The sequence below is a fragment of the Solanum stenotomum genome, chromosome 6 (assembly GCF_019186545.1).
Source record: "Solanum stenotomum isolate F172 chromosome 6, ASM1918654v1, whole genome shotgun sequence".
In the NCBI taxonomy this organism is placed as follows: Eukaryota; Viridiplantae; Streptophyta; class Magnoliopsida; order Solanales; family Solanaceae; genus Solanum; species Solanum stenotomum.
This window is the reverse complement of record NC_064287.1, coordinates 55,405,820-55,536,219: the sequence shown is the minus strand read 5'-3', so window position 1 is coordinate 55,536,219 and position 130,400 is coordinate 55,405,820. Positions and strand designations below refer to the sequence as shown.

General features: G+C 37.3%; 9 protein-coding genes and 2 pseudogenes across 10 annotated transcripts in view; 5 read left to right on the top strand and 6 right to left on the bottom strand.

Annotated features, from left to right (window-relative positions):
* Positions 1 to 970, bottom strand: part of LOC125867683 (NADH dehydrogenase [ubiquinone] 1 alpha subcomplex subunit 6-like) — a 2,442-nt gene extending 1,472 nt beyond the window's left edge. Inside the window, exon 1 of the mRNA XM_049548246.1 lies at positions 645 to 970. Within this exon, the coding sequence (XP_049404203.1) occupies positions 645 to 857 (213 nt within the window). The 5' untranslated portion in view covers positions 858 to 970. The remainder of the gene's footprint in view (positions 1 to 644) is intronic.
* A 3,699-nt stretch (positions 971 to 4,669) lies between these two features.
* Positions 4,670 to 5,999, bottom strand: LOC125868939 (feruloyl CoA ortho-hydroxylase F6H1-3-like). Its single transcript, XM_049549499.1, has 2 exons — positions 5,506 to 5,999; positions 4,670 to 5,248 (listed from the first exon to the last, which is right to left on the bottom strand). The coding sequence occupies exons 1-2, from the start codon at positions 5,997 to 5,999 to the stop codon at positions 4,681 to 4,683; spliced, it is 1,062 nt and encodes a 353-aa protein (XP_049405456.1). The 3' UTR covers positions 4,670 to 4,680.
* A 5,602-nt stretch (positions 6,000 to 11,601) lies between these two features.
* Positions 11,602 to 13,459, top strand: LOC125867643 (spermidine coumaroyl-CoA acyltransferase-like). The gene is made up of 2 exons (XM_049548201.1): positions 11,602 to 12,477; positions 12,798 to 13,459. Exons 1-2 carry the CDS (start codon positions 11,669 to 11,671, stop codon positions 13,321 to 13,323), a joined length of 1,335 nt encoding a protein of 444 aa, XP_049404158.1. The 5' UTR covers positions 11,602 to 11,668; the 3' UTR covers positions 13,324 to 13,459.
* Positions 13,460 to 15,837: 2,378 nt separating this feature from the next.
* Positions 15,838 to 21,767, bottom strand: LOC125869214 (probable CoA ligase CCL12). The gene is made up of 14 exons (XM_049549779.1): positions 21,475 to 21,767; positions 20,809 to 20,938; positions 20,450 to 20,709; positions 19,900 to 20,101; positions 19,187 to 19,227; positions 18,643 to 18,771; positions 18,250 to 18,323; positions 17,938 to 18,158; positions 17,589 to 17,683; positions 17,294 to 17,510; positions 17,052 to 17,177; positions 16,524 to 16,622; positions 16,215 to 16,421; positions 15,838 to 16,078 (listed from the first exon to the last, which is right to left on the bottom strand). Exons 1-14 carry the CDS (start codon positions 21,729 to 21,731, stop codon positions 15,965 to 15,967), a joined length of 2,172 nt encoding a protein of 723 aa, XP_049405736.1. The 5' UTR covers positions 21,732 to 21,767; the 3' UTR covers positions 15,838 to 15,964.
* A 440-nt stretch (positions 21,768 to 22,207) lies between these two features.
* LOC125869028 (serine/arginine-rich SC35-like splicing factor SCL30A) lies at positions 22,208 to 27,965 on the bottom strand. The gene is made up of 6 exons (XM_049549584.1): positions 27,853 to 27,965; positions 26,676 to 26,842; positions 26,192 to 26,269; positions 24,067 to 24,231; positions 23,497 to 23,628; positions 22,208 to 22,787 (listed from the first exon to the last, which is right to left on the bottom strand). The coding sequence occupies exons 2-6, from the start codon at positions 26,819 to 26,821 to the stop codon at positions 22,466 to 22,468; spliced, it is 843 nt and encodes a 280-aa protein (XP_049405541.1). The 5' UTR covers positions 26,822 to 26,842; positions 27,853 to 27,965; the 3' UTR covers positions 22,208 to 22,465.
* Positions 27,966 to 28,663: 698 nt separating this feature from the next.
* On the top strand, positions 28,664 to 39,174 carry LOC125867161 (uncharacterized). Its single transcript, XM_049547589.1, has 20 exons — positions 28,664 to 30,052; positions 30,797 to 31,000; positions 31,931 to 32,035; positions 32,130 to 32,195; positions 32,277 to 32,441; positions 32,657 to 32,731; positions 32,835 to 32,989; positions 33,481 to 33,616; positions 33,711 to 33,780; positions 33,877 to 34,004; positions 34,163 to 34,219; positions 35,657 to 35,842; positions 35,946 to 36,038; positions 36,138 to 36,223; positions 36,312 to 36,378; positions 36,467 to 36,533; positions 36,648 to 36,784; positions 37,220 to 37,311; positions 38,216 to 38,282; positions 38,644 to 39,174. The coding sequence occupies exons 1-20, from the start codon at positions 28,832 to 28,834 to the stop codon at positions 38,806 to 38,808; spliced, it is 3,342 nt and encodes a 1,113-aa protein (XP_049403546.1). The 5' UTR covers positions 28,664 to 28,831; the 3' UTR covers positions 38,809 to 39,174.
* Positions 39,175 to 39,418: 244 nt separating this feature from the next.
* On the bottom strand, positions 39,419 to 41,898 carry LOC125867162 (tubulin alpha-5 chain). The gene is made up of 5 exons (XM_049547591.1): positions 41,669 to 41,898; positions 41,131 to 41,345; positions 40,838 to 41,037; positions 40,060 to 40,568; positions 39,419 to 39,939 (listed from the first exon to the last, which is right to left on the bottom strand). Exons 1-5 carry the CDS (start codon positions 41,779 to 41,781, stop codon positions 39,627 to 39,629), a joined length of 1,350 nt encoding a protein of 449 aa, XP_049403548.1. The 5' UTR covers positions 41,782 to 41,898; the 3' UTR covers positions 39,419 to 39,626.
* A 3,085-nt stretch (positions 41,899 to 44,983) lies between these two features.
* Positions 44,984 to 46,684, bottom strand: LOC125867701 (L-ascorbate oxidase homolog). Its single transcript, XM_049548268.1, has one exon. It carries the CDS (start codon positions 46,682 to 46,684, stop codon positions 44,984 to 44,986), a length of 1,701 nt encoding a protein of 566 aa, XP_049404225.1.
* Positions 46,685 to 51,960: 5,276 nt separating this feature from the next.
* On the top strand, positions 51,961 to 86,779 carry LOC125869217 (calpain-type cysteine protease DEK1). 2 transcript variants are annotated; one of them, XM_049549786.1, is made up of 32 exons: positions 51,961 to 52,182; positions 52,260 to 52,415; positions 60,611 to 60,861; positions 64,016 to 64,198; positions 64,434 to 64,569; positions 67,583 to 67,713; positions 67,818 to 67,932; positions 68,067 to 69,045; positions 69,173 to 69,283; positions 70,030 to 70,088; positions 70,971 to 71,133; positions 74,220 to 74,493; positions 74,646 to 74,796; positions 74,896 to 75,007; positions 75,098 to 75,263; positions 75,364 to 75,434; positions 75,919 to 76,010; positions 76,215 to 76,377; positions 76,583 to 76,654; positions 77,463 to 77,837; positions 77,946 to 78,061; positions 78,150 to 78,447; positions 79,072 to 79,388; positions 79,660 to 80,011; positions 80,295 to 80,615; positions 80,710 to 80,814; positions 80,966 to 81,094; positions 82,592 to 82,972; positions 83,063 to 83,200; positions 85,406 to 85,642; positions 85,734 to 86,179; positions 86,325 to 86,779. In XM_049549786.1, exons 2-31 carry the CDS (start codon positions 52,291 to 52,293, stop codon positions 86,037 to 86,039), a joined length of 6,429 nt encoding a protein of 2,142 aa, XP_049405743.1. In that variant the 5' UTR covers positions 51,961 to 52,182; positions 52,260 to 52,290; the 3' UTR covers positions 86,040 to 86,179; positions 86,325 to 86,779. The 2 variants fall into 2 exon arrangements, with proteins under 2 accessions (XP_049405743.1, XP_049405744.1); XM_049549787.1 differs by having other exon boundaries at positions 86,292 to 86,779.
* On the top strand, positions 86,050 to 88,086 carry LOC125868938 (peptidyl-prolyl cis-trans isomerase CYP59-like; annotated as a pseudogene).
* A 384-nt stretch (positions 88,087 to 88,470) lies between these two features.
* On the top strand, positions 88,471 to 89,869 carry LOC125868937 (peptidyl-prolyl cis-trans isomerase CYP59-like; annotated as a pseudogene).
* Positions 89,870 to 130,400: the final 40,531 nt, after the last annotated feature.

Sequence of the window (130,400 nt, the reverse complement as noted above, 5' to 3'; positions counted from 1 at the left end):
GAAGTTGAAAATATTTTTTAAAAACAAACTAAATTATTTTTTTTGGGGGGTGGTCGAGGATCGGGATGAAAAAATAAAAATTTGAAATTGAAAATATTTTTTAAAAACAAACTTAAATTATTATTTTTTTGAAGGGGGTGAGGGGTGATAGGGGGCTGATGGGGGGCGAGGGTAAGGGGTAAAAAAATAAAAAAATTGAAATTAGAAATATCTTTTAAAAGTAACTTTTAATATTTTTTTGGGAGGGGTGGTGGTAGGGGTGAGGGTGGGGTAAAAAAATTGAATTTAGAAACAAGCTTTAAAATTATTATTTTTTTGGGGGTGGTTTGGGGGGTGATTTGAGGGTAGGGACAAAATAAATTAATTTTTTTTACAAAAATAATAATTGTGTTTTGAAGTTGAAAGAGAGTTTTGGAAAATGTTTATTCCTCAAATTTGAAGGAAAGTCATTTTCCTTAAATTTAAGAAAAATGAGTTAATTTGGAAAACATTTAACCCAATCAAACATGAGAAAATTGAAAATATTTTCCTTCATACCAAACACACCCTAAGTCAGAGTGGCATCTTGATGATACACCTTCAAATTCTCTAAGTTGGGGATTAGGGAACCTTAGTCTAACAGCATTGCAACCAGAAAAGAGTACCTTAGGATTAGTAACGTTTGAATTTTTGCGAACTTCGGCGGCGACAGCAGAACGGAGTTGAGAGGGGGAAACGACGTCGTATAAGTTGTAAATTTCCATAATCTCAGGGATGGATCTGCAACACATCCTGAAGAATTCTAAGGTCCTCTTCTTAGCTTCAGCCAAACTCGCTGAGTTTGGTGGAACCCTCATGTTCCTCGCCATATGCACCATTTTCCTTACTCTGCAATACGGAAATTGCTGACAGGGGAAAGAGGAAGAAGAAGCTTCCACAGAAATTTATAGTATGTCAACTTTTTGTTAGTTTGTACTCCTGTATTGGGTCTCTGCAAATTTCCAATTAAACTTTAAACTTTTTTCTAAAAAATTTTAAAGTGTTACATAAATTGATATTGAAAGTACATATTATTTACCTCTTCTACATAATTTGCGAGCTAGTGCACAAGAGCGAGAGTTTTATCCTGTGTGCATCTAAAGAATAACAACAACAGATTTTTCTTGTCATTAAAAAAATAAAATAATACATATTATCCAAGTTTATTTAATTTAATAATTTTTCATGATGCAAATCTAAAAGATAACCAAAAAGTATTTTACATCACAAGTATTATTTGCTAACAATATTTCTATATATTAGAATAGAGAGTTTCAACATGGCAGCTTGGTGACATTAGATGAAAGTTTAAGGGTATAATAGTATTTTCCTAGATCAATTTGCTTAAAAGGAATTGTATTTTCTGTTTTATTCTTTAGACCACATCAACCGGTCCATAAAAGATCCATCATTTTCTGTTAAATTACAATTGATGCCATCCATAAATATCATTAAATGTGATTGGGACCCATTGAACTACACTTGTGGAGTTGTGGTCAGTAGTGTTCCCTCAACTTTTGCCTTATTTATTTTTCTAATAAAACACTTTAGCCATTTTATTTATGAAATGTCCATTGATGAGTTTGCAATTGGTTCTAAATAATTTTTTTTTAAATGAAGTATTATTAATTTAGATTGAAAATGTATATATTAAATAATATTTTTCTGAAGTGTTATATTACATTAAAAAAGTTGCGAATATTAAAAATTCAATAAATGGTCTTATATGATTTATGATATGTTAATTGCAAATATTATATAATAATAATAATAATAAAATAATTAAAAAGTAAAATAGAGAGTACGAATAGTAATTCTTCAATCATCTCTACAAATAATGAATAGAGAATGATTGAAGAAAACATTCTTTATTTTACTCTCCAAATATAAAGAATATAGAGTAAAATAAAAGTGGATCGGAGATAGTTTTATAGGTTTTTTTTGTTTCCAAGATATTCATAATTGATAAATATGATCTTTAAAATCAATTATGATTAAATATAAATAATAAATTTTAGAAAATTTTAAAAAATATCATATAAAATAAAATGAAAAAGTTGATAGACTCCTTAGTTTCGAAATAATTTATTGTGATTGAAAAACATCCTCCTCTACTATATTATAATTTTAGATAATTGAAATTTATTAATTAGAATATCAATAGTATATAGAATTTATAAAAATAAATTATGCATAATTTTATCCTAATATTTTGTGAAAAAAATAGTTATGTTAATCATTATTTTCTTAATAGATGAATATGACAAATAAAATTGAACAAGAATATATACTTCAAAGTTATATCGAAAAAGTAATTTGTGGAAATAAATAAATAATGAGGAGAACCAATAATACGATGAAAATGTTATTCTCCAATTTGTTGGGATTTTTTGTGAAATCAATTCATATCAATAATTATAATTAATAACATATATAATTATTTTTAAATTTAAATCTTATATTAAAATATTTGCTCTTACACTTGTTAATTTTAGCAAATTAAGTAAAAAAATATTTTCGTATAATATATCTTTTTTATTAAATAATTTTATGAAATACTAATGGTCAATTTTATTAATATTTTATAATTTATTTTTATAAAATAAAAATCTATCTAACCCATAGTTTTAATTAAAGAAACCTAATAATTGATGTGGTTCAATTTAATGTGGTCATTATTTTAGTTTCTGAAATTTGACTATTTGAAAAACATCTTTCGCAAATGCATACTATACTTCTAAATAATTAGGAATTTAGATTTATTTAAAACATTAGTAATAAATATAAATGTTGGGCCCGTACTGACACGGGCCATTTTTTCTAGTATATCTAATATAAGATTCAACAAAAGATTAAGAGTAGATTTTATTCTTATTTTGTTAGTGTATGGGCTGTTTTTCAATTAACCTATATAAAAAAGAAATATTAACAATAACAAAATAATAAGATAAATAGAATGGGAGTAGATTTTATTCTTATTTTGTTAGTGTATGGGGTTGTTTTCGATAAATCTGTATGAAAAAGAAATATTAATAATAACAAAATAATAAGATAAATAGAATGGAAGAAACAATCAAGTAGTACTAGAGATTTTATTTATAAGAAATAAAAAATTAATTGATCAATAAAAACAGAATTAACTCATTCATAAAAGTTTGAATCTTGTACCAACATGAGTTGCGGTGCACTAGTGAGAGTATTTCACCCTTACCCAGAGGTCTCGGGTTCGAGCCATGGGTATGGAGAAAATTTTGTTGAAAACGTTATCCCCGAATGTGTTCGTATTAATTTTGTAAATAAAGTTATGAAATATTTTTATCTGAATAAATTAATATAGTTATCATTTCTTAAATTTAGTGAAGTTGAAATTAGATGCCAAACTAATTAATAAGTACTACTAGTATTTTTTTGTGCTTGCATTGAATTCATTTTTTTCTCGTGAATTTATTTAATTTGTATTTGAAAAAATGAGATAAAAAGACAAAAAAAAAAATGACAAAAAGGATAAATATTAATGCATGTGGCCTTACCTCTTCTATTTCTAGCTATTTTATACACTATTATTATATAAAGATTTTCTAGAAACCAAGTCTTAGGTGATGAAATTTTAGAGGAAATTATAAAATAATTAAAGGGTTAAAAAAATGAGTGAATGGTTAAAATTAAATATATTCTTAATTTTAACATAGAAATTATATTATAAATCTAATGAGATCTCTCAAAATCGTGCGAAGCGCTGCCTTTTTCACTAGAAATGTATAAACTTAAAATAATAAAATCGTTTTTGTTTAATATAATAATATATATTCTTAATTTTGGTTGCAGCTTTTCTTGAACGCTTTTTTTTCTTCTGTTAGGTAGGATGTCATTGTTACCATCAACGTCATGACTTGATGATAGAATTGGAATGCCAGTGAAATGTTAATAGATGAATTGTCTTGGCAAAATTTTCCTTTTTTCAATAACTAGGTTTACATTATCCATCATCTTTTTAAATTTTTTTCTATGCATGCTTTGGAAATAAAATACTTTGATTTTAAGGGCGGAGCTAGTTGAAGCTTTAACATCCGTTCTACACATTCCTCGATTGATGTCTTTATAACGAATAAATTAGGCACTACTTTTACTAGAAACATTATTACTTGTAATTAATAGTAACAATAGGCTTGACTCTAGTACTACCAAAACTCATGTGATCAAGCATGACATACTCATAAAGGGAGGACCTAGGAGATTTGTCCCAATTTCCTTCGATAAAAAAATACATTAACTTTTATATATATAGTAAATGTTAAAATCTTTTCTAACTTTTTTTTTGTTCTGCCACTGATAATGGTGCATAATATTTAATGCAACTAAAGTCTAGCTAGTATTACCAACAACAAGAAAAAAAATGGCATATACACACATGCCATACTACAAACAAACTCGGTGCAATTTATAAAACTAATGAATTCGGAAATATTTGAACACAAAATAAAGAAACTTTGGAATAGAAAATGCTCAAACAAAAACTTCATAGACAACTTTTATATATATATAAACATTTAAATTTGAAAGAAAGAAACAAAATAGAAAGATAGATGTAAAGGAAAAAACACATATTTTGCTTAATATAGGAACATATTATTCTTCCATGCATGCAAGCAAACCCATGAAGTTCTAATTGATTTTAGCAAAATCAACAGTGTCTTTCCCATCATGAGCTTTCCTAAAGAAATGCTTCACATAATCGGAGTAAAGGACTTGTTTGTAAATTGGCTCCTCCCCACTCTCCAACACTTCTTTCAATGGTCCGATTATGTCACTAGGTTTTGGGTTCACAAAAATAGGCACAGAAATCCTATTATTATTACCATTAGCCATAACGCGATGCTCAATGCTCTTGTATCGTCCATTGCTCATTATTTGAAGTGCATCGCCGATGTTAATCACTAGAGCCCCGTGGATCGGTGGGACGTGAACCCACATGTCACTGTCCAATTTTTTCACATAAAGTCCTCCGATATTATCTTGAAGAAGAATCGTTAACGTTGAGACATCAGAGTGACGACCTACCCCGACAGTTAATTCGGGATTAGGGCATTTTGGATAGTAATTAACGTTAATCCTCTTTGATCCCATTAGAACTGATTCGTTTATTTCTTTTACGTTTAATCCTTTCATTAGTGCCTCTAATAACTTCTTCATGACAATTTCTGAATTTCTCATGAACTCCAACGCTTCATCCCTGAAAATAAAATAGTAAATTGTTTAGCTTATATAAATTAAAGAGAAAAAAACATCAAGTATATATATGTTTTTTTTAAAAGTATTTTTACGACATGATTAGAAGGAAAGACGTGAAGATTTTGAATTTTTCTGCTTATTTACTGTTTTTTTCTTAGCACATATACGAGTACGATTATTAGACAAAAGCTATTGATCAAACTCATATGTTATATACTTATATTGTCAGTATATATAACTTAAATCGATGTTGCAAACCTGAGAGCACAAGGCCAAAGAGCAGCAGCTTCTTCATCAGAAACATAAAAAAGGCTTAAATAATCTTTCCACTCCAAAGCCTTTTCAGCTTTAGGAGTAAAACTAGTACCATATCTCACGTTATTAGTCGATGAATTTTCCTTGGAATGCTTATTCTTCTCCACCGCGGGTTGTTTAAAAAACCTATAAGTCGCATTCTTAACAGATTCAAGAACTTCAAGAGAAATATCGTGATTTATAATTTGAAAGAAACCCCACTTCTCAGCGGCGTTACATATTTTTTCAGATACAAATTTGTTGTGAATGACCCAATTGGACATGTCAATTATTGGGATTTGATCATCAAGAATTACGGTGTTAGTTGTAATTCTCTCTTCAATTGGCTGAATATATTGTTTAGGTAATTTTTGAAGGCCTATTTCTGAAAGACCCTTTACTCCATGCCCTTCATTTACTACAAAATCAGTAATATTTGACAGATCAATAGTAGGCATTTTTGAGTAGTAATTAAAATAAAGTAAGAGAAAATTAATTGTATGGTTTATAATGAGAATATATGAGGAAGTAAATTGTTTGATGATATATTAATGTTTGTGAGATAGTGCAGTATTTATAGTGGAATAAAAGCCTTAATTATTTGTGGAAAAAAATAAAGTGATTGGTGTACATATTTTTTTGTTAAAATGGTTTTTTTTTTTCCAAATTGAAGAACACGTTTTTTCCTAGTTCCTTTGAAGTTTCAACCTTTGGTCCAGAGACTAAAAATCTAAGTAGGCGTTTCGCCATGCGATACCATATCACGATATGGTGTCGTGAGATGGAATCAGCATTTGGACATGCGATTTTACGCTGATTCCATCTGATGATTCCATATCATGAGAGGTGATACCATATTCTCCAAAAACCATGATATGGAATCACCATGTGATTCCATATCATGATTTGAGATATTTTAATACAATAATTGATCCATGAGTTTATATTTTGTTAAAACAACCCCACATTTATATCTACTAACCATTTGTTTCATATATAAATAAAATTTATAATCACACCATTACTTTTTAAAATTTATTCACTTTAAATTTGGTGAATATAAATGATAAAGTAGAAATTCATTTGGTGAATATAAATGAGAACGAAGGGAGTAATACTTTTTTGATTGTTCATAATAAAAAAAAAGGTCTTAATCTTATGACTAAGCATACTATTGATAAAAGACAATTTTCATTGGCGGTGCCGCACTTTCTTAATCTTAGTATTTGCAAAATGTTTGTTCACATGACTGAATGATATCAAATCCAATTGATTGAGGACTTGGGAAAATTTGATCAATTAGTTATTAATATTTAGTCAAGTGGACTAGTTATAATTTTTTTGATTAAATTTTATTAGAAGTGTTTTTGACTCAAACTTGTGGTAACTTTTTAAAATTTCGTTATTCAATAATATTTAACTATTGATTTTTCTTGTAAATAGTTAGAAGTTAGTGATGTTTGTTAATTTTTATCTTAGTTCATTTAACTTCTAAGTTAATATTTACTCACTAATTTATATTTTTTTTCTACTTTATAGGTTATTTGTAAGAGTAGTTGAGAGATATGAGCATATCAAGTACAATTTATGTTCAATTTTTTTAATTAAATTAAAGTTAGATGAAACAATTATTTAACTGAAGAACAAATAACTTTGTAATAATTTATTATGCGATTTTATAATTTTTGTTTATTTGATAAGATTGAATAAACAATTAGGGCTATTTTAATAGTTTTACAACTTATGGGATTTTTATGTTTATGAGAAAATATACAACACAAAAATTCTATATCGCATGTCCAAACAAACCTTCAATTTCATCTCATGATTCCATATCATGATACCATATCGCATGGCCAAACGGGCCCTTAAGTCAATGTAATACTTTATAAGTTTAATTTTAAGCTTAAGATTATCAGAATTATTTATCTTAAAATTGTGTCTATATTATCTTTTACGCCTAATTTAGTATATTACTCTATTCAGGCTCCAGTCCATATATGTCCTTCAATACATTCCTAATTCAATGTACAAAATTAATGATATTTATTGTTAAACCTAAAATGCAAAGAAAAAAATTAATTAAAAAATATGCAAAGAAAATCAAAATTAATGAGGGCATTTTAGTCAATTCTAAAATATCAATTATTTTACCACATATTGGAAGGAGTAATTAACATAATTTTTCAACGTGTGCATTGACATAATGCACAACTCCCATCAAGAGCAAGACTTTAACTTGCACAAAGGACATAAAACATAAAATCGGCATGCTACTTTTTATTTTCAAAAAAAATTACTACAATTTAAAATATCATAAGCTCTAAAATATTCTACTTTAAAAATTACAAAAATCACCTCTCAGATATATTTCTATTCCTTCTTAGATACATATCTCTCCCCTTTCGTATACATTCCTCCCATTAATTAAGTAATGTATCATTCACAATCCGAGAGTTATGTATCCGCAGGTTGCCTAATGTATCCGAGATCCTATAATTTAAATGAATTTATGTAATTTAAAAAAGAATAGGGATATATATATATATATATATATATATATATATAAGAAGAGGGAATAAGTATTCACCACAAGTCAACATGTGTTACAATAAGAAGAGGGAATAACCAATATATTTATAAAAATAAATGACATATAAAATAAAATGGAGAGAGTATTGGTTTTTCAAAATGGAAAAGGACAAAACACATATAAAATTAAAAGACATATAAAAAAAAGTTGGTTTAATTCTCAAACATAAAAAGTAACATATGTTATTAAAAACTTTAATAAAAAGTACTATAATTTACAATAAATAATAACTTAAAATATCTACAAGACAACAAAAAAAAGACTAATTTTTGTACTGCTTCTGTCACATAAATTAGGATTGCGATGATTTTAAAATTTTAATTTTGGTTATACATTATAAACTAGCCGAAAAATTGAATGATATAATTTTTTTAAAAATAACCGAATGAATTGTCCTATCGATAACCCTAATGTTACTTCTACTCTGTTTATTTTTACTTAAATTTAGAAAGATATGCTTCATTTCTACCCTCAATCTTATCTCTACATTTATTTGCTATTTAAAATTGAAATTAAAAAGACAAATGGCAAATAAGTTAACATATTAGCTCACTTATGAGCAAAATATATTATAACAATCTTTACTAATTTTATAACAATACATAAACTATACTCCCTCCGTCCCATATTAGATGGGCACTTCCAACTTTACACGGTGATTAAGAAATCATTAATACATTGGAAGACTTCACCATTTTGCCCTTTGTTTATATCAATGCACATTGAAATGAGTTACAAAAAATACACATACAATATAGGAATGGTCATATTAATTGTAGGGGTAAAATGGAAAAGAATTAATAATTCTATCCTAATTTAATAAGTGCTCAAATAATATGAAAAAAATATTTTTAGTAAGATTCTCATCTAATATGGGACGGAGAGAGTAACAATATAACTTTATTAATGTTGGGCCCGGACAACGCCCGAGCTTTCTTTACTAGTATATATATATATATTATGAAGCGTTTTATTTTTCAATAAAAAAATATTTTTTGATACAAATTTAAATTTGATCCAATTTTAATATTAATAATGATTAAAGTACATACATAGGAGGCATCAAAATTGAAAGCACGTTGAATTATTGTCCTTGTGTTTTTCATATGATTTCCAATCAAAACCTAACCTTGTTTTGTTTTTCCTTGGCTGCCAACTATGATATTCTTTCTCATTAATTTCCAAGAGGAAATTTTCATACTATTACTGTAAAAGAGAATTAATTACACTAATCGCGATTTAAATTTGGAATTTATAGCAAATCTATTGAATAAAACCGACGATACTTTGTTATCATGCTGTCTAAGTTTATACTGAGGACAAATTAAGTCAAAGAATTTTTAAGTAATCCTTATCGCAATTAAGGTTGAAAGTTTTCCACAAATGAGTTCTTATACGATTTTGGAAAATTCTCACTTTTCCAACTAAAAGGTTGAATTAGGCATTCGGTCTATTTTCTTAACAAGACTTTATTAATTGATAGCATAAATAGAAAAGATAAATTAAAAATAGGTAGCTACTAGCTAGTTTGTCTCATTTCTATTTTTTGCTTTTGGGAATCGATAATATTGATGATAAAATTTAGGAAAAATTATCTAAATACATATCTTATTTTAATATAATTTCAATTTTTTTTCAAAAATCTCTTTCGGATACATCACTCTTCTCTCGCTAATACATCCCTATCCCCCTCTCGGATACATCCCTCCCCTACCTATCCCGTTTCTGATACATCCCTATCCCTCTTTGATACATCACCTCCCTCTCGGATACATCCCTCTCTTGTGTATCCAAATGTCAGTTGATGTATTCGGAAGTCCAGTGATCAGTGGCAAATTTACAGCCAAAAAATAGGGCACCCGCACCCGTGGTCTTTTCATAAAATTAGATATTTTATATGTATATTTTTTAAGATTTTGTATAATATTATATTCTTGCACCCGTACCACAAAAAGTCTAAATGGTCCACATGGTTAGATGTTGAGCTTTTGACCTTGAGGATTAAGGATCAATTCTCACTTCAATACATTTTACTTGGTGCACCCATGTTCGAAAAATCTTAGATTCGCCTCTGCCAGTGATGTATCTGAAATCCATAAATTTTAATAGATTTTTATAATTAATTTGAAAAGAGTAAGAAAATAATGTGACTAGCTCTTAACATTATGTAAATTATACAAAAAAAATTATCAACAGTTGATCAATTTTTATTTTTTTTTACCCTCCCTAGGAGCTCCCACCACTTTTGCTCCCTTGGTAACTCCTTCGGATTAAGAGTGAGGGATGCTTACCATCCGAACAAACATACAAGTTCAACTACTCTCATCATGATTTGCAATACAAGCATACAATAATATTATCGACCATGAAAAAGATTAGATGGAGTAACTCAGGTAGATCAATCTGATTCTATAATCTATATATATATATATATATGTATATACTATATTAAGAAAGATAATGAGATAGGAGAAGGACCCTAAATTAGGCACTCCTTAAACCATTGCTTGATGATATTAAAAAGAAAATTGTGAAACTCCACGCTTAATTCTCCATAACATTAAACAAACGATAGAAATAAAACACTTTTCTTCCTTGGCTTTCTCGAATTCTTGTAAAAGGATTTTATTAAAGATTTTTACTCAAAAGTAAAAATAACTATAGGTAATAGATACGCTATCATAGACTATGATTATTTTAGTGTAGTTTGTGTTTCTAGACATATAACTACACTAATTAGTGAAATAAATTCAATAATTCTATAAATCGTGTTTGATTTAATTAAATTCGTGATATGAAGGATCATGCGGAGAGGAGAGATTTGATTTGGAGTTAGCTATGGACAAAGACCAAAGACTTGAACCTCATGAATCATCAACAACATGCATGCTTTCTCTTTCGCCACCTACTATCCACAAAAGACCAAACACGCATGCATGCACCTTATAAATATTTATTTGTTGTAAATCATCCTATTAAATCAATAGATATTTTAATGACTTTTATAAAAATAAACATGTATAACTTGGATAATGATTTACACCTTGTTTGGATGGTTGTTACCCATTGTATTGTATTGTTAGTTTAAATACAAGTTTTGATTGTTACCTTAATATTTTCTTCTCATTTTGTCTTTATTTATTATTTAATAATAATATTTCATCTTTTATCTTATATTTTCATAGTAGCTCTATTTCGTACCCTACTTTTCTTGTAGGCCTATCATTCAAATTATTATTTCAATGATATTATGTAATGATGAAGAACGATACAATCTATCAAAACCTACCTTCATTAAAACAATACAATCTATCAACATGCTATATTTATTAAAACAATACAACATATTAAAAAACAATACGTAACAACCATCAAAGCTAAGTGTGAAGTCATGTAGTTACAAAAAATAAAAACAAAAAACAGGAAACAATATCAACGACTTGGTTGTTGACTTGTTTCCATTATTAACCACCTACCGTCTTATAAACAAGAAAATAACAGCAATTATTATCCGATCAGTATTCTACCGGAAAAATGGAAGTAACTATCGGCGAAACTAACACAATCTATCCTTCTAAGTCGCCTTTCACTGAAAACCATGTCCTTCCTCTCTCCCATATTGACACCGATCGGAACCTCAATTTCACTTTCCGATACCTCCGTGTCTACGTCAACGACGACACGACACAACAAAAACCAGACCCATATGAAGTTCTCACCTCCTCCCTCTCCGCCGCTCTCGTCCACTACTACCAATTCGCCGGCTCTCTCCGCCGTCGTCCGTCGGACAACCGTCTAGAGCTTCACTGTCAAGTGGGGAATGGCGTTCCCGTAATTCTGTCCACGGTGGATTGTACCTTGGCTTCTATTAACTACCTGGATGATCCAGATTATAACTTCGCTGAGAAGCTGGTACCGGACCCGAGAGATGAGGAGGCGTTGACCCGACCCTTGATTTTGCAACTGAACCGTTTTAAGTGTGGTGGGTGGGTTTTCGGAACGGCGGTTCATCACGCGATGTGTGATGGAATGGGATCGACGCTGTTTTTTCATGCTATGGCGGAGATTGCTCGTGGGGAGAAGGGGATGAAGATTGAACCGGTGTGGGACCGGTCGAATTTGCTTGGACCGAGGAATCCACCGCGAGTTGAATTTCCGGTTCATGAGTTTCTCAGTTTGGATAGGGATTCGTCTCCATACTTGGAATCAGATAAACCGGCGGTTCGAGAGTGCTTTGAGGTGAAGGATGAGTGGTTGGATAGGCTTAAGGGGTTTCTTCATGAGCAATCCGGTTCAAATTATACAACTTTTGAAGCTTTGGGAGCTTTCATATGGCGAGCAAAGTATGTTCTTTTCACTTGTTTAGTACTAAAACGTTTGGAATTGAAGCGTAGTTGTTGTTATACTAAAAAGGATGATAATGATAATTATCGAGTGTCACCTTTGTAGGTTTACACTCATCAGTCACCTCAAATGCTTAAAGATCATTGTCATTTTGTACTTACCAGAAATTAAGTATATTTGCAGGCCTTTGACATTATGGAAAGTTAGCTTATCTTCGCTATATATATATGTTTGTTTCATGTTAGCTTATCTTGGTTATATATATATGTTTGTTTCATTTGTTAATATCTAAGGACTGATCTATTAATTTTTGAAACAGGGCAAAGGCTTCTAAAATTTCAGATGATGAGACAGTGAAGTATGCCTATCTAACCAATATCAGAAGAAGATTGAAGCCACCATTGCCAGCAGGTTACTGGGGCAATGGGTGTGTTCCAATATACGTTCAGCTCCTCGCAAAGGACCTCATCAATGAACCTATCTGGAAAGCAGCAGATGCGATCAAGAAGAGCAAGGACATCATCACAGATGAGTATGTTCGTTCGTTCATTGATTTCCAGGAGCTGCATTATGATGAAGGGATCACATCAGGGAATAGAGTGAGTGCATTTACAGATTGGCGGCATGTAGGCCACGAGACGGTTGATTTTGGATGGGGTGGCCCTGTGACTGTCTTTCCTCTGTCTAGACACTTGGTTGGGAGTGTTGAACCTTGCTTTTTCTTGCCTTATTCTTCTGCCACTCAAGGTATGAAAGATGGTTTCAAAGTTTTGGTCTGTCTGCAACAAGAAGCCATGCCTGTTTTCATGGAAGAGATGGAAAAGTTGGAGCATGGACTTGCTTGATTTTACTAAATATGCAGCTCCTCTTATGTACTAATAATATCACTCGAGAATCAAACAAGAAAATCTCTTTTAACTGTGATTTATTTATATGTGTTTTAACTATTAAATTATTAATTGTTTTGACTTACAGTAAAAATTTTTTTATGTAGTTTCTAAATAATTAAAGATTGTATATCCAAATTAATGTTCAAAATAAAAAAAAAGTTCAACTCTGAAAACTCGAGAGACAGATGGATGGATATATTATTAGTGATTAGAAGAATATAAATGAATACTGGCGCAACGCGGGAGGTTTGAAAGATAGTTATTTTAATTGTAGAATTCAAAGCCTTGTCGTTAAGGTGAGAGGAGTAACTATACTATTTTCTGATGTTGGAAACGTTTACCGTTAAGGATTGATATTTGCTAATTTATTTAATTAATACTCTAGGTAAACGAGATAGATTTGTATTTAGAATTATTACTAGGTCTTCTAATAAGTGTGAAAGTAGGTTTTCTTTTTACCACTCTATTAGCAAAATAGGTGTGGTTTGAAGTTGAAGTTTGTTGGAATAATAATTTAAAGTTGGAGTAGAATTTGTTATTTTGGAATTTATTTAATTATTTCTAGTTAGGATTTGTTTGTCCTAATAGTTCAAATAAGAATTGATTTTCTAGTTTTGGTTTAATTAGGTGTCTTACTATTATAAATAGGGATATTGTTAGTTATTTGGGATGTTGCTAGTTATTTTTTCACTTTACAGAATATATCGAGAAAAGTAAGTTTGAAGTAGGATTCAAGAACTTTTGATTTTATAAATAAAATAGTTTGGATAATGGATTTGGATGATAGTGGAGTAATGAAGGCAAGAGTGCAGTTTGTGAATTCTCGTATTGAGCCAGTTATCGAAGACACTAACAAGGAAATCAAGCATCTTGAACTATCAATTGCAATCCTGAATGGCAAGATGAAACTCAAATCCCGTATTCAACCTGTTACTGAAGACGCTGACAACGAAATCAAGCATCTGGAACTATTAATTGCAATCATGAATGGCAAGATGAAAGTCCTTACCGCACATCGAAAAGTTTTTCAGAATTTGGAACATATTGTCATGACTCGTGGAAATTTCACACCTCAAGGTACATATATAATATTTATTTATATTTGAGATTTTCCAAAATCCAAATACATATGATTAATTAATCCAGCTTTTTGTTTCAAATCTCACCAGACATGCTAACTGAGAAAATTAAGATTGATGATAATGATGATGATATCGATGATAATGATAATGGTGATGGTGAGGATGATGACGATGATGAAGATAAGAAACGGAGCAGACGTCTTCATCGCATGGTCTCTGTTTTGAATAAAACACGCAAGTTGCTGCGTCTAACCACTAGTACACCAGAGGTGATGGTTGAACATCTCAAAGGAGAAAAAGAATATAATACTAGCTAGTTAGGATTCTATATCTTCAATTTTTCTCTACTAATTATAATCTAGTAAACTATTACACTTTTTCAATAATATTTACATTCTCGATGTTATTTACATATTTCCATATTTCAATTAGATAAGGAGTAGGAAAATTCTTCATCATATTTGATTTTTGTTTTACTTATGCCGATTTCAAACCTACTCCCACTCCTCAAATCTGCAAAGTCAAAACCCTCCTTCTCTTCTCTTGTGGTTTATGAGAGTAACTAAATTATTTTCTTATATTGGAAACCTAAACCGTTAGGATTTGATATTTGCTAATTTTTTAATTAATACTCTCTCTGTGTAAATAAGATTTGTAATTAAAATTATTACTAGGTCTTCTAGTTAGTGCGAAAGTAGGTTTTCTTTCTACTATTTTATTTTATAAAATAAATAGAACCTTTATTCTAGGAGCTAGGATTTGTTATTTTGGTATTAATTTAATTATGTCTAGTTAGGAAATTGGAATTAGTTTTCTAATCCTGATTTTATTTGATTTGGTGTCTTACTATTATTTATAAATAGGGATGTTGCTTTTTATTCTTCATTATATAAAAATATACCGTATAGAGAAAAGTTGAAGAACTTTGAGTTTATAAATAAATTAGAGTTGGATAATGGGTTCGGATGATAGTGAAGTAATGGAGGTAGGAGTGCAGTTTGTGAAATCCAGTATTCAGCCCGTCCGTTATTGAAAGGGATGGCAAGGAAATCAAGCATCTGCAACTATTTACTATTTATTGCTATCATGCATGGCAAGATGAAACACCGAAAAGAATTTCAGAATTTGAAAAATATTGTCATGACTCATGGAGATATATTATAATAATAATAATAATAATGACGACGAGGAGGAGGAGGAGGAACCAAGCAGCCGTCTTGATTGCATGATTTATGTTTTGAATATAATCCGCAAGTTTCTGTGTCCAACCAACCACTAGTACACAAGAGGGGAAGGAGGAAGGAAAAGAGAGATAATACTAGTTAGGATTCTCTTCATATTTTATGTCTTTACGTACATCTTCATATTTTATGTCTTTACGTACACGGAGTTTTTTCTAATCTAGTCAAGTATTGAACTTTTCTCCCTTCAAGTATAAACAATTATTATTATTACATAATATAATGACAACATACATCATATCTTCTTGCTTGACCTGTTTTTGCAAATTTGAGCTAAAGTTTACTCTGTATCTGAATATGTTGCTTCCACTGTTCTCTTAAAACTCTCCTCAACAACTTATTTGAAGCTGTTCGAGGCAACATTCCAACTATCTTTACCCATCTCACCTATTAATGATACATAAACAAAATCAAGTGATTGTTTGTATATCTTTCTATTCTAATTTAACAAATTCTCAATCCAATTCAATTCAATCCAATCCAAATAGAGGATACTTCGATAGCCGAATGGAAAGGTACAAACCTTGAATAAAGGATTAAGATTGCTTTGAATGGCTCTTGAGAATCTTTTCTTTAGTGTGTCTGGTGAAATATTCATCCCCTCTTTGACAACCACAAATATAGCTAACTGTTCTGGACCTCCATTGGGTGGGGCAGCACTGACTGCAGCAGTTTCAAGGACACTCTCATCAGCACCATCACATACACGCTCAATTTCTATTGAACTTGTCTGCACGTAAACAAAAGAAGATTTCATTTGAGTGTTGATATAAATTTGTCTTGTGTTCTCATCTTCTAGTGCTGTCTACTAGCAAACTTTAATTGATAGTACCTTTATGCCTCCAAGATTCATGGTGTCATCAGCTCTGCCGTTAACAACAAGATAACCTCCAATAGTTCGCTTTAGGATATCACCATGTCTCCTTAGTTGCTGGGGGTGGGGGGTGGGGGGTGGGGGGGACTTCAGTATAAGTTATAACAGCAATGAAAGTGATCAAGTTAGTTAATTAAAAGCTACTCAACAGAACACAACTCATCCCATTAAAATATGGAAAAAGAATTTGAGTTTTGAGTCTATCATCTGCAATCTGTAGTCAACCATCTTACTCTTGTTTGGCAAAAGAATTTGAGAGTCAACTGTCAGAATTATCATGAAAATTCATGCCTAGTTGATCGAACCATTTCATTCTCTAGAAATGAACCTTATTAGCATAAAAGGCCATATCCGAAGCTAGGAAGTAAAGAATGAGCCAATCAACAATTAATCCAAAATTCAATTTCACACGGTTCAATAGTACAATGCTAAGTGTTGTAGGGAAAATCCGACAAAGAAAACTGCTTTTCTACGACATGTGCTTACCATATCTTTGTATATTGGCATTCCCTCGAAGTACACTTTTTCATGATCAGCATTCAGCAATCTATCAGTAGCTCCCATATAGGTAGGAAACAGGCCAATTTCACCAACACAAGCGTCATCATCTGGCTGGAAACAGGTATAAAAAAATATTTTCTCATTATGAATAGAACATCCAGGAATTCAAAAAACATGCGGGTTCTCAATAAACTGAAGATATTTAAAATGCCGTAAAGCTTTCTAACATAAGGGAGCCCATCTTCATCTAAGATGACAAATCCTGTGGACATTGTTGCAGAGCTAAATGCTCCAAAAGCTTGTGGTTGAAGAAGGTTTCCCATAATGTAAGATGATGATAGCTCTGTGCCTCCACAACATTCAATAATGGGTTTATAGTACACCCTTGAAGAAAGCCAAAGGTCATCATCAACATTAGAGGCTTCTCCAGTACTAGCAAACATCCTGCAGATGCTTTCATGTTAGATTGTCCCACTGACAAATCGGTCTTATATGTCTATAGCTTTTTAACTCAAGGAGTACCTTATCCTTGTCCAATCGAGGCCTTTCATACACCCAGTACTCTTCCAAGTCTTCACTAAGCTAGGAACAGTCCCCAAGACAGTAACTCCTGCATCCTACTAACACATGGAGGGTAGAGAGAATAAATAAAATTTAGACACACAAGCTCAGCTGAATTAGGTTTTTACAAAATGTGATCAAAGTAAAAATTGCTACTATAGGAAGTTGTGTTGCCGAGAGATACTTAGCTAACACATTTAATTGCCTCGAACATTCACCAAAAGATAAAGATTTCAGTATAGGTCTGGCAGACCCTTAAATGACTATGAAGATAAAAGTTTCTTTCTGCATAGGAGATTCAGTTGATCACCTGCACAAATTTCCCAAAACCATGGTCTAGAGGAGATCCATGATAGAGAGCTAGAGTTGCACCAGTTAGAAAGCAGGAGTACAGTAGAACTGGTCCCATCACCCATCCCAAGTTTGTGGGATAGCAGAAAACATCACCAGCTTGAATATCAAGATGAGCCCATGAATCAGCAGTACATCGAATGGGAGACAGGTGAGTCCAAGAAATTGCTTTCGGATCTCCTGACAAAGGCAAAACGATCAACCGAATCAACAAGCTACACAAAATGCACAGCCAAAAATAAATTATGTAGTCTCAGCAAGGGCAATTTACCTGTCGTTCCTGATGAGAATAGTATGTTGGTAACAGATTCTATGGATTGATAAACCGGAAAATAATAATTTGGCCTGCCAGAGAAGAAAATATAATCAAAGCTTAAATTTTTACATCAAGGGTAAATAAAGATATTATTTGATAGTCGCAGGCTCGCAGCAATTCTTTATACAATTTTGCAAAATTTAGACATCCTTGGAGAACTGAGGAGGTTGGGAATAAAAGACCAAATCCAGCATAACCCTGGATTGCCACTAAAAGTGCTATATATTGTCATGATAGATTCACGAATTTTGAACCATCATCAGGGTCATAAACACTAGTACAATAATTTATCAATTAGAGAAAATATTCACCATAAATGTTGTTGAAGAAAAGAAGTCATTATATTACCTGGGAAGGTGACTGACACTGGCAAGAAAATCCTTCCATGAAAGATCTTGGTTCCTTAATTGAACTTGTACATCCTCCCCAGTTGCAGGTATTACAATAGCTTTAAGTGGAGCAGCTTCTATAACTCGACTGCAAGAGTTTGAGAGAATGAACCATGTATTCACTATGTTCATGAAAGAACGATGTCTCCGCCATAGTTCAAGAGCAAATATATTTGTTTCTTTAAGGGTGAAATGATACAAAAATCAATGGCTGGAGTAATGGCATTTGAATTTCTTTCCCTTCTTTTTATTTAATTCCTTATTAGTGGAACTTCGACTGACAGTATTTTGGCGTTGTCTTTTTTTTTTTCCGTTAACTTCTTGTTCTTTCTTCTCTTGCATGCTGAAGAATGTGTAATTTTTGGTTGGGAGGAAGATGAATTTTCCCATCACTTCCTTGAAGGGATTTCACAACTTTCTATACCCAACCAAAGACAGACATATGCAGGTAACTTGTGTGCATTTTCACAGTTTTACCATCCAGCATAACATTAGTCACTTACCTATACAAGGGGAATCTTCGGCCTCCTCGCACTATGGAATCCTAAATTTTCATAAAGCTTAGATGTTAGAAATAATCATACACAAGTTAAATAGCTCTACTGATATTAAGATTAATGTCACCAACTAGACAATATTTACTTTTGTTTATTGGTTATTAGATTACAATATTAACTCACACTAGAACAGACTCATAGACAATAATAAAGCTGAATATTCATCCAAAACTTCATAATTCATGATCAAAATATGGTCCTGTAAGTTGAATATCTTTTTTAAACATAAACTGGAAGCCAGAGATTTCTTATTCGTATGTCTGCGGAACTTCAAATCCTGTAACATTGTCTGATTGATCATAACTCAAAAGGGAACAAGGGAAGATTTACACCAGGGGTGTAAGACATTAACAAACGATTAGGGGATTACAGACCTGACATGATATAGAGAGAGATAAATATCATGTCCTTGAAAACTAGTTAAGGAAGAATTTTAGAGAATGCCGCCTAAAGGAAAAAAAAACATATATATGGAAAAGGCCAATCTAGTGAAGAACACCTAGGACTAATTGTTAAATAGGCAGAGAAAAACCATCTCTTGATGGATTCATATTGTTAACATTTCAATGCAGAAAATATTCTGGAAAGTGTCCCCATCTATCTCCTCCATAGGGAACCCCTTTGGTTAACATTTTATGTTCACTAGAAAATAGAAGTACCTGTGTAAATATAGCCTTAGCATTAGATACTCTTAAACGGACTGCAATCTCCTGTGCAGCAAAGCTATCAGCAATTGATACTACCACAAATCCAGCAAGAACAATGGCCAAGTAAATAACAACTGCTGTGACAGTCATTGGCATGTCAATGGCAATTGCATCTCCCTTTGAGAACATGTTATCCAGTGCATTTGCAACCATCCTGTGGAAGAGAGAATGAGTTTAAAATGTCTTCCCAATTAAGAAAAGAGTTATTATGAGAAGAAAGGAGCATGTAGAGGGACGTAAGCCAATGTATTTTTACAGAACGGCAACTGATCAAATCATGTTGCCTGAAGATAGTATTAGAAAACCAAAACCAAAGGCAGGAAAATATATTGTATCCATAATACCAAATGCAAGACAAGAGTATAGTGCATGAGATGAACCACAAGAACAATTTAATTAGTTGATGGTTTTAATTTCACCAGAACCAATTAGAGAACATACACTTCATTCATCCAAATATGAACAGAATGAAGAGATATTACAATGCAGAGTCGGAACCTACATTACTTGTTCTCTCAGCTGTTTCAATGTCATGCAATTAACTTCTTTATCATCGTTCCCTTCTTCCCTCCATTCAATGGCCACACAATCATCCTGCTTGTTGCTGTAATTGCTCGAACGTACACAACTCTCGGCTATATTTAGAACTGAACCAGGAAGCCAATTTCCTCCACGTTTTGATTTGTCAGAGGTATCCAAGATGCATTTAGGGGCTTCCAGAAAGTGAATTGGAAGTTGCTTTAAAACAATTGACCAGTAAATCTGTAAAACTTCTCAAATTATAAGCTCCAAGTATGAACAGAATGTGGAATAAATCTCAGCAGCCAGAAGTTCCAAGTCAAAATTGAAACAACAACTTGCCTCAGGATGCTGAACAGAAAACCTCTGAAATTCTTTAAAACTCGAGATTGGGTCTTCGTATGATGCTCCGAAAAGCTTTGGACAATGAGTTTCCATTATGCGGCCCAAATTTGTGTATCTAGATTCATTCCTGCATAGAGATAGCAATTTATCAGCTGAGATTTAACGAATATGCAACTCTAAAAACTAAGTTTTTATAACTAAAACACTTTCAAGCAACACTGTATAAGTTCTCAGAAAAAACTAATAACTGCTAAAATTGTGTGTGAAATGTAACAAAAAGTGCAATTTCAACTGTTTGATAGTAACTTTTTTGTCTTCAAGTTTTCTCCATTAATGGAGTCAGGTTACTCTTCCTTGATCCAAAGTGTCTAGCCAGGGAAAAGACCAACGAAACATATCACTTAAATGGACAGTAGTAAACACAATAACTTGGAAATCCATAGGAAGCAAGTCAAATACAATTTTCAGAATATGATGGATAACAACTGCTATATGGATCCTCAACATACATTCAGTTTCGTTTTCAACTAAATACCTGACATACAGGCATCACTTGTCAAAATGACAACAACAGAAAGAGAACAATTTACAGCTGTTATTAGTCCAAGTAATTAGCCATCACAACCCAATAATCATAGCCATAAAGGGAAAGAGAGAGATTACAGAGAAGGGAACCAATAGAGAGGTGGGCCATTGTGATAGTTATGGTAAACAGAGTAGTAAAGAAGCTGGTGCAGCGGATGTGGGTGTGATGGTTTGAGCAATTTCCGAGCAGTGACCTCACGCCATAACTCCTTTTGAGAGAAACCCACTTTAGCAATTGCAGCTTTCAGCTCTGCCATCAACCATTTAGCCTCCTCCTCTCCTACTCCTGCTCTTACTAAATCTTCCATCCCAACTTCACTTATGTTCTTTCCCATCTTTCACCAATACACTAAATTTCCCTTCAAATGTTCTTTCTCCTATCCTCTTATGCTTGTTTATGTAACTTCAGGTCAACCGTGATAATAGAGTTAAGAGGGGTTGGCACCTACTTTTGAAAGGTTAGCAGTAAGAAAAGGTTAGTTGGAACATGTGATTAACGTATTCAGAATAGTAGCCTTTTTTTTCCTCACAAACTTGTTTGTGAAATCAGTTTCAAATGAATTTTACTTCCGATGAAATGAGTCATTGTCGTGTCTTTAAGTGCTTAATTAAAACAAGTCATACTTCGAATATCTAAATCCATAGAGTAGTTGTATTTCAACTTTTTTTCCCTTCAAAATATATCATCCACATAGCTCAAAGAATACAAGTACATGTAAATCGGAAATCATTAAATTAAACTCAAAAAAATGAGAAAACAGTACGGGCAAAATAATTGGTCAAACCAAACAGATTGTAAGCGCATGATCCAAGTGAAGAGAAGCAACAATTGCAATATACGCAGTCTAAAGAACATCAGTCAAATGACTCACACATGAAGAGAAAGCAATGTTGTCATCCCTATCCATCAGTACTAATAAAGTACAAACAAGCAAAAGAAGCAAGTCGGTAAAATAATCCATATGGATTGTCACTACATGCAACTGCTGAATTCCATGACAAAACTAATTAAACAGAAAATCACATCATGTTGTTCAAACTACAGCATTCGTCACCAAGAGGAGAGTCTTCAGTGTCTCGGGGACACGTCATGGTCAGGATTCCTGGAATAATGGACAGCATCAGGGCTCCTACTATGGCCTTGACTAGGGCTCAGCCTCCTGCTGTGACCCCTAACTGGAGAACGTGCCCTAACTGGACTCCGGCTGCGACTCCTTGAACCATTATAAGGTGGAGAATGCTCCCTGACTGGACTTTGACTGCGGCTTCTTGACCCATTGAATGGTGGAGACTGCTCCCTAGGAGGGGATTGTGAGTATGCCCTTCCCTGACCACCACGAGGAGAATATGATCTCTCACGACTGTATCTTTTCTCTTCAGGCGAAACAGACCTGCAAGAGAAGGAGATAAATATTCATATCACAAATCAGAGCAACTACATCCAGACCAAATAATTAACCAAGGAACTCCAGTACTTATATGAAATGTTACATGTTTAGAAGTTGCAAATATGGCTTAGTTTTAGCAAGTTTCTATTCTATGGATAAGAGAAGCAAAGAATTCGCCCAAACGCTCAAATAAAATTCGAAAGATAAGAAAAAAAGGTGAGTTGAGTTCTGAAAACTTTTTGGACAGTAATTGATCCTACCTAAGAAATCAATAAAGCAGGTTTCACTTACTATAGACAATGTTCCCAACATTCTCATTCTCAATACTCAAAGGCTATTCCCCTTCACACTGCTGACAAATTGAGAACGGGAAGGGGTTTTAATGCTTGAGTTCAAGCTAGCTGTAGCAGACTAGGGAAATGTTGAAGCTTTTAAATTTACCCTCACTTTGATCCATCTTGCTATCAGATCAACTTCCTAGAGTCAAACATGAATAAGGTTTGAGTAAAAGGTAAAACCAAAAGAAATCACAGTGTAGGAAGAAACCGGAGGCAACATATCTTCACAAACCAGAATATTGATTCCTAGGAGAGATGCTCTAAGTGATTAAGAGCTAGTCTGTCATTCACAATGATCTAATGCAAGCAAGGTTCATTTTCCATCAATCACCACAAAATTTCAATTATATCACATTTGTGTCTAATAAGCATACCTTGAGTATTGCCTTCTCTTAGGTGGAGAGTAGTAATCACGGCCGCGGGGAGGTGGAGATCGTGAATACCGAGGAGAGTTATGGTACCTAGGGGGAGTACCTCTCCGATCATAGTTGCGGCCACCCCTACCACTGCAAGATGGTACATCATAGTGTTAATATCTCAGGAAAGAAGAAATATGACAATCCTTATAGGCACTAAAATAGAATAAACATATAAATTTGTGACTAAGAAACTAGACATTTGGAAAACTTAAACATCGATTTTCATTAAAATCCATGATTTGAAAAAACAAGGACTTAATAATGAGAAAAATACAGAATGTAACAGAGGCTTTACAACTCTATTGTCCAAGAATTTGATAGAGCAACAGAAATGACTGGCTAAAAGAGAACATCCAAAACACAAACAAATTAATCCTTTTGTTTTTAGACAAAAACAAATTCCTCCTTTGAGATAGTAATTCCCACAACCAATTTTCGGAACTAAACCACATGAAACTACTGTTCAAGTAAGACACAAGTGAACTAAAGAATTCAAAAATGAGCAAACATAGTAGAAAGAACTACCTTCCGCGCTCCCTAGCTCTCATTTCTTGAGGCTTTTTCCTGTTCTCCTCAGCAAAAACTACTGTCAGTTGCCGACCTTGGAAAGCCTGACCATCCATCTGATACTTAGCTTCTGCTGCATCAGCAGGATCCAGATATTGGATAAATCCAAAACCACGTGGTTCACTGTGAAGTAAAAGAGGAAGGACAAGCAAGAGAAGAGGGAACACAAGAAAATGTATTAAAGACATAATCAAATTACAGTACAATTCAGCGAGTGGATGTTAATCCAAGCTACAGAACTCGAGGGCTATTTGAATATCTTAGTTAGAAACTTAGAATAATGACAGGAGCAAGTTTGAGTTTCAGAATTGTAAGGAACCTCTGACGGGCAAACTCACCCCAACAATTAGAATAAAAACCAATATATTTGGAGTCAAAATCAAATTAGTTTCTAAGAAAAAAAAGTGTGCAGTAAGAAGAGACTTGCCTAAATACTTCCAATATTTTCAAACAGCCCGAAAACAACAAACCTAAAATAATCCCCATAAAATTGGAACGCCTTGATAAGCACAGAAGCAAGCACATGGCTGCTGACCTTTCGTGTATCAGTTAAAAGATGATTTGAAATTCTTCAAGACGTGAAAACTTGAAATCTTCACATTCTATTGATATATCCATATTCCTTCCAATCTTCACTACCATTAACATCACCTTGAACTCTTACTACTTCATTGATTGTCAAGAGCTCTCTTACTACTTGAAAGTGTCAACAGAACTCTTATTACTTGATTGAAGTCTCCAAAACTCTTTAGTATCACTGCTACATCTCTTACTACTGGAAAGTGTCAACAGAACTCTTACTACTTGAAGTCTCCAAAACTCTTTAGTATCACTGCTACATCTCAACAACTTTAATTAAGTGTTACCCAACATGACATAACAATGAGTAAACAACAGAACCCAATACAAAATAAAAAATAAACAAAAGCCAACAGAAATTTCTATGTCAAGCGTAGGGATGGCAACTAGGCAGGGCAGGTTTAAAGCTATGGGTTAAGCCTTGGCAGGTTCAAATAGTTTCAACAATGATGTGGGTTGCGGGTTTAAGAAAAAGAAAAATACTAAAAAATTAAATTTTAATACTGAACTTTCTTAGGCGTACAAAGACCAACACACACTCAACTCCACAAGAAACTGACATCAATTATCGTCACGGCATTACGTGAGCTTAAACTAATAAACAATTATACAATGTGCAATCACGGCATAACCAAGCTTTTCCCTTGGCTACTTCCAGCAAAAAGAACACATCTGCTACCCCTTCAATTGCCCAAGCTATGAAGAATTATGACATATTTTTATATTTTTTTTATAACTGAGAAATCCGTCTATGACCCGGCCATTTGGACCAATCACAGCCTTCTAAACTCGGTGGATAACGGGCCCGCCCCTCTACCATTCTCCACTTAAATACCGGGATTCACTTTGCATGATGTGGGGTTTGAACCTGCGAACTAAGCCACAAATCCTCCACCTTTTGCCACTTGAGCTAGGCCTTGGGGGCTATGACATATTTATGGGATACAGTAGCTTCGAAAACGACGGTAACAAATAAAATAAAAGCTGAAGCACTTGGTTTACTTTGGACATCAATAATGTGATTAATGGGTGTTTTAGGAGAGGAGATTTAACTCGAGGACTATATTCCATTCTTCAAAACATCTTCTGTGAATTATTTTTTTATAAAAAAATAGCAAATTATGCGGGGGTGGGGGGATGGGTTTTACGTGGGGCAGAGCACAAGGAGAGTTGAAAACAATGAATCATTCTATGCGGAGCAGGCCGGATTAAAGTCTCCGTGGGTTATGAGGGTTTGTCCCGCAACCGCCCGCCCTATTTGCCATCCCTAGTCAAACTAAATTTAATGAATTGACTCTCAAAAACTACAATATAAAATATCTAGTTCCAAAAGATGAAAGGCAATATGTTGGACTGTATAGGACAAAGTATCTAAAGATATGAATGTAATTGAATAACTCCATCACTTCTCTATGAGATCTCTCTTCCTCTCTTTCTTTCTTCTTCTTCTTCTTTCAAGGAGGGAAAGAATTGTGTAGATAAAGACAATGCAAGACAAGCTCACCGAGTATAATAGTCCCTTGGCAAGTAAATGTCCTTGACAGGACCAATTTGCCCGAATGGTTTTTTGAGGTCCTCTGGCCTGCACACAAACAGCAAAGTAAGTGGAACGACATGCTACATGCAAGAATTCATGGAACACCTAAACCTAACATAATGTAACTGAATTAATCATAGGAATTGTAACAGTTTATTAGGACCAATTTTAGCTCTTACTCAGAAAGGCAAGAAGAAGGTAAGTAGTCCCTACAGATGGCTACAAAGAGAGAATAGATTTCATACGGCCAACATTCTTCAATCTTATTTCGGACCCATGCTGTGTCCCCAAGACAAAAATCCTATGCATGTTTTCTAATTTAGTGCACACAGCATCCATTACAAGCATGTAATCAATCACTTCTCCACAAAGAAAAAACAGCTTTACAGATTGAGCTAAAAGAAAATGAATCTGGTATGCTCCAAGAATAAAATGTTGACAAAATGCATACCGACAGTCATGGCGAAGATTGCGCACTAATAGAGTAGTCGGATCATCTCTGCTACGACCACCATAGCGACCCCCTCTGGGGCTTGGGCTCCTTCCTCTCCTTCCATAACCTCTAGGGGGTGAGGGGCTGTAACTTCTTCCCCTCATTTTCACCAGATTAGTCGAGATCTATCATCAGTTCATCGGATTAGAAGACTAATATATGTCACACCAAAAAATAGCAATCAAAACATATTCAGTTTGATTAAACATCCAAAAACCAGTATAATCAGGGTAAAGAAGCTTTGTTCCTGGGGAAAAAAATGCATGTATACCCGACCTTCGCCAAACTTATATTTAGCATGTACCCATAAGCATATAATAGCAGTATTAATATAATTTATGATGAGGTATAAAATGATTATCACAATCCTAGTAATCATAAGAATGTTTTGCTTCATTTTTCTCCATCGGCTCCACCTATTAAACAAGAGACATGATGTAATAAAGGTCCAAGCTCCTCTCAAACTAGAACAAGACGGAGTCAAAGCATTTTCTTTCTATTTATGGGGTCCAAACACAATTAAGTTGGAAAACACAAACTAAAAGGCTATCAAAATACCACATTGAGGGGGTAATTAGAACCAACAACATTTTAGTGAATACAGAATAAAAGGTGCCAAATTCAGGGGGGTCCCGGACTATTTAAGTCCCTTTTCATAAAGATAGGTTTTTGGTTGTCCAAACATTCTTTCATTCTCTTTATTTATTTACTAAAACAACTCTCAACACAACACAAATTCTTTCACAACAACTAAAGGATCAGATCCAAACGCTAAAAAAAGAGCACACGTAAAACAAATCATTCTCAAATTGCTTATTAGTTCCAACATCAAAAGACATCCATAACTGCAATAAGAACACTTTTTTGGTCTTATACAAGGAATTGAAAAGGCATAGCATGTAAAGGTAATCCACAACAAAAAAATGTAATCCTCCCAACTACCGGAACTTTTCGAAAAAAAAAATCATTTTTCAGCAAAGCAAACAATCAAAAACAAAGATGAAATAGAATTACCCCAAAAGATACGACCTGGATTCGTAGGAAAATAAAGGATAAGTTTCAGAAACCCTAACTAGAACATCTGCGAGTAAATATTACATGCTAGAGGAATACACATAGAGGATAAGAGATATACCTGCGGCTAACAAGAATTTTGCAGCGGCGGTGACAGTAGAGATTGAGCTGATTGGAGCTTTATTAGGGCAAACGTTGAACGGGGCACCTATATATCTATTTTGACCCTCTTGAATAATAAAACAAAATTATTATTATTTTTATTAATAAACCTATAAAAAAGCAGGATACAAATGTTAATATAAAATTATTAAACTATAAGTAAAATCAAAACAAGAAATGAAAAAAATAACTACACCATCACATCAAATCAATTGTTGATATAAAATGAAACTTTTTATGCGATATAATATAAGATTCAAGAATATTTTTTCGGACCTTGATTAATGTTATACATTAAAATAAAAAAGTTATTTACACCCGTATGTGAGAATGTATTGAGAGATTTAATTTAAGGGCCTTTAAGTTTTCTAACATATTACGAAGGTATAGAAACAAAAAGAAAAATTCTGAAACAAGTAATTGATTAGATTTATCAAGATTTATATTCATCTATTTATATAATACATCAAATAAACACATTCAAGTATTGAATAAAAATTGATTTAGTTGAGATATCAACCCAATAAAAAGTTGGCCCAATCTTACTTGATATTATAGCAATTTGCATCATACTTGGAATCCCATGTATAATGTATTATTTCATCTAGGATAAATATGTTTATTGTTCAAATTCTATATAGTTTTAAGCATTTATTACTATGTAATATGTGATAAAATAAATAATACTTACCAAATTAAATAAAACATTTACGGATTATTTATTATCGAGACCATTTGTTTGATAACTCAAAAAAAGCCTGATATTTCAAAGACGAAAACCCTCCAAATTCTCCCTCTCCATTTACGTGCTGCTATATATCCATTTGGACGTGTGTGTGAGAGAGAAAACCCCCGCGCCACCACTCCTTCCTCCATAGCAGAGCAGAGCAGAGCTCTCTCGGAAGTCGCAACCCTATCTATCTATCTATCTATCAGTGATGGATTCTGAGTCAACTCAGCAGCAAGTGGCGGCCATACTCGGAGCCGACCCGGCACCATTCGAAACTCTAATCTCACATCTCATGTCAACCTCCAACGAACAACGATCCCAAGCAGAGTCAATCTTCAACCTCATCAAGCAGAATGATCCCAATTCACTCGCTATCAAGCTTGCTAACCTTCTCACCACCTCCCCACATATCGAGCCCCGTGCTATGTCAGCTATACTCCTCCGAAAGTTGCTTACTCGGGATGACGACTTCATCTGGCCAAAACTCACTCACTCTACCCAGTCCTCTATTAAGTCACTCCTACTCACATGTATCCAACATGAACAATCTAAATCCATTATCAAAAAGTTATGTGACACCATTTCCGAACTCGCTTCATCTATTCTCCCTGAAAATCAATGGCCTGAAATATTGCCATTCATGTTTCACTCTGTTACTAGCCATTCACCAAAGTTACAGGAATCTGCTTTTTTTATATTTGCTCAATTAGCACAGTATATAGGTGACATTTTGGTTCCCTATACAAAGGATTTGCATTCAGTTTTCCTGCAAAACTTGAATAATTCCTCCAATCCTGATGTCAGGATCGCTGCATTAAGTGCTGCAATCAATTTCATACAGTGTTTAGCCATCGCAAGCCAGAGGGATAGGTTTCAGGATCTATTGCCTGGGATGATGAGTACCTTGACTGAGGCCTTGAACCTTGGTCAAGAGGCTACAGCACAAGAAGCGTTGGAATTGATGATTGAATTAGCAGGGACTGAGCCTAGGTTCTTGAGGAGACAACTAGTGGATGTTGTAGGGGCAATGTTGCAAATAGCCGAGGCAGAGAGTCTAGAAGAGGGGACCAGGCACTTGGCTATTGAATTTGTGATTACATTGACTGAGGCCAGGGAACGTGCCCCAGGAATGATGAGGAAGTTGCCACAGTTTATTAATAGGTTGTTTGCTATTTTGATGAAGATGTTGTTAGATGTGGAGGATGAAGTTCTTTGGCATAGTGCTGAAGCTGAGCACGAGGATGCAGGGGAAACAAGTAATTATAGTGTAGGGCAGGAGTGTTTGGATAGGTTAGCCATTGCACTGGGCGGTAACACAATTGTTCCTGTTGCTTCTGAACAGTTGCCGGCTTACTTGGCTGCACCCGAATGGCAGAAGCACCATGCTGCTCTCATTGCCCTTGCTCAGATTGCTGAAGGTTGCTCAAAGGTACCAATGAGAAACTTGTTTACTTTGTTTAATTATGTTAAGGATTAAGTCTTAGTGAAATGGGCCCTAATATGTAGAGTAATTTACCATCTGAAAGTAGGAAGAACAACATTTTTGAGGATTGAGAAAGGACAAATTGATTCTTCTAGCCAACTAGTTGATTGATAATTATTGAAGACTTTTTCTTTATGAAGTTAAAAACAGTTTCACTGAATTTGTTTCGTAGGTTTTGGTGCCTTTTGATGCGTTATTGTATGCGTGCACTTATATTTTTGTTGTCCTACATACCCTATCGTAACTGAATATTTTGCTACATGTCATTTATTGCTTTCAGCATTTTACTTCAAGGGTCAAGATAGTCTCTGACTACTACTTTTGAAAACATTTTAAATTGCTTACAACTATAAAAAATTATGCTTTGAAGTATTTCTAATGTAGTTTCCAGAAATCTAACCCCTTTCTGCAAAAGAAAAAGAAAAGTCAAAGAATTATGTCTCACAATGTTGACCTGGTACTCCAAAGCCTGCCTTTCCTTTTTCGGGATGGGTAGAGTATTTGTTCAGTATAACTACTTTTGGTGTGTTGAGTCGTTTCCTGCGGTGGTGCTTGTCCAAGTGCTTAATTCCAATTGTTGGATTGTATACTCAACCAATGTTTGTTTGTTGAATTGAACACTTCTGCTTACTCTTCTATGATTTTTAACTAGTTTTTTGTGACAACATTGTGCCGTATTTCCTTTGACAGGTGATGATTAAGAATTTGGAGCAAGTGGTCAACATGGTTCTCAATTCTTTCCAGGATCATCATCCTCGAGTGAGGTGGGCAGCTATTAATGCAATTGGCCAGCTGTCAACTGACTTGGGTCCAGATTTGCAGGTTCAATATCATAACCGTGTATTGCCAGCACTAGCGACAGCGATGGATGATTTTCAAAGTCCACGAGTACAGGTTTGTCCTGGTGGTATGGTGAACCCACGTTAGATGTTGTAGCTTCGTAAAAAATGTGTTTTAAATAGTAGCAGAAGATAATACTCATATTAATTACTTTATCCCCCAGGGCATTGATCTAGTGCTAAGAGCATATGGTATTTAAGGGGATAAGGGTAGAGGGTTGGACCATTATCTATTCATTTCAAACTGTCTACGCTGAGGGATTTCTCAGTTATCAAAAAAAAGAAAAGAATATATATTACTCTAGTATAATATTTGGTTGGCCAAATTTAGAATGATAGATTTCTTTATTATCTATCCCTCCGGTCGATATTAAGTGGTGTTTTTGCCTTTTCATTTTGGTCCAATTTACGTGATGTTTTTACCTTTTCATTTTCATTTTGTAAGTAACTGTTTTCTTCCAAATTTATCCCTATTTAGATAAGTGGGTCTTTATGTAACCAAGAAACTGTATTAAATATACCATTTCATTAAGGGTAAGTTAGTAAAAATACTTCTTACTTTCTACGAGTATGTAGATTTCTTAAGGGGTGTGCCCAAGTTAAAAGCACTGGAGGGAGTATATGTTAACATATCTGATCAATTAATGAGGATGGTCATTTTTGCTCAAAAATATCCGAAGGTTGCGAGTTTGACTCACCAAGGAAGCAAAGGGGTGGGAGCTCCTAGGGGAGAGTAAAAAAAAAAAAAAAACCTTGTGACATGTATATCTATGGATATGTAGAATGTTAGATAATGCTTTTAAAATAAACCTCTTGAGATAATGTAGTTTTTGTCTTGGCTTTTGAATGGTACACTGTACTTCATTTATTTGGATATTTGTTACTCTAAAGTAACAAGGGTGTTTAAGGAACTATATTAAATATTTACCTCAGATGCATGCAACATCAGCAGTAACTTTTCTTTTTCTGTTTGGGATATTCACAGGCACATGCTGCATCAGCTGTTCTCAACTTCAGTGAGAACTGCACACCAGAAATTCTGACACCTTATCTAGATGGAATAGTTAGCAAACTTCTTGTACTTCTGCAGGTTTGACATGAGAGAACATCATATTATAAAATCACTGACTAGTGCGCGAAACTTATAGTTTCTTATCCTACTTATTATATCTTCTGAAATGCAGAATGGAAAACAAATGGTGCAAGAGGGAGCATTAACTGCTTTGGCTTCTGTCGCTGATTCATCCCAGGTATTACCTTGTTGCAGTTATTCTGAATAATATCTCGAGTCCACTTTGGAGTATAATGGCTAATATGTGATGTTCTTACAGGAGCACTTCCAAAAGTACTATGATGCTGTAATGCCTTATTTGAAAACTATCCTTGTAAATGCAACAGACAAATCTAATCGCATGCTTCGAGCCAAAGCCATGGAGTGCATAAGTTTGGTAGGGATGGCTGTTGGCAAAGATAAATTCAGAGATGACGCAAAGCAGGTCAGTATGAGAATATAAACATATGTCTATGGTATATTTCCTGCCTATGTTCTCCAGTTTTAATTTAATCTATAACTTTCTAGTTTTATATGGTTGGATGCATCTACTAGTCCCCCTTATAGATGTGTGGCTTCATTCGTGTTTTCATCCAGATTGGTCCAATTGTCAAAGCATTATACCATGCAGCTTATTCTTGAAACTTTGTTGTCATTAAGGTTATGGAAGTGCTTTTGTCATTGCAAGGATCACAAATGGAGACGGACGACCCAACTACTAGTTACATGCTACAGGTGTGGGTGCATCCCTTGATTTTTAACCTTGGAGCTTCATTTCGACATGATCACAGTATATTTTTTCGTTATGATCACACTACATTATTTTATTACATTGTAGGCTTGGGCCAGACTTTGCAAGTGTTTGGGACAGGATTTCCTTCCATACATGAGTGTAGTCATGCCTCCTTTGCTTCAATCTGCTCAACTTAAGCCTGATGTAACCATATCATCTGCAAATTCAGACAATGAACTTGATGAGTCAGATGACGATAGGTGAACATTTTAGAATGAAATTTTCCTTCTATATAATTGAGAATGTTTTTGGCATTCCTCTAAGTTGCAGTAATTGTTTATATTCAATCTTGTATTGAAAGTTGAAAGGGGAGTAGAAGTCAGAATTGACAAATAATTTGCCATGTGATATTTTTGGGCTTACAGCTTTCTCATGTAAAATTGCTATGTACTTCCCCATGCCACTAGATATGGTATGTGTATATTCCCATGTTTAGTATAGTTGCAAAGAGGGTTATTCACATCAGTTTTTGACGAGGACGCTGAGTCACTACAATTCTAAGATGTGATGCTAATGGTCGCTTCTTTTGCATCAACAACTGATGTTCTCTTATGGAATTCAATTAAATCTGTAACCTTTATTTAATTTCATTAGTTTGCTATTTTAGGACTTTGTTTATGTATGGCCCACCATGTAATGCATAAGAGAATTGTAGATTCCTCGGCCTTTGTCTAAGTTTTATGTGATGCAGCATGGAGACCATAACTCTTGGGGATAAAAGGATAGGCATCAAAACAAGTGTCCTAGAGGAGAAGGCTACAGCTTGTAATATGCTATGCTGCTATGCTGACGAGCTAAAGGAAGGTTTCTACCCATGGATTGATCAGGTTGGCATCACTAATTGCTTGCATGTTTTATATGTTATTGAGTGAAATCTTGTATTGCATTTTGAGTAAACAAGTATGCTAATTCTTGAAACAGGTCGCTCCGACATTAGTCCCACTTCTGAAATTCTATTTCCATGAGGAAGTCAGGAAAGCTGCGGTTTCAGGTGGATTTCTGTTATGTCTATTTTATTCTCCTCTAGTTTGTTAGTTTTTTCTATAATATTGCAAATTACTGATAATTTACTGTATGTTGGTTATAGCCATGCCAGAGCTGTTACGGTCTGCCAAACTAGCTGTAGAGAAAGGGATTGCTCAGGGCCGAAACGAGACCTACGTCAAGCAGCTATCCGACTACATAGTACCAGCTTTGGTGGAAGCTTTGCATAAGGTTGACTTGAACTGGTTAATTATTTGTTGTGTTGCTGTTTACTTTTTGATCTTCTTTAAAAAATAAATAAATTGGTAACGTCTGAAAAATAAGTTTTATGAATTTATGATACTTTGATTTTTGGATTGCCAGTTAGTAACATTTCTGCTCCATCACAGGAGCCTGATACTGAAATATGTGCAAGTATGTTGGATGCACTGAATGAGTGCCTACAGGTCAGTTACTTTTTTCTTTCGGATGCCCGTAGCTATAAGGTTTGTAGAATTACTTATCTCAAGAAAAAGTTCTGTAGAATTATTGGTGTGCTTTCATTGAACTTCTCTTTTTTCTTTAAATACTCAATATACTGAAATAATTAGCTGTTACACAGTCTACATTCTCATCACAACAATGATTGATACAACCTTTTTCTCATTTGCGATTTCAGTGGCTTTATGAAAACCCCTGAAGTCAATTTCATTCAAATTAGATAATAATTAGTCGTTTTGACGGACTGTTTTTGCACAAATGATAAGTAGACAAGAGGTAGGAACTCGAATAAATAGTGCAGTAGCAATAAATGCAAGAATATTTATTTCCATTATCTCATCGATTGTGTACCTGGTGTTCACACAATAAACTAGTTATTGATTGTGCATTATTTTAACCTACTAGTACACCTTTCCCAGAGATCTAAACAAGACAATTAGCAAGGTGTAATCGAGCTGTTGCACTTGAAAAGTAAGTTTAGTTTAGTCACAGCTAGAAGTGGTGGTAGAGCAAAAGTCTTGGTGGAATAATGATAGTGGACTCCCCACTGGTATTTTCGGGATTATTTGGAATGAAAGATATTGAAGGTTATCTTTTTTTTTTTTTTTTTTTGATTTGCACCGGGTGTCCGAGTCTCTTTGAGCCCCGATTAATCCCGGGGGTGCACAGGCCCTCGGCAAGGAGTTTCCTGCAAGTGCACCACGGTTAATTCAGGTTTTACCCAGTCCGATGGCCCTCAGAAATTGTTTGCACCTAGTGGGTTTCGAACTTGAGACCTTGAAAGGGAGCAAACCCCAAGGCTCAAGTCAATTGCCAGCAGGCCAACCCCTGAGGGTTAGATATTGAAGGTTATCTGATGGATAAATGTATCAATCATTAAAAGATCATCTTCATTCCATTTATACTTTTTGTTGTAAAGTGAGAAACTTGTTTGTAGAGATAGGTAGGTTGATCTGATGAATGACTGTGGTTGAACCATCTCAATCTGTACATAGTTTTGACACCATTTTGGCGTGTGATTAATGAAAGATTCTGGTTTATCAGGAGAATGATACTAGACTTCCAAAATTCCTGTATATTTGATAGTTTACTCGTATAAACTCAGTTATAGTTTATATGAGTTGGACATGGAGTTACCCGGAGAGGTAGCGGGTACCTTGTGGAATTAATCAAGGTGCGCTCAGCAAGCTGATCCGTTCGCCACTTACAAAAAAGTTGAGTTGGACATAAAACTTGGGAGAGCCAGCACACATCTTCGGGGACAAGTATTTACTAGAGATGTGAATGATTGTTGAACTTGCACTTTAATCTTAATTACGTCTTGTAACATGTAGTATGATTTCACTGTTTCTCTTTCTCATGACCTTTAATATTTTAATCTTATTATGAATTCTGGACTTCAGATATCTGGACTACTCTTGGATGAAGGTCAAGTCCGAAGCATTGTGGATGAGATTAAGCAGGTCATCACGGCCAGTTCAAGTCGAATGAGCGAACGAGCAGAGAGAGCAAAAGCTGAAGACTTTGATGCCGAGGAAGGTGAATTGCTCAGGGAGGAAAATGAGCAAGAAGAAGAAGTGTTTGACCAAGTATGTTTAACATAAGATTGTTTCTCAAGAATGAATGGTAGATCTGTTTAGCATTAAACATGTCTTTCGCATTATCAGGCTTATCACTTTGAAATCTTTCTAGGTTGGTGAAATATTGGGTACACTGATCAAAACATTCAAGGCAACTTTCTTGCCCTTCTTCGATGAGCTCTCATCATATCTAGTGCCTATGTGGGTAAGTCCCGCATGGTTTCTAATGTAGCTCTTGCAAGTAAGTTCTTTTAGTTTGTCATATGTCTCATTTTTATTAACTTCCCCACCTGCATCTATTAAGGGTAAGGATAAAACAGCTGAAGAAAGGAGAATAGCAATTTGCATCTTTGATGATGTTGCAGAGCAGTGCCGAGAAGCAGCTTTAAAGTAAGTGTATTTTGTACATGTTTGTCTTTAGTTGGGGAGCTATTATGATATGAATTTGGATGGAACTGTTTCTTCCTTTGCAAACTAGGTATTATGACACATATCTTCCTTTCCTTTTGGAAGCATGCAATGATGAGAGCCCAGATGTCAGACAGGTTTGTATATGCTAAATGGCTCTGGCTTATTTTAGATAATATGGACTTGCTATTTCATTTATCTGAAACCCACTAATGTCATATCCAGGCTGCTGTTTATGGACTTGGTGTATGTGCAGAACATGGTGGCTCTGCTTTCAAGTCTTTAGTGGGAGGTATTGTGTGGTGTTGGATACCTTTCCTTTTTCTTTTTTTTTTCTGGAGCAGTAGGAGGGGGTGGCAGGTGTAACATGTTCCTACTTTACCTTCATTTCGTTACCTTTATTCAGAAGCTCTGTCAAGGCTCTATGTTGTTTTAAGGCATCCAAATGCTGTACAACCTGAGAACATAATGGCCTATGATAATGCCGTTTCAGCATTAGGGAAGATCTGTAATTTTCATCGGGACAGCATTGACTCAGCCCAGGTACTTTTTATGTAAATCCTAACTTCTATTTATCAATGTGCGTAAAATTCCATGTTTTTATCCAGGATATGCGTCAGATAATTGTGCTTGAATTGAAATGGCTAAGGGAGCATTATTATTACATTTTCAAGTGTTTGGAATACTTCTTCTAATAACAATTTGTGGTTAGAGGCTTTAAATTTAATCTTATTGGTGATTGGACTGGCACAGAGCTTTCTTTATAAACAATTCGTATGATTGCCTTATAGTGAGAATGGAAATCAACTACTTCAGTGTTGTATTAATCACATGCTTTGTAGTTTCTAGAGTGTTCTCCACTTATTTTATACAAATGTTTTTGATTTTGCTATAACATATAGCCTTTGCTTGTTGTAGGGAGAACCTTGTAATAACTTTGTTATGATTTCGACTCTCATATTCGAGACCTTTTGACAGGTTATTCCTGCCTGGCTGAATTACCTGCCTATAAAAGATGACCTGATTGAAGCCAAGGTTGTTCACGACCAACTTTGTTCAATGGTCGAAAGGTATTGGACCGGTTTACTGTAACTTGTATTTTCTGTAGATGTCTTATAACCACACAGATGTTATGCCATATTAAAGACCACAAGTTTTAAAAGTTTTCATCTCTTGAACTCTGAGCCCAGTCAAATAGGCTCACATAACAAATTTTACTCCAATTCCTCTAACCAATTCACTTAAATTGAAGCAAAGGGAAGTACTTTTTCTCATAAACTTCGAGGTCTGGGTAGGATGATGTGTACACATACCTTATCCTACCTTGTGAAGGTAGTGATGATGTTTCCGATAGACCCTAGGCTCAAGTAAGACAACTTGAAAACCACTTTCAACCAATTCTCCAACCAAAAAATGTGAGCAGCATTTACTGTACTCTAACTTGGTCAGGAGTTTATAACATTCTAATGGAGCTTGAAATACAGTTTTGGTTTGTTGTTACTTTGTTTAGGTTCAATGAAGCTTCTAAATTTATTGAAGATAGCTACACTCATTTTTTTTTCTTAGCTGCTCTGGATTCTATTCTAGATGATACTTGTATATGATATTTTGTTTCACAAGGTAGCTCATCCATACAACATAGCTGAAAGCGGACAAAAATAGTTGTTCCCTAATCGTTACATAGGTGCAGTTTATACCTCTCTCTAACTAAGGATTCAATCCAGGGACACTCGGGACCCTTTTTGTAATAAGGTTTAATTGTTTGATGATAAAATACATGTTAAAGAAAATATCCATTCTAATGAAGTGGGAGTGATTAACCCATTCTTGTAACATTTGTTAATCTCTTTGAGCTATGGCTGTTTTATCTGTCAAGGTCATCTTGCCTGCTTTGACAGAAGTCAATCTATTGCTGCTCTCTGTGTCAGGTAGGTATTCTGAGTCTTATGTTTTAATTAATTTTCCTGCTTGCAGATCAGACAGAGAACTTCTGGGTCCTAACAATGAGTACCTTCCAAAAATTGTTCAAATTTTTGCTGAGGTTAGTTCTTTCACCACTAGTTAAGAATAATACTCGTCACCAAAACGTAGCAGTCTTGAGACAGTCTGAATTCTGAACCAGTAGTTGTTGGATCCAATTGTTCATTTGAAATTCAAGGATGTGAGGCGTATCCAAGTTTTTTATTTCTTCTTATTTTCTTTCCTTGGATTGACGATGAAGTGATTGAAACATCTACCCCACAATCTCTGGCTTTTGGTACTTAACTGACATTTGTCTTTCACCCTCTTCATGCCCCCTGACCCCTGTTAGATAGTTGATTGAAGATCTTGAATTGTGTCTTTATTGGATAATATACATATAGCCACTGCCATCTTGAAACATGAAATTGCTTTTTCTGTAGGTCCTATGTGCCGGTAGGGATCTGGTAACAGAGCAGACTGCTAGTAGGATGATTACACTGTTGAGGCAGCTTCAGCAAACACTGCCACCAGCCACCTTGGCTTCAATATGGTCATCCCTGCAGCCTCAACAGCAGTTAACACTGCAATCAATGTTATCATCATAATGCTGTGGAAGCTAACGACTTTTCTCCAATGCAATGAACCTGCCGGACCTGTAGCTATGTGTGAATCAAAATTTGATACTCCATTCTTTCTCATTAATGTCATTCATTTGGACTTTGAGTCTATGTGCCGGCCTGCTGTTGGTTTTGTCAAAGTAGCGAGCAAAGGTGGAAACCTTTTTGGTTTGTTTGTAGTATGTGTATATCAAAAGTTTTGCGGTCGAGTCTTACTTCAGTAAGGGCAGGAGCATCCGTGATCATGGTTTGCGAGAGGTTTTGTTGATCAAATGTGTAAAATTCGAAGGGTTGTCAGGGTGTCGGCTCGTCTCAGTTTTGGTCCGGTCATCTTATATATATATATATATATATATATATATATATATAAATATATATATTATTATTGTAAAAGAGAACATCATAAATGGTGATCGATTTGTTGCTTTGAATGTGATTATTTCATGCCTTCTATCTTGTTGCTTATTCTTTCTAAGGTTTTATGTGAATACTCCAGTAACGATGATTGTATTCGAGTCACAGCTGTAGAGTCAAGAATCTTGTATCTCTCTTTGCTTACCATCTACAAGTAACTTGATCAAGTATCGCAATGTAGAGATCATATGAACAATCACTATAGAAGAAGTGAATGTCAAATTACAATGTAGACAATCACTGTAGTTGGAAATATTCAGACAAGAATGCAAAGGAATGTCAAATTACAATGTAAACAATAACTGATATAGGAAGTTATACAAATAGCAAATAACAACAAAAACATATGCAAGGCACCAGGCCAACATTGCCTTCAAAGATGTTGGTCTACATCAATATTCGTCACCGTCTTCCTCATCATCAACTCCTTCAGCACCAACTTCCTCGTAATCTTTTTCAAGTGCAGCTAAATCTTCACGAGCTTCAGAAAACTCTCCCTCTTCCATGCCTTCTCCAACATACCAGTGGACGAATGCCCTCTTAGCATACATGAGATCAAATTTGTGGTCAATGCGCGAGAACACCTCAGCAACTGCAGTATTGTTACTGATCATGCAAACAGCTCGTTGCACCTTGGCAAGATCCCCCCCAGGTACCACTGTTGGAGGCTGATAGTTTATTCCACATTTGAAGCCAGTTGGGCACCTGTTCAAATCCCAAAACCAAAAAAAATAATATGATCTGGTGGCATTTACATTTACAAAGTTTTATGTAGTTTGTTCAGATGAGAAAAGAGAATGCTTGCAACTAGTGCAAAATCCTTACCAGTCTACAAACTGAACCGTCCTCTTCGTTTTAATAGTAGCGACAGCAGCATTGACATCCTTGGGAACAACATCTCCACGGTACATCAGGCAGCAAGCCATATATTTTCCATGCCTTGGGTCACATTTAGCCATCATGCTTGAGGGCTCAAAAACTGCATTTGTTATCTCAGGTACAGATAATTGCTCATGGTATGCCTTTTCAGCTGAGATCACAGGGGCATATGATGAAAGCATAAAATGGATGCGTGGATATGGTACCAGGTTTGTCTGGAATTCAGTAATGTCTACATTGATGGCTCCATCAAATCGCAAGGAAGTGGTCAACGATGATATGATTTGCGAAATCAGTCGGTTCAAATTAGTGTATGTAGGCCTCTCAATGTCTAGGGATCTCCTACAGATATCATAAATGGCTTCATTGTCCAACATCACAACCACATCCGTGTGTTCTAGAAGGGAATGAGTTGAAAGAACACTGTTATAAGGCTCTACAACAGCAGTGGATACCTGAAATTAACAAAAGGCTTCAACTTAATCAGATAGAGAAATAATTTACAGATTAGTCTGTCAACTGTTATACATGCTGTTACACTAACAAAAACAACATGAGCTAAAGATAACACCAAACAGTTAGACGTAATGTGATTATCGTGAAAGCTACTAGATAGCAACCTATATGGATAAGTATCATCTAAAAATTCAGTCTGAACCTCGTCCTTTACTGCTATGTTAAACAAATGTATTAGTGCTTTGCTAAAACATGATTATCTATGCACCTGGGGAGAAGGATAGATAGTAAACCCAAGCTTTGACTTTTTTCCATAATCCACAGAAAGGCGTTCCAGCAACAATGACCCCAATCCGGAACCAGTACCCCCACCAACAGCATTAAACACCAAGAATCCCTGCAAACCTGTGCAGTTATCAGCCAATTTCCTTACTCGATCAAGGCAAAGATCGACAATCTCCTTCCCAACTGTGAATAAAGCAGAAATTAGGTACATTAACAGAAGTTGTTAAGAAAATGAATAAATGGATGGAGAGGTCTCTGAAGTAGGTAGTTAGCTACCTGTATAATGGCCTCTGGCAAAATTATTTGCAGCATCTTCCTTTCCTGAAATGAGCTGTTCGGGATGGAAAAGCTGGCGATAAGTGCCAGTTCTCACCTCATCAATAACAGTAGGTTCAAGATCAACAAATATAGCTCTTGGGACATGCTTCCCAGCACCGGTTTCGCTAAAGAAGGTGTTGAAAGCATCATGCGCTGCACCTGGTGAGGTGTCACTGCAAGAAAACAAACAAGTTAGTCCTTTAGCTAACAAGAGAAACTAAACCAAATCAGCTTCCTATCCAATTATAGGACATGAATTCATAAAACTGTTGCTCTTCCACTATAAAAGTCATAATAACCAGGACAACTTTGCTTCTCTAGAGTCAAAACAAAAACAATAATTTCCTATATCATTTATCCCAAAATATACAATAATTTCCTGTACAAAGTATTCATCATACACAGAGATCAGAGATGTGTGGTGTATTCATGTGAGATTGAAGGCAAACAAAAACAATAATTGATGAATGAATGAATGAAATAGAAATATATGTACCTAGGCATCATGCCATCAGGCTGGATTCCATGTTCAAGGCAATACAGCTCCCAACATGAGTTTCCCACCTGAATACCAGCTTGACCTATGTGTACGCTTATTATTTCTCTCATTTCAAAAAAATTATTCTTCTTCTGATGATGATGATGTTGATCGATCGATCGATCGATCTGGATTGTGGAAGAAGAAGAAGAAACTACTCGACTCTTTCTTTATGCCTTTTTTTTTTTTGGTTATCAATAAGTATTTGGAATCCGTAACCATTTGATGCCAGCCTTTTCCTGGGTCCTTTCCGCCAGCCGTCCATATTCATCTCATTACTATTTTACCCTTTCACTTCCATTTATCATAATATAATAGTAAATAAATATCTGTTTTTTTGGCCATATATATATTATATATATATACTATACTAGTAAAATTAGCGTCATGCGGAAATTTAATATCACAAAATTTATAAAATAATAATTAAAATCTATCCATAATTAAAATTAAAAAATTATATTATCTTACATACGAGATTACATAGTAACAAACATTAATAATGTAAAGGAAAATGAAAATTATAACATTTTATCATCATTTATCCTTAATACCGTAAGCATAAATTAATGACTGTAAAAATACATATCATGATCGGCAACATAAGCAATGGTGTCGGTGAGCACTCAACAGGAGCAAATTAAAGTACACAAATATTTAATTGTGCAGAAAAAGAAGAAGTTCAGAATTTTCGTTGTTTTAAAATGAGAGGAAATCTCTCTATTTATAGACAATAAAGGGTAGTGTGAACAAATATTTATTGTGTCTTATCGGAAAGGTCACAACTATTTGGAAAATCCTTCGGAAAGGTCACAACATTTCATAAAAGTCACAACTTTTCATAAAAGTCGCAACTCTTCATATAAGTAACAACTTTTCATAAAAGTCGCAACTCTTTATTAAAATCGCAACTTCTAATAAAAGTCATAACTTTTCAAGAAAGGGGAAGCCTAGTTTTAAAAATAAATAAATTAAATGGGAATCCTGGTTTGTGATGGCACCACGTAGGTGGGTCTAGGATTCTTTTATATATATGTGTGTGTGTGTGAGATTAGGAGTGGGGTCATTTTATTTTTGCATTCTTATAACAAAGTTATATTTATTCCTCGTTATACTATTTGGATAGATTTATTCTTATTAAAAAAAATTGTCAAAGAAAACCCAACACATATTCCAGCCAAGTATAGCCCCGTTAGAATATGAATCTTCGGTCATACATGTTGGAACACAGCTTTCTACTGTCTCATTTATCGATCTTAAAATGATGTGCTTTAATTAGTTAGCTAAGTTGAGTATAATATTGGATGGGTAGAAGAATTAAATTAATGCAAATTTTAATTGAGATAAAATATATCAATGTAAACATCATATAGACTATACAAAGAATAATAAAAGCGATGATATGAGACTTAATAGTCTAAGGGGAAAATTGTATTTGATGTTGGATAACAAGGACAAAATATATCAAAAAAATAAATATAACATTTTTTAAAAAGTATCCGAAAAATTCAACTCATAATCATGCAATCTAGATTATCTTACCCACAAAAAATCAACACCATCAAATTTTTTAACCTATTATATATTGAACTATGAAGGTCTTACCATGTGGCAACTCACATCAAATACAATTACTTCCTCATCATGGTAGATAACTATAGTCTACTAATTAAGTTGTACAAGCAATACCTTCCAAATTATTAAACCTTTGTTGCTATAATTGGAACTCAATTTCAAATCAAAATCAAACGTGTAAGCTTAGATAGTGGCTTATAATTTATCAATACATAAGTAACTGTGTTCTTTAAAAACAAAAGGAATCATTCACTATAAATCTTGATGAAAAAAATATAAGTGAAGTTGCAGATGTTTTGACAAGTATATTACCGTTAAAAGATTTTTTGTTAGAAACAAGTAGCTTCTTGATACATTGGTATGGTTTAATATTTTATAATTGACTTCTCTTACACCTATATATTTACACTTAAAATTATAAGTTGATGGTAATAGTAATTTTTTTCTCCAAATAGATTTGTTAACTTACAAGATGAGGATATCTTTGAAGAATGTGGGGAAGATGTAATTTTGAATCATTGTTATAAAAATGCAGTTAGGGATGCAGATATTTCTCTTGTACAGCAGTTCTATAACAAAAAGAATAAAGAATAATTGGGATGGTAGGGTGATCAATGATGAGTTTGTTTTAAGGCACTTACAAATTCGATTGATAAATCGGAATCATATGATAGTATCAACAACTTTAATAAGATTCGATAAATTCATGAACAAGTGTTGAACTACCAAGTGTTTTTTGACATATATGAAGAAAAAGACTAGAGGAAAATACATATGGTACCTTAGACGAGTCATGTATTTTTTAGTTCATACATTTGTAAAAGGGACGTTGATCAGGTTGACGACTTAACTTTCTTCTTGACTTTTACATTTTGGTATTACCTAAGCATTTTCATTTGTAATATAATTGTAATGTGTATTATAAATTTTGTGATAACCACAAAATACTTAATTCTCTCTTGCGCTTCTTTTCTTCATACTTATTAATTAATAGAAGTTTGTTACCTTATTAAAATTGTTAAGATAAGACCTAGCCCCTTTTATTCATACTTATCTCTGCTGAAAATTTTGTATTTTTATTGTCAATAAAAAATTGCTAGACACACTATCTAGTGGTATAAACTCACTAAAATATAGTAGTAATTATACATCAGTATTCTTTTTTTTTTTCCATTATCATTGAACAATAAATTTTTTCTTAGTCAATGAATTTAAGAATACTTGATAAGTTGCACTTTTAAATTCTAATAACATAAATGTTAACATATGAAGAAACAAAGATAGTATTAATATATTATATATTATACCTCATCAGCTAACATAAACATATCTTTTTAAAACTTAAATTGAAATGCCACACACTGTATAGGATATCTTTTTTCAATTATTTCGTTCATAGAGGTCAGACCTAACTCCCAACCTCGTTGTTATCGCTGATCAATTCAAGAATAAAAATTCCCCCCTTGGTGGGTTAAATGAAAATATAAAATTAAATTGAAAATTATTCTGGAATGAACGGGTAAATTCTGTGTTCAATATTAATTATATATATAATTTGTGTAGTTAGGTTGATGTTTTATTTGAATTACACTATATGTATGTATGTATGTATATTTTGAAAAGAATATATATATATAAATATTTTTTCCCCATAAATATATATAGACCTTTGATGCTAATTATTAGAGTATTAGGATACTATGGTTTGTATGGCGGCGGCATGGGCATACTCTTGACAATACCACAAAGAGGATGGTTGTCTGGGAGGTTATACTCATCCCTCAAGGAGCGTGAAGGAGAGAGTACACTAAAATATAATTGTTGTCCTAAGTAGTTTCTCTCCCACATATCGGATCGTAAGTTCCATATTCCTGCATTGTCTAAAGTTGTCATTATGGCTGCCCACGAATTTGGATACACTTGGATACTGTGTCTGCTTACTGCATCTACTAAGTTGTAGTTCTTTCTTTTCTCAGGATTCCATTTCCCAGGCTCGATCCCTACTGCAAAAAATGAATATCCATCCAAGTGATACGTCTGGATAGTCTTTTCTTCGTTCTCAAATATAATCTCCACGAAATTACGAAAGGTAGCATTTTTCACATTTGGAGCAATGGTCACCACTTTGTTGTTGTTGCTGCTCGGAGTCGGAGGCTCATCCCCCATCACATCATACTTGAAAGTCTTTTCAGCTACTCCAAAGTACTCAGCAAGCTTCAATGGGGTGTCACTATCCATATGAGAGATACCATTCAAGGCAAATCGAAGCTTGCCATTTACTTGGCTTCTCGAGTTGACAATCTTGATGGTGCGAGTAATGTTGATCTGTCCGTAGTGATAGGATCCCTGAGGATTAGGACGGGCAGCACTAGCTGTGAGATTCCATCTGAAGGACCGAAATTGATTCATGGACCAAGCAATACCTTGAGTGTTATTTGGTGGAGGTGTTGGGAGATGATCAGATGATGCTGATCCGACGCCCTTGCCATTTGCATAACGTAGGATACCTACGGAGGAGATGGCTTGCTTCAAAAATCGGCTAGAAACAACCATGTAATAGTCCTTAGGCTCCTGATCAGCAGTGACCAAGACCGAAAGACATTGACCAACGTGGATGTCAAGAGAGTCATACATATTTTGCACGGTATGTGATCCTTCCATCTCCACTAGCTTCATCGCATGACCTTGGATCCCGACATTAACTGAGGTCCTCATACCGACATTGCATATCCTGTACCTATAGGTCTTGCCAGCTCCCATGCTGAATAATGGCTCTGCTTTGTCACCAAGTTTATTGGACTTTCCATTAATGTGAATACCATCAGGTCTCCCAATGGTGCGTCCACCATCTAACGTCTTTTTCAGGGTTTTGTGTCCCTTATTGTACCAATCGCCCAAAAAGACATTGTACTCATCAGCGGGTTTGTCAAAAGGAATGGGAATAAGGTTACGGCTATGGACATCGAGGGCACCGAAGCCACCGGATGCACGATGCAAGCTTGTAGTAGGAAAGTAGAAGAAGCTACCAATTTGGTCCTTCACTTGAAAATGATAAGTGAAGTTTGTACCAGGCATGATAGGACACATGGTTCCTGGGGTACCATCTTGCCATGAATTCTTCCTTTGTTGGATACCATTCCAAGTAAGGAGTAAAGGCTCATCTAGCTTATTGTAGACATTGACAACAATATTATTGTTGGATGTGCAATTGATCCTGGGCCCCGGAAGTTGCCCATTGATTAGGATACCTTGTTGGGGGACACCCAATGGAGCAATTGTGCCATAAGTGACATTCCACTCGAAAAAGAGGTAAGGGTCCTCAGCTTTTACCAACAAAGCTCCAACGGAGAGGCAAATTATAAGCAAAGCCACAATTTTTACATTATTGGCTCCCTCCATGCCTCTTTTCTCTCTCTCTCTCTCTCTCTCTCTTTTTCTCTCTCTCTCTCTCTCTCTCTCTCTCTATCTATCTATCTCTTATTCTACAATTACGAATCTCACTTCTTCTTTTTTAAAAAAAAAAATAAATAAATTCTTTGATATTTTTTTGGGATTTTAAATAAAAAAATTGGCAAAGAAGAAGAGGGGAATTTCTTCTTCTTCTTCCTTCTAGAGCTTGCATTCTTACCCATCTCCCCGAGGCCTTATATAATAAGAATTTGTTATCTTGATACCATTGATTATCTTCCATAATAATTTCTGTGGCTCACTTTTTGTGCGCGTCCTCATTCTTGCATTTCCTTTAATTATGTTTTGCTTCTCCTTCTATTTCTCATCTTTCTGTCTCCCTTCTTCTCATATTATAACTTTTATGTTCTCACTTTGACTTATTCTTTATAGAATTTAAGAAAAGTTCCAAGTACCTTAGTTTAAATTTCTCCTTGTCTATCAACATAGTAAAATGAATTATTTTATTTTATTTTTCATTTAAAAACTTGCATAAATATTGATATAAATAGACTTGTTCAATATAAAGATATCTTTTTTTTGTCTTCTTAAGTTGTTTTTCTTATTAAAAAAAATAGTAAAATATTCATTAATTTTAAGTTGACCTTTTATTACTATCATAAACAAAAGGTCAACTTATAAAATTTATGATTATGTAATTATATATTCTCACATGGAGGTGTATTGCATGTTATGTGTACTAATTATTTCTTCTATCATTTTAGACAATAACATAATTTAGTGGATTAAATAAGTTTCATTAAGATAAAGAAGATAATAATTTGCCCGAAAAAACGAATATAGTTTGATGACTAAAATATGAACTTTCTTAATTTAAAATTATTTTATATGATTAACAAATTCGTGATATGTTAGGTGGTAAGGAATATATCTTTTCATATAATTATGTCTTAATGATCTTACGATCCTTAAGAGTATAATTAACTGCATATATAAGATACACTATAATCTTTTAAAATTTGTTGAAGATTTTAATTTATTCTTGTTCATTTGTCCCATGAGACTTGATTCATCATGTTAAACTACACAAATAGTCTATATACGGTCATATCGAATATTTTATTTATTAAAATATTTTCCTGATATAATTATGAATAAATAAATTCAATTCGTTTCGTGCTCTAGTTTATAAGCCAAGAAAAATTATTGAAGTCCAATCGTAGCAAACTAGCAATAACTATTCAAATATTGTCACTTTAGATGAATACTATTTATGAGATTAATGACTTACAAGTTTCATTTGATGAGAGGATCATGACAATTTTCAACAGTTAACATATACACATACGTTAGATTTAAATAATCAAAAGTATCTTAGGAAGAAACAAACGAATCATGGCCATTGATGGCCTGACAAAAATATTTAATTCAAATTTAGAATATATTTTAATGTATACGTAACATTTAAGGTTATTTTAAATACCTTTTTGGTTCATTATTAAAGAAAAACAACATCATTATCTTTTGTTATATTAATGTGTTTTGGAAATTCTCTGTAATTGTGTTTATATAATTTTGTTACTCTTTGTAATTGTATTATGTTTAGTAATCTGATTTTTTATAGTAGTTTCTTCCTTTATTATAGGTAGTTAGGTATTGTACTAATCTTGTTTATCAATCATAAATTGTAAACTTTATGCATATATCTTTAGAGAAAAATCATAGTGAAAATGTGGTTGAAAGGTGAAATGAGACAACATAATAAGTGAAAGAAGTTACTGAAAGTAAAGCCCCTTTTGGTGTATTGGGTAATATGAGAGCACGAACTTGATTTTTCGTATGGCACACACAACTATTAATGCTCTTTCTCAATTAAGTCTCGAACACACAACTATTTATTATATACAACTTAGGCTCACTTGCCTATACTTCTCCTAAGTGACTTCAAAATACTCTTTCAGCCAATTTGAAAGCAACAATAGATGAGATTGAATCAGATAGAAGATAATAATGAATTTAAGATTGAACAAGTAAAATAATAATAAAATTAAACTAATTACATAGAAGTTACAACTTAAAGAAAAAATTGAATTAGAGATTAAAAAATATTGACTCGGGCACCAATCTTAGCTCCTTTAGGCATACATTCAGGTCAAAACACAATTTTAAGTCTTTAATTTAATTGAAAATAAAGTTTATCGTTGGTTTTATAAGTGTTCGAACAATTGTTGTTAGTCTTAATAATAATTCAGCTATTGTTGAAGGGGATAAATTTAGTTAGGGAATCTCATGCACAATACCTTGAGTCATACTGTTTTATTTTCATATGAATTTGATACTAACTCATGTAGATTAATATATTTAGACACGTCTATCTTATAACAATTTGGTATAATTTGAGTTTGTCAACATGTTCTAAATTAGTATAAAAAACATGAATTTATACTTTTTATACTAATTTTTTCAACACGTACAAGTAAGTGTACCTCATACTAATTGAACAAATATTTTAAAATGATAAATAGATAATATTAAAGTATGTATACGATAAGTTACACAAAATTTGAAAGGAAGAAAATGTAAGGTTAAATTAATGAATGGTGAGCATACTTGATCGATAATTATTGTCATTTCAAAATATAATTTTATTTAAAAGTTTTATCAAAAGAAATTGAAAAAATACATTTCATATTCAGGGAAAAACTGCTTATTTGGTTATAGTATTTTCTGGTATTTGGTTAGTATTATAATTACTAGTATAAATCAATTGGATTATATATTTTTTTCTAATGCAATTGTCTAACGTATCAAATATTCAGTTTGATAGTAAATTTGAGCAACATCATCTCTGTAACTGTAAATGCTTAACGCCTTAAATTTGTGTCATCCCACTAAGAAACTATGTGATCTCCTCCTTTTTATAATCAGAAGTTATTGTTGATTGATAATAATATTTTTAGAAGTTATAAAAAAAATAAAAAAATGTCTTTCATAAGATGGCTAGTAGGTTAGATCAATTGTAGGATATAATCATACAAAAAACACTACAAGAAAAGTATGAATTACATGGGAACTTTCCTAGGGATCAGTATGAAAATCTGTAGAAAACTTATTTTCCTACAAATTTTCATGTTAATCTCCAGGAAAATCTTCATGTAATTCACACTTTTCTTGCAAAGTAGTAATTGTTTGTTATAGAATAATTTATAGTTCTTAACATAAATTTTTATTTATATTGATATATACAAATCAATATTATTGTACAAACCTTTATCTAATTCAAAGTTATGACTTTGTTCATCTTTGAATTTTATGATTTTCTTTTATCAATTTTAAAAATTAAATCTTGGAAAATTATTATAGTACAAACCTTTGTATTTGTGGTAAAATCTCCCTCCTTAAAGTCAAGTGGCTTTCAAGTTTTTTTCAACATTATAGAGTTCTTTTGCTTTAATCTGTAAAATAGAAGATCGGTTGATTCATGAGTTGGTACTAATTCATGCAAAGTGTTCATTTGAAGTTGGAGTAAGGAATTATCCACATCACCTTGAAGAGTTATGACATTGTTGTTTTTTCACGCCTATAGAAAGAGACTTCAAAAGTGCCAACACTCAAATCGAAAGAAAGAACAATTAACCATATGCTTAACTCATGCCCAAAAAAATTCTAGACAGAAAAGGAGGGTACGGACTAATTTTTTTAATAGAGAAAAACTAAAGAAATTCATACCCCGTTTGACTTCTCGCGGAGTATAGCTCACATCCAAACATCTGATTAGGGAACGGGGCAACGCCCATGAAGCTCTGACGAAAAGGGAAGACCTGCCAGGTCGACGTCGTATGCCCATGGGTGCAGGATTCTTCGAAAAAGTGCGGGCTAACTTGGAGACCTGGGACCCTGGTGTGTTACGCCTCGCCCTCCTTCCATATGTGAAGCTGAGGCAGGAGAAAATACGTAATTCTCTGAAGTCATAGGTTACATTTCTATCTTTCTTCCACATAACGTTCTCAAAACGATCACCATATTTTTCTTGCTTCATTCTTACCTTGAATATTAGAAAATAAACAATAAATACACTCTTCATATTCACAGTATATGACATGAAATTAAGAGTAAAGAAACTTAAAAAATAAAAATAAATAGATAAGAAGTATCATAATGGCATCCTTGTCCATCCTATTGTATTTTTATTTTGTACTTCTTTTTTTTTTTCAATTTTTAATTTCGTTGCTCCACCTCTGTCTTTTTTCTATTTTCTAGTCCATCACTATTTGAATGAAAATCAAAATAAGAAGTTGTTACTTGTATGCCGTGATATAACACATGCCACTAACATATTCATTACATTTATTATTTTTAATAAAAACCTAAACTAATTCACAACATGAACAAAACAAGCAATTGAAAAAAAAAATGAGTGAGGGTAACCAATCTCTAATCAAATTGTATAAATCGATTTGAGTCATTTACACAAACGAAAATGAAAATATGTTCAATATTCCTTTAGCAGTAAAATTTTATTACCTTTATTAGCTAAATTAAAATTGATGACGTTTAAATAAAATATATTCATAAGGTATATTATCTAAATAATTTAATCCAGTAAGTTGAGATTGTTGATACTCAGAATAGTAAGCTATAAGTTTATTATTATTGACAAACATACTAAAATTGGAGTCTTATGTCTCTTGGTTGTAATTATAACTAGAAACAATCTTTATGAACCATTTTAAAAAAAACAAATTAGATATCTTTCACAAATCTATCAAAGAAACTTAAATAAACTTGAAGAGTAAGATATTGACGGCCAATGATTATACTTGTAGTTGGTGGTGGCAGGTATAATTGTTTCTGGAGCAAAAAAAAAATGCAGGGTCAACATCTTCAATGGAGAACAACAAGATGGGACATCTTTTGCGCTCGGTTTCATGGCCAAGATGTTCAACAGAGCCTATTGCAATACCAGTCTCTGATTCATATAAATCATTCCTTGGCTTCTCCTTTATCACCATTGATTGCTTAATCCAACTGAATATTCGTCCGATAAAAATAAAGTTTCTAATGCGATGAACTTACATTCAATATTTAAATTCGTTTATAGGTATAATTTTTTACACTAATTAAGTAAAATTTTAATATAATATAAATACGGATGAACAAAAATGAGAATGAATTTGTGATGTTAGAAGCGTTGAGGTAAGACAGAAAAACCCAGCTGTTATTTTATTATTTACAAGCACTGACGTTTCAGAATTTTATATCCACACTCACTTGTACCTTTACTTTACTCTTCTCTCCTCTCTAGTCTCCTCCAAGCTTTGTTAGGGTTTTGATTTTTCTTCAACAATTTTCTATTGACCCACACCACACGAGATGCTTTTTTTTCTCTCTCTCTAAATCCTAGCTTTACTCTTGACTATGGTCTGGCAAAAACCCTATTCTGTTTGGGAATGTTTCAGTTTTAGTTTGGGAGGTTTTTGTTGAGCTAGGTAGGTAAAACCTTCAACTTACAGAAAATTTTGTGTGTTTTCTATTTTTGTGATAAATATTACATTTTTGGATGCAGTTGACAGAGAAAGGGTGGATAAAGGAGGAAAATGGAAGGAAATGAGCATGAATTAATGTTGGCATGTGTGATTTCGGGGACCCTTTTCTCTGTGCTAGGTTCTGCCTCTTTTGCTTTACTTTGGGCAGTTAATTGGAGGCCATGGCGGATTTACAGGTAATTTTTTTACTTCCAAAATTTTCATTTCTGATTTCTTTTCTCATATGCAGTAAGCAATAAACTGTATCCTGGCACTCTTAGAATTGGAATAAAGACTGAAACTTTTAATTGATTTTGAGTCATCTAAGCTCACAAACATGTTGATTCCAATAATCTTGAAATAACATGATATTTTTGTTGCTAAATTTCAATGAGGATATGTTTTTGTGAGCTCAAATAGTTATTTTTTCTGACTCCTGGGAAATTGGGGCTTTGCTTGTATGTTTCCCCCATTTTCAGCATAGTTAGGCAGAGAATTGGAGAATTAAGTTGAATTTGGAAATTCATGTAGGTTCCCTGTCAAATGCTGCATAAGGAAATCTATTTTAGGACAATGAAAAATAAGAGTGAAGCTGCAAAATTTGCTAGAGAAAGTAGAGAGTTTTGGGCCAGAAAAAGGGAAGAGAAAATAGTGAATTTTGTTAGAGAAGGTAGAGAAGATGGCGTTGGATATTATGAAGCTCTTTTTTTGGAGTTAACAAATAAGAAAATGGTGGATTTTGTTAGTCACGGTGGCCTACAGTTGAACTTAACACCTTTTTTTGATAAATCTGTTAGGTTTAGGGTAAAGGACCCAAATGAACACCTCTTAGTATACATTAAAGACCATTTCAATCAAGTGAGATATATTAAGGACCAAAATAAAGTAACACCTGTACATCAAGGACCATTTTGATTGTTTTCTCCATAGAGTTTTATCTTTTTGCTTATCTTAAATGTGGTTCAAATGTGAATAATGAAGGTCATCTATACTGGTGTTAGAGCTATACATTTTTTTTTGATCAAGTAAAGTACTTCCAACTAAAATGGTCATATACAAAGTTTATACAAAAGATCAAAGACTACAAAATATGATTCTCTGCAAATTCCACCCAATCCTTGGTACAACAAAAAGCTTTCTCTTTATACCAAAAGAAAATAAGGGAGCGGAGAATACTCCTCTACTGCAAGAAACTTGACTCTACACCTTCAAAAACTCTCCTGTTTCTCTCTCTCCAAATTACCCACCTTAACGCAACTGGAACCACGTTCCAAGCCTTTCTTTCTCTCCTCTTTCTCCCTCTCTTCCATCTGAGCGTCAAATATTTCACAGTCCTTGGCATTGCCCAAGGAGTGCAAAACCACCTAGACATATTCCACCATAATCTCATGGTAAGTCCACAATGTAGAAGAAGGTGATCCACCTCCTCGGCCATCTCCTTGCACATGCAAGACCAATTAATGCTGGCAACCTTCCGCTCCAAGGTTTTTTGCTGTCAGAATCACCCCTCTAGTGGCAAGCCAAGTGAAAAAAACACATCTTCCTCAGCACACTTGGATCCCATATTGCATTACATGGGAACTCAACCTCCACCTAGCCAAAAATTCTCACAAAAAGACTTCACATAGAACACTCCACTACTTCCTCGGGCTCACCACTACACGTCGAGATTATCCACTAGATTGTAGCTAAAATTGCAGCACCTGGAGAGAACCTGCGAGGAAGAACAATTATGCCACTTAGAAGTAAGAACCTAGAAGAAGACGGAAAATAATTAGAACACAACAATAACAACATACCCAGTATAATTAGAACACATCCAATGATTTTGGGGATGTGCTAAAGAGAGTAGCAGAAGAGTATGTACTTGCTAAGTGAAGATGAATTCCTTACATTTGGAAACCCCAAATATTTTTATTAGTTCTGGTTTGTAGATGTAAGATAAGACAATATTTATTTATTGACGGTGGTGTCCTAACTAGCTTACAAGAATCTTAATATATTCATTGAAAATCTATCTACCCCATAATATAGTTTGTTAACGTAATCCCGCACACCTATGCTGTAATTGGAACCTGAGGTCTGCAAGTTGTTACTAAAGTGTAGGCAACCCCCTTGGGACAATATTATAGTGATTTGAGATGAATAATAGGACTTGCATCTGCTGCTTATTGAACCTCAACATTTGTTTTACATGCTTCCCTAATCCCTACAATCTTTTCAATGTAATAGACGCTTTCGATGCTTCCCCTTTTCTTTTGTTTCTAAAAAATCTATCTCTGGTCAATCTCAAGTCCCAAATATGTATCCATTTGTGCACTGCTGCTAAATTAACTTTACTTTTATGCTCCACATCAGCACTTTTCAATCAAAATAGGATTCCCGTGCCATCTCCTAATTATTTTGAGAAATGCCAAACCACAAGTTCACAGTCATGTCATGTGACACTTGTTGGGTTTACAACCTAATAGGCTTGGTATGAGTTATGTACTCTGTGAGTAATTTTAGTTGCCTTTCTACTCCCTCTGTCCCTAATTACTTGTTCACTTTTGAATCGACACACCTATTAAGAAAACAATTATTGATATAGTGAGTTTATCATTTTACCCCTATTGATTATGAAGTGGATGAATTAAAAACTTAAGATTTTCAAAAAATTCTATCTTTTTCAAAGTAATTAATTGAGGGTATAATAGGTAAAAATATTGTCCTTTCTCCATTTGTCAAAATGGACAAGTAATTAGGGACTACTAAAAAAGGAAAAGTGGACAAGTAATTAGGGACATCGGGAGTATTGATCATTGTGAGAAACTGTATTGTAAGGTAACATTCCTTGTTTGTCTTACTCTTATCAAAAGTGTCCAACACCTTGTTAGAGAAATAACTCTAAAAGGTGTTCCACATATCTAAATATCCTGTTCAGTTTAGTGGAAAATAATTTTAATTTCTGCTTTTCTATTTAATTTATTAGTTACCTTTCAAAAGGAATATGTGTATGCTTATGCGGTATGTATAGTCAAAATTTGACACTTGTGCAATTTGACCTAGTCAATATATCAATGATAATTCCTTCTATCCACCAAGGGATGAGATCTTCAAATGAAAAGCCCAATCCCTTGTAAGCCAGCACCACACTCCTCCATTCAGAAGCAGACGATGAAGAAATACAGAAAACACATAATTTTTGCAGAAATTTTTCAATTCCTCCAACAAAAAGTGCTTGGTCTGGCTTTGAAGGTGAGGTCTCCTCTTGCGACAACCTCGCCCTCCCATGGTACAATTTTCAAAGAAGGTATTTCCAGTAGGCATGTAATTGACGCCTCAACTGTATTGGAAACTGAGAGATAGTCGTATACACTAATGCTCAAGGCATGCAAAACCTTTGGGTCAATGTCAATGGGTTTGAGCACGAGGTTATTGACATCATACAATTGATGGATCAGAAGAGACAGAAACAATTGATGGATCAGAAGAGGCAGAAACAATTGCAAAATCACGAGTCTCCAGGGAGTAATGGAAAGGAAGGGCAGAATAAGCAGAAAGCAGAATTGGAGAGGCTAAAGTGGGGTTTGAATTATGAAGGCAACATGAAAGGAGATGGGAGCAGGTTACCATAAGGCCTGGTCCGAATGCAATTAAAATATACTAAGCTGGAATATGTGGGGCTTGAATGACACCGCAGGAGCTCTATTAATTCATTGATACAAAAATGAAAGGTCAATATAGTTTGCCTTGAGGAAACCAAAATTGATAAGTGGCCAGCATCTTGGATCGGGCAAAATTTGGGGTAATCGTTGGGTTTAGTTGGCAGAACTCAAGTCATCAAGTAACAAGTTAGGCATCATTATCATGTAGGCTATGGGTAAATAGAGCTACTCTTCAAGACGTTTACACCTTATACTGCATGTTGGAATGGTGCTTCACAGGGGTGTATGGCCCTCACACCAACTTCGAAAGAGAAACGTTTTGGCTAGAACTTGCCGTTATAAGAGGTTTATGGGTTAAAAAGTGGGTGATTGAGGGAGACTTTATTTTATGCAGATTAGATAGAGAAAGGTATAGTTGTATAATCAGATCCAGGGCTATGAATTCCTTCTCTGAGATAATCCGAGACCTAGTTGATCTCCCTTTGGCCTTTACAATGGGCTCATTTCACATGGCTTAAAGGGGAAGATTCATTGCAAGCATCAAGAATTGACAGGTTCCTAATCTCCCAAGAATGGTGTGATAGGTTCAAACCAATCAAACAAATAGGGATGCCTAGATTGATATCAGATCACATGCCTATTCTTCTTGAATGTAGGGATTGGGAAGCCACTGTCTTATTTCAAGTTTGAAAATATGTGGCATCAGGTAGAAGGATTCACTGACAAAAATCGCTGGTGGCAGGGCTACTTAATTAGTGGAAGGCCAGATTTTATGCTTGTGCAGAAATTGAAGAATCTGACAAAAGACATCACTAAGTGGAATAGAGAAGAGTTTGGCCGATTTGAACAAAAAAGGACTTAAGTTATTGGATAAGCTTACATCGCTTAAACAAGCAACAAAAGAAAGAGTCCAATAGCAACAGGAGAAAAATAAACTGAAGCACCTTAGGTTGGAACTACAACAAATGGCCAAAGCAGAAAGATATCTTGGAGACATAAATCTAGATGTCTTTAGTTGGAGGTACTATTGTATTGACAACCTTAAAAAATCAGCGGAGAGATCATTGAAGATAAAGATGCCATCAAAGAAGAGATCCTTTAGTGTAGCTAGTTTCTACGAGGATGAAATCTGGCTAGAGAGAGCATTTGAAGAAGTAGTTTTGGTAGCCATCAAAACCTGTGCTCCAGACAAAGCACCAAGGCTTGATGGCTACACAATGGCTCTGTCAAAAAGCATGGGACTTCATCAGGCAGGATATTTTGGTAACCATGAACCACTTCTATCAAAACGATCAAATGGTCAGAGCCACCAATGCCTCCTTCCTTGCACTTGTCCCCAAAAGGAAAGGTGCAATGGAACTTAAGCCTCAGTGGAAGTGTATACAAAATAGTTGCCAAATTCTTAGCAGAGGGGATTCAAAGAGTGACGGGAAAGCTCATTTTAAGGGAATAAAATGCATTTCTAGAAGACAGACAGATCAGTGATGCAACACTAATTGCCAATGAACTTCTAGATGACAGATTGAAGAGAGGAATTCCTGGAGTCTTATACAAGCTTGATGTAGAAAAGGCTTTTGATCAAACCAAATCTTAGGGGGATTTTGGGGGGGGGGTTGGAGAAAGCTTAATACTGTCAAATACGCTGTCCGAACACCAATCCCCCCGGGCCAAGAAAGGAATCATGCAATGAGATCACTCTCACCGTTCTTGTTCATCACAGCCATGGAAGGCCTAAGTTAAGCTAGACAAAGCTAAACTCATCTAATGGATTGAAGGATTTAACATTCTAGTAGTATTGGAGCCTCTGTATCAGTGTCCCACCTATTGTATGCAGATGACACTAATATTCTGTGGGGCAGACAAGTTGCAGTTGGAATACCTCAGCCTAATCCTTCTTATTTTCGAATCTATTTCAGGTTTACATATTAACATGCTTTCCGGTGAATGAAGTACCAAACTTGGAAGAATTGGCTAACATTATGTGTTGTGGCATTGGCTCATTTCCCTATTACTTACCCAAGGATGCCTCCGGGAGCTAAATATAAGTCGGAGGAAGTTTGGTATGGAGTAACTGAAAAGTTGGAGAAGAGGATGGATACATGGAAAATACAATACCTCTCACTGGGAATGGGTTACCCGAATCAACAATGTTCTTAACACCATTCCCACATACATCATGTTTCTCATTCCAATGCCAAATAATATCTTCGAACAATTAGATTAGTCTTCCTTTGGGAAGGGAACAATGAAGACCACAAGATGCACTTGATGCAATGGCCTATAGTAATTCAATCTAAAATGATGGACGGGGAATTAGGGACTTGGCTAAGCACAACAAGTGTCTGTTGCTTAAAGGACGAGTTTTTGGCTAAAAATATCCTTAAACTATTCCCTCAGCTTAAACTACATCCTTAAATTATCCTTCTTAACAAAAAACATCCTTCAAGTATTTAAAACTTAACAACTTTCATCCCTCTATTAAAATTTATCAAAAAATTAGCGAATTCCACACAAAACATATGCAATTCATACTATTCTCATAAAAAAATTCTAAAATATTATTATCGGTTGGAAAAAACATCCAAAAATAAAATAAAATTGAGACTCATGTTTGCTGTTAAAAAAACAATGTTAGGACGGTGTTAGTCTACGAGGAGACATGATTTGCTCTTCTCCTTTACCAACTGAATGGAGTTGGAGCTTAATTTCACATCATCTTCACCTTGCAAAGTCAAAATGTCGTTAGATTTGGGGTAAATTGATAATTGAGGTGATCAAGATTCAACTAATTTTGATCTCTACTAAGTTTCATTTTCCATTATTAGAAGTAAAAGTCTCCGATCGACACCACTTTTTGCAGATTCAATGAAAAGAAAACATTTCCATTGATAATTCTTTTATATCAAATCAAATGAAAAGTAAATAAAAATATAATTGCTAATTAAAAGGAAGACAATGCAAAACGTTGTTACTAAAAAAAGTTATAATATTATTTTAGATGCATGTAGAATGAACAAAATTGCTTTATTGGGGTGATTTAGGGAGTTTAATTTGTTGAGAGTAGTGTGAACCGTACATGTTGTTGTGAAGAATTTGTTAGTTTTTGACAAATTTTAACAAAAGGATGAAAATTGTCAAATTTTAAATAATTGAGGGATGTTTTCCGTTAAGAAAAATAATTTAAGGATGTAGTTTAGGTTGAGGGTATAGTTTAAGGATGTTTTTGGCCAAAAACTCCTTAAAGGACTATGGAGGTATGGACACGAGGTTAATAGTCTGTGGAAAGATATTGTGAGAGCCAAGTTTGACTGTCAGGACAACTGGAGCACCATGAGCACCACATGGGGTGGGACCTTGGAAACACAATAACAATTCAAAAGATTATTTTTAGCAGGACATGTCCTTCAAGGCTGGTAATGGGCTAATGGCTTTTGGTGAAGTTTTGGAAGGACAAATGACTTGGTGATTCCACATTGCAAACCAGATTCCCAACTCTCTTTTTAATAGCCACTAACCCAAACGTTACAGTGGAGAAAAACAGAGAAGGCAACCTATGGGATGTCCAATTCAGAAGGAGTATTCAAGATTGGGAATTACAAGATGTTCTATACCTACTGGGAAGATTAAACAACTTCACTATAAATAGCCAAAGCATGGATACAATAAGATGAGGCAGCTCCAAGGAAGGTACATACAGTGTAAAGGCATCACAAAATGTGCTCACAGAAGAAGTCAATTCATCTCTGGCCATGGAAGTTTATCTGGTGAGCAAAACCTCCCCAGAGATCAGTTGTTTTACCTGGATAGCACTGCAAGGGGCCACACTGACTCAAGACAACCTGTGTAGAAGAAAGTCCCAACTAGTAATAGATGCTACATGTGCCAGTATAACTTAGAAACTATAAATCATCTCTTTTTGCACTGCTCAGTGGCTGCTGACACCTGGCACATGTTCCTATTAGTTTTTGACCTCTCTTGGGCACTACCTTTGACTATAAAGGAAGCAGTTGATAGCTGGAATTCTTGGAGAATCAGCAAAGCCATCAAGAAAATGTGGAAAATAATCCCTAGCTGTAACTTTGGTGTGTTTGGATAGAAAGGAATAGAAGATGTTTTGATAGTATTTTAACTCCTATCCAGTTATTAAGTGTCGATGTCTGTTACTGCTTTTTAGTTGGACTAATTATGCTCCTGTAAATGATGTTGGTTCTTTTGTAGATTTCTTTGGTTCTCTGTGGGCTTAATAGCCCTCTTTTGCTTTTGATTAGCTCCCTATGCTAAAAGACCTACTGTTGTTGGATCTAACATGTCTTTTGTAACTTTGCATCTTCCTGATGCAAGCTATACAGAATCTTATTTCATCAAAAAAAAAAAAAAGAAAAAGAAAAAAAGAGGACCTCTGTGGCCATTTGTGTTCTCTGGCTTACATGGGATGTGATCTATGATGCTTTTTAATAACAGCAGTACATATTAAAGACTTCAAAACAAAGATATACTGGTTTAACCACAGCAATTGGTGCTTCCTTTAGTTGTCTTTGGTACCTCATCCACGAGACTGTCCGGTTGCCCAATTTTGCTGTCCAACTATATTTCTTTTTTTTATTGTTTGATTTGACAGTTCTGTCTAGCTACTTCTATACCATAAATATAGTTCATGTATCTGTTCAGATATATCAATATTTTCCTTTTTATGGATGAAAAATGTTCTTCTTTGTGGTTAATATCTCTATTTTTTGGCCTTTCAGTTGGATCTTTGCTCGAAAATGGCCGGGATTCTTACAAGGGCCCCAGCTGGGAATTATATGCAGTTTTCTCTCTCTGTTTGCCTGGATAACTGTGATCTCTCCGGTGGTGGTGCTTGTTACATGGGGAGGCTGGTTAATGTTGATATTGGGACGAGATATAGTTGGTCTAGCTGTAATAATGGCTGGAAGTGCTCTTCTTTTGGCATTCTACTCAATAATGCTTTGGTGGAGAACACAGTGGCAAAGTTCAAGTATGTATTACTCCTCTTATACTTGCTGGGAGAAAACCTATTTTCTGGGAGGAAGAAAAATGAATGTACCTAATCGTGTTGGTTAAACACATACATTCATACACACTCATACATTTACATAATATTTCAACTACCATTATATGTCTGAGTGGGTGTGTGGATTGACTTATTTTTAGTAACTTTTGGCTTTTAAGCTATTTTTAGTTTTTGAAGAGTTTGGAATTTGGATAAGTACCCAAAAAGTCAAAAGTCAAAAGTCAAAAGTTGGGTGTTCCCAACTTATGACTTAGCTTTTAACTTATAAGTCACTTAAAAAAAGCCAATCCAAACACCCCCTAACTCATCTAAGCATCAGACATTTTTCTGTCGAAACTGGTGTGGTTGAAGACACTTGATAGGCTGTAGTTGTGTGTCTTTAAATTCCCATTCCCTGTAAGTTTTTTTTTTTTTTTTTAGAAACTGGTAAGGTTGTATTCTTCAGTATTAAGGGCATGCTGACGACCTCCAAAAAGGAATATTATTAATTACAAGTCTCCTATTGAGTCTACCATCTGATCTATATCAACTATACACAATTGTTAACACCAAAAAAGTAAGGATACAATGCAATTCCATTTCACTCTATGATTGGAATAGGACCTGTCTTCAAACGTCTACCATTTCTTTCCACTCATTCCCAGTAAGCTTTATTCATTATGCTTGCAGGCCTAGGAAAAACTAAACATTATATAAGTAGGAAGAGTATCCAATACACTGTTGATGAGTATGACTCTGCCACTTAGGAATAGGCTAAGTTGCGCGGACTCTTCACTTTCGATGCTGCACCCATGTCGGATACTCCAAAAATATACTACTTTTGGAGAATCTGACAAGCACCCATTGACATTTTTGAAGAATCCAAGCAACATAGGGAATAGGTATTGTCTTTTCCAAGTTGCAAGTTTCTTTTCAAATCTCTCTTATCTTTTGCCGTACTTGTTTGGCCTTATATCTGGCACCTAGGGGTGTTCCTTGATATGTAGTTGGAAGTTCACATGTCCGTCACCCAAATTCTCTCCTAATATTTTTTGAGAAAGAATTCTCTCCTAATATTTGCAAGTCTTCAACATCATAAATGGTAAATAATGTCTCTTTCCCAGACTAATCTTCAGACCAAACATAGGTTCAAATAACTGTAAGATGACTCTTAGATATCTCAATTGGTTCCATGTTACCTCTATAAAAAAAAGATATCTCAATTGGTTCTCCTTTTCCCCTCAAAGGATTGGCGAATCATCAGGCATACTAGAAATGAGAAGCAATTACTCTATTAGAACCCTCTGTCCCTGTTCTAAACCCTTGGGCCAATTTAAAGAGTTTGCCATGCACATCATTAAACTTACTCCCTCTATTGCCGGAATGAATAAGAAGGGAGACAGTGATCACCTTATCTCAAGCTCTTGTATGTAAAGAAAATGCCTTCCGGTGACCTATTTACAACTACTGGGAATTTCACAATAGATGTGCCAATCAATCCACCTGATCCCTTCTCCCCCAAAGCCTATTTCTTTCTAGAGATTTTGCAAGTCAAATTTACATGATCGAAAGCCTTCTCAATATCAACTTACAGAAAATACCAGCTTCCCTTGCCTCTTTTTATTGTCTAGACATTCATTTTGCAATGAACATCGTGTTCGTGATTTGTCTTGCTTAAATAAGCCGTTTTAGTGTCCATAGCCAACCAGTTCATCACCTTTTCGATCTCTGGCTGAAGTTTGGAAACAATCTTGTAGAAGCTCCCTACTAAGATTCCTCCCCTGCCTTCTAGGGAACTAATGCTATTGATACTTTAAAACTTTTTTGAACTTTCCCGTCTGAATTTAGCAGCCAACATTGCTGGTAAAAGGCCATATTGAACCTGTCTGGACTCAGCTTTTTCGCCTTTATAACTTCTTATGATAATCTTCACTTGTTGCACTGCAAAAGGTCTGTGTAGCTTTTCTCTACCATCTTATGAGATTCTTGGCCAGGTAGTTTTGAAGGCTGGTCTCAAATTTTCACTTTCCTGTTAAACATTATTTTTGAAGTTCAAAATTTCCCTTTTGATTGCTTTGTCATCCTATTTCCATTGATTTTCCAGCTATTTAGCCGAATTATATCGTATGTTAGCATTTGCGATCTTGTGAAAGAATTTGGTGTTTTTGTCCCCAGACTTGATCCACAAAATCTATATCTCTGTCTCGGTAGGAGTTCTTTACTCTTTGTTTTGCTCTTTTGATGATGTAAAGTTCTAAATTCAGCACCAGTTATGGTGTTGAGTTTATATAGATTATACAAACGGTTACCTTTCTAAAAAAAGAGTCCAAAAGAATTAATCCTTGGCCAAAGAACTATGCCACATCATCATGCTATAGAGCACAACTATAATATGTATAGATTGGGTTTCTTTCATTGAGAACGATATTTTAATGTAGTTTTTTCTTTGGGTATATGGGATTTTCCCCAATTGTTAGTAAAATTATTTACCTTGTAAACAAAAAAACATATCTTTAAATTCTCTTAGCAATGTCTTCTCATCCCTCCTCATATTTGAATTCATGAACAATTACATTGCTCCTCCAGTCCCGTTATTTCGAGAGATGGAAACAGACCTTCCATGGATGTTGAAGTTTTGTTCACTGAGTATTCATATGGCTGCCCTTATCTGATTCCATTTTCTTGTATTTGTGGACTGTGCTCTCTGAAGTTGCTAAAGTTTCCCTCAACTGGTGTTACTGTTGGATTGAAATACAACTCGAATATATGCATTTAATTTTTGTCTCTGTGCTTTATAGATGTTATATTAATTTTTATGGTTTTATGATCTTTTACCTTTTAGTAAAGTTTAAGCTGTTATATTATGTTTTTATGGTTTTATGATCTTTTACCTTATAGTTAAGTTTAAGCCAGAACACTGATAGTTTCTTGTTAAAGGATGATAATTTTTAGCAATTAAATTGAATTTTTTGGTCATTGTTTTTGTACACAAGGACTAAGGAGAAGTTCTCATGTATAGATCTATTGCTGACTATGAGAAAGCAACTTTTTTTTACATCTGTTTTTTTTGGTGCTTATCTTGAAGTTCTTTCACTCCCTTCACTTCACAATTGAATTGTCATGTTAATGTGTTCTGCAGGGGCTGTAGCTGTTCTCCTCCTACTAGCTGTTGGTTTGCTTTGTGCATATGAACTTTGTGCTGTGTATGTCACAGCAGGTGTTAGGGCATCTGAAAGATACTCACCTTCCGGGTTCTTCTTTGGTGTGTCAGCAATCTCCCTGGCAATCAATATGCTATTTATTTGCAGGATGGTCTTCAATGGTATGTTATGATGTGTGTCTTTGTCATGATCCATATATGTGTTTTTTAAAGGTTGATCAGCAACTTGTCGTGGGTATCTTTGCTTTATTTTTTTGCACAAAGTAGGTCAAATATTTAGGGAATTTTGTTGGTTATTGTTTCCCATTTAGGGGCCCATTGAAATCTTTACAAAATTCTTGTTCTCCTTTTGTGTTTTTTTCTCCTTTGTGAATTCTCTGTCTACCGATCCTGGCAGGGAATGGCTTAGATGTTGACGAGTACGTACGGAGAGCATATAAATTTGCTTATTCTGATTGTATTGAAGTGGGTCCTGTTGCTTGCTTACAAGAGCCACCTGATCCCAATGAGTTATATCCTCGACAATCTAGAAGGTAAGCTATACATTGCTTGCTATAAAGTGATGCTGCTTTATTGCAGCTATGGTTTCTTTTTGCATTATAATTCTTTCTTCTGGAGCTTGTAAATCTTATGCCGCCCCCCAAGGTTGGGATAATATATTGATTTCCAGCAACAAGAGAATGCTAGTAGGTATTTACCTCAAAAATATACCATATTGCACCCGAAAACTTACAAAGCAATACATTTGTATTTGCAATTAGTTACAGAATCTTTTTTGGTTCTCAATAGTTGTATTTTTTTTCTTCCGTATGGACCAGCTGATCGCTGCTGGATAGACTATAGAGTTCCATACCTTCATGTTGTTTCCCCTACGTCCTTCCTGTGCCAACATTTGTAATAAGTTAATTGTGGAATTGTCCAGCTGACCGGTAATATTTTAGAGATGATTCCAAAGCTGTGAAGCGAGGCTGCAATCCAAAAAAAGATGATTGACGTCTTCACAAAGAACACATCTAGTACATACATTTAGGCCTTTTTTGGAGATCGTATGTGTTAGAACAACTTCCTTTACCTACTGGTAATAAAAAGAAGCAGCTTCCTTCACCATTGTCCAAATGAAATACTCCACCTTAAGTGGAGCCCGGTTATTTATTTTATTATTATTATTCTATTTTGATTACCACGGTGTCTAGGTCATCTCAGGTATTCCATCCCAGATCACGAGAAGAACTCTCAACCATGAAAATCAGTAGGAGACCTTGACTATCTCCATTATTTTCTCTCTGAATAACCTTCAGGGCCTTGCCCTTAAACTCTCTTTGTAGACCACTTTGCATGAAAGGAAAAATCCAGACCCCCCCCCCCCCCCCCCCCCCCCCCCCCCCCCCCCCCCCCCCCCCCCCCCCCCCCCCCCCCCCCCCCCCCCCCCCCCCCCCCCCCCCCACACACACACACACACACACACACACACTCCCCCAGGGCCATGATTTTCATTAAAGGGGTGTCAAAATATATGAAAAAGCCAACAAAATAAATTTTACTATTGAAAGCAGAAAGTAATTACATTATCACAACCGTTCTTGACAAGGTTATATCTCTTGAAATGTTTTACAATAGCATTATTAGAAATATTTTTAAATACATCTGTTTCTACATTAGTCATGAAGCAACTGCTCAGAAGTTCATGATTCATATGATTCCACAGGTCATTCTTAATAAAACAAATGTGTTTTCACACACAAACAGCCTAGTGGTCTCTGAGGAAAATTGGTGAAGTTCGATGTGGTATTCTTTTTAAAAAATAGAGTAGAAACAAATCAACCAAAATTTAGGAAAAGAAATTGCGTGCGAGATAGATTCGAGTCTACGAAACAAGAATGGAAAAAAATATTGCAAAAAAGTGTTGAGGCTGCTTGCTATATAGACAGTCTTGACACATGAAAACTTAAACAAGAGAGGTTACCAGCTATGTTGCTCGGTCTCCTCAAAAATGTCAAGGGGTGTGTGTCGGATTCGCCAAAGGTAGTGTATTTTTGGAGAATCCGACACGGGTGCGGCATCGAAAGTGAAGAGTCCGCGCAACTTAGGTTACCAGTTGGTTTCTAGATGCTTTTTGTATGGGGAGTAAGCAGATACGATCAACCATATTTTCTTACATTGCAAAAGGATAGGGCAGCTGTGGAGAATGTTCATCAGCCTGAAGGAGATCAGGTGGGTGAAACCTGGGAGCATTAAAGGAGTACTAAGTAGGTGGAACAGGGATGGAAATGTAACAGAGAAGGATAAGAGATGGAAGATTGTCCGAACATGTATATGGTGGACAGTTTGGACAGAAAGAAACAAGAGGTGTTTTGAGGATGTGCAGAACAATTTGCAGAAGATATAATTTATTAGCTCAAACAGAACACATCTTTGATGTGCTGGACTGTTTATAGGCAATAGAAAGACAAAGTGAGATGTAAGGTAGTTTTTTGGAGGACCAAGATACCACCTAAGGTAGTTTTTTTTACCTGGATAGCTCTATATGAGGCATGTCTCACCCAAAACAACATAAAGAAAAGAAAAATCCAGTTCCCAAACAGATGCTATATGTGCAAAAAAGAGGCTGAAACCCCCAGACACCTTCTTCTTCATTGTGAGGTGGCCTCAGAATTATGGAGCATGTTTTTTTGTCTCTCTGGCATCAATTGGACCACACCCCTCACTGTTAAGGATGCATATGAGAGTTGGAGTCTATGGAAAGTTGACAAAGCCATCAAGAAGATCTGGATTATGATACTTGCTTGTATTTTTTGGTGTATTTGGTTAGAGAGGAACAAGAGATGTTTTGATGGAGAGTCAACTGCTTTAGGCATTTTGAAGACTAGGTGCATTGAAAATTGTTTAGTTGGTCCAACTTGTATCCTGCTGTTAATGCAGAACAGCTTCAGGATTTTACTAACTCATTAGCTCTGGCTTAGATAGTTTGTATAGTTAGCCAAAGATTTTTTGTAAGCTCAAATGCCATATCTTGTAAATTTTGCATCTTCTTGATGATGTTATTAATACCACTTATCAAAAAAAAAAAAGATGTAAGTTGTTGAAGGGGAACATCATTCTTGTTGGCTAGGGATTTGAACAATATTGGAAGGTCTCCATTAAAAGGATGGGGATGACAAATATTACAACTCTTTTTTTTTGGGTGCAACAGTATTGTTATAAGAGATGAAAGAATATGAAGAGAGGCCAAGACGTTCTCAGCTAACAGGATTTGAAAATAAAGAGCCTAAGAACTCTAAATAATGGGTGTAACTCAAATCTCTTTGAATAAAAGGAATACCAACTCTGAGGAAACAAAGCGCACCCTCCAGTATATGCAGTAGATCTAAAAATTCACAGCTAAACAAATCAATTTAAATGCTACTTTAGATTAGAACGTTACCCTGTTATATCATGTGTTCAGTAGTTCTCATCTATACTACTCATCATATTTCCAGAACTAACTTTTCGAAATTTTCTCTGAAGTCTATAATTTTATCATCTTCATGCTGAATTTGGGCTTTGCAGGGCTTTGCATCTTGGACTTCTCTATGTTGGTTCACTTGTAGTACTTCTTGTGTATTCTATCCTGTATGGTCTGACAGCAAAGGAATCAAACTGGCTTGGGGCTACAACATCAGCTGCCGTGATAATCCTTGGTAGTTCATTTCAAGCATATATCTCCTTTTCTGACTTGTATTTGGAAATCATTTCTAATTTCCTGTGGTAAGTAATTAATTCACTAGTGTTTCATTCTAATCAGATTGGAACTTGGGAGCATGCTTGTATGGCTTTAAGCTTCTGAAAAGTCGAGTCGTCGTACTTTTTGTTGCTGGTACATCTCGGGTGTTCCTGATCTGTTTTGGAGTTCATTACTGGTTTGTTGTTAACCCATGCTAATTAATTTCCTTCCATAATTAAGTCTTCTTGTACTCGTGGGCACATACATCCCTTTTAATATTATTTTTAGAATAGAAACTTCTAATCTTTTACTGCAACAATTTTGTTTCAGGTACTTTGGACATTGTATTAGTTATGCAGTTGTAGCATCTGTGCTGTTGGGCGCGGCTGTTTCACGGCATTTATCAGTTACAGACCCATTAGCAGCTAGACGAGATGCCTTGCAGAGCACAGTTATCCGCCTTAGAGAAGGTTTCCGCAGAAAAGACCAAAATAGCTCTGCAAGCTCTTCTGAGGGTTGTGGCTCAAGTGTTAAGCGCAGTAGTAGTGCTGATGCTGGTCATCTTGGTAATGCAACTGTGCCTTGCACTGGTGATGGCAGTACCTGGAATAACATTGAGGGGATTAATAGTGATAAGAGCATAGACAGTGGAAGGCCTAGTCTAGCTCTACGTAGTAGTTCCTGTCGTTCAGTAGTTCAAGAGCCTGAAGTAGGATCATCTTATGTTGACAGAAATTTAGAGCATAATAGTTCGTTGGTTGTTTGTTCTAGTAGTGGCCTTGAAAGCCAAGGCGGTGATTCTAGTACATCCACTTCCGCAAATCAACAGATACTGGACTTGAATTTGGCACTTGCATTTCAAGAAAAGTTGAGTGATCCCAGGATTACATCTATGTTAAAGAGGAAAGGAAGACACACAGATCGTGAATTAGCTAATTTATTGCAAGATAAAGGGCTTGATCCTAATTTTGCTGTGATGCTGAAGGAGAATGGATTGGACCCAATGATTCTAGCCTTGTTGCAGAGAAGTAGTTTGGATGCTGATCGAGAACATCGTGACAATAACCCTCCTGTCACTGATTCAAATGGTGTTGACGATGTGTTACCTAATCAAATTTCATTCTCGGAAGAACTTAGACTCCAAGGATTAGGAAGGTGGCTTCAACGTTGTAGAGTAATGTTGCACCATATAGCTGGAACTCCAGAACGAGCATGGCTTCTTTTCAGTTTAATTTTCATTCTTGAAACCGTCATTGTGGCTATCTTCCGACCAAAGACAATAAAACTTCTAAATGCTACACACCAACAGGTAAGAAATGCATTGCTACTTCAAATGTTTAGCTTAAAGTGTATTTGGAGTACGGTGCAGCTAATTTGAACTCCATATAGTTCTATTTACCATTTTCTAACAAAATTTGGTGAACAACTGTCTGTAGTTTGAATTTGGCATTGCGGTTCTCCTTTTGTCTCCTGTTGTCTGTTCTATTTTGGCCTTCCTTCGGTCACTACAAGCTGAAGATTTGTCCATGACTTCAAAGCCTCGGAAGGTATTTATATTTTTGGTTCTTTGCCTACAAGTATCTGTTTTTATTTGTTTTTCCACCAAGTATCTACATTGGTTTCTATGGTTCTTTTCTTTTGCAAGAGGGATTGTCTTTAGCTACTATGGTTTCAGCACTAGTCCAGGCTCCTCTCCCTCTTTCTCTCTTGCTTTCTAAATATTCATCTTAAATCTTTATACGTTCACCTGTGATGTGAGGGACAATGTTTTGTACTGTGGTTTTCATGACACAATACTGATTAGGCCGCTAGAAAGCCAGACAAAAGGTTTTTGTACCAGCCAATCTGTTGAATCCAGTTAACATGGTATGTTTTGCGTGCTCAGCTATGCTAGACCTGTTAAGCAATTGAATTATGGCTAGCTCCAAAATAGATGTTCAAGGTCAGCTGATGTTATTCCTAAAAGAGGTTAGGTGAAATAAGAGAAGAGAAGATGCTTTGTTAATTTGACGATTGATGGTTGGTCACGTTCATAGGTATCTAACACAGGACACTTGATATTCTTACAGTGACCTCTCTCTCTGGCCACATAAATATGTCCTCTCTAGTATAGCTGTCTTTCTAGTGGACCTTCATTTTTGACTTAATGATGGGTTTACCAGTGTAGTTCTTCAAAAATTGAGATGCACTTTAGCATAATACTTTCAGAAGGCAGTCTGACTGTTGTCTCCTTGCATTAGAGGCTCAATGTTTCCACTATTTTTTTTGGGTAAAATTTGCTATGTTGTTGCAGTATGGCTTTATCGCTTGGATGCTGAGCACTTGTGTTGGTCTGCTGCTTTCATTCTTAAGGTAAACCCTTTTTTTTATTAACTATGTCCCAGTCACTGTTAAGTTACAGAAGCAACTTATATTACATAATTAGGCACATCAAGTCCTTAGTCCTGATGACACCTAACTCTCTATAGAGTAGTGCGAAGAAGCTATCTTTAGGCACATCAAGTCCAGTTTGTGATTGTCACGACCCAAATCTCCCAAGTCCTGATGACACCTAACTCTACCCGTCAGGTGAACCAGTCTAAAATTAACCACAATATCAAGACATGATGGTGACAATAAAATACGATTTTAAAATACTTCCTTCGTCCCGTATAAGTTGTCCACCTTACTATAAATAGTTGTCCCAAATTACTTTTCAATTTACAAAACCAAGATATAATTAATTACATTTTTCCTATTTCACCTTAACAATTAATTCTTTTTGAAAGTGAAAACAAGTTTTTTGCGAAGTTCCAAAAGAGTTTCTTAAGGGGTATAAGTAAAACTATCCTTCTTATATGATTTCTCAAGGGCCATGTAAAGGGGAAAGTGGACAACTAATACGGGACACATGGAGTATAAATACATAGTTTTCAAGTCAGATACACCGTGGAACTGAACACTATAACCCTCTTGCTGTCGCAACTCATGAGCTACCATGAATAGAAAAATACTACAACAACTTACCCAGTGAAATTCCACTCTGAATGGAAAATTACAACTATGAATATTAAAGGTACATGTTTGTTTGGAAAACAACAAGATAAAAAGCTCTAAGCTACTAAGAACTAAATGACAACTCAACTCTAGAATGCTGGTATGATCTCCTAAGAACTAAATGACAACAACAAGATATGATATGCTTTTGGCTGTATCTTTTGGTTGATACTTCTGTTGTACATATTGGATTTGCAGCAAATCATCAGTTCTTCTGGGATTATCATTGACTGTACCCTTAATGGTAGCATGCCTATCTATTGCAATTCCTATATGGATTCGTAATGGGTACCAGTTTTGGTCTTCAAGAGCTGAGAATGCAGGCCGTGCAGGAAACCATCTAACACTGGGGATGAAAGAGGTTAGTGTGTTTAGCAATTCCCCCCTATTTATATACTGTTAATATTGCTGTGGTCCTCTGCACTTTTGCTGTGTATTTGGATTGGGTTTTCTTAAATTTTTGTAAGTATTACCTTTACAGATCAATTTTTTGGTGTTAGCAAATTCCAACTAGTTTGAATTGAGGTGTTTGATTCACTGAGCTGTACACTTCTATGTTTGAGGAGATGTTTGTCTATCGTTTTAGTCAATCATATAACTTTCTTATTTCATTAGTGGTTGTTGATGTATGAACCAAAACTCTTGTATATGTCAAAATGACAAATGGAAGACTATTTTAATAAGAGGGATTCTCACTTAATTACTCATAAGAATGGGGCTAACTATAGTCAAATAGACTTTATCTTTGTAAGAAGAGGAGATCGAAATACATGCAAGGATTGTAAGGTTATTCCAAGAGAAGCGATGACCTCCCAACATTTGTTAGTAGTCTTCGATGTAAAGTTTAGGAGTAAAGTGAGAAAAGTGATGATGTAGAAGTAGTGGGCATTAAAGGGTGATAATCCGTTCGCGTTTCAGGAAAAACTACGGGAGAAGGGAGCTTTGTATATAGAGGGAGACGTAGACACCTTAGGAGGAAAGTGTTAGGTTGGATTAAAAAATCAGTTGCAGAAGTGTTAGATGTATCTAAATGTTTATGACCTTGACCACATGAATCATGGCAGGGAATGAGGAAGTACAAATTATTATTAAAGCTAAAAGAGAGTTATTGAAAGTTACAAAAGCAACCGACAAAGAAGCTTTATGAAGAATACAATTACAATACAACTAAGTGGGGGCCTAAGAAGGCTATTAGTAAAGCCCGAGGGGATGCGCTAGATGGCTTGTATCAAAAGCTAGGGACACAAGATGTAGAGAGAGAATTGTTTAAATTAGCAAGACTAAAGCGAAGAAGGGCAAGGACTTAAACTAGATGAAGCGTATTAAGGACAGTTCTCAACATGTGTTTATAGGAGATGATGAGATCAAGGAGAAACAAAGAGACTACTTTGATTAATTGTTCAACACGAACAAGGAGAATAACAATTTAAGATCTACACATGTATGTGAATGATAGAAACTTTAGCTATACTCGTAAAATTGGGAGGTTAGAGGTAAATGATGCCATGAAAAACATGCGGATTGGAAAAGCTTGTGGCCCAAATAGTATCCCCATAGAGTTGGAAAGTGCCGTGGAATGGCTCACCAAGATATTCAAGATATTCAATGCTGTACTATGAATTGGTAGGTAGCCCAATGATTGGAGGAAGCGTACCATGGTTCTGATTTACAAGAATAAAAGAGATATTCAAAGCTATGCGAACTATTGTGGCATTTAAATTATGAGTCATATGTTGAAACTTTGGGATAGAGTGATAGAGCGTAAGCGTAGGAACACAAGAGTGAAGATAACCAATTTCTGTTTGTCTGGTGGATCTCCCTTGGAGGCTATATTCTTACAAAGATGATTGTTGGAAATCTATCGTGAAAAGAAGGAAGACCTACACAAGTCCTACTTATTTACCCTATTTATGGATGAGCTATCCAATACAATACAAGAGGAGGTCTCATGGTATATGCTATTTGCGAATGATATTGTGTTAATTGGCGAAACTAGCGAGGTGTCAACCAAAAGCTTGAACTATGAAGAAGCATGTTAGAGAGTACGTATTGTCGGATAAGTAAAATTAAGCCAGGCTGAATATATGCATTGTAGGTTTAGTCAACATGAGAGCAGAGTGGGTAAGGTGAGACTAGATGGGATTGTCGTGCCAAAGTGCGAACAATTTAGATATTTGGGCTAGTCGTTTCAAGATAATGGATTGATAGAGGAAGATGTTACTCATAGATTAAAATGGGATGGTTGAAATGGAAAGGTGCTACGGGGTGTCATGTATTGGAATTTTACCTACCAAAATGAAAGGTAAGTTCATTAGTCCAACATGTCCCCAAGATGAGTGTTGTGGAGATTTGGATGCTGAGTTGGATGTGCGGTGATACAAGATTAGTGAAGGAGAAAATGCTAGAGGGACACTTGTGATGGTTTGAACATGTTCTGCGTCGACCTATAAATGCACAGGTCAGTAGGTGTAGAATTGTGGCAAGTGAGTGTGTTAAAAAAAGGAGTAGACCTAAAATTATATGGAAGGAGTGATAGCTACTAGTTGATGATAGGTTTTTAGACTCGAACTACTTTTGGAAGAGTGATATTCCTACAAAAGTAAAGTGCTTCACCTGGTTAGTGATAAAGAGAGCATGTTTAACAGAAGAAGTTCTACAAAAGAAAGGCAGACAACTGGTCCCTAGGTGTTTTTTGTGCAACTTGACAGGGGAAATAAATAACCATCTCTTCCTGCCCAAATTTGGAACTTGTTTCTCAACATCACAAGCATGAACTGGACAATGCCAGAACATACATCAGATCTGTTGAGCTGCTGGATTAGGAGGGGAGGCAGTAATAGTCCAGAGATGGTGGAAGCTAATACCATCATGTGTATGGTGGTCAGTCTGGAAAGAAAGAAATGGAAGATGTTTTGAAGATAGATCCAATTCCATCCACAAAGTTAAATGTAATTGTATAGTATCTCTACTTTTTTGGTGTAAACAACTTTGTATAGATGATATAGACCAGATTATATATTTGATAGGAAATCTGTAATTATCCCTTTTTGGAGGTAGCCAGCATTCCCTTAATGCTGAAGAATTCAACCTTACCAGTTTAAAAAAAAAGAGATTTTAAAAAAAAATTTATTATTGTTATAAAGCTACCAAGTTAAAAAAAATTAATTATTATTATTATGTGTGTATTTATGTGTATATATTCAACGTACTTTTATTTCATTTATTATGATGATGATATGAAAGAACTTACATGACGAAATAAGGATTTATATAACTGATCTCAACTTATTTGGGACTGAGGCGTAGTAGTAGTAGTTATTGTTGTTGCATCCTCCTTCTCTAAATCTCAATCTATAGGTGGGATATGCCATTACTTGCAAAGGATTCACACTTACACATTCTTATATGACTTTCTATAAGAATCATAATTGCCAATTCTGTTTCCAGGGTGTTGTTCTTTTCATTTCCATCTCCTTATTTGCTGGGTCCATTTTAGCTCTTGGAGCAATAGTGTCTGCAAAGCCTTTGGATGATTTAGATTATAAGGGATGGACTGGTAGTCGGAACAGTGTTACATCCCCTTATGCATCATCTGTTTTCCTTGGCTGGGCAATGGCTTCTGCAATTGCTTTGGTATTTACTGGTGTGCTGCCAATTATATCCTGGTTCGCAACTTACCGGTTTTCTCTCTCATCTGCTATTTGTGTTGGCTTATTTGCAGGTAATCCTTCCACTTTAATCTCTCCTCTTCCCTTTTTTAAACTAAAAAAATACTGTAATTGCCTCTCTGGTTTACAACCTTTTGTTTGGTAGTTCATTTTATTCTCTTTGAAAAGCCTTTTACTAATAATTTCTTCTCTTTCATCCCCGAAGCTGTTATTGTGGCCTTCTGTAGCGTATCCTACTTTGAAGTTGTTGGGTCTAGAACCGACCAGATTCCAACAAAAGCTGATTTCCTCGCTTCTTTGCTTCCATTGATATGCATTCCAGCAGTATTGTCTCTTGGTGCTGGTTTGTTTAAGTGGTATGTGATATTTTAGAATGTGCTTACATTTTTAGAAATGCTATCTTAAAGATGATAGTGATTTTCCCCCCGGAGTCATAATATCTGTAACATTTTCAGGAAAGATGACAATTGGAAGCTCTCTCGAGGTGCTTATATGTTCATAATTATTGGTCTTCTTCTTTTGCTTGGAGCCATTTCAGCTATTATAGTTACAATTAAACCCTGGGCGGTAAGTGATCATCCTATTTGCTGTAGTTTTCATGTTTCAAACAGTTATTTGACATTGTATGTTTTTATTTCCCCTTTTGTATTTCAACAGATAGGGGCTGCATTCCTTCTGGTGCTTCTCCTTCTTGTTCTAGCTATTGGTGTTATTCACTATTGGGCGTCAAATAACTTTTATTTGACAAGGACACAAATGTTACTCGTTTGTTTTCTTGCATTCCTTTTAGCTCTTGCAGCATTTCTTGTTGGATGGTTTCAGGGTAAATACGCTTTTCCTGTCTTAAGATACTCAAGATAGTTTAATCTAATGTTTTATAGTGGTACTTGATAATTGATGGCAAATGCATGTTTCTGTTTCAGACAAGGCTTTTGTTGGTGCGTCTGTTGGTTACTTCTCATTTCTTTTTCTCGTAGCTGGAAGGGCATTAACAGTAAGTTATACACTTATACTTAATAACGACAAATAAAGTATTGAAGTGTGTTGGATAATTTGTGCTTTTAGTCCCTAAATATTGACAAATTCTGATTTTGGTCCATGTATCAATCCGGTTAAGCACATTTAACCTTCAATTAATTGAAAGATACACTTTTGATCCTTCTACATGTGAGTCTACAAATTTAACAAATTATTAATTGTTAAACTATTTGAGGGAAACACAATTCTGTAATTAATTATATAAAATATTTTAAATGAAGGGATTAAAGACACATTTCTATTAACTCAAGGTTAAATATGCTTAGTGAAATATCACATGGACAAATCATAATGAACTAATGACTGAGGGATCAAAACCGCAATTATCCCAATCGTGTTATTTATGTTTATCGTTTGCTTATTAGAGTTGTTTTATCTTTGCCTTGTGGTCTTTCTTGCTTGTGAATCGTCTTTTGTTCCCAAAACCCTTTTTCTTTCAGGTCCTTCTTTCACCTCCCATAGTAGTCTACTCCCCAAGGGTGTTGCCTGTTTATGTTTATGATGCTCATGCAGACTCTGGGAAAAATGTCAGGTTTGTCAATTTCCTCTACTTGTTTAAGATTTACATTGTGGATAGCAGCTTGAATGCATAGTTAAAGTAAATTGTGAACTCTTAACTTTAGAGGTACCCCAGTTTCTTCCTATGAATTTTTATTACCAAGTATTTCACCACTCAAGTTGCTATCAAAATTGCACGATTTGACAGCTAATTCTACCTGAAATCATTTGTTGACAGTGCTGCATTTCTTGTGCTCTATGTTATTGCATTGGCTATTGAGGGCTGGGGTGTGGTTGCCAGTTTGAAAATTTATCCACCATTTGCTGGTGCTGCTGTATCAGCAATTACACTCGTTGTGGCCTTTGGCTTTGCTGTCTCTCGTCCATGTTTAACACTCGAGGTTTGCTTCTATATCTTGGAATGACTACTGAATGAGCTATATAGACTTCCTTTTTTTTGTGTGTGTGTTTGGTGTCTTTATCATGAACTCTTTTATACTATACTCAACATGGTAACCTTGGAGATGAGTTTTCATAAAAAATCTTCTGCTTGAACTACTTCCTTTAATATCCTGATCTGCTTTCTAACATTTTCTCTAATATTAGATGGTGGAAGATGCTGTTCATTTTCTTAGCAAAGAAACTATGGTCCAGGCAATTGCTCGATCTGCTACGAAGGTACGATCATTTTTTATTACAGCTAAAAACTCTTTCATTCTATGTTTTTTCTCCTAGGTGTTACTTAGTGTCTTTGTTTCTATTGTTGTTTATGGTCTCAATCCTATATGAAGGTGATCCTTGTTTTCAATTGAAAACAAAGAACTTTTTGCCATTTAATAGTTCATTGACTTATTTTATCGAAATTGTCCCACCTTATTGCATAAGATTTGGATGGGGATGCCCCTAAACTGGCTTAAAAACAATATGGTGCTGTTAGATTGATGTACTATTGAACCTAAATCTTGAAATTTTTGGTGATTTCTATTTTGTTAATGATTTGAATTCTAATTTGCAATTTGCTTTTGTACCATTATTGATGTCATCAATGTGTTATGTATTTCAGTTTGATGGGTGTTCTGGGATGGTTCTATTTTATCTTGCTTGAGTGCATCAGTGCTTTACAGGTTTTTCATTTCATTGATTTTGTATTTTAGTTATCAATTATTTGTTATTAAAATAGTGTTATCTGGTTGGTACCATTTATAAATATCAAATGGTCACAATGGATCCATAGAAGTCTGCCTATTGAGATGTGAATATCGTCTACACTCTGCTTGAACTTTGATGTGCTTAATATAACCATTAACACAAGGTTGCTTGTTTTGGTGATACTTTTAATTAGTCTTGAGAGTAATAATGATATAAATAATGAAACCTTCATGGTGATTGGTGTCTTCTGACTCTTGTACCTGTAAATTCTAGATAAACCTCTTGTTTTATTTTTAATTTTCTCGCTGAATGTCAATTCTGTTAATGGTTTGCTCAGACCAGAAATGCTTTATCCGGAACATACTCTGCCCCCCAGAGGTCGGCCAGCTCAGCTGCTCTATTGGTTGGTGATCCAACAATGATGAGGGATAGGGGAGGCAATTTTGTGCTTCCACGAGCAGATGTCATGAAATTAAGAGACCGTCTTAGAAATGAAGAACTGGCTGCTGGCTCAATTTTCTGCAGGTTAAGAAATAGGACACTTAGGCATGAAGCAACTAGTGATGTAGGTCACCGAAGAGAAATGTGTGCCCATGCTCGAATTCTGGCTTTAGAGGAAGCGATTGATACTGAATGGGTTTACATGTGGGATAAGTTTGGCGGTTACTTACTTCTCTTGCTTGGTTTGACTGCTAAAGCTGAGAGGGTACAGGTAACTATGTGTTGCAAACTACTTGTCTGCATTTTAGCTACTCTATCTTCTTCTTCTTCTTCTCGTTTCCCTTTCCCCCTTTATGCTGAACATAGCATGCTTTGCCAGGACGAGGTTCGTCTGCGACTTTTCCTTGACAACATAGGGTTTTCAGATCTCAGTGCCAAAGACATAAAGAAATGGCTCCCAGAAGATCGTAGGCGATTTGAAATCATACAGGAGAGGTAATAGTATTCTCAGACTTTTCTGGTAATTCTGCTGCACTTATAGAGTTAAGACTTCTTCTAAATTTTGCTTAACTGGTGTTTGCAGTTACATGAGGGAGAAGGAGATGGAAGAGGAAATCCTGATGCAGAGACGTGAAGAGGAAGGAAGGGGTAAAGAAAGGAGGAAAGCTCTCCTTGAGAAGGAGGAACGAAAATGGAAGGAAATAGAGGCGTCGCTTATATCATCTATTCCTAATGCTGGTAATAGAGAGGCAGCAGCAATGGCAGCTGCAGTTCGTGCAGTGGGAGGAGATTCTGTTCTTGACGACTCTTTTGCAAGGGAAAGAGTTTCAAGCATTGCACGTCGTATTCGTGCTGCTCAGCTATCTCGTCGAGCACTTCAGGTCATCCCTACCCTCTACTTAGCGCAACTAAAATAACAAAATGTGATGCTGAAATTCTACCTTATGCCTTCACAATTATGTCACGACCTAAACTAAGGAGTTGTGCTGGCACCCGCCATGGGCCCTAACTCTGTCGTAACAACCATCAATAAAATATGTATTGGGTCCCAAGTGTCCCTTTGCCATCATTAGTGCTTTGATAACAAAAATCAAATACCCATGCAAAAGACCAAAGGCATAACATGTCTAAGATGAGTATCTACCTGAGTCATCCTTCTGTTGTTTTCTGAAACTGTATATACTTATCCACAGTGAGTCCATGGAGCTTCTATGAGATACATTACATATATAGAAATGGGAAATAACCTGATATGTGATAATGACGGAAGAAAATGACAAGGGAAACCTCCACAACTCTAGTCTGGGCTCACCATCGAAAGTTATGAAACCCTCACTAGTATTTGTTAGAATATGTCTGAAACTGAATTAATCTTCTTCCTGTCACTCTGTTTATGATGATACATCAAAGCAATCACAAGCTTATCCCCATTTTTTTTTCTGATTAGGTACTTAACCAAATTCCTGTATGTTGATTTTCTTGTTTTTAAATCTTTCCTTTTGCAGACTGGACTTGCTGGTGCTGTGTGTATACTTGATGATGAACCCACCACTAGTGGCCGACGGTGCGGTCAGATTGATCCTTCTGTGTGTCAATGTCAAAAAATTAGTTGCTCCCTTGCTGTTATGGTCCAGCCTGAATCTGGACCTGTTTGTTTGTTCGGCACTGAGTTCCAGAAGAATATTTGCTGGGAATTTCTTGTGGCTGGCTCTGAGCAAGGCATTGAAGCAGGACAAGTTGGGCTTAGATTAATTACTAAAACTGACAAGCAAACTACTGTAAAGGAATGGAGTATAAGTGCCACCAGTATAGCAGATGGAAGGTTCGCAAGCTTTTCCGCTTTGTTGTCATGTGAATTGCTGTGTAAAGATGGTTGTTGGAATTGCTTAGGACTTCTGTCTTGTATTCTTTTCTGATAATTCAATGAATTTTATTTGAACACACCAAGGTGGTGTTAAATATACAAGATACAGTACATAAATTCCCTAAAATAAAAATACAGGCGCCATACTTTTTTCTTTCCTGTTTCCTTCATTCTTGAGTCTTGAGTAGACTCAGATGGCCGTCTCACATGTAAAAACATTATTTTCCAGGTGGCATATCATAACATTGACTATTGATGCTGATTTGGGTGAAGCAACTTGCTACCTGGATGGATATTTTGATGGCTACCAGATGGGGCTACCACTTAGAGTGGCTAGTTGCATATGGGATCTGGGAACGGATGTCTGGGTGGGCATAAGGCCGCCCATTGATGTTGATTCATTTGGGAGGTCTGATAGTGATGGAGCCGAATCAAAGGTGCACATAATGGATGTATTTCTTTGGGGAAGATGCTTGACAGAAGATGAGATTGCGGCTCTTCCTGCGGCTATGGGTTCTGCTGAGTACAGCATGATTGATCTGCCGGATGATAATTGGCAATGGGCAGATTCTCCAACTAGGGTTTGTGTTTTTCAGTTCAAATGATTTGTTTCCAGCAATACATCTAATTGCTGTCATTTGTTGATAAAATGGTCCGTAGGTCTCTGTCCCTTTATTTTGTAGATACTCAAGGTCTAGATATTTGAAGGATTTTATTCTACAATCAAACACTTTAAGAAACCAGATTGGTGGAGTTGATTGATATTTTTGCTGTTGCTAATTTCAACATATCAGGTAAACATAAAAGGAATTGTCTGTCTTTTGGAATTTGTCTCATGGTTGCCACTTGGTTCTTCTTGCTTAGGTTGATGGTTGGGACAGTGATCCTGCGGATGTAGATCTTTATGACAGAGATGATGTAGATTGGGATGGGCAATATTCAAGTGGGAGGAAGAGAAGGTCAGATCGTGATGGAGTTGTGTTGGATGTGGATTCGTTTACTCGAAGGTTGAGGAAGCCTCGAGTAGACTCACAGAAGGAAATCAATCAACACATGCTTTCAGTGGAAATAGCTGTGAAGGAGGCTCTTTTAGCAAGAGGAGAATCACATTTCACTGATCAAGAGTTTCCTCCCAATGACCGCTCATTATTTATGGATCCGGACCATCCTCCATCTAAATTGCAGGTGAGTCCATTGGCAGCACTTTGCTCATAGTTATATTGGTTTTCTAGGTTCGATTATGATGTGTGGTGCGTTAGCTGATATTAGTTCATCCCAGGTTGTTTCTGAATGGATGAGGCCTACTGATATAGTGAAAGAGAAGCATCTGGATTCTCACCCATGCTTATTTTCTGGAGTAGCAAATTCTTCAGATGTTTGCCAGGTTGTGATATTTTTGCTTCACGCTGTTTACTCAAAGTATCCCCTCTTGCCTGCTCTTTTCTTTTACTTTTTCGGGGAGGCAGGTCTCAAGTAGGTTGCTAGTATTGTTTTATAGATCAGGTGCTCACTGTGATGCTGTACTGTTTAATCAGGGACGTCTGGGTGATTGCTGGTTTCTAAGTGCGGTTGCTGTGCTAACTGAGGTTTCACGAATATCAGAAGTCATAATTACACCAGAATACAATCAAGAAGGAATATATACAGTTCGCTTCTGCATTCAGGTTAGGTTCTTTATTTGTGCAGTTACTTGTGCCCGTAATGTGTTCTAAAAAAGGGCATAGAATCATCATAGTGCCCACCAGACTTGAACATGCTGGATATTTTCAATTGATTAAATTCTAAGTTGTTTTAATATGTCTCTTGAACTCTGAACAGAAGAAAATTAGAACAACACCTTGGAAGCGATACATTTCCTGTGTTCAAAATTTAGGATCTATGAGTTCATAGAGATGACCCACTAGCAACTAGGATTATAGATTTTGGAGGGATAGATCATCTGAAGAAAAAAGAAGAGAACATTTGGAAGTGGAGAGTGTGAGACCTTGAACTTTTTCATTAATTTGTTGTTTTCTAGTAGATCATGAAATATTCCAAGATCACTAGACATCTGCACCAAATAGTGTAGTGCATATTGACATTTTTCTCTGATTGATCTAAGATTTTCCAAATTGGCTCTATTTTACTGGTGTGCTTAGGATATAATATTATGGGCATAGGGTCCTTTGGGTGCAAGTTTCAGCCACAAAATGTGATGTAGAAGCTGAACCAAGACTGCTCATATTCATCCTTCCCCTTTGAGTTGATTTGTGTCATCTATGTTTTGATTTTTTGTTAGTCAATATTATGGTGTTTTGAAGTTTAACCTCTTCCTCTCCTTTTTTGGGTACAACAACATACCTAGTGTAGTCTCACAATGTGGGATCTGGGGAGGGTAGAGTGTACACAGACCTTTCCCTTTTTGGATAAAAAAAGAAAAACTGTCAGTCAATTAGGAATTTTGTGTCTTCTTCTTCTCCTGGATCAGAGTGGTCCGTCAAGGGAACAAGTGTGGATATGGGCCTCAATCTGGTCATTACCCTAAATTTCCTTTTTCCTTGCTCACATTGTAAAACTACGTGAAAAAAAAACATTTTTTCCTTATGCACGTATGTAAAGGTAGTTTGACTCGGCACGGAGTTTAAGAAAGAAAGGAAGACTTTTAAAACTTGTGGTCCAAAATGAATGATAGAAATTTGTGTGGCTGTAAATCATTTCATTAAGGGTAAAATAGGCATTTTATAGTTAAATTGTTACTTAATATAGAAATGTGTCATTCTTTTTGGGACCGACTAAAAAGGAAAGTAAGTCACATAAATTGGGACAGAGGGAGTAGTGTTTACTAATACTGCAACTTTTATTTATTACTGCTGCTGGGCTTGGGGAAAAGCACAACTATTCCCAGAGTCACACTTCTCCCATCAATTGTGCAATGAATCCATGTATACCGTACCTTTCCTTGAATTTTGTACCTTGCATGTTGACATCAAAGACATGGTCCATTTGACTTCCACATGGGATAATGCTACCTTTCTATGTTAATCTCCTTGGATGTTGTATCCTAAACTGATGAGAGTATCTCAGTTGATTTATATACTTGTTCCTATGAGAAACAAAAACATGATTGCCTTTTCTGAAAAGATCACTAAATCAAGTTAATCCTGTCACTGTATTTATTTTAGGGGGAATGGGTCCCTGTTGTGGTAGATGATTGGATTCCATGCGAGTCACCTGGTAAACCAGCATTTGCCACCAGTCGGAAGGGTAATGAAATGTGGGTCTCCTTGTTAGAAAAAGCTTATGCAAAGCTTCATGGCTCATATGAGGCATTGGAGGGTGGGCTTGTGCAAGATGCTCTTGTGGACCTCACCGGAGGTGCTGGTGAGGAGATTGACATGAGAAGTTCTGAGGCACAGATTGATCTTGCAAGTGGAAGACTCTGGTCTCAGCTGCTGCGCTTCAAACAAGAGGGTTTCCTACTGGGCGCTGGTAGTCCTTCTGGTTCAGATGTGCATATCTCCTCCAGTGGTATTGTCCAAGGTCATGCCTATTCAATATTACAGGTAGAAATTCAATCCTTCTATCTTATGACTTATCCACCTGCCAAGAAAATTTCAGTCACACATTCATCTTTTGTATGTTTTACTGCTCAGGTACGAGAAGTTGATGGCCACAAGCTTGTTCAGATCCGGAATCCATGGGCTAATGAAGTTGAATGGAATGGCCCTTGGTCTGATCCATCACCTGAGTGGACCGACAGGATGAAACACAAGCTTAAGCATGTCCCACAGGTTGCTCCCCTCCCTCCCTCTTCCAAATTACTGTTTTTTGACATTGACTTTGATTTTACCTAGTGAATTCTTCGTTTAAGAGCCAGAGTTTAGGGAAGGATAAAGATTCTTCTGCCTAATTCCACTTTTGGGATATCTCTGGATTGAGTAACTCCTGATAGTTTATCTAGAGACCCCATCTTATTTGTTTTTTGGGAAGTGGTTTGGGTGGGGAGGTAGAATTATCATTCCCATTTGTTGCTCAGCCAATCGTATGCCCTTACTCTTGGTAGCCCACCTTACCTAGTTTCTTGCTTTGCACAATCCCTCACTGTTGGTCATGTTTCATGTGCAAAGTTCGAGCAAAATGCAGATCATCTCCTATTGCATTGGGTTGTACTGGGTGATGTCGTGCACAGTGAAAGAGGAAGAGAAGTCCAAGCCTCCAAGGGACATGTTTTTTGATTGATTCATCCCCCCCCCCGCACGCACGCACACACACACACCCTTAGAATTAGAACCCATTGAGGGGGGCCTCAGCCCCGGAAGAGAAGAGTGGCCGAGTGACTGTAAATCTGTTGAAGTTTAAGGATGCATATGAGAGTTGGAGTCTATGGAAAGTTGACAAAGCCAGTAAGAAGATCTGGATTATGATACCTGCTTGTATTTTTTGGTGTATTTGGTTAGAGAGGAACAAGAGATGTTTTGATGGAGAGTCAACTGCTTTAGCTCTGGCTTAGATAGTTTGTATAGTTAGCTAGAGATTTTTTTGTAAGCTCAAATGCCATATCTTGTAAATTATGCATCTTCCTGATGCTGTTATTAATACCACTTATCTTATCAAAAAAAAAAAAGGTTTGAATCCTGCAATCTCGCCCCTGTAGCCATTAGGTGGATTTTATGGAAAGAGTGAAATAGGATAGCGCTTGAAGGAGTTGAACAAGAGATTATATGATTGCAAAGTACTCTTTTATTTCTAGTTTCCCCTTGGTGTTACCATGAAATCCCTATTTGTGTTGAAAATTAGTTTTGTTTCTTTGAGAACTATTTTTTGATGTTGGTTTCTCTTTTTTGTTATGTTGTTTGTGCAAGGGGTTCTCCCAATTGTTAATAAAATTATTTACCTTGTCAAAATAAAATAGTTTTTAAATTACTGTTGGTCATTATTATTCACTGGTGAAATAATAATGACCAAAAGAGACTTAATAGAGTTACATTTTGATAGGATTGAAGCTAACTCCATAGCCCATGTATATAAATATTTACTATTTCACAAGAAAAGGCATGCCTTGATGTGAATGAAGTGTAATTCACATGGTTTTTGGGACCAGAATGAGGCTACAATCTATTTGTTCTTTTCACGAGGGTAAGCTATTTATTTGCAAATTAAATGGTGAGAATATACATTTTTTTTAAGTTATTTCTGGTCACTTTCCATTAATATTTTTGAGTTGATCGGTAATCTACAGTTAAGTAAATAATTATCAACCCAATTATATAAATGGAGTCGTAAAAGTGACATAACATAACTAATAATCTAATTTATGGTACCACTAAAGGATTGCTGTACTGCTTTGCAAACAGCGAAACTGCTATCACACTGTTTCGTGAATAGTAATTTCTTTGCCACCCTCCATTATTGTAGAAAATAGCTTGAGATATTGTGGCACAAAATATATCATTAGTGGAATACCAATCGCTAGACAGGGTTGAATGGGAGGATCAATGATGGAATGTGAGGAACAGTGAAGGATGTTCTATTCAGCTGGGCCGTTGGAAGATGGAAGAGGAGAAACATGGTGTGGGATTTTGCTCCATTTACTCTTATATGGGTAGTTTCGTGAGTGAAATAGGAGAGCTTTTGAAGGAAACAAACTTTTGATTTTGTACATGTGAAGAATAGTCTGTTACCTTTAATTTCATTTTGGTGCACCCATAAGATTCCTATTTGTACTGGAAACTGATTATTTTTTTTGTAGAGGACCATTCATTTTTGTATGCTCCCTGTTTTTTTGGTAGATCTCTTGTATATGGAAGTTTCCCATTGTGTTCATAATCACCTCTTACAATTGCTTCTGGAGGGACGAGAGAACCCACTTATCTGATTCTGTTTCCTTGGGTTTTCCACATTCTGGTCCTTTTGTTCATCAAGAAAAGTAGTGAAGGGTTATGCTTATACAACTTTTTACTGGATGTCGCTTATTTTTCCTGTTTTGTTCTAAACAGGCAAACGATGGAATTTTCTGGATGTCTTGGCAAGATTTCCAAATACATTTTAGGTCTATATATGTTTGTCGTGTCTACCCACCAGAGATGCGCTACTCTATCCATGGTCAATGGAGAGGTTACAGTGCTGGAGGCTGCCAGGACTATGACACATGGCATCAGAATCCCCAATATCGACTAAGAGCAAGTGGTCCTGATGCTTCCTTGCCCATTCACGTTTTTATCACCTTAACTCAGGTTCACTATTGTGATTAATCTGGAATAGAGTTGTTGCTTATTGACATTATCTTTTTGTTGATCATATATACTAATCAGAACGCTATTTTAGGGTGTGAGTTTCTCAAGGACAACAGCTGGTTTCAGGAATTATCAATCAAGCCATGATTCAATGATGTTCTATATTGGGATGAGGATACTGAAAACTCGTGGTAGACGTGCTGCATATAACATCTATTTACATGAATCTGTTGGTGGGACAGACTATGTAAATTCTCGAGAAATATCATGTGAGATGGTCCTAGATCCCGACCCAAAGGGTTACACAATAGTGCCTACTACAATACATCCTGGTGAAGAGGCACCTTTTGTTCTCTCTGTTTTTACTAAAGCTTCGATAAGTCTTGAAACTTTATAATTTTGCATTGATGGCCCAGTTTGGGTTTGATCTCTTGATCATTACTTGTGGGTCCCAAGCATCTCCCCAAAAAGATTCTGTGTGGACCTCATATCTGTCTAAGAGCTGGTTGACTGATAAATTTGCAGTTGAAATGCTCGGTAAGTTCCTTCATATAACTTGTTCCACTCCCCTTTTTCCATGGGCAAGAAATTGTCTGATACATTTCATTCTCTAAGATTCTGTCTAATCTTGTGATGTTTGGATTGGTAGGCATACCTAATTTCCCCCCTCAACCATTAACAGGTATAGAAAGAGGAGAAAGGATGTTCTGTCCTTTGCAAATGGATGAAGCAAGCTCTGCTTTGTTCTGGGGACCCATGCTTGCTAAATCTCATTCATGCATGGTGGCTGGAAGTCTCTAAGCCAATAGAAGGAAGATGGATGGTCCATTGATTCTAGTCTTCACGTGGTCTAGAAGAGGGTTCTCGGGGATTAGACACTGTACATGAGTAGATGTAAGAAAATAGGATTTAGTTATGTAAATGAGGATTAACAAAAAGGAATAGAAGGAAAATTTTTTTTAGGAATGTTAGGGATGCCCTGTTGGATGGGTTATAGTTTAGCGTGTTGGATTCCACCACCACATGGCTGAAAGATTAATTGAAGTTTCAGCATCAGTTTTGAACTACTTGTAGACGTCATCTCATTAATTGTAAAAAGGGAACATTTTTATCATTAATAGAATTAATTATCTTCTATGTACAATCTTCAATAGTGTTTTATGAACTTATCGTGGGAAGTAAGAACGAAACAAGGAACTGGTTGCTCCTTGACAAGAGAGTCCCTGGAAGTACGATAGCGGTAATTTTTTTTTTTTTTTTTTTAAAAACGCAGTGAGGATTGTTTGCTATGTTGTCATGAGTGGACCTAAAAAAGTTTGGCCTCAAAGAGAGTGGGTCAATCATAGTCTAAAAAAAATGTGGATTTAATATGCACGAGAAAGTTGAAATGATTTTGTATTTTTTGTTCCGTGGCTCATAAATTTCAAAAAAGAGGCATCAATTTAGTATAGGCAATGAGTTATGTTCACTAGATTGTCACGAATGATTCAGAAAATTGAGGTTAAACTGTTTGTTAGTCATATTTTGTAATATATATGAACTAATACATACAATGAGTTTTAATATTTTTGAATTTCTTTTTTTTTGTGAACTCAAAACTCCCAAAAAAGCAACGTCATTCTTTGAGAAATAATGAGTATTGTAAGTTGTTTTGAATAAACTTAGCCAATTTGAGGTCAAATAGATTTGGACATTCACATTTCAAAAAATTCATTGACACTAAGGATAAACGAAGCTTATGTGGATGACAAGGGCAAGCCTTATCAAAATATCCAAACCAAAAACACTTACATATTGTATGATCCTTCCCAGTTAGCCGACTTGATTCCATGCTTCACCTGAAAGAAAGCCGAAAGATGAGATTGATGATGATGTGCGACTAGACGATGATTGGATGCCAAAGGATGAGGAATTAGGTGTTCGTGAAGAGAAGGAAGCACACTCCCGAGCAGTAATACTTGAAAGTGTAGGAGACATTCCTGATGCTGAGACAATGTGCTCTTTCTTTGTAAATTAAATCCGTCAACTGAAGAGGAAGCACGGTGTATAATCTTCTTACGCTTTGGAACCGTGACATCTGCTGAAATTATCAAAAATCACAAGACTGGGGATAGTCGCTGTTATGCTTTCATCGAGTTCGAGGACAAGGAGTCCTGTGAGCAAGCATATTTTAAGATGGATAATACTCAAATTGATGATCGAAGGATGGATACGAGTTGATTTCAGTCAGAGTAGCAAAGTTATGGTCCCAATATCGACCTAGAAACAAAAGAGGCAGTGGCCGTTTCAATAATGGTTCTGTTGATGCCATCAAACAGCAGAAAAAAGGCAACAAGCAACATGGCGGAGATGGTAACTCAAAGTAGTCAAAATTTCCGAGAAGAAGACAAAAGACAAGAAAGCACAAAGGGAGGAAACACCGGCAAATAGCAAAGCCACGTTAAGGCTGGTCACATAGATGTAGCTGCTGAATCTCCATGGGAGATTAAGGAAGAGAAGAGTGAGAATCAAGGTTCATCCACTGATCACGATCCTCTGACTGTATCATTATTCAGCTTCCAAGCTGCGGTGGCAAGAGGTACATCCTTAGTTCTTGTTGAACATTTCAATTTTACTTGTGCTTAAATGATAAAGACCAATGTAAACCTCATAAATATGTTGTGTATGCTAAGAGGATGGTACTTATGTTTGACATTTGCCTATTTGGACGTCCGTCACTCAAGAAATATATGCTAGCATTATTGTAGGATCAATAACATCTAGTCTTTTAAGTCAGTGAAAGGTAGCATAAATAATCCAAATTTGTTTGTGCATACGCACGCCTTCAGATGACTCAGATTTTCCTCGACCTAGCACATCCGTGCAGGGATGGTGCTCAACCTTCTCTTAACTTTTTGGAGTCTGAAATGGTTGGCCTAAAGCAGAATATATTGCTGTTGCAAAACAAGCTTCAGGACCTGGTTAAATCCAAGGAAGTAGGAGTTACTGCCATTTTAGGTTGTAGCTATTGAAAGTGAGTTCGAGGGTCTCTGAAGTTCAGTACTATTTGACAAAATCAACAACTAGCCCAAAAGTTGAAAATCAACTTACCCTCTTGGAAGAACAAAAGACCTTAGCTTCAGAACAAACACATACTAGGAGATGCAGAAGCAAAGACTGCAATGCTCAAAACACAAGCTAGCTGTGAAGTTTTTTAATCTTAACTTGAGGGTTTTCAATTTTAATGTTTTCATGTCCAGTTTTTTCCGTTTGTATTTTAATAGCACTATGCTTTTGATTTGTATCCTGAATTTTAATTATTATGGGTCCAATTCAGGCCATTAGAGAAGAAGAAAGTATAAAAAAGATACCGTGGTAAAAAGAAAAGTGATATGTGGGACGAGGGAGTAGTACTTATTATTTTGCAATCCAAATTATATTAGGATTAAATAAATTAAAATAGCCTTCCCCACTGTCCCTTTTCCCAAATCTAAGGACAAGTTTGGGAGACATGGTAATAGACTTGCTTACTGATCAATGTCCAGTTTTTGAAGTTGTGCAAAATTAATTATTACGATGGCCGTCTTTGGAAGAATTCCATTGGAGATCCAACAGGATCCGGAGATGATGAGATTCATTCGGATTTAGAGCATTCAAGGAGAGGTATTGTAGCCATAGCGGAGAAGAATCTAAATGCTAATCAGTTCTATATCACAGTTCTGGACTACCTTGATACTGTTTTTTGGAGAGAATGGAGAAGGATTCGACTCATTCAATGAAAGCTTATGTGGATGACAAGGGCAAGCCTTTTCAAAATATCCGAATCAAACACACTCACATATTGGTTGATCCTTTCCAATTAAGTTACTTGATTCCAGATGCGGAGATTGATGTTGACGTTGGACTAGAGGAATATGATTGGGGGCCAATGGATGAGGAACTAGACCCCGTGACAAGGGACCTTCCTTATGCTGAGATAAAACCCCGTGACAACAATGTGCTCTGGGTTTGTAATTTGAATTCGGTAACCGAAGACGAAGACCTATATACAATGTCCTCACTCTTTGGAACCGTGGCATCTGCTGAAATTATAAGACTGGGTATAGCCATTGTTATGGTTTCATTGAGTTCAAGGACAAAGAGGCATGTGAGTTAGCATATTTTAAGATGGATAATGCTCTAATTGATGATCAAACGATACACGTTGGTTTCAGTCAGAGTGTCGCAAAGTCATGGAACCAATATTGAACAAGACAACTAGCAGCATGGCGGAGATGGTAAGGCTGATAGATATTGGTTGAAAGATTGAATTAAAGATTTTGAGTTACAGTTTTGTGTAGATAACTATATGTTAAGCCTCTAACAACCTTTAACCCCATGTCATGAATGAAGATTAGTAATGTTTTTATTGCTTTCTTTTGCTTCAACTAGAAATACTAACAACTAATTAAAAAAGAACTCGCATAGTTCCAATACTCAACTTCCATATTCAACAACAACAATATACCCAATGTAATCCCATAAGTGGGGTTTAGGAAGGGTAGGATGTACGTAGATGAGTTAATTGGTCGCCTTCTTCTTTGCACCCCAAGAATCTGCAGAAGTAAATGCTTTGTTAGTAATGCGACTTCTTCTTGAATAAAGTAACATAAAAAGAAATCCATGCACTTAGTTTAAAGAAAGATCCTCAAAGCATTATGTCATCAGCTCATTCATTAGTAATTTCACTTGCTTAAGACAACTTATGTCATTCTGAAAAATTTCTGCATTACTTCCCATTAAGTTAAAATGCTCATTGAAGCATTATGAAAGCATCCAAGACTCAAAATATTCAGATCAAGATGCTTTCTTCCCACATTCAACAACTTTGGTAAATGATACACAGAATATAACATGAAGGTTATAAGTTAGAAAAAAGGCATTTCTCCTGCACTCTTTAATGTTTTCTCAATGTTCTACAACTAAAAGAATCACCAAGCTATCCATTCTTTTTGGATACAACAACTACAACAACATACCCAGAAATCCTAGAAGTGGGGTTTTGGAGGGTTGAATGTAGCAGACCTATCCCTCCCCGTGGAGGTAAGGAGGATGTTTTGGGACGATTCTTGGCTCGAGTACAATAAATCAATCCACTCTATGGGATACAATTTAAAATTTTCATGAAGTCACTATCTCAACTTTTGGCCCATTTTCTATTTAATACAGTAAAAAAATCAACACTTACCTTAATATTCATGTAAAACAAACTAGCTCATCTTGAGAAACTCTTCTGAACCCTAAACATGTTTGTTAGTTAGTTGAACAAGCTCTTGGTGATGCTCTTACTGCATTGGGGCTATTTTGAACTTGAAAATACGTTTGTTTGCCCCTCCAGACCAACTCATGCCATTAATAAGGTCTTCATTGAAACCCATAAAAAATTTCGGCCAAAACCAAGACGAGTTCATTATCACCAAAAATCCATGGACTATAGAACACAAAAATCGGCAAAATGGGGGGTTTACCTGCTCTAAGGCTCGTTTGACCTTGAAAATGGGTCATTTTTGCCGTGAGGGCCAACTGGCTCCATAGATAAGGTCTTAACGGACGTCCAGGTATAATTTTGGCAAAAATTTGGTCAGAATTCCAGATCACCAAAAAATTCGTGAATTATAGCACACGAAAATCGGTAAAATTGGAGTTTACCTACTCTAGGGCTCATTTGACCTTGAAAATGGGCCATTTTGGCTGTGAGAGCAAACTGGCTCCATATATAAGGTCTTAACGAACGTCCAGGTAAAATTTTGGCAAAAATGAGGTCGGAATTTTGGATCACCAAAAAATTCGTGGACTATAGCACACAAAAATCGGTAAAATGGGGAGTTTACCTGCTCTAGGGCCCGTTTGACCTTGAAAATGGGCCTTTCTGGTCGTGAGGGCCAACTAGCCCTATATATAAGGTCTTAACGGACGTCTAGGTATAATTTTGGCAAAAATGAGGTTGGAATTTTGGATCAACAAAAAAGATGGTGACCTATAGCACACGAAAATCGGCAAAATGAGGGGTTTACCTGCTCTAGGGCTCGTTTGACCTTGAAAATGGATCATTTTGGCCGTGAGGGCCAACTGTCCCCATAGGTAAGGTCTTAAAGGACGTCCAGGTATAATTTCGACAAAAATGATGCCGAAATTCCGAATCACCAAAAAATCCGTGGACTATAGCACACGACAATCCGTAAAATAGGGGGTGTACCTTCTTTAGGTCTCGTTTGACCTTGAAAATGGGCCATTCTGGCCGTGAGGGCCAACTGGCTCCATAGGTAATGTCTTAACGGACGTCCAGGTAAAATTTTGGCAAAAATGAGGCCGGAATTCTTTATCACCAAAAAAGGTGGTGACCTATAGCACACAAAAATCGGCAAAATGGGGGGTTTACCAGCTCTAGCGCTCGTTTAAACTTGAAAATGGGCCATTTTTGCCGTAAGGGCCAACTGGCTCCATAGATATGGTTTTAACGGACTTCCAGGTATAATTTTGGCAAAAATGTGGTCGCAATTCTGGATCACCAAAAAATCCATGGACTATAGCACACGATAATCGGTAAAATGGGGGGTGTACCTTCTCTAGGGCTCGTTTGACCTTGAAAATGGGCCATTCTGGCTGTGAGGGCCAACTGGCTCCATAGGTAAGGTCTTAACAGACGTCCAGGTAAAATTTTGGAAAAAATAAGGTCACAATTCTTTATCACCAAAAAAGATAGTGACTTATAGCACACAAAAATTGGCAAAATTGGGGGTTTACCTGCTCTTGGGCTCGTTTGAACTTGAAAATGGGCCATTCTGGCCGTGAGGGCCAACTGGCTCCATAGATAAGGTCTTAACGGACGTCCAGGTATAATTTTGGCAAAAATGTGGTTAGAATTCCGAATCACCAAAAAATCCGTGAACTATAGCACACGAAAATAGGTAAAATGAGGGTTTACCTGCTCTAGGGCTCGTTTGACCTTGAAAATGGGCCATTTTGGCCATGAGGGCACACTGGTTTCATAAATAAGGTCTTAACGAACGTCCAGGTAAAATATTGACAAAAATGAGGTCGGAATTTTGGATCACCAAAATATCCGTGGACTATAACACACGAAAATCGGTAAAATGGGGGGTCGATTGACCTAAAAAATGGGCCATTCTGGCCGTTAGGGCCAACTAGCTCCATATGTAAGGTCTTAACGGATGTCCAAGTATAATTTTGGCAAAAATGAGGTCGAAATTTTGGATCACCAAAAAGATGGTGACCTATATCACAAGAAAATCGGCAAAATAGGGGGTTTACCTGCTATAGGGCTCGTTTGACCTTGAAAATGGATCGTTTTGGCCGTGAGGGCCAACTGTCCTCATAGGTAAGGTCTTAACGGATGTCCAGGTAAAATTTTGGCAAAAATGAGGTCGGAATTCTGGATCACCAAAAAATCTGTGCACTATAGGACACAAAAATTGATAAATGGGGGGTTTACCAGCTCTATGGCTCGTTTGACCTTGAAAATGGGCCATTTTGGCTGTGAGGGCCAACTGGCTCCATAGATAAAGTCTTAACGGACGTCCATGTATAATTTTGGCAAAAATGAAGTCGAAATTCTGGATCACCAAAAAATCTATGGACTATAGCACACGAAAATCGGTAAAATGGGGGGTTTACCTTCTCTAGGGTTCGTTTGACCTTGAAAATAGGCCATTCTGGCCAAGTGGCTCCATAGGTAAGGTCTTAACGAACGTCCAGGTAAAATTTTGTCAAAAATGAGGTCGGAATTTTGGATCACCAAAATATCTGTGGACTATAGCACACGAAAATTGGTAAAATGGGGGATTTACCTGATCTAGGTCTCGTTTGACCTTGAAAACAGGCCATTCTGGCCGTGAGGGCCAACTGGCTCCATAGGTAAGGTCTTAACGGACGTAGGTTAAATTTTGGCAAAAATGAGGTCGGAATTCTGGATCACCAAAAAAGATGGTAACCTATAGCACACGAAAATCGGCAAAATGAGAGGTTTACCTGCTCTAGGGCTCGTTTGACCTTGAAAATGGATCGTTTTGGCCGTTTGGGCCAACTGTCCCCATAGGTAAGGTCTTAACGGACGTCCAGGTAAAATTTTGGTAAAAATGAGGTCGAAATTAAGTATCACCAAAAATTCATGTACTATATCTCACGAAAATCGGTAAAATGGGGGGTTTACCTTCTCTATGTCTCGTTTGACCTTGAAAATAGCCCATTCTGGCCGTTAGGGCCAACTAGCTCCATAGGTAAGGTCTTAACGGACGTCCTGGTATAATTTTGGCAAAAATGAGGTCAGAATTATTTATCACCAGAAAAGATGGTGACCTATATCACAAGAAAATCGGCAAAATGGGGGGTTTACTTGCTATAGGGCTCGTATGACCTTGAAAATGGATCGTTTTGGCCGTTTGGGCCAACTGTCCCCATAGGTAAGGTCTTAACGGACGTCCAGGTAAAATTTTGGTAAAAATGAGGTCGAAATTAAAAATCACCAAAAAATCCGTGTACTATAGCTCACGAAAATCGGTAAAATGGGGGGTTTACCTTCTATATGTCTCGTTCGACCTTGAAAATGGGCCATTCTGGCCGTGAGGGCCAACTAGCTCCATAGGTAAGGTCTTAACGGACGTCCAGGTATAATTTTGGAAAAAATGAGGTCGGAATTCGGGATCACCAAAAAGATGGCGACCTATATCACATGAAAATTGGCAAAATGGGGGGTGTACCTGCTCTGGGATCGTTTGACCTTGGAAATGGGTCGTTTTAGCCGTCAGAGACAACTGGCTCCACATGTAAGGTCTTAACGGGCGTCCAAGTAAACTTTTGGCAAAAATGAGTTCGAATTTCCGGATCACCAAAATATCCGTGGACTATATCACAAGAAAATCGGTAAAATGGGGGGTTTACCTGCTCTAGGGCTCATTTGACATTGAAGATGGACCATTTTGGCCGTGAAGGCCAACTGGATCCATAGATAAGGTCTTAACAGACGTCGAGGTAAAGCTTTAGAAAAAATGAGGTCAAAATTCTGGATCACCAAAAAATCTGTGGATTATAGCACATGAAAATCGGTAAAATGGGGGGTTCACCTGATCTAGGTCTTGTTTGACCTTGAAAACGGGCCATTCTGGCCGTGAGGGCCAACTGGCTCCAAATGTAAGGTCTTAATGGACGTCCAGGTAAAATTTTTGCAAAAATGAGGTCGAAATTCTAGATTACCAGAAAAGATGGTGACCTATAGCACACGAAAATCGGCAAAATGAGGGGTTTACCTGCTCTAGGGCTCGTTTGACCTTGAAAATGGGTCATTTTGGCTGTCAGGGAAAACTGGCTTCATAGATAAGGTTTTAACGGACGTCTAGGTAAAATTTTGGCAAAAATGAGATCGAAATTCTGGATCACCAAAAAAACTGTGGACTATAGCACATGAAAATCGGTAAAATGGGGGGTTTCCCTGCTCTAGCGCTCGTTTGTCCTTGAAAATGGGCCATTTTTGCCGTGATGGCAAAAATGAGGTCAGAATTCCAGATCACCAAAAAATCTGTGGACTATAGCACACGAAGATTGGTAAAATTAGGGGTTTATCTACTCTAGGGCTTGTTTGACATTGAAAATGGGTCATTTTGGTCGTGAGGGTTAACTGGTTCCATAGATAAGGTCTTAACGGACGTCCAGGTAAAATTTGAGAAAAAATGAGGTCGGAATTCTTGATCATCAAAAAATACGTGGACTATAGCACATGAAAATCGGTAAAATAGGAGGTTTACGTGATCTAGGTCTCGTTTGACTTTGAAAACGGGCCATTCTGGCCGTGAGGGCCAACTGGCTCCATAGGTAAAGTTTTAACGGACGTTAAGGTAAAATTTTGGCAAAAACGAGATCGGAATTTTGGATCACCAAAAAAGATGGTGATCTATAACACACGAAAATCGGCAAAATGAGGGGTTTACCTTCTCTAGGGCTAGTTTGACCTTGAAAATGGATCGTTTTGGCCATGAGGGCCAACTGTCCCCATAGGTAAGGTCTTAACGTACGTCCAGGTAAAATTTTGGAAAAAATGAGGTCGGAATTCTGGATCACCAAAAAATCCTTGGACTATAACACACGAAAATCGGTAAAATGGGGGGTTTACCTGCTCTAGGGCTCGTTTGACCTTGAAAATGGAGCATTTTGGCCGTTAGGGTCAACTAGCCCCATAGGTAAGGTCTTAACGGACGTCCAGGTAAAATTTTGGCAAAAATGAAGTCAGAATTCTGAATCACCAAAAAAGATGGTGAAATATAGCACATGAAAATCGGTAAAAGTGGAGGTTTACCTGTTCTGGGCTCGTTTGACCTTGGAAAAGGGTTGTTTTGGCCGTCAGAGCCAACTGGTTCCATATGTAAGGTCTTAACGGACGTCCAGTTAAAATTTTGGCAAAAATGAGGTCGAAATTCCGGATCACCAAAAAATCCGGGGACTACATTACACGAAAATCGATATAATGGGGGGTTTACATGCTCTAAGGCTCGTTTGACCTTGAAAATGGGCCATTTTTGCAGTGAGGGCCAACTGGCTCCATAGATAAGGTCTTAAAGGACGTCCATGTAAAATTTTAGCAAAAATCAGGTCGGAATTCTGGATCACCAAATAATCCTTGTACTATATAGCACACGAAAATCGGTAAAAGTGGGGGTTTACCTGCTATAGGATCGTTTGACCTTGGAAATGGGTCGTTTTGGCCGTTAGAGCCAACTGACTCCACAAGTAAGGTCTTAACGGACGTCCATGTAAACTTTTGGCAAAAATAAGGTCGGAATTCTGGATCACCAAAAAATCCGTGGACTATAGCACACGAAAATCGGTAAAATTGGGGGTTTACCTGCTCTAGGGTTTGTTTGACCTTGAAATAGGGCAATTTTGGCCTTGAGGGCCAATTGGCTCCATAGATAAGGTCTTAACGGACGTACAGGTAAAGTTTTAGAAAAAATGAGGTCGAAATTCTTGATCACCAAAAAATACGTGGACTATAGCATACGAAAATTGGTAAAATAAGAGGTTTACGTGATCTAGGTCGAAATTCTTGATCACCAAAAAATACGTGGACTATAGCATACGAAAATTGGTAAAATAAGAGGTTTACGTGATCTAGGTCTCGTTTGACCTTGAAAACGGACCATTCTGGCCGTGAGGGCCAACTGGCTCCATAGATAAGGTTTTAAAGGACGTCAAGGTAAATTTTTTGCAAAAATGAGGTCGGAATTTTGGATCACCAAAAAAGATGGTGACCTATAGCACACGAAAATCGGCAAAATGAGGGGTTAACCTGCTCTAGGGCTCGTTTGACCTTGAAAATGGATCGTTTTGGCCGTGAGGGCCAACTGTCCCCATAGGTAAGGTCTTAACATACGTCCAGGTAAAATTTTGGAAAAAATGATGCCATAATTTCGAATCACCAAAAAATCATTGGATTATAGCACACGAAAATCGGTAAAATGGCGGGTTTACCTGCTCTAGTGCTCGTTTGACCTTGAAAATGGGTCATTCTGGCCGTGAAGGCCAAGTGGCTCCATAGGTAAGGTCGTAACGGACGTCCAGGTAAAATTTTGGCAAAAATGAGGTCGGAATTCTTTATCACCAAAAAAGATGGTGACCTATTTCACTCGAAAATAGGGAAAATGGGGGGTTTACTTGCTCTAGGGATCGTTTGACCTTGAAAATGGATCGTTTTGGCCGTTTGGGCCAACTGTCCCCATAGGTAAGGTCTTAACGGACGTCCAGGTAAAATTTTGGTAAAAATGTGGTCGAAATTAAATATCACCAAAAAATCCGTGTACTATAGCTCACGAAAATCTGTAAAATGGGGGCTTTACCTTCTCTATGTCTCGTTTGACCTTGAAAATAGGCCATTCTGGCCGTGAGGGCCAACTAGCTCCATTGGTAAGGTCTTAACGGATGTCCTGGTATAATTTTGGCAAAAATGATGTCAGAATTCTGGATCACAAAAAAGATGGTAACCTATATCACAAGAAAATCGGCAAAATTGGGGGTTTACTTGCTATAGGACTCGTATGACCTTGAAAATGGATCGTTTTGGCCGTTTGGGCCAACTGTCCCCATAGATAAGGTCTTAACGGATGTCCAGGTAAATCTTTGGTAAAAATGAGGTCGAAATTAAGTACAACCAAAAAATTCATGTACTATAGCTCACAAAAATTGGTAAAATGGGGGGTTTACTTTCTATATGTCTTGTTTGACGTTGAAAATGGGTCATTCTAGCCGTGAGGGCCAACTAGCTCCATAGGTAAGGTCTTAACGGACGTCCAGGTATAATTTTGGCAAAAATTAGGTCGAAATTCGAGATCACCAAAAAAGATGGTGACCTATTGCACACGAAAATCGGCAAAATGAGGGGTTTACCTGCTCTAGGGCTCGTCTGACCTTGAAAATGGGCCATTTTAACCGTGAGAGCCAACTGGCTCCATAGATAAGGTGTTAACAGACGTTGAGGTAGAATTCTGGCAAAAATGAGGTCGGAATTCTGGTTCGCCAAAAAAAGTGTGGACTATAGCACACGAAAATTGATAAAATGGGGGGTTTACCTGCTCTAGAGCTCGTTTGTCATTTAAAATGGGCCATTTTTGCCGTGAGGGCCAACTGGATCCATAGATAAGGTTTTATCGGCGTCTCGGTAAAATTTTAGCAAAAATCTGGTCAGAATTTTGGATCACCAAAAAATCTGCGAACTATAGCACACGAAAATTGATAAAAGCAGAGGTTTACATGCTCTGGGATCGTTTGACCTTGAAAATGGGTCATTCTGGCCGTCAGGGCCAACTATCTCCATAGGTAAGGTCTTAACAGACGTCCAAGTATAATTTTGGCAAAAATGAGGTCGGAATTCTGGATGACCAAAAAAGATGGCGACCTATATCACACGAAAATCGGTAAAATGGGGGTGTACCTTCTCTAGGGATCGTTTGACCTTGAAAATGGGCCATTTTTGCCATGAGGGCCAACTGGCTCCATAGATAAGGTATTAACAGACGTCCAGGTAAAATTTTAGCAAAAATGAGGTCGAAATTCTGGATCACCAAAAAATCTGTGGATTATAGCACATGAAAATCGGTAAAATGGAGCGTTTACTTTCTCTACGGTTTGTTTGACCTTGAAAATGGGACATTTTTGCCATGAGGACCAACTGGCACCATAGATAAGGTTTTAACGGACGTCCAGGTAAAATTTTGGCAAAAATGAGGTCAGAATTCGGGATCACCAAAAAATCTGTGGATTATAGCACATGAAAATTGGTAAAATGGAGCGTTTACTTTCTCTAGGGTTCGTTTGACCTTGGAAATGGGCCATTTTTACCGTGAGGGCCAACTGGCTCCATAGATAAGGTTTTAACGGACGTCTAGGTAAAATTTTGGCAAAAAATGAGGTCGAAATTCTTTATTACCAAAAAAGATGGAGACCTATTGCACTTGAAAATAGGCAAATTGGGGGTTTACCTGCTATAGGGATTGTTTGACCTTGAAAATGGATCATTTTGGCCGTTTGGGCCAACTGTCCCCATCGGTAATGTCTTAACGGACGTCCAGGTAAAATTTTGGTAAAAATGATGTCGAAATTAAGTATCACCAAAAAATTCGTTTACTATAGCACACGAAAATCGGTAAAATAGGGGGTTTACCTTCTCTATGTTTCGTTTGACCTTGAAAATGGGACATGCTGGCCGTGAGGTCCAACTAGTTCCATAGATAAGGTCTTAACGAACGTCCACGTATAATTTTGGCAGAAATGAGTTCGGAATTCTGGATCATTAAAAAAGATGGCGACCTATATCAAACGAAAATTGGCAAAATGGGGGGTGTACCTGCTCTATGGCTTGTTTGACCTTGAAAATGGGCCATTTTTGCCGTGAGGGCCAACTGGCTCCATAGATAAGGTCTTAACAGATGTCCAGGTAAACTTTTGGCAAAAATGAGGTCGGAATTCTGGATCACCAAAAAATCTATGGATTATAGCACACGAAAATCGGTAAAATAGGGGGTTTACCTTCTCTAGGGCTCGTTTGACCTTGGAAATATGCCATTTTGGCCGTGAGGGCCAACTGGCTCCATAGATAAGGTTTTAACGGACGTCCAGGTAAAATTTTAGCAAAAATGAGATCAGAATTCTGGATCAACAAAAGATCTGTGGACTATAGCACACGAAAATTGGTAAAAGTGGGGGTTTTCCTGCTCTGGGATTGTTTGACCTTGGAAATGGGTCGTTTTAGCCGTCAGAGCCAACTCGCTCCATAGGTAAGGTCTTAACGGGTGACCAGGTAAACTTTTGGCAAAAATGAGTTTGAAATTGTGGATCAGCAAAAAATTCGTGGACTATATTACACGAAAATTGATAAAATGGGGGTTACCTGCTCTAGGGCTCGTTTGACCATGAAAATGGGCCATTTTGGCCGTGAGGGCCAACTGGCTCCATAGATAAGGTCTTAACGGACGTCGAGATAAAATTTTGGCAAAATTGAGATCGTAATTCTGGATTTCTAGAAAAGATGGTAACCTATAGCACACAAAAATTGGCAAAATGAGAGATTTACCTGCTCTAGGGATCGTTTGACCTTGAAAATGGGTCATTTTGGCTTTGAGGGAAAACTGGCTCCATAGATAAGGTCTTAACGGACGTCCGGGTAGAATTTTAGAAAAAATGAGGTCGAAATTCTGGATCACCAAAAAAATTATGGACTATAGCACACGAAAATCGGTAAAATGGGGGGTTTCCCTGGTCTAGCGCTCGTCTGACCTTGAAAATGGGCCATTTTTGGCGTGAGAGCCAACTGGATACATAGATAAGGTTTTATAGGACGTCCAGGCAAAATTTTAGCAAAAATCAGGTCGGAATTCTCGATCACCAAAAAATCCGTGTACGCACACGAAAATTGATAAAAGTGGGGGTTTACTTGCTCTAGGATCGTTTGACCTGTGAAATGGGTCGTTTTGGCCGTCAGATCCAACTGGCTCCACATTTAAGGTCTTAACGGACGTCCATGTAAACTTTTGGCAAAAATTAGGTCGGAATTCTGGATCACCAAAAAATCCTTGGACTATAGCACATGAAAATCGATAAAATTGGGGTTTACCTGCTCTAGGGCTCGTTTGACATTGAAAATGGGCCATTTTGGCCGTGAGGGCCAACTGGCTACATAGATAAGGTCTTAACGGACGTCCGGGTAGAATTTTAGAAAAAATGAGGTCGAAATTCTTGATCACCAAAAAATCTGAGGACTATAGCACACGAAAATCGCTAAAATAGGGGGTTTACGTGATCTAGGTCTCGTTTGACTTTGAAAATGGGACATTTTGGCCGTGAGGGCCAACTAACTCCATAGATAAGGTTTTAACGGACGTCGAGGTAAAATTTTGGCAAAAATGATGTCGGAATTTTGGATCACAAAAAAAAGATGGTGACCTATAGCACACGAAAATCGGCAAAATGAGGGGTTTACCTGCTCTAGGGCTCGTTTGACCTTGAAAATGGATCGTTTTGGCCGTGATGGCCAACTGTCCCCCATAGGTAATGTCTAAGCGTACGTCCAGGAAAATTTTTGGAAAAAATGAGGTGGTAATTCCGGATCACCCATAAATCCCTAGACTATAGCACACGAAAATCGGTAAAATTGCGGGTTTACCTGCACTAGGGCTCGTTTGACCTTGAAAATGGACCATTTTGGCCGTGAGGGCTAACTGCCTCCATAGATAAGGTCTTAACGGACGTCCAGGTATAATTTCTATAAAAATGTTGCCGGAATTCCGGATCACCAAAAAATCCATGTACTATAGCACACGAAAGTCGGTAAAATGGGGGGTTTAACTTCTCTAGGTCTAGTTTGACCTTGTAAATGGGCCATTCTGACCGTGAGGGCCAACTGGCTCCATAGGTAGTGTCTTAACGTAAGTCCAGGTAAAATTTTGGCAAAAATAAGCTCGGAATTCTTTATCACAAAAAAAGATGGTGACTTATAGCACACAAAAATCGGCAAAATGGGGGGGTTTACGTGCTCTAGGGCTCATTTGACCTTGAAAATGGGTCATTTTTGCCGTGAGGGCCAACTGGCTCCATAGATAAGGTCTTAACGAACGTCCAGGTATAATTTTTGCAAAATTTTGGTCGAAATTCCAAATCACCAAAAAATTCGTGAACTATAGCACACGAAAATCGGTAAAATTAGAATTGACCTGCTCTAGGGCTCGTTTGACCTTGAAAATGGGCCATTTTGGCTGTGAGAGCAAACTGGCTCCAAAGATAATGTCTTAACTAACTTCGAGGTAAAAATGAAGTCGGAATTTTGGATCACCAAAAAATCCGTTGACTATATCACACGAAAATTGGTAAAATGGGGGGTTTACCTGCTCTAGGGCTCGTTTAACCTTGAAAATGGGCCATTCTGGCCGTGAGGGCCAACTAGCTCCATATGTAAGGTATTAACGGACGTATTGGTATGATTTTTGGAAAAAATGAGGTCGGAATTTTGGATCAACAAAAAAGATGGCTTTCTATAGCACACAAAAATCGACAAAATGAGGGGTTTACGTTCTCTAAAGTTCGTTTGACCTTGAAAATGAATCGTTTTGGCCGTAAGGGCTGACTGTCCCCATAGGTGAGGTCTTAACGGACGTCCAGGTTTAATTTCTGCAAAAATGGTGCCGGAATTACAAATCACCAAAAAATTCGTGGACTATAGCACACGAAAATCGGTAAAATAGGGGGTGTACCTTCTCTAAGTCTCGTTTGACCTTGAAGATGGGCCATTTTGGCCGTGAGGGCCAACTTGCTCAAAAGGTAAGGTCTTAACAGACGTCCATGTAAAATTTTGGCAAAAATGAGGTCGGAATTCTTTATCACCAAAAAAGGTGGTGACCTATAGCACACAAAAATCGACAAAATGGGGGTTTACCTGCTCTAGGGCTCGTTTGACCTTGAAAATGGGCCATTCTGGCCGTGAGGGCCAACTGGCTCCATAAGTAATGTCTGAACTGACGTCCATGTAAAATTTTTGCAAGAATAAGGTCGAAATTCTTTATTACCAAAAAAGATAGTGACTTATAGCTCCCAAAAATTGGCAAAATTGGGGGTTTACCTGATCTAGGGCTCGTTTGACCTTTAAAATGGGCCATTCTGGCCGTGAGGGACAACTGGCTCCATAGATAAGGTTTTAACGGAAGTCCAGGTATAATTTTTGCAAAATTGTGGTCGGAATTCTGGATCACCAAAAAAGATCGCGACCTATATCACACGAAAATCGGCAAAATGGGGGTGTACCTCCTCTAGGGCTCGTTTGACCTTGAAAATGGGCCATTTTTTCCGTGAGGGCCAACTAGCTCCATAGATAAGGTCTTAACAGACGTCCAGAAAATTTTTAGTAAAAATGAGGTCAGAATTCTGGATCACCAAAAAATCTGTGGATTATAGCACACGAAAATCGATAAAATGGGGGTTTACCTTCTCTAGGGCTCGTTTGACATTGTAAATGGGCCATTTTGGCTGTGAGAGCCAACTCGCTCCACAGGTAAGGTCTTAACGGACGTCCAGGTAAACTTTTGCCGAAAATGAGGTCGGAATTTTGGATCACCAAACAATCCGTGGACTATATCACACGAAAATTGGTAAAATGGGCGGTTTACCTTGTCTAGGTCTTGTTTGACTTTTATAACGGGCCATTCTTGCTGTGATGGCCAACTGGCTCCATAAGTAAGGTCTTAACGGACGTCCAGGTAAATTTTGTAAAAAATGAGTTCGGAATTTTGGATTACCGAAAAAGATGGTGACCTATAGCACACAAAAATTGGCAAAATGAGGGGTTTAACTGCTCTAGGGCTCGTTTGACATTGAAAATGGGCCATTTTGGCCGAGAGGGAAAATTGGCTCCATAGATAAGGTCTTAACGGACGTCCAGGTAAAATTTTGGCAAAAATGAGATCGAAATTCTGGATCACCAAAAAAACTGTGGACTATAGCACACACAAATCGGTAAAATGGGGGGTTTCCCTGCTCTAGCGCTCGTTTGACCTTGAAAATGGGCCATTTTTGCCGTGAGAGCCAATTGGATCAATAGATAAGGTTTTAATGGACGTCCAAATAAAATTTTAGCAAAAACCAGGTCGGAATTCTGGATCACCAAAAAATCCGTGTACTATAGCACACGAAAATTGGTAAAAGCGGGGGTTTACCTGCTCTGGGATCGTTTGACCTTGGAAATGGGTCGTTTTGGCCGTCAGAGCCAACTGGCTCCACAAGTAAGGTCTTAACTGACGTCCATGTAAACTTTTGGCAAAAATCAGGTCAGAATTCTGGATCACCAAAAAATCCGTGGACTATAGCACACGAAAATTGATAAAATTGGGGTTTTTACCTGCTCTAGGGCTCATTTGACATTGAAAATAGGTCATTTTGGCCGTGAGGGCCAACTGGCTCTATTGATAAGGTCTTAACGGACGTCCAGGTAAAATTTTAGAAGAAATGAGGTCTGAATTCTTGACCACCAAAAAATGAGGTCGAAATTCTGGATTACCAAAACACCCGTGGACTATAGCACAAGAAAATCGGTAAAATTGGGGGTTTATCTTCTCTAGAACTTGTTTGACCTTGAAAATGGGCCATTCTGGCCGTGAGGGCCAACTGGCACCATGGGTAAGGTCTTAACGGACGTCTAGGTAAACTTTTGGCAAAAATGAGTTTGGAATTCTAAATTACCAGAAAATATGGTGACATATAGCACACGAAAATCGGCAAAATGAGGGGTTTACCTGCTTTAGGGCTCGTTTGACCTTTAAAATGGGCCATTTTGGCTTTGAGAGAAAACTGGATCCATAGATAAGGTCTTAACGGACGTCCTGGTAAAATTTTGGCAAAAATTAGATCGGAATTCTGGATCACCAAAAAAACTGTGGACTATAGTACACGAAAATTGATAAAATGGGGGGTTTATATGCTCTAAAGCTCGTTTATACTTTAAAATGGGCCATTATCGCCGTGAGGGCCAACTGGATCCATAGATAAGGTTTTATCGGACGTCCAGGTAAAATTTTAGCAAAAATCTGGTCATAATTATGGATCACCAAAAATCTATGCAATATAGCACACGAAAATCGGTAAAAGTAGGGGTTTACCCGCTCTGGGATTGTTTCACCTTGGAAATGGGTCATTTTGGCAGTCAGAGCCAACTGGCTCCACAAGTAAGGTTTTAACGAACGTCCGTGTAAACTTTTTGCAAAAATTAGGTCGGAATTCCAGATCACCAAAAAATCCGTGGACTATAGCACACGAAAATAGGTAAAATTGGGGGTTTGCCTGATCTAGGGTTCGTTTGACATTGAAAATGGGACATTTTGGCCGTGAAGGCCAACTGGCTCCATAGATAAGGTCTTAACGAACGTCCATGTAAGATTGTAGAAAAAATGCGATCGAAATTCCAGATCACCATAAAATATGTGGACTATAGCACACGAAAATCGGTAAAATAGGGGGTTTACGTGATCTAGGTCTCGTTTGACCTCGAAAATGGGGTATTTTGGCCGTGAGGGCCAACTGGCTCCATAGGTAAGGTTTTAACGGACGTCAAGGTAAAATTTTTGCAAAAATGAGGTCGAAATTTTGGATCACCAAAAATGATGGTGACCTATAGCACATGAAAATCGGTAAAATGAGGGGTTTACCTGCTCTAGGGCTCGTTTGACCTTGAAAATGGATCGTTTTGGCAATGAGGGCTAACTGTCCCCATAGGTAAGGTCTTAACGTACGTCCAGGTAAAAGTTTGAAAAAAATGAGGTTGTAATTCTGGATCACCAAAAAATCCTTGGACTATTGCACACAAAAATCGGTAAAATTGGGGGTTTACCTGCTCTAGGGCTCGTTTGACCCTGAAAATGGGCCATTTTGGCCGTGAGGGCCAACTAGCCTCATAGGTGAGGTCTTAACGGTCGTCCAGGTAAAATTTTGGCAAAAATAAAGTCAGAATTCTGATTCACCAAAAAAGATGGTGAAATATAGCACATGAAAATCGGTAAAAGTGGAGGTTTACCTGCTCTGGGCTCGTTTGACCTTGGAAATTGGTCGTTTTGGCCGTCAGAGCCAACTGGCTCCATAGGTAAGGTCTTAACGGACGTCCAATTAAAATTTTGGCAAAAATGAGGTCGAAATTTCGGATCACCAAAAAATTCGAGGACTACCTCACACGAAAATTGGAATAATGGGGGGTTTACATGCTCTAAGGCTCGTTTGACCTTGAAAATTGGCCATTTTTGCAGTGAGGACCAACTGGCTCCATAGATAAAGTCTTAACGGACGTCCAGGTAAAATTTTAGCAAAAAAAAAGTTGAAATTCCGGATTACCAAAACACCCGTGGACTATAGCACAAGTAAATCGGTAAAATTGGAGGTTTATCTTCTCTAGGGCTTGTATAACCTTGAAAATTGGCCATTCTAGCCGTGAGGGCCAACTGGCTCCATAGGTAAGGTCTTAACGGACGTCTAGGTATAATTTCTGGAAAAATGATGACGGAATTCCGGATCATCAAAAAATCCGTGGATTATAGCACACGAAAATTGATAAAATGGGGGGTTTACCTTTTTTACGTCTAGTTTGACCTTGAAAATGGGCCATTCTGGCCGTGAGGGCCAACTGGCTCCATAGGTATTGTCTTAACGGAAGTCCAGGTAAAATATTGGAAAAAATAATGTCGAAATTCTTTATTACCAGAAAAGATGTTGACCTATAACACACGTAAATCGGCAAAATGAGGGTCTACCTGCTTTAGGGCTTGTTAGACATTGAAAATGGGCTATTTTGGCTTTGATGGAAAACTGGGTCCATAGATAAGGTCTTAACGGACGTACAGGTAAAATTTTGGCAAAAATTAGATAGGAATTCTGGATCACCAAAAAAATTGTGGACTATAGCACACGAAAATTGGTAAAATGGAGGGTTTCCCTGCTCTAGCGGTCGTTTAACCTTGAAAATGGGCCATTTTTGCCGTGAGGGCCAACTGGATCCATAGATAAGGTTTTATCGGACGTCCAGGTAAAATTTTAGCAAAAATCAGGTCGGAATTCTGGATCACTAAAAAATCCGTGTACTATAGCACACGAAAATCGGTAAAAGTTGGGGTTTAACTCCTCTAGGATCGTTTGACCTTTGAAATGGGTCGTTTTGGCCGTCAGAGCCAATTGGCTCCACAAGTAAGGTCTTAACGAACGTCCGTGTAAACTTTTGGCAAAAATGAGGTCAAAATTTCGGATCACCAAAAAATCCGAGGACTATAGCACACGAAAATCGATAAAATTGGGGGTTTACCTGCTCTAGGGCTCGTTTGACCTTGAAATTGGGCCATTTTGGCCGTGAGGGCCAATTGGCTCCATTGAAAAGGTCTTAACGGACATCCAGGTAAGATTTTAGAAAAAATGAGGTCGGAATTCTTGATCACCAAAAAATACGTGGACTATAGCACACGAAAATCGGTAAAATAGGGGGTTTACGTGATCTAGGTCTCGTTTGACCTTGAAAACGGACCATTCTGGCCGTGAGGGCCAATTGGCTCCATAGGTAAGGTTTTAACGGACGTCAAGGTAAATTGTTTGCAAAAATGAGGTCGGAACTTTGGATCACCAAAAAAGATGGTGATCTATAGCACACGAAAATCGGCAAAATGAGGGGTTTACCTGCTCTAGGGCTCGTTTGACCTTGAAAATGTATCATTTTGGCCGTGAGGGCCAACTGTCCCTATTGGAAAGGTCTTAATGTACGTCCAGGTAAAATTTTAGAAAAAATGAGGTTGTAATTCTGGATCACCAAAAAATCCTTGGACTATAGCACACGAAAATTGGTAAAATGGGGTATTTACCTGCTCTAGGGCTCGTTTGACCATGAAAATGGGCCATTTTGGTCGTGAGGGCCAACTAGCACCATAGGTAAGGTCTTAACGGATGTCCAGGGAATTTTGGATCACCAAACAATCCGTGGACTATATCACACAAAAATCGATAAAATGGGGGGTTTACCTGATCTAGGTCTTGTTTGACTTTGAAAACGGGCCATTCTTGCTGTGATGGCCAACTGGCTCTATAAGTAAGGTCTTAACGGACGTCCAGGTAAAATTTTGTAAAAAATGAGTTCGAAATTCTGGATTACCAGAAAAGATGGTGACCTATAGCACACAAAAGTCAGCAAAATGAGGGGTTTACCTGCTCTAGGGCTTGTTTGACATTTAAAATGGGCCATTTTGGCCGAGAGGGAAAACTGGCTCCATAGATAAGGTCTTAACGGACGTCCAGGTAATATTTTGGCAAAAATAAGATCGGAATTTTGGATCACCAAAAAAACTGTGGACTATAGCACACGAAAATTGGTAAAATGGGGGGTTTCCCTGCTTTAGCACTCGTTTGACCTTGAAAATGGGTCATTTTTGCTTTGAGAGCCAACTGGATCAATAGATAAGGTTTTAACGGACGTCCAGGTAAAATTTTAGCAAAAACCAGGTCGGAATTCTGGATCACCAAAAAATCCGTGTACTATAGCACACGAAAATTGGTAAAAGTGGGGGTTTACCTGCTCTGACATCGTTTGACCTTGTAAATGGGTCGTTTTGGCCGTCAGAGCAAACTGGCTCCACATGTAAGGTCTTAACTGACGTCCATGTAAACTTTTGGCAAAAATGAGGTCAGAATTCTGGATCACCAAAAAATCTGTAGACTATAGCACATGAAAATCGATAAAATTGGGGTTTACCTGCTCTAGGACTCGTTTGACATTGAAAATGGGTCATTTTGGCCGTCAAGGCCAACTGGCTCTATTGATAAGGTCTTAACGGACGTCCAGGTAAAATTTTAGAAAAAGTGAGGTCGTAATTCTTGACCACCAAAAAATGAGGTCGGAATTCTGGATTTCCAAAAAACCCGTGGACTATAGCACAAGAAAATCGGTAAAATTGGCGGTTTATCTTCTTTAGGGCTTGTTTGGCCTTGAAAATGGGCCATTCTGGCCGTGAGGGCCAACTGGCTCCATAGATAAGGTATTAACGGACGTCTAGGTAATATTTTGGCAAAAATGAGTTCGAAATTCTAGATTACCAGAAAATCTGGTGACCTATAGCACACGGAAATCGGCAAAATGATGGGTTTACCTTCTTTAGGGCTCGTTTGACCTTGAAAATGGGCCATTTTGGCTTTGAGAGAAAACTGGCTTCATAGATAAGGTCTTAACGGACGTCCAAGTAATATTTTGGCAAAAATGAGATCGGAATTCTGGATCACCAAAAAAACTATGGACTATAGTACACGAAAATTGATAAAATAGGGGGTTTATCTGCTCTAGACCTCATTTATCCTTTAAAATTGGCCATTTTTCCCGTGAGGGCCAACTGGATCCATAGATAAGGTTTTATCGGACGTCCAGGTAATATTTTAGAAAAAATCTGGTCAGAATTTTGGATCACCAAAAAATCTGTGCACTATAGTACACGAAAATCGGTAAAAGTAGGGATTTACCTTCTCTAGGACCCGTTTGACCTTGAAATTGGGCCATTTTAGCCGTGAAGGCTAATTGGCTCTATTGAAAAGGTCTTAATGGATATCCAGGTAAAATTTTAAAAAAAATGAGGTCAGAATTCTTGATCACCAAAAAATACGTGGACTATAGCACACGAAAATCGATAAAATAGGGGGTTTACGTGATCTAGGTCTCGTTTGACCTTGAAAACGGACCATTCTGGCCGTGAGGGCCAACTGGCTCCATAGGTAAGGTTTTAACAAACGTCAAGGTAAATTTGTTGCAAAAATGAGGTCGGAATTTTGGATCACCAAAAAAAATGGTGACCTATACCACACGAAAATCGGTAAAATGAGGGGTTTACCTGCTCTAGGGCTCGTTTGACCTTGAAAATAGATCATTTTGGCTGTGAGGGCCAACTGTCCCCATAGGTAAGGTCTTAAGGTACGTCCAGGTAAAATTTTAGAAAAAATGAGGTCGTAATTCTGGATCACCAAAAAATCCGCAAATGAAAATCGGTAAAATGGGGTGTTTACCTACTCTAGGGCTCGTTTGACCTTGAAAATGGGCCATTTTGGCCGTGTGGGCCAACAAGCACCATAGGTAAGGTCTTAATGGACGTCCAGGGAAAATTTTGGCAAAAATGAAGTCAGAATTCCGAATCACCAAAAAAGATGGTCAAATATAGCACATGAAAATCGGTAAAAGTGGAGGTTTACCTGCTCTGGGCTCGTTTGACTTGGAAATGGGTCGTTTTGGCCGTCAGAGCCAACTGGCTCCATAGGTAAGGTCTTAACGGACGTCCAGTTATAATTTTGGCAAAAATGAGGTCGAAATTCTGGATCACGAAAAAATATGGGGACTCACACGAAAATCGGTATAATGGGGGGTTTACTTGCTCTAAGGCTTATTTGACCTTGAAAATGGGCCATTTTTGCAGTGAGGGCCAACTGGCTACATAGATAAGGTCTTAACGGACGTCCATGTAAAATTTTAGAAAAAATGAGGTCGAAATTCTTGATCACCAAAAAATCTATGGACTATATCACACGAAAATTGGTAAAATAGGGGGTTTACGTGATCTAGGCCTCGTTTGATCTTGGAAACGGGCCATTCTGGCCGTGAGGGCCAACTGGCTCCATAGGTAATGTTTTAACGGACGTCATGGTAAAATTTTGGCAAAAATGATGTCGGAATTTTGGATCACAAAAAAAAGATGGTGACCTATAGCATACGAAAATCGGCAAAATGAGGGGTTTACCTGGTCTAGGGCTCGTTTGACCATGAAAATAGATCGTTTTGGCCGTGAGGGCAAACTGTCCCCATAGGTAATGTCTTAACGTACGTCTAGGAAAAATTTTGGAAAAAATGAGGTCGTAATTTCAGATCACCAAAAAATCCCTGGACTATATAACAAAAAAATTGTTAAAATGGGGGGTTTACCTGCTCTAGGGCTCGTTTGACCTTGAAAATGGGCCATTTTGGCCGTGAGGGCCTACTAGTTCCATAGATAAGGTCTTAACGGACGTCCAGGTATAATTTATGGAAAAATGATGCCGGAATTCCGGATCATCAAAAAATCCGTGGACTATAGCGCACGAAAATCGAAAAAATATGTGGTTTACTTTCTCTAGGTCTAGTTTGACCTTGAAAATGGTCCATTCTGGCCGTTAGGGCCAACTGGCTCCATAGGTAATGTCTTAACGGAAGTCTAGGTAAAATATTGGCAAAAATGAGGTCGGAATTCTTTATCACTAAAAAAGATGGTGACCTATAGCACACAAAAATCGGCAAAATGGGGGGTTTACCTGCTCTAGGGCTCATTTGACCTTGAAAATGGGTAATTTTTACCGTGAGGTCCAACTGGTTCCATAGATAAGGTCTTAACGGACGTCGAGGTATAATTTTGGCAAAAATTTGGTCAGAAATCCATATCATTAAAAAATCCGTGAACTAGCACACGAAAATCAGTAAAATGAGAGTTTACCTGCTCTAGGGCTCGTTTGACCTTGAAAATGGGCCATTTTGGCCGTGAGAGCAAACTGGCTCCATAGATAAGGTCTTAACGAACGTCAAGGTAAAATTTTGGTAAAAATGAGGTCGAAATTTTGGATCACCAAAAAATCCGTGGACTATAGCGCACGAAAATTGGTAAAATGGGGAGTTTACCTTCTCTAGGGCTCGTTTGACCTTGGAAATGGGCCATTCTGGCCGTGAGGGCCAACTAGCTCCATATGTAAGGTCTTAACGGACGTCTAGGTATAATCTTTGGAAAAAATGAGGTCGGAATTTTGGATCAACAAAAAAGATGGTGACCTATAGCACACGAAAATCGGCAAAATGAGGGGTTTACCTTCCCTAGGGTTCGTTTGACTTTGAAAATGGATTGTTTTGGCCGTGAGGGTCAACTGTCCCCATAGGTAACGTCTTAACGGACATCCAGGTATAATTTCTGCAAAAATGATGCCGGAATTCCGAATTACCAAAAAATCCGTGGACTATAGCACACGAAAATCGGTAAAATAGTGGGTGTATCTTGTCTAGGTCTCCTTTGACCTTGAAAATGGGCCATTCTAGCCGTAAGCGCCAACTGGCTCAATAGGTAATCTCTTAATGGACGTCCATGTAAAATTTTGGCAAAAATAAGGTCGAAATTCTTTATCACCAAAAAAGGTGGTGACCTATAGCATACGAAATTTGGCAAAATGGCGGGTTTACTTGCTCTAGGGCTCGTTTAAACTTGAAAATGGGCCATTTTTGCTGTGAGGGCCAACTGGCTCCATAGATATGGTCTTAACGGATGTCCAGGTATAATTTTGGCAAAATTGTGGTTGGAATTTCGGATCGCCAAAAACTCCGTGAACTATAGCACACGAAAATAGGTAAAACGGGGGTTTACCTGCTCTAGGGTTCGTTTGACCTTGAAAATGGGCCATTTTGGCCGTGAGGGCAAACTGGCTCCATAGATAAGGTCTTAACGAACGTCTAGGTAAAATATTGGAAAAAATAAGGTCATAATTTTGGATCACCAAAAAAGATAGTGACTTATGGTATACAAAAATTGGTAAAATGGGGGGGGGGGGGGGTTTATCTGCTCTAGGGCTTGTTTAACATAGAAAATGGGCCATTCTGGCCGTGAGGGCTAACTAGCTCCATATGTAAGGTCTTAACGGACGTCCAAGTTCAAATTTGGTAAAAATAAGGTCGAAATTATGGATCACCAAAAAAGATGGTAACCTATATCACAAGAAAATTAGCAAAATGGGTGGTTTACTTGCTATAGGGCACGTTTGACCTTGAAAATGGATCGTTTTGGCCGTGAGGGCCAACTGTCCCCATAGGTAAGGTCTTAAAGGACGTCCAGGTAAACTTTTGGCAAAAATGAGGTTGGAATTCTGGATCATTAAAATATTTGTGCACTATAGCACACGAAAGTTGATAAATGGGGGGTTTACCTGATCTAGGGATCGTTTGGCCTTGAAAATGGGCCATTTTGGCCGTGAGGGCCAACTGGTTCTATAGATAAGGTCTTAACGGATGTCCATGTATAATTTCTGCAAAAATGAAGTCGGAATTTTGAATAACCAAAATATCCGTAGAATATAGCACACGAAAATTGGTAAAATGGGGGGGTTTACCTTCTCTAGGGCTCGTTTGACCTTGAAAATGGGCCATTCTGGCCGTGAGGGCCAAGTGGCTACTTAGGTAACATCTTAACGGACGTCCAGGTTAAATTTTGGCAAAAATAAGATCGGTGTTTTTTATCACCAAAAAAGATGGTGACCTATTGCACTCGAAAATAGGCAAAATGGGGGGTTTACCTGCTCTAGGGCTCGTTTGACCTTGAAAATGGATCGTTTTGGCCATTTGGGCCAACTGTCCCCATAGGTAAGGTCTCAACGGACGTCCAAGTAAAATTTTGGTAAAAATGAGGTAGAAATTAAGTATCACCAAAAAATCCGTGTTATAGCTAACCAGAATCGGTAAAAAGGGGGGTTTACCGTCTTTATGTCTCGATTGACCTTGAAAATAGGCCATTCTGGCCGTGAGGGACAACTAGCTCCATAGGTAAGGTCTTAACGGATGTCCAGGTATAATTTTGGCAAAAATGAGGTCGGAATTCTGGATCATCAAAAAAGATGGCGACCTCTATCAGACGAAAATGGGCAAAATGGAAGGTGTACCTGCTCTAGGGCTTGTTTGACCTCGAAAATGTGCCATTTCTGCCGTGAGGGCCAACTGGCTCCATAGATAAGGTCTTAACGGACGTCCAGGTAAAATTTAGACAAAATAAGGGGTTTACCTTCTCTAGGGCTCGTTTGACCTTGAAAATGGATCGTTTTGGCCGTGAGGGCCAACTGTCCCTATAGGTAAGGTCTTAACGTACGTCCAGGGAAAATTTTAGCAAAAATGAAGTCAGAATTCCGAATAACCAAAAAAGACGGTGAAATATAACACATGAAAATCGGTAAAATAAGGTGTTTACTTGTTCTAGGGCTTATTTGACCTTGAAAATGGGCCATTTTGGTTGTGAGGGCCAACTAGTACTATAGGTAAGGTCTTAACTGACGTCCAGGGAAAATTTTAGCAAAAATGAAGTTAGAATTCCGAATAACCAAAAAAGACGGTGAAATATAACACATGAAAATCAGTAAAAGTGGAGGTTTACCTGCTCTGGGCTCGTTTGACTTGGAAATGGGTCGTTCTGTCCGTCAGAGCCATCTGGCTCCTTAGGTAAGGTCTTAACGGACGTCCAGTTAAAATATTGGCAAAAATGAGGTCGAAATTCTTGATCACCAAAAAACTAGGGACTACATCACACGAAAATCGGTATAATGGGGGATTACTTGCTCTAAGGTTCGTTTGACCTTGAAAATGGGCCAATTTTGCAGTGAGGGCCAACTGGCTACATAGATAAGGTCTTAACGGACGTCCAGGTAAAATTTTAGAAAAAATGAGGTCGAAATTCTTGATCACCAAAAAATCTGTGGACTATAGCACACGAAAATTGGTAAAATAGGGGTTTACGTGATCTAGGTCTTGTTTGACCTTGGAAACGGGACATTCTGGCCGTGAGGGCCAACTGGCTCCATAGGTAAGGTTTTAACGGACGTCATGGTAAAATTTTGGCAAAAATGATATCGGAATTTTGGATCACAAAAAAAAGATGGAAACCTATAGCATACGAAAATCGGTAAAATGAGGGGTTTACCTGGTCTAGGGCTCGTTTGACCTTGAAAATAGAGCATTTTGGCCGTGAGGGCAAACTGTCCCCATAGGTAATGTCTTAATATACGTCTAGGAAAATTTTTGGAAAAAATGAGGTCGTAATTCCGGATCACCAAAAAATCCTTGGACTATATCACACAAAAATCGGTAAAATGGGGGGTTTACCTGCTCTAGGGCTCGTTTGACCTGGAAAATGGGCCATTTTGGCCGTGAGGGCCTACTGGCTCCATAGATAAGGTCTTAACGGACGTCCAGGTATAATTTTTGAAAAAATGATGCCGGAATTCTGGATCATCAAAAAATCTGTGGACTATAGCACACGAAAATCGATAAAATAGGGGGTTTACCTTCTCTAGGTCTAGTTTGACCTTAAAAATGGGCCATTCTGGCCGTGAGGGCCAACTGGCTTCATAGGTAATGTCTTAACGAAAGTCCAGGTAAAATATTGGCAAAAATGAGGTCGGAATTGTTTATCACCAAAAAAGATGGTGACCTATAGCACACAAAAATCGGCAAAATGGGGGTTTTACCTGCTCTAGGGCTCGTTTGACCTTGAAAATGGGTCATTTTTTTTCGTGAGGGCCAACTGGCTCCATAGATAAGGTCTTAACGAACGTCAAGGTATAATTTTGGCAAAAATTTGGTCGGAATTCCAAATAATTAAATAATCCGTGAACTAGCACACGAAAATCGGTAAAATGGGAGTTTACCTGCTCTAGGGCTCGTTTGACCTTGAAAATAGGCCATTTTGGCCGTGAGAGCAAACTGGCTCCATAGATAAGGTCTTAACGTACGTCCAGGTAAAATTTTGGTAAAAATGAGGTCAGAATTTTGGATAACCAAAAAATCTGTGGACTATAGCGCACGAAAATTGGTTAAATGGGGAGTTTACCTGCTCTAGGGCTCGTTTTACCTTGAAAATGGGCCATTCTGGCCGTGAGGGCGAACTAGCTCCATATGTAAGGTCTTAACGGGACGTCCAGGTATAATCTTTGGAAAAAATGAGGTCGAATTTTGGATCAACAAAAAAGATGGTGACCTATAGCACACGAAAATCGTCAAAATGAGGGGTTTACCTTCTCTAGGGTTCGTTTGACCTTGAAAATGGATCGTTTTGGCTGTGAGGGCCAACTGTCCCCATAGGTAAGGTCTTAACGGACGTCCAGGTATAATTTCTACAAAAATGATGCCGAAATTCCGAATCGCTAAAAAATCCGTGGACTATAGCACACGAAAATTGGTAAAATAGTGGGTGTACCTGCTCTAGGTCTCCTTTGACCTTGTAAATGGGCCATTCTGGCAGTAAGGGCCAACTGGCTCAATAGATAATGTCTTAACGGACGTCCAGGTAAAATTTTGGCAAAAATATGGTCGAAATTCTTTATCACCAAAAAAGGTGGTGACCTATAGCACACGAAAATCAGTAAATTGGTGGGTTTACCTGCTCTAGGGCTCGTTTAAACTTGAAAATGGGACATTTTTGCTGTGAGGGCCAACTGGCTCCATAGATATGGTCTTAACGGATTTCCAGGTATAATTTTGGCAAAAATACGGTCGAAATTCTGGATCACCAAAAAATTTGTGGACTATAGCACACGATTATCGGTGAAATATGGGGTTTACCTTTCTCTAGGGCTCGTTTGACCTTGAAAATGGGCCATTTTGGCCGTGAGGGCCAACTGGCTCCATAGGTAATGTCTTAAACGACGTCCAGGTAAAATTTTGGCAAAAATAACGTCGAAATTCCGGATCACCAAAAAATCCGTGAACTATAGCACACGAAAATAGGTAAAATGGGGGTTTACCTGCTCTAGGGCTCCTTTGACCTTGAAAATGGGCCATTTTGGCCGTGAGGGCAAACTGGCTCCACAGATAAGGTCTTAACGAACGTCCAGGTAAAATATTGGAAAAAATAAGGTTAGAATTTTGGATTAGCAAAACATCCGTGGACTATAGCACACGAAAATTTGTAAAATGGGGGGGGGGATTTATCTGCTCTAGGACTCGTTTGACCAAGAAACTGGGCCATTCTGGCCGTGAGGGCCAACTAGCTCCATATGTAAGGTCTTAACGGACGTCCAGGTTTAAATTTGGCAAAAATAAGGTCGAAATTATGGATCACCAAAAAAGATGGTGACCAATATCACAAGAAAATTGGCAAAATGGGTGGTTTACCTGCTATAGGGCTCGTTTGACCTTGAAAATGGATCGTTTTGGTTGTGAGGGCCATCTGTCCCCATAGGTAAGGTCTTAACGGACGTCCATGTAAAATTTTGGCAAAAATGAGGTCGGAATTCTGGATCATTAAAATATCTGTGCACTATAGCACACGAAAATTGATAAATGGGGGGTTTACCTGCTCTAGGGATCGTTTGACCTTAAAAATGGGCCATTTTGGCCGTGAGGGCCAACTGGCTCTATAGATAAGGTCTTAACGGATGTCCATGTATAATTTCTGCAAAAATGAAGTCGGAATTTCGGATCACCAAAAAATCCGTGGACTATAGCACACGAAAATTGGTAAAAAGGGGGGGGGGGGTTTAACTTCTCTAGGGTTCGTTTGACCTTGAAAATAGGCCATTCTGGCCATGAGGGCCAAGTGGCTACATAGGTAAGGTCTTAACGGACGCCCAGGTTAAATTTTGGAAAAAATGAGGTCGGAATTTTTTATCACCAAAAAAGATGGTGACCTATTGCACTCCAAAATAGGCAAAATGGGGGATTTACCTTCTCTAGGGCTCGTTTGAGCTTGAAAATGGATCGTTTTGGCCTTTTGGGCCAACTGTCCCCATAGGTAAGGTCTTAACGGACGTCCAAGTAAAATTTTGGTAAAACTGAGGTCGAAATTAAGTATCACCAAATAATCCGTGTACTATAGGTAACCAAAATCGGTAAAATGGGGGGTTTACATTCTTTATGTCTCGTTTGACCTTGAAGATAGGCCATTCTGGTCGTGAGGGCCAACTAGCTCCATAGGTAAGGTCTTACCGGATGTCCAAGTAAAATTTTGGCAAAAATGAGGTAGGATATCTAGATCACCAAAAAAGATGGCGACCCATATCACACGAAAATCGGCAAAATAGGGGGTGTACCTGCTCTAGGGCTCGTTTGACCTTGAAAATGTGCCATTTCTGCCGTGAGGGCCAACTGGCTCCATAGATAAGGTCTTAACTGACATCGAGGTAAAATTTTGGCAAAAATAAGGTCGAAATTCTAGATCACCAAAAAATCTGTGAATTATAGCAAACGAAAATTGGTAAAAGTGGGGGTTTACCTGCTCTGGGATCGTTGGACCATGGAAATGGGTCGTTTTAGCCGTCAGAGCCAAGTCACTCCACAGGTAAGGTCTTAACGGGCGTCCAGGTAAACTTTTGGCCAAAATGAGTTCGAAATTCTGGATCAGCAAAAAATTCGTGGACTATATCAAACGAAAATTGGTAAAATGGGGGGTGTACCTGCCCTAGGGCTCGTTTGACCTTGAAAATGTGCCATTTCTGCCGTGGGGGCCAACTGGCTCCATAGATAATGTCTTAACGGACATCCAGGTAAAATTTAGACAAAAATAAGATCGGAATTCTAGATCACCAAAAAAACTGTGGACTGTAGCATATGAAAATCGGTAAAATGGGGGGTTTCCCTGCTCTAGCGCTTGTTTGACCTTGAAAATAGGCCATTTTTGCCGTGAGGGCCAACAGGATCCATAGAGAAGATTTTATCGGACGTCCAGGTAAAATTTGAGCATAATCATATCAGAATTTTGGATCTCCAAAAAATCTGTTTACTATAGCACACGAAAATTGGTAAAAGTGGGGGTTTACCTGCTCTTGGATCGTTTGACCTTGAAAATGGGCCGTTTTGGCCGTGAGGGCCAATTGGTTCCATAGGTAAGGTTTTAACGGACGTCCAGGTAAAATTTTGGCAAAAATAAGCTCGGAATTCTGGATCACGAAAAAAGATGGTGACCTATAGCACCCAAAAATGGGCAAAATGGGGAGTTTACGTGCTCTAGGGCTCGTTTGACCTTGAAAATGGGCCATTTTTGCCGTGAGGACCAACTGACTCCATAGATATGGTCTTAACGGACGTCCATGCATAATTTTGGCAAAAATGTGGTCAGAATTCCAGATCACCAAAAAATCTGTGAACTATAACACACCAAAATCGGTAAAATGGGAGTTTACCTGCTCTAGGGCTCGTTTGACCTTGAAAATGGGCCATTTTGGCCGTGAGAGCAAACTGGCTCCATAGATAAGGTCTTAACGAACGTCCAAGTAAAATTTTGGCAAAAATGTGGTCTGAATTTTGGATAACCAAAAAATCTGTGGACTATGCACACAAAAATAGGTAAATTCGGAGTTTTACCTGCTTTAGGGCTAGTTTGACCATGAAAATGGGCCATTCTAGTCGTGAAGGCCAACTAGCTCCACATGTAAGGTATTAACGGACGTCGAAGTATAATTTTGGCAAAAATGAGGTCGTAATTTTGGATCACCAAAAAAGATGGTGACCTATAGCACACGAAAATCGGCAAAATGAGGGGTTTACCATCTCTAGGGCTCGTTTCACCTTGAAAATGGATCGTTTTAGCCGTGAGGGCCAACTGTCCCCATAGGTAAGGTCTAAATGGACGTCCAGGTAAAATTTTGGAAAAAATGAGGTCGTAATTCAGGATCACCAAAAAATCCTTGGACTATAGCACATGAAAATCGGTAAAATGGTCGGCTTACCTGCTCTAGGGATCTTTTGACCTTGAAAATGGATCATTTTGACCGTGAGGGCCAACTGGATCCATCGATAAGGTCTTAACGGACGTCCAGGTATAATTACTGCAAAAATGATGCCAAAATTCCGGATCACCGAAAAATCCGGCGACTATAGCACTCGAAAATCGGTAAAATGGGGGTGTACCTTCTCTAGGTCTCGTTTGACCTTGAAAATGGACCATTCTGGTCGTGAGGGCCAACTGGTTCCATAGGTGTTGTCTTAATGGACGGTGAGGTAAAATTTTGGCAAAAATGAGGTCGAATTCTTTATCCCAAAAAAGATGGCGACCTATAGCACACGAAAATCAGCAAAAGGGGGGGTTTCCCTGCTCTAGGGCTTGTTTAAAGTTGAAAATGGGCCATTTTTGCCATGAGGGACAACTGGCTCCATAGATATGGTCTTAACGGACGTCCAGGTATAATTTTGGCAAAAATGTGGTCGGAATTCCAGATCACCACAAAATCCGTGTACTATAACACACAAAAATCGATAAAATGGGAGTTTACCTGCTCTAGTGCTCGTTTGACCTTGAAAATGGATCGTTTTGGCCGTGAGGGAAAATTGTCTCCATAGGTAAGGTCTTAACGGACGTCCAGGTAAAATTTTGGACAAAATGAAGTCGTAATTCAGGAACACCAAAAAATCTTTGGACTATAGCACACGAAAATAAGTAAAATTGAGGGTTTACCTGCTCTAGGGATCGTTTGACCTTGAAAATGGGCCACTTTGACCATGAGGGCCAACTGACTCTACAGATAAGGTCTTAACGAACGTCCATGTATAATTTTTGCAAAAATGATGCCGAAATTCTGGATCATCGAAAAATCCGTGGACTATAGCACACAAAAATCTGTAAAATGGGGGGTGTACCTTCTCTAGGTCTCATTTGACCTTGAAAATGGGCCATTCTGGTCGTGAGGGCCAACTGGCTCCATAGGTGTTGTCTTAATGGACGTCTAGTTAAAATTTTGTCAAAAATGAGGTCGAAATTCTTTATCACCAAAAAAAATGGCGACCTATAGCACACGAAAATTAGCAAAATGGGGGGTTTTCCTGCTCTAGGGCTCGTTTAAAGTTGAAAATGGGCCATTTTTACCGTGAGGGACAACTGGCTCCATACATATGGTCTTAACGGATGTCCAGGTATAATTCTGGCCAAAATGTGGTCGAAATTCCGGATCACCGAAAAATCTGTGGACTATAGCACACGATAATTGATAAAATGAGGGGTTTACCTTCTCTAGGGCTCGTTTGACCTTGAAAATGGGCCATTCTGGCCGTGAAAGCCAACTTTCTCCGTAGGTAATGTCTTAACGGACGTCCAGGTAAAATTTTGGCAAAAATGACGTCGGAATTCTTTATCACCAAAAAAGATGGTGACATATAGCACACAAAAATTGGCAAAATGGGACGTTTATTTGCTCTAGAACTCGTTTAACCTTGAAAATGGGCCATTTTTGTCGTGAGGGCCAACTGGCTCCATAGATTAAGTCTTAACGGACGTCCAGATATAATTTTGGCAAAAATGTTTAAGAAATTCCACATCACCAAAAAATTCGTGAATTATCGCACACGAAAATCAGTAAAATGGGGGTTTACCTGCTCTAGGGCTCCTTTGACCTTGAAAATGGGCCATATTGGTCGTGAGAGCAAACTGGCTCCATAGATAAGGTCTTAACGAACGTCCATGTAAAATATTGGTAAAAATTAGGTCGGAATTTTGGATCACCAAAAAATCCGTGGACTATAGCACATGAAAATTGGTAAAATGGGGGGTTTACCTGCTCTAGGTATCGTTTGACCTTGAAAATGGGCCATTCTGGCCGTGAGGGCCAACTAGCTCTATATGTAAGGTCTTAATAGACGTCTAGGTATAATTTTGGCAAAAATGAGGTCAGAATTTTGGATCCCCAAAAATGATTGCGACCTATATCACAAGAAAATCAGCAAAATGGGCGATTTAACTGCTATAGGGGTCGTTTGACCTTGAAAATGGATTGTTTTGGCCGTGAGGGCCAACTGTCCCTATAGGTAAGGTCTTAACGGACGTCCAGGTAAAATTTAGCAAAAAATGAGGTCGGAATTCTTGCTCACCAAAAAATATGTAGACTATAGCACACAAAAATTGGTAAAATGGGTAGTTTACCTGCTCTAGGGCTCGTTTGACATTGAAAATGGGCCATTTTGGCAGTGAGGGCTAAGTGGCTCCATAGATAAGGTCTTAACGGACGTCCAGGTATAATTTCTGCAAAAATGATGCCGGAATTCTAGATAACCAAAAGATCTGTGGACTATAGTACACTAAAATCGAGAAAAATGAGGGGTTTACATGCTTTAGGTCTCGTTTGACCTTGAAAATGGGTCATTCTGGCCGTGAGGGCCAACTGGCTCCATATATAAGGTCTTAACGGATATCCAGGTAAAATTTTGGAAAAAATGAGGTCGTAATTCAGGATCACCAAAAAATCCTTGGACTATATCACACGAAAATCGAAAAAAATGGAATTTACCTACTTTAGGGCTCGTTTGACATTTAAAATGGGTCATTTTGGCCGTGAGAGCAAACTGGCTCCATAGATAAGGTCTTAACGAACGTTCAGGTTAAATTTTGGCAAAAATAAAGGCGGAATTTTGGATCACCAAAAAAGATGGTGACCTATATCACAAGAAAATCGGCAAAATATGGGGGTTTACCTGCTATAGGGCTTATTTGACCTTTAAAATGGGCCATTCTGGCCGTGAGGGCCAACTAGCTCCATGGGTAAGGTCTTAACCGACGTCCAGGTATAATTTTGGCAAAAATGAGGTCGGAATTCTGGATCATCGAAAAAGATAGCAAATTATATCACACGAAAATTGGCAAAATGGGGGTGTACCTGCTCTAGGGCTCGTTTGACCTTGAAAATGGGCCATTTTGGCCGTGATGGCAAACTGGCTCCATAGATAAGGTCTTAACGAACGTCCAGGTAAAATATTGGCAAAAATGAGGTCAGAATTTTGGATCACCAAAAAATCTGTGAACTATAGCACACGAAAATCGGTAAAATGGGGGATTTACCTGCTCTAGGGATCGTTTGACCTTGAAAATGGGCCATTCTGGCTGTGAGGGCCAACTAGCTCCATATGTAAGGTCTTAACAGACGTCTACGTATAATTTTTGCAAAAATGAGGTCGGAATTTTAGATCACCCAAAAAGATGGCAAGCTATATCATAAGAAAATCGGCAAAGTGGGGGGTTTACCTGTTATAGGGGTCGTTTGACCATGAAAATGGATCATTTTGGCTGTGAGGGCCAACGGTCCCCATAGTTAAGGTCTTAACGGACGTCCAGGTAAAATTTTGCAAAAAATAAGGTCGAAATTCTAGATCACCGAAAAATCTGTGGACTATAGCACACGAAAATTGGTAAAATAGGGAGTTTACTTGCTCTAGGGCTCGTTTGACATTGAAAATGGGCCATTTTGGCAGTGAGGGCTAACTGGCTCCATAGATAATGTTTTAACGGACGTCCAGGTATAATTTCTGCAAAAATGATGCCGGAATTCTGGATAACCAAAATATATGTGGACTATAGCACACTAAAATCGAGAAAATTGGCTCCATATGTAAGGTCTTAACGGATATCCAGGTAAAATTTTGGCAAATATATGGTTGAAATTCCAGATCACTACAAAATCCGTGAAGTATAGCACACGAAAATCGGTAAAATGAGAGTTTACCTGCTCTAGGGCTCGTTTGACCTTGAAAATGGGTCATTTTGGCCGTGAGAGCAAACTGGATCCATAAATAAGGTCTTAATGAACGTCCAGGTAAAATTTTGGCAACAATAAGGTCGGAATTTTTGATCACCAAAAAAGATGGTGACCTATATCACAAGAAAATCGGCAAAATGGGGGGTTTACCTGCTATAGGGCTCATTTTACCTTGAAAATGGGCCATTCTGGCCCAGAGGGCCAACTAGCTCCATAGGTAAGGTCGTAACAGACGTCCAGGTACAATTTTGGCAAAAATGAGGTCACCAAAAAAGATAGGGACTTATATTACATGAAAATCGATAAAATGGGGGTATACCTGCTCTAGGGCTCGTTTGACCTTGCAAATGGGTCATTTTTGCTGTGAGGGCCAAATGGCTCAATAGATAAGGTCTTAACAGACGTCCACGTAAAATTTTGGAAAAAATGAAGTCGAAATTCTGGATCACCAAAAAATATGTGGATTATAACACACGAAAATCGGTAAAATGGGGGATTTACCTTCCCTAGGGATCGTTTGACCCTAGAAATAGGCCATTTTGGCCGTGAGGGCCAACTGGCTCTATAGATAAGGTTTTAACGGACGTCCAGGTAAAATTTTTGCAAAAATGAGGACGGAATTCTAGATCAACAAAAAATCCGTGGACTATAGCACACGAAGATTGGTAAAAGTGGGGGTTTCCCTGCTCTAGGATCGTTTGACCTTGGAAATGGGTCGATATTGCCGTCAGAGCCAACTAGTTGCATAGGTAAGGTCTTAACGAACGTCTAGGTAAACTTTTGGCAAAAATGAGGTCGGAATTCCGGATCACCAAAAAATTTGTGGACTATAGCACACGATAATTGGTAAAATGGGGGGTTCACCTGATGTATGTCTTATTTGACCATGAAAACGTGCAATTCTGGTCGTGAGGGCTAACTGGCTCAATAGGTAAGGTCTTAACAGACGTCCAGGTAAAATTTTGGCAAAAATGAGGTGGGAATTCTGGATTTCCAAAAAAGATGGTGACCTATAGCACACGAAAATTGGCAAAATGAGGGGTTTACCTATTCTAGGGCTCGTTTGACATTGAAATTTGGCCATTTTGGCCGTGATGGAAAACTGGCTCCATAGATAAGGTCTTAACGGATGTCCAAGTAAAATTTTGGCAAAAATGAGATCCGAATTCTGGATCACCAAAAAAACTTTGGACCATAACACACGAAAATCGGTAAAATAGGGGAGTATCCCTGCTCTAGCACTCGTTTGATTTTGAAAATAGTCCATTTTTGCCGTGAGGGCCAACTAGCTCCATAGATATGGTCTTAACAGACGTCCAGGTAAAATTTTAGAAAAAATGAGGTCGAAATTATTGATAACCAAAAAATTCATGGACTATAGCGCACGAAAATCGGTAAAATAGGGGGTTTACCCGATCTATGTTTCGTTTGAGCTTTGAAACGACCCATTCTGGCCTTGAGGGCCAACTGGCTCCATAGGTAAGGTTTTAACGGACGTCCAGGTAAATTTTTGGCAAAAATGAGGTCGAGATTCTGGATCACCAAAAAAGATGGTGATCTTTAGTACACGAAAATCGACAAAATGAGGGGTTTACCTTCTCTAGGGCTCGTTTGACCTTGAAAATGGATCGTTTTGGCCGTGAGAGCCAATTGTCCCCATAGGTAAGGTCTTAACGGACGTCGACGTAATATTTAGGCAAAAATGAGGTCGTAATTTTGGATCACCAAAGAATCCTTGGACTATAGCACATGAAAATCGGTAAAATAGGTGGTTTACTTGCTCTAGGTCTCGTTTGACCTTGAAAATGGGCAATTCTGGCTGTGATGGCCAACTGGCTCCATAGATAATATCTTAACGGACGTCCAGGTAAAATTTGGGCAAAAATGAGGTCGAAATTCTTTATCACCAAAAAAGATAGTGACCTATAGCACATAAAAATTGGCAAAATAGGGGGTTTACCTGATCTAGGGATCGTTTGACCTTGAAAATGGGCCATTTTTGCCGTGAGGGCCAATTGGATCCATAGATAAAGTTTTAATGGATGTTCAGGTATAATTTTAGAAAAAATGTGGTCGGAATCCAGATCACCAAAAAATCCGTGAACTATAGGACACAAAAATCGATAAAATGGGAGTTTACCTGCTCTAGGGCTCGTTTGACCTTGAAAATGGGCCATTTTGGCTGTGAGAGCAAACTGGCTCCACAGATAAGGTCTTAACTAACGTTAAGGTAAAATTTTGGCAAAAATGAGGTCGGAATTTTGGATCACCAAAAAATCAATGGACTATAGCACAAGAAAATTGATAAAATGGGGGATTTACCTGCTCTAGGGCTCGTTTGACCTTGAAAATGGATCGTTTTGGCCGTGAGGGCCAACTGTCCCCATAGATAAGGTCTTAACAGAAGTCGAGGTAAAATTTAGGCAAAAATGAGGTCGTAATTATGGATCACCAAAGAATCCTTGGACTATAGCACACAAAAATCGGTAAAATAGGGGGTTTATATGCTCTAGGTATTGTTTGACCTTGAAAATGGGTCATTCTGGCCATGAGGACCAATTGGCTCCATATGTAATGTCTTAACGGATGTCCAGGTAAAATTTTGAGTAATATGAGGTCGAAATTCTTTATCACCAAAAAAAATGGTGACCTATAGCACATAAAAATCGGCAAAATGGGGGTTTACCTGCTCTAGGGCTCGTTTGACCTTGAAAATGGGCCATTTTTGCCATGAGGGACAACTGGCTCCATAGATAAAGTCTTAACGGACGTGAAAATGTAATTTTGGTAAAAATGTGGTCGTAATCCAGATCACCGAAAAATTCGTGAACTATAGCACACAAAAATTGGGAAAATGGGAGTTTACCTGCTCTAGGGCTCGTTTTAACTTGAAAATGGGCCATTTTGGCTGTGAGAGCAAACTGGCTCCATATATATGGTCTTAACGAACCTTTAGGTAAAATTTTGGCAAAAATGAGGTCAGAATTTTGGATCACCAAAAAATCTGTGGACTATAGCACACGAAAATCGGTAAAATGGGGGGTTTACCTGCTCTAGGGCTCGTTTGACAATGAAAATGGGTCATTCTGGCCGTGAGGGACAACTAGCTCCATATGTATGGTCTTAACGGACGTCCATGTATAATTTCGGCAAAAATGTGGTTGGAATTTTGGATCACCAAAGAAGATGGTGACCTATATCACAAGAAAATTGGCAAAATGGGGGGTTTACCTGCTCTAGGGCTCATTTGACCTTGAAAATGGGTCATTCTAGCCGTGAAGGCGAACTAGCTCCATAGGTAAGGTCTTAACGGACGTCCAGGTATAATTTTGGCAAAAATGAGGTCGAAATTCTGGATCACCAAAAAAGATAGGAACTTATATCACACGAAAATTGATAAAATGGGGGGTTTACTTGCTGTAGGGTTCGTTTGGCCTTGAAAATGGGCCATTCTGGTTGTGAGGGCCACTAGCTCCATATGTAAGGTCTTAATGGACGTCCAGGTATAACTTTGGCAAAAATGAGGTAGGAATTTTGGATCACCAAAAAAGATGGTGACCTATATCAAATGAAAATCGATAAAATGGGGGGTTTACCTGTTATAAGGCTCATTTGACCTTGAAAATGGGCCATTCTGGTCGTGAGGGCCAACTAGCTCCATAGGTAAGGTCTTAACGGACGTCCAGGTATAATTTTGGCAAAAATGAGGTCGAAATTCTGGATCACCAAAAAAGATAGCGACATATATCACACGAAAATTGGCAAAATGGGGGGGGGGTGTACCTTCTCTAGGGCTCGTTTGACCTTGAAAATGGGTCTTTTCTGCCGTGAGGGCCAAATGACTCCATAGATAAGGTCTTAACAGACGTCCACGTAAAATTTAGGACAAAATAAAGTCGGAACTCTGGATCACCAAAAAATATGTGGATTATAGCACACGAAAATCGGTAAAATGGGGGGTTTACATTCCCTAGGGCTCGTTTGACCTTGGAAATAGGCCATTTTGGCCGTGAGGGTCAACTGGCTCAATAGATAAGGTTTTAACGGACTTCGAGGTAAAATTTTGGCAAAAATGAAGTCAAAATTCTAGATCAACAAAAAATCTGTGGACTATAGCAAACGAAGATTGGTAAAAGTGGGGGTTTCCTTGCTCTGAGATCGTTTGACAGTGGAGATTGGTCGATTTAACTGTCAGAGCCAACTGGTTCCACAAGTAAGGTCTTAACGGACGTCCAGGTAAAATGTTGGCAAAAATGAGGTCGGAATTTCGGATCACCAAAAAATCCGAGAACGATATCACATGAAAATCGGTAAAATTGTGGTTTACCTGCTCTAGGGCTCATTTAACCTTGAAAATGGGCCACTTTGGCCGTGAGGGCCAACTAGCTCCATAGGTAAGGTCTTAGAAAATATAAGGTCGTAATTCTGGATCACCAAAAAATCCATGGACTATAGCACACGAATATCGGTAAAATGGGGGTTCACTTGATGTAGGTCTTGTTTGACCATGAAAATGGGCAATTCTGGCCGTGAGGGCCAACTGGCTCCATAGGTAAGGTCTTAACAGATATCCAGGTAAAAGTTTGGCAAAAATGAGGTCGGAATTCTTGATTTCCAAAAAAGATGGTGACTTATAGCACACGAAAAGCGGAAAAATGAGGGGTTTACCTGCTTTAGGGCTCGTTTGAACTTGAAAATTGGCCATTTTGGCCGTGAAGAAAAATGGCTCCATAGATAGGGTGTTTACGGGCGTCCAGGTAATATTTTCGCAAAAATGAGATCGGAATTCTGGATCACCAAAAAAATGTGGACTATAACACACGAATATCGGTAAAATAGGGGGGTTTCCCTCCTCTTGCGCTCGTCTGATTTTGAAAATGGTCCATTTTTGCAGTGTGGGCCAACTGGCTCCATAGATAAGGTCTTAACGGACGTCCAGGTAAAATTTTAAAAAAAATGAGGTCGGAATTATTGATCACCAAAAAATTTGTGGACTATAGCGCACGAAAATCGGTAAAATAGGAGGTTTACCTTATCTAGGTTTCGTTTGACCTTGAAAACGGTCCATTCTGGCCGTGAGGGCCAACTGGCTCCATAGGTAAGGTTTTAACAGACGTCCAGGTAAAATTTTGGCAAAAATGAGGTGGGGATTATGGATCACCCAAAATGATGGTGACCTATAGCACACGAAAATCGGCAAAATGAGGGGTTTACCTTCTTTAGGGCTCGTTTGACCTTGAAAATGGATCGTTTTGGTTGTGAGGGCCAACTGTCCCCATAGGTAAGGTCTTAACTGACGTCGAGGTAAAATTTAGGCAAAAATGAGGTCCTAATTTCGGATCACCAAAGAATCCTTGGACTATAGCACACAAAATTCGGTAAAATGAGGGGTTTACTTGCTCTAACTCTCGTTTGACGTTGAAAATGGGTCATTCTGGCCATGAGGGCCAACTGGCTCAATTGGTAATGTCTTAATGGACGTCCAGGTAAAATTTTAGAAAAAATGAGGTCGGAATTATTGATCACCAAAAAATTCATGGACTATTCTGGCCGTCAGAGCCAACTGGCTCCACAGGTAAGGTCTTAACGAATGTCCAGGTAAAATTTTGGATAAAATGAGGTCGGAATTTTGGATCACCAAAAAATTCGTGGACTATAGCACACGAAAATCGATAAAATGAGGGGTTTACCTGCTATAGGGATCGTTTGATATTGAAAATGGGCCATTCTGGCCGTGAGGGCCAACTAGCTCCATATGTAAGGTCTTAACGGAGGTCCAAGTATAATTTTGGCCATTTGAAATTCAGCATCTTAAAGGTTGAAGGTGGCTACAAATTTATGAAACTTCAAACGGCCATAACTCGGGCCTCGGGTGTCCTTTTCAGGCGATTTTTTTTGAATCCGCGTATTTTTTCGGGATCTACGCAACCAAATGGCCTAGAGGCAATTTGCGCATGCCAATTTTCCCAAAAACGCCTTTTACTGATTCTTACGCGAGCCGAAATATGATGAAAAAAATAAAAGGAAATTCAGACAAAGGCGATGGTTTTTTCAGATAGATCTCAAAAAAATACGAGGATTCAAAAAAAATATTGCGTCAAACGGACGTTCGAGCCGAAAGTTACGACCATTTGAAATTCAGCATCTTAAAGGTTGAAGGTGACTTTGAATTTATGAAACTTCAAACGGCCATAACTCTGGCCTCGGGTGTCCGTTTCAGGCGATTTTTTATTTGAATCCGCGTATTTTTTCGAGATCTACGCAACCAATCTGCCTAAAGGCGGTTTGCGCGTGCCAATTTTACCAAAAACGCCTTTTACTGATTCTTACGCGAGCCGAAATATGATGAAAAAAATAAAAGGAAATTCAGACAAAGGCGATGGGTTTTTCAGATAGATCTAGAAAAAATACGATGATTCAGAAGAAAGATTGCGTCAAACGGTCGATCGAGCCGAAAGTTACGACCATTTGAAATTCAGCATCTTAAAGGTTGAATGTGACTCTGAATTTATAAACTTCAAACGGCCATAACTCGGGTCTCGGGTGTCCGTTTCAGGCGATTTTTTTTTGAATCCGTGTATTTTTTCGAGATCTATGCAACCAAACTGCCTAGAGGCGATTTGCGCGTGCTGATTTTCCCAAAAACGCCTTTTACTGATTCTTACGCGAGCCGAAATATGATGAAAAAAATAAAAGGAAATTCAGACAAAGGCGATGGGTTTTTCAGATAGATCTCGAAAAAATACGATGATTCAAAAAAAAGATTGCGTCAAACAGACGTTCGAGCCGAAAGTTACGACTATTTGAAATTCAGCATCTTAAAGGTTGAAGGTGGCTTTGAATTTACGAAACTTCAAACGGCCATAACACTGGCCTCGGGTGTCCGTTTCGGGCGATTTTTTTTTCAATCCGCGTATTTTTTTGAGATCTACGCAACCAAACTGCCTTAAGGCGCTTTGCGCATGCCAATTTTCCCAAAAACGCCTTTTACTGATTCTTACGCGAGCCGAAATATGATGAAAAAAATAAAAGGAAATTCAGACAAAGGCGATGGGTTTTTCAGATAGATTTCGAAAAAATACGAGGATTCAAAAAAAAGATTGCGTCAAACGGACGTTCGAGTCGAAAGTTACGACCATTTGAAATTCAGCATCTTAAAGGTTGAAGGTGACTTTGAATTTATGAAACTTCAAACAGCCATAACTCGGGCCTCGGGTGTCCGTTTCAAGCGATTTATTTTTTGAATCCGCGTATTTTTTCGAGATCTACGTAACCAAATTGCCTAGAGGCGGTTTACGCGTGCCAATTTTCTCAAAAACTCCTTTTACTGATTCTTACGTTCGAGCCGAAAGTTACGACCATTTGAAATTCAGCATCTTAAAGGTGGAAGGTGGCTTTGAATTTATGAAAGTTCAAACGGCCATAACTCGGGCCTCGGGTGTCCGTTTGAGGCGATTTTTTTTGCATCCGCGTATTTTTTCAA

What these genes read in the sequence shown, in the direction of transcription:
- LOC125868939 (XM_049549499.1), bottom strand. Translation starts at nt 5,999, where the DNA reads ATGCCTACTATTGATCTGTCAAATATTACTGATTTTGTAGTAAATGAA. An exon ending in CTTTGGCCTTGTGCTCTCAG is followed by an intron (nt 5,249 to 5,505) that starts GTTTGCAACATC and finishes TTTTATTTTCAG; the next exon opens with GGATGAAGCGTTGGAGTTCA.
- LOC125867643 (XM_049548201.1), top strand. Translation starts at nt 11,669, where the DNA reads ATGGAAGTAACTATCGGCGAAACTAACACAATCTATCCTTCTAAGTCG. An exon ending in GCTTTCATATGGCGAGCAAA is followed by an intron (nt 12,478 to 12,797) that starts GTATGTTCTTTT and finishes TTTTTGAAACAG; the next exon opens with GGCAAAGGCTTCTAAAATTT.
- LOC125869214 (XM_049549779.1), bottom strand. Translation starts at nt 21,731, where the DNA reads ATGGGAAAGAACATAAGTGAAGTTGGGATGGAAGATTTAGTAAGAGCA. An exon ending in CAGCTGAGAGAACAAGTAAT is followed by an intron (nt 20,102 to 20,449) that starts GTAGGTTCCGAC and finishes TCTCTTCCACAG; the next exon opens with GATGGTTGCAAATGCACTGG. An exon ending in CTCGATTGGACAAGGATAAG is followed by an intron (nt 17,511 to 17,588) that starts GTACTCCTTGAG and finishes AAGCATCTGCAG; the next exon opens with GATGTTTGCTAGTACTGGAG.
- LOC125869028 (XM_049549584.1), bottom strand. Translation starts at nt 26,821, where the DNA reads ATGAGGGGAAGAAGTTACAGCCCCTCACCCCCTAGAGGTTATGGAAGG. An exon ending in CCAAGGGACTATTATACTCG is followed by an intron (nt 24,232 to 26,191) that starts GTGAGCTTGTCT and finishes TTTACTTCACAG; the next exon opens with TGAACCACGTGGTTTTGGAT. An exon ending in AGAGCTAGGGAGCGCGGAAG is followed by an intron (nt 23,629 to 24,066) that starts GTAGTTCTTTCT and finishes ACCATCTTGCAG; the next exon opens with TGGTAGGGGTGGCCGCAACT.
- LOC125867161 (XM_049547589.1), top strand. Translation starts at nt 28,832, where the DNA reads ATGGATTCTGAGTCAACTCAGCAGCAAGTGGCGGCCATACTCGGAGCC. An exon ending in TGGTGGAAGCTTTGCATAAG is followed by an intron (nt 34,005 to 34,162) that starts GTTGACTTGAAC and finishes GCTCCATCACAG; the next exon opens with GAGCCTGATACTGAAATATG. An exon ending in CATATCTAGTGCCTATGTGG is followed by an intron (nt 36,039 to 36,137) that starts GTAAGTCCCGCA and finishes GCATCTATTAAG; the next exon opens with GGTAAGGATAAAACAGCTGA.
- LOC125867162 (XM_049547591.1), bottom strand. Translation starts at nt 41,781, where the DNA reads ATGAGAGAAATAATAAGCGTACACATAGGTCAAGCTGGTATTCAGGTG. An exon ending in CCTGATGGCATGATGCCTAG is followed by an intron (nt 41,346 to 41,668) that starts GTACATATATTT and finishes GTTTTCTTGCAG; the next exon opens with TGACACCTCACCAGGTGCAG. An exon ending in TGCCAGAGGCCATTATACAG is followed by an intron (nt 41,038 to 41,130) that starts GTAGCTAACTAC and finishes CTTTATTCACAG; the next exon opens with TTGGGAAGGAGATTGTCGAT.
- LOC125867701 (XM_049548268.1), bottom strand. Translation starts at nt 46,684, where the DNA reads ATGGAGGGAGCCAATAATGTAAAAATTGTGGCTTTGCTTATAATTTGC.
- LOC125869217 (XM_049549786.1), top strand. Translation starts at nt 52,291, where the DNA reads ATGGAAGGAAATGAGCATGAATTAATGTTGGCATGTGTGATTTCGGGG. An exon ending in TGTTTTGGAGTTCATTACTG is followed by an intron (nt 67,933 to 68,066) that starts GTTTGTTGTTAA and finishes ATTTTGTTTCAG; the next exon opens with GTACTTTGGACATTGTATTA. An exon ending in ATCCTCCATCTAAATTGCAG is followed by an intron (nt 80,616 to 80,709) that starts GTGAGTCCATTG and finishes AGTTCATCCCAG; the next exon opens with GTTGTTTCTGAATGGATGAG.